At 46.2% G+C, this 140106-nt stretch overlaps 6 protein-coding genes and 1 non-coding gene across 9 annotated transcripts in view; 4 read left to right on the plus strand and 3 right to left on the minus strand.

Annotated features, from left to right (window-relative positions):
* The first annotated feature begins 341 nt into the window (after positions 1-341).
* CUNH14orf93 (chromosome unknown C14orf93 homolog) lies at positions 342-16115 on the plus strand. Its single transcript, XM_051195735.1, has 6 exons — positions 342-1071; positions 4910-5227; positions 11834-11895; positions 12082-12185; positions 14020-14132; positions 14407-16115. Exons 1-6 carry the CDS (start codon positions 469-471, stop codon positions 14833-14835), a joined length of 1629 nt encoding a protein of 542 aa, XP_051051692.1. The 5' UTR covers positions 342-468; the 3' UTR covers positions 14836-16115.
* A 5756-nt stretch (positions 16116-21871) lies between these two features.
* Ajuba (ajuba LIM protein) lies at positions 21872-31688 on the plus strand. Of its 2 annotated transcripts, XM_051195733.1 has the most exons (8): positions 21880-23221; positions 25880-25981; positions 27547-27614; positions 27722-27784; positions 28833-28963; positions 29047-29098; positions 29766-29834; positions 30263-31688. In XM_051195733.1, the coding sequence occupies exons 1-8, from the start codon at positions 22186-22188 to the stop codon at positions 30386-30388; spliced, it is 1647 nt and encodes a 548-aa protein (XP_051051690.1). In that variant the 5' UTR covers positions 21880-22185; the 3' UTR covers positions 30389-31688. The 2 variants fall into 2 exon arrangements, with proteins under 2 accessions (XP_051051691.1, XP_051051690.1); XM_051195734.1 differs by lacking the exons at positions 29047-29098; positions 29766-29834; positions 30263-31688 and having other exon boundaries at positions 21872-23221; positions 28737-28848.
* A 23441-nt stretch (positions 31689-55129) lies between these two features.
* Haus4 (HAUS augmin like complex subunit 4) lies at positions 55130-63589 on the plus strand. Its single transcript, XM_051195737.1, has 10 exons — positions 55130-55294; positions 56717-56790; positions 58633-58775; positions 58861-58992; positions 59645-59779; positions 61210-61306; positions 61533-61678; positions 61781-61911; positions 62938-63006; positions 63158-63589. Exons 2-10 carry the CDS (start codon positions 56736-56738, stop codon positions 63333-63335), a joined length of 1086 nt encoding a protein of 361 aa, XP_051051694.1. The 5' UTR covers positions 55130-55294; positions 56717-56735; the 3' UTR covers positions 63336-63589.
* Positions 63590-79674: 16085 nt separating this feature from the next.
* On the plus strand, positions 79675-90824 carry Prmt5 (protein arginine methyltransferase 5). Of its 2 annotated transcripts, none has more exons than XM_051195726.1 (17): positions 79675-79825; positions 81507-81625; positions 81894-81979; positions 82651-82785; positions 83340-83452; positions 83579-83628; positions 84901-85064; positions 86212-86373; positions 86802-86879; positions 86965-87023; positions 87107-87229; positions 87315-87490; positions 88229-88338; positions 88542-88635; positions 88807-88923; positions 89205-89269; positions 90084-90824. In XM_051195726.1, the coding sequence occupies exons 2-17, from the start codon at positions 81523-81525 to the stop codon at positions 90234-90236; spliced, it is 1788 nt and encodes a 595-aa protein (XP_051051683.1). In that variant the 5' UTR covers positions 79675-79825; positions 81507-81522; the 3' UTR covers positions 90237-90824. The 2 variants fall into 2 exon arrangements, with proteins under 2 accessions (XP_051051683.1, XP_051051682.1); XM_051195725.1 differs by lacking the exon at positions 79675-79825 and adding an exon at positions 80736-80898.
* Positions 80370-80442, minus strand: Trnar-acg (transfer RNA arginine (anticodon ACG)). Its single transcript has one exon. It is a non-coding gene; the product is annotated as a tRNA-Arg (tRNA).
* Positions 90825-116415: 25591 nt separating the features above from the next.
* Positions 116416-120731, minus strand: Rem2 (RRAD and GEM like GTPase 2). The gene is made up of 5 exons (XM_051195738.1): positions 120546-120731; positions 119080-119424; positions 118798-118871; positions 117738-117945; positions 116416-117389 (listed from the first exon to the last, which is right to left on the minus strand). The coding sequence occupies exons 1-5, from the start codon at positions 120646-120648 to the stop codon at positions 117094-117096; spliced, it is 1026 nt and encodes a 341-aa protein (XP_051051695.1). The 5' UTR covers positions 120649-120731; the 3' UTR covers positions 116416-117093.
* A 5928-nt stretch (positions 120732-126659) lies between these two features.
* Positions 126660-140106, minus strand: part of Lrp10 (LDL receptor related protein 10) — a 15588-nt gene continuing 2141 nt past the window's right edge. The window contains exons 2-10 of the mRNA XM_051195182.1: positions 132506-132689; positions 132291-132469; positions 131939-132206; positions 131765-131843; positions 131056-131191; positions 129321-129511; positions 128205-129222; positions 127828-127957; positions 126660-127700 (exon numbers count right to left, since the gene is read on the minus strand). Coding sequence (XP_051051139.1) covers positions 127113-127700; positions 127828-127957; positions 128205-129222; positions 129321-129511; positions 131056-131191; positions 131765-131843; positions 131939-132206; positions 132291-132469; positions 132506-132689 — 2773 coding nt within the window. The 3' untranslated portion in view covers positions 126660-127112. The remainder of the gene's footprint in view (positions 127701-127827; positions 127958-128204; positions 129223-129320; positions 129512-131055; positions 131192-131764; positions 131844-131938; positions 132207-132290; positions 132470-132505; positions 132690-140106) is intronic.

Genomic DNA, 140106 nt, shown 5'->3' on the forward strand with positions numbered 1-140106 from the left:
TGTAGTTGGGGAGCACAGGACCCGCCAATAGAAGGCTGAGGAGAAACGACCATGGACTGTGTGTGTGTGTCTTCACCCACTAGCTCACTCCTCCACAGATCTCATAGCCTGGGGCCCCAGCCCTTCTGACTACCTTCCATGAAAAAGGCAAGTGAATCTCGAGTCTAGTGCGTACCTGTTGAAGGCCAGTTCTCTGGAACACTTGTGAAGCCATCCTACAGTGTATACCCAGTCATCTGGAACACTTGTGAAGCTGTCCGGCAGTGTGCACCCGGTTATCTGGAACACTTGTGACGACGTTATCCTGCAGTGTGCACCCGGTTATCTGAACACTAGTGAAGTTATCCTGCAGTGTGCCCTCAGTTATCTGGAACACTTGTGAAGCCGTCCTGCAGTGTGTACCCGGTTATCTGGAACACTTGTGAAGCCGTCCGGCAGTGTGCACCCGGTTATCTGCATCCATCAGCTATGTCCTTCAGTGCCACCATTCTCTTCTCCCCGCCCAGTGGCAGTGAAGCCAGATGCTGCTGCTGTACCTGTAAGAGTGAGACTAGCCAGGGCAGCTCGGGCTCTCAAGGTGGGAATCCTCCTGCCAGCACCCCTATCACAGTGACAGGACATGGCCTGGCAGTTCAGAGCTCTGAACAGCTCCTGCATATTATCTACCAGCGGGTGGACAAGGCAGTGGGTCTGGCTGAGGCCGCCCTGGGTCTTGCTCGGGCCAACAATGAGTTGTTAAAACAGCTCCAGGAAGAAGTGGGTGAGCTACGGCAGGGGAAAGTGTGCACTACTGATGAAGATGGGGAGAACCGGGCCCGCAGCCCACCACCCGAAGAGCCTGGACTGCTCAAGGGGAGTCCGGGGGAAGCCTGCAAGACTCTGTCTGCCATGGAGGAGGAGTGTGACAGCGTGGGCAGCGGAGTGCAGGTGGTGATCGAGGAGCTGAGGCAGCTGGGGGCCGCCTCCACTGTGGGGCAGGGGCCCTTGGGCTTCTTCGCAGCCCCCCAGAGAGATTTGCGGCTCCCAGGATGTGCGCTGGCTGCAGTAGAGGGAGCCCCTCTGCTCAACCCCGTAAGTAACTCCCAGTGTGGTTGATCTGCCTGTGCCTCTGGAGATACTCATCATGCCTTCCTCTCTTTCAATCTTTAAACCATTCTTTCACTTTTATCTGTAATAAAATAGAAGAGCACCCACCAAGTTTCCTCCACCTTCAGGGACAATCAGCACTCCTGTTTCCACCCTGAGCCTTTTGGCAGGAAGTCATTTTTGGTGCAAGTGTGAGATGGTGCTTCCCACCTTCTCAACAGCTCCAACGTGGCATCTTTTCCACAGCTGTCTTGGCTGCTCCACCAGCTCTGCCTTTCCTGGCGAGAATGCCTGCCATGCACAGACGGCTCATTCATATTTTATCACGGCCTTCAGCTTGCCAAGATGGGCTTCAGTACAGAGATGGAAGTGTGGAGGGGAAGAGGGGAAGAATGAAAGGATAAGCATATTAAAAGGCAGGTGAAGTTGGGCAGTGGTGACACAAGCCTTTAATTCCAGCACTGGGGAAGCAGAGGCAGGCAGATCTCTGTGAGTTCAAGACCAGCCTGGGCTACAGAGCGAGTCCTAGGACAGCCAGAGTTGTTACACAAAGGATCCCTGCCTCCAAAAGAGAAGGAGGGAGGAAAGGAGGGAGGGAGGGAGATCTATGTGGGAAGAGGAGGTACTGTTTATTTGATGGTGACAATAATTGATGGGATCTTACTCTCTAGCCCGAGCTGGCCTAGAACTCACTCTGTAGGCTCTGATATTCCCAATCCTGCTATTTTCAAATTTGTAGCAATTCTACCACCTCAGCCTCCAGAGTCAAGGGTTGGCATTACAGGAGTGAGCCATCATACTTGGGCAAAGATAAAGTGAAAGTTTGGCATAATACTGGGTATGGTGGCATATACCATTAATTGCTTTTCAAGAGTTTATTTATTTATTTATTTATTTTGTTTTTGTTTTTTTGAGACAGAGTTTCTCTGTATTGTTTTGGAGCCTATTCTGGAACTCTTTGTAGACCAGGCTGGCCTGGAACTCACAGAGATCTATCTGCCTGCCTCTGCCTCCTGAGTTCTGGAACTAAATAAAGGTGTGCACCACCAATGTCCGGCAAGATTTATTTTTTAATTTTTGATTTTGTATATATTTCAGGGTCCAGAATGTGCACATGAATGCAGGTGCAGGGGGAGGCCAGAAGAGGGAGTCAGATCTCCTGGAGCTAGAGTTACAGACTAGCCACTCTGTATGGGTATTGAGATGCAAACTTAAGTACTTAGGAAGAACAGTGAACATGCTCTTAACCACTAACACATCTCTCTAGCCCCCTTTGATCTCTTGCTTTTCTGTTTTTATTTTTGGTTTCTTGAAACAGGGTTTCTCTGTGTACTTCTGACTATCTTAGAACTAGCTTTGTAGATCAGGTTGGCTTTGAACTCAGATATCCCCGCCTCTGCCTCCTAAGTGCTGGCACTAAAGGTGTGGGCCGCCTCCTCCACCAACCCCACCACTACCACCACCAGCTTAATTGCTTGCTTTTAATACCAGCTCCCAGGGGCCAGAGGCAGCTCTGTGAGCTGAAAACTATGTATATGCATATGATGTATATGGTAAGTTCCAGGGCAACCAGAATCATGAGAAGTTGTCTCAAGAAAAAAAAAAAAAAAAAGAAAGAAAGAAAAGAAGAAAAAGTGAATAGGAACATAGAGGGTGTGACTGTGACAGGAAGACCAGCCTGGGCTTCGTGGTGAGTTCTAGGCCTACCTGAACTAAATATAGAGATCCTGTCCCTCAAAAAGAAGACCAAAACAAAACAAAAATTAACTGAGTGGAGACTTGAGTGAGAACTCAGTAGTTAAGAGTGCTTACTGCTAGAATGTAAAAAGTAAATTAATAATAATAATAATAATAATAATATAATAAATAATAGGACAAAACTGTTTACTGCTTTTCCAAAGGATCTGAGTTCAGTTCCCAGCATCCTTGTCTGTTGGCTCATAACTGCCAGTTCCAAGGGGATCTGATGCCTGCCTGTGGCCTCCTGGGACCTGCACTTACATGTTCATATTCACACAGAGACACACACATAATTAAAAATAATAAAAGCATGTGCTTTAAGAAGGTCAGGGCAGAGAGCAGAGGAGGAGGGAAATAGAGCATATTCTGGGCTGGAAAAGACATGGAAATACACAATGTTACTAAGTTTTCAGCTCTCAAGGGCATATGAAGAAGAAAAGCCTGGCTAAGAAGAACGGCAGAAAGGCACTCAAGGAAGAGAAGGAAACAGAAAGGTGGCAGAGACCAGGGATAACAGGTGCATACACTCCGCAGCGGGAGTCTGTCTGCCCACTCTTGCCTTTTGCCCCAACATGGTAACAATACCAAGTAAAGAGTAAAGATCAGAACACACAGGGCGAATGAGAGGGCGGGAACTCCCAGCCCTTCTGTTCACTATGAGGAATGAGCATCTAGACCTCTCCCCCAGCCACTACCCTATCATAGCAATTGACTGTGGCTCTGCTAAAGGCTTAGCTTCGGAGCCGTGGTCACTGTACCTCACCTTCTCTGCCTGGCTTGGGCCTGAGAGACAGGAAACAGGATGATATCCTGGCCAGGTGGTGCTTTGCACCAGGAGGTGGAGTGGGGTAGGGTGGGGTGGGGGAGGTGGGGGGATCTTTCAGGCAGGGAAGGCTTCCAAGCTGGCGGGATGGAATTAGCTTTTAGATTTCACAGCACGGAAGGCAGCTCACGGGTCTGCAAATCTCAGCCGCCTCCTCCGCTTGTAATATATGCGTGTGGTTCCCCCACTTTCAGTTTGTTTTCTGGGCTGCAAAAATCCCTACTCCTTTCCTTGTCCCTGTCTGCTTTGCTCCCTCCCCTTCCGTGCCCTGTGTGTCCTTGACTGCACAGGCATCAACTGGATTGGATGTGAAGGCTGAGACTATGGGGTGTGGCCTGGCCGGGACTGGCCCCTCCAAGGGACTAGAGAGTAGGTTGGGTGTCTGTTATGTGTGTGACATCCTCTCTAGGGGCTCTTGGCTTGGCATTTCCCTGCTTTGCTCTTGTCTTTTCTCTCATTTTCTCTTTTTATTGTAACTGTTGAGTATCTTGTTTCTATCTGCCTCGGTTTCCCCTTCCCCTTAATGCTTTCTCCCTGGCCTTTCAGACAGAGCACTTAGCGAGATACATTCCTTTTGTTGTTGTTTGTTTTGTTTTTCAAGACAGGGTTTCTCTGAGTAGCTCTGGCTGTCCTGGAATTGTTCTGTAGACCAGGTTGGCCCTGTACTCAGAGATCTGCCTGTCTCTTATGCCCCAGTGCTGGGATTAAATGTGTGCGTCCCCCATTACCCCTGAAATACATTTCTTACACTCAAGAATATATGCCATAAGTAAACTGTTCATATAGAAGGTCAAAGTGTCTTGTTCACTACGCCGTTTTGTGGTAACAGCCCAGCATTATAGGTCCTGTTCATATAAGAACAATCAGCCTGGGGCTGGAGAAATGGTTCAGTGGCTAAGAGCACTGGCTGCTCTTCCAGAGAATCCAGGTTCAATTCTTTAGCGTCCACATGGTGACTCACAGCTGTCTGAAACTCCAGATCCAAGAAATCCAACACCCCTTTCTGGCCTCCACAGGCACTGGACACATGTGGTGCACAGACATACATACAGGCAAAACACCCATACACATACGGGGGAAAAAAGAATAATTTGCTGACTTCCTTATGTTCTCAAAGAGTCCCATAAATAAGCCATTGACACGGGAGACTGCTGACCTGACCTCCTCCTCTACTTTGTTCACTGTTCTTGGTCAAGAATGGTGGTTAAGCAGGTCCTGCTCTACCTGGCTGGTAATAGACTGATCTTCTTGTGTTCTCAGATGGCGGATGATTATGTGGCCTCTGAGGGTGCAATACAACGAGTATTGGTCCCTGCTTATGCCAAACAGCTTTCACCAGCCACACAGCTGGCTATCCAGAGAGGATCCTCAGAGACAGGACCAGAAAATGGAACCAAGCTCCCAGCAACCCGCCCTGAGGACATGCTTGGTTCATCAGCGCTGGACAATGCCATGGAAGAGTCTGGCCCTGGCAGCACTGGGGAACTGAGCCGCTCAATGGGATTTATTGGCTCCCCATGCAGGATCCGAGGGAGTGGGCAGAAAAACTCCAGGCGCAAGCGAGATCTGGTGCTCTCTGTAAGTGAGCTCAGTTTCAATAATTTTTTCTTTAGTTTGAAAGAGTGAGTTGACTTGAAGCCTCCAAATAGAATGAATAGTGTCTTAAATCCTACTGGAATAGGAAAAATAGAGAGACATTATTCTGTAACCTTGAGCATGGGCAGAGCCGTTTCCATTGCCTCTCTTTTCGGCTTGTCTAGACAGAATGGTGTCTTCCCTTTAAAGAGAAGAGAATCATTTCTCTTGGTGTTCTCCTAATGCTGATGGGAAGGTATTTAAGGATTGAGCAGACTGAGCCCCGAAGGTTCAGGTTTTAGCCAGTGTGCAGGGGAAGTAACATGGGACATCTTGTGCGGGAAAGCTAGATTGTCCCGAAGCACTGTCACCCCCCACAGAGGTTGTTGTTTGCTGCAGCTTCTGCATGGGCGATGAGACACAAGCTTCACAGACTTCAACAGACACACATGGAGTTTATTGGGAAAGGGAGCAAAGGGAGGGTAGGTGTTGGCCAACCAGGAACAGAGATGGGAGGGGGAAGGGAAAAGACATAAAGAGACACAGAGGACAGAAGAGAATACGAAGAGTCTGGTCTGCCCCAGGGGAACAGCAGGAAGAGAGTGGAAAGACAGGAGCAGGGAAAGAGAAGAGAGAGGACAGAGATAGCAGGCACAAAGGCCTTTAAGTGTGTGTGTGGGGTCTTTCTCCTAAAGGGGTCCTTTGCATCTCCATGGAACCCTGAGTTGACCAGGGTACTGCCCGAGTGCATTCTGCTAGGTGACAGGGGCAGGCCAGCGTAATGCCTGAATCCTTACAGAGGTGGGAAGCCACCAAGCAGCTTAGTGCTGTCTGCCTAATCACAGAGCTCTCGAGAATGGAGTCGTTCTGAGAGCTCTTGGCAGGCAGAAAGGGACTGGCTAGGAAGACTGCCTAACATTTTCTTAGAGAGGATTGGGAGCCTCAGAGACATACTGCTGAGCTGCTGCTGAGCTGAGAGCCCCCAGCTTGGCAGCCAGTGGAACCTGAAGACCTTGTAGAGCAGTGATTCTCAGCCTGGAGTAATTGCCCTCCAGGGGTATGTATACCGACTAGCCACTTTTCAGACTGTTATGGCTGCTGGGTAGGCAGAGGGAGAATGCTTATATCCAATGAGTAGAAGCCAGGCAGGTAGTACTATGTGTCCCGAAATGTGCATTCCAGCTCAACCTGTCAATAGTGCAGAGGTCGAGAGATTGTCTTCTGTATGAGTGTAGTCTCTTGGATCAACTGAGCTCAAGAGCTTTGTGGGGCTTGGGGGACTTTGTTTGAAACAGGGTCTCGTGAAACTGAGTAGTCTCAAAGTCACTACATAGCTGAGGCTGACCTTGAACTTCTGCTTTTACTTCACAAGTGCTGGCTGGAATTATAAGCACATGCACCACTATACTCATATTCTGAATGTGTTTATGTATTTATTTAGAAGCAGTTGAAGTTTATTAAATATTAATCAATTAGTGAGAGGTGGGGGCTCGTTGCATTAGCCCTAGTTGACCTATAACTTGCTATGTAGACCAGGCTGGCCTTGAAACTGAATCTTAATATAGATTTTTAATGTTTTTTAAGTGTGTGTGTGTGGTGTATACTACATGTGTACAGGAGTGAGTATCCCAGTGGTGAGTGTTGGGAATCAAACTTGGGTCCTCTGGAAAAGTGGTGGGGATCTTAACCACTGAGCCTTATCTCCAGCCCTTTTTTGTTTGGTTGATTGGTTTTGGTTTTTCAATACAGGGTTTCTCTGTATTGCTTTGGAGGTTGTCCTGGAACTTGCTCTGTAGATCAAGCTGGCCACAAACTCACAGAAATCTGTCTACCTCTGCCTCCGGAATGCTGGGATTAAAGATGTGTGACCAACGCCCAGCATCTCCAGCCCTTCTTAATGCATTAAAAAAAAAGAAGAAAGAAAAAGATTTATTTGTGTGTGTGTGTGTGTGTGTGTGTGTGTGTGTGTGTGTGTCCTCAGAGGCCAAAAGAAGATGTCAGATACCTTGGAGCCACAGTTTGAAGTGATTGTGAGTTTACTGACATGGATGATGGAAACTGAACTTGGGTCCTCTGGAAGAGCAGCAAGCTCTTTAGTTTAGATTTTAAGTGCCAGTGTTAAAAGAAAGGAAGGTACTCAACGAAAAAAAGACACATTTGGAGAATACCTGTAGGTCCCAGGGCATGGGAAGCCAAGGCAGGAGAATACTGAGTCTGAAACCAGCCTAGTCTACAAGCTAAGTTTGAGGCCAGCCCCAGCACTACAGCAAGTAAGACTATTTCAGAAACATAAAGGAAAACAAGACTGTGGCTTGCAGGGGAAGAATGGTTACAGGGCTTTAGAGTGCTAATCTTGAGCTCTGGAAGGAGCCCAAGAGTTCTCTCTCTGATCTGCTGGGATGCCTGTAGGTGCTGCTAGGGACCCTGTGAAGCCTGTGGACCAGACCAGTATGCTTAACTCTTTGGAATGGTGCAGATGCCCACCCTTGGGGAAGTATGCTTATTTTTAGCTCACTCAGGAGGTAGATGAGCCAGCAGCCTTTATAGTCTCAACACCTACCATCTAGAGTACTTTCCCTTTGCACTTCAAGTCTGGTTTGATTTTTTTTTTTATCATCTGATCTCTTCCAAGCTACTAGTCTTGGAAGACAGGCAACTCCATTCCCTTTTTTGAGATGTCACACTTTTATGAAATTGTTCATCTATTCCTTTGTGATTGCTTACATTTGGGGTTTAGTTTCTAGTTTTTAAAATACTTATTTCTTATCTTTGTGGGTATGAGTATTTTGCCTTCATATATGCACGGTGTGTGCCTGGTGCCCACTGAAACCAAAAGAGGACACTGGATCCCCAGGACTTGAGTTAAGTAAACTTCCATGTGGTGCTGGGAGCTGAATCCTGGTCCTCTGCAGCATCAGCCAGTGTTTTCAACTCTCTCTCCAGCCCCCTTTTAAAAGGCACTGTTTCATGCAGCCAGGCTGGCTCCAGACCCCCTTGTAATGAGTAAGGTTTTTTCCACCCGCTGCCACCGCGCCAGCCCCAAATAACACACTGAGATTCTGTATTAGATATAATTTTGTTGGCCCGGTTACTTGTTTCTTATCGGCTAGCTCTGCCTTAATTATTAACCCATTTCTGCTGATCTATGTATTTCTCTTACCGGGGAGCTGGCCAGCATTCTGCTTTCTCCCGACTCTCCATCTTGGCTCCTCCTTCCTACTTCCTCTTTCCTCCTTGTCTCCTAGTCCCTCCTATCTTGCTTTCCTATTGGCCAACAGTGCTTTATTCATTAACTAGTATGAGAAGCATATATACATAATGGCATCTCCCATCATCTCCTCTTTTCTGTCTAAATAAAAAGAAGGGTTTTAACCTTAACATAGCAAAATATAACCATATCAGTTATCAAATAAGAATCACAGTTAACACTATTTAGTCCATTAACATTTAGCAAGATATGAAGAAAATATTCCATCATCCATTTTATCTTTGTGAGTCTAAAGTTCTGTATGTAACTTATCTTTAAGCTTAACTAAGGAAAACTATATCCATAACTATCTGTCTTCAACTCCTTCAAAGACCACAGAAGGATAGTATATAAATTCTAGAAATGACAGAGACATCTTGCCTTTTCAGTCACCTGAAGTTCTTCTGTAATCTTCCATCTTCAGCCCATAGGCCATAGTGTGTCTGGCAGACTCTTCAGCAAAGCAGGAAACTTTAAACTGTCTTCTTGTATTGGCAGTTTGTCAGTCACTTTTCTCTGTGTCCTGCAGACTGTCTGGCAGACTCTTCCATGAAGCAGGAACTCTGTTGCAATGTCCATCTTCAATCAGCAGTCACTTTTCTGTGGGTCCTGCATGTCCAGTTTATATAGCACAAAGTCATCCAGACAAGAGCAGTATCTTGTCCAAATGGCTAGTCTTGCCATATTGGAAGTAAACTCCATAACGAGTTTCTTCAATGTCCATCTTCCTTTTTGATGCAGGTGGTGTTGCCAGGAACAATTATGTCTCACTGTCAAGAAAAACCCTAAACCATTTTTAATGCCATATTCTGTAGGTCTTTGAAAGGTTTGAAGAATGCCTATTTATCTCAAATACATGTTTGTATATTTAGAAATCTTAACTAACTTAACTATAAGATTTGACTATCATAGGTACTATCTAAAATCTATACTAAATTATACATTACATTTTTAAATGAGCTATATAAACACAATACATAAACAAGAAGAGAAATATACATATCATAACATTGACCTTAAATTGTATCAATAAATGAAAATCCATTCCAAAACAAAGTATTCATATCTATACCATAATCCCCTTTTTACCTTTAAAAAGAGATTGGTTGTGGTCATTAACCATTTATAACCAAGCCCACTTAAATGAAAACAAACATTTATAAACAACATTTGGGAATTTGGGCGTAGTTCTTTCCAAACTTCTTTTTGTTGATAGGGGGCTCTGTCATGGGGGATTCAAAGAAGATGAAGAAATCTTGGCTGTGGTCTGTAAGGCTGTCTTGTTTAAGTTGTTTTGGATGATGGATCATCAGCGACTCTGTTTTAGGGGGTCTGGCTTGATCAAACCACATTAGTCTGGAAGGAATCTACAGCTTTTTATTTTCTGTGGAAACAAAATTAGAAATCCTTTTCCCTAGTAACTTGTCCTTGAACTTAAATTTTTGAGTCAAAGCATTTTTAAAATATATAAATTGAATTAATTTAGCAGCATTTTCTTTAACAGTTGTTGTTTTCTCAGCAGTCAAATGATATAAAGACAATATAATGCCATACAGTAACCAGATTTTCCTCCTAGAGGTCCTGAGTTCAATTCTCAGCAACTGCATGGTGGCTCTCAACAATCTATAATGAGATCTGGTGCCCTTTTTTGGCAGAACACTGAATACATAATAAATAAATAAATCTTAAAAAAACAAACAAACTCAAAGTGTCACCAGGTGGTGGTGGCACACATCTTTAAACCCAGCACTTGGGAGCCAGAGACATTTGGGTCTCTGAGTTCAATCAAAGCCAGTCTGCTTTACAGAGTGATTCCAGGACAGCCAGGGGATTTAGAGAGATCCTATCCCAAAAACACAAAACATGTTCAGTTGGACTCATTGTGGTAGTGCTAGGGAGGCAGAGGCAAGTGGATATCTATGAGTTTGGGCCTAGCTTACTCTACACAGAGCACTTCAGGCCAGCTAGAGCTACAGAGTCAGATCCTGCTTGCCTCCTGTCAAAAGAAAGTTCAGTAGAATAAACTGACTCAAAGGAGGTAGGTGGCTGGGAGACGGCTCAGGCTTAAGAATGGTTACTGCTCTTGCAGAGGGTAAGGTTAGATTTTTAATACCCACATGGCTCACAACAATCTATAACACTAGTTTCGAGATCTGTTGTCTCTTCTGACCTCTGTGGGCTCCTGCATACATGTGATGTACACACAGGCAAACATATATATAAATGCATGTGTTCATACACAGATCCTCATGCCTCTGCCTCCTGAATACTGGGGCTAAAGGCGCCGGCCAATACACCCAACTAGTGGATCATCAACTTTAATAGACAATTTCAGAATACACTTATATTCAAAGAAACATAGGTAGCTGGATATGGTGGGACACCCATCTTCTCAGCATTCAGCTAACGAAGGTACAAAGAGCTGGAGTCCAGGACCAGCTTCACCACACAAGAAACCTGAAGTCAGCTTGAGGTACATAAGTTTTTGGTTAATAAGAAAAGCAAATAATATAAATCCTTGGATAACTCTTTAGTTAAGAAATGACATATTTAAAAAAGAAAAATGGTGCTAGCCAGGCGGTGGTGGCGCATGCCTTTAATCCCAGTGCTTGGGAGGCAGAGGCAGGCGGATCTCTGTGAGTTTGAGGCCAGCCTGGTCTACAGAGTGTGAGTTCCAGGACAAACAGGGCTGTGACACAGAGAAACCCTATCTCAAAAAACCACAAGTAAATAAAATAAATACATGTGCTATGGTAGTTTGGCCCCCATAATCTCACAGGGAGTGCATTATTAGAAGGTGTGAATTTGTTGGAGGAAGTGTGTCACTGTGGTGGACTTTGAGGTTTCCTATTCTCAGAATACTGTCCAGTGAGTCGGTCGTCTTCCTATTGCTTTCTGAACACGATATAGCCAAAATCATGTCTGCCATGCTCCCAGCCATGCTCTGCATCATGATGATGGACTGAGCCTCTGAAACTGTAAGCCCTCAATTAAATGTTTTCTTTGTAAGAATTGCCGTGGTCATGGTGTCTCTTTTAAGCAATAAAAACTTAACCAAGACAGGTGCCTAGAAGCTGGGTGGCACATGTCTTTAATCCTAGCACTTGGGAGTCAGTGGCAGGCAGATCTCTGTAAATTTGAGGCCAACGTGGTCTACAGAGGGAATTCCAGAACTGTCATGTCTACACAGAGAGACCCTGTCTCAAAAAACAAACAAACAAAACCCCCAAAGACAAAAGCCTAGGAAGTAGAAATGATGATTGGGACAGAGAAGAAGCCACACAGTGGGATGGTGCTTTTTCATCCTAGGGAGCAGAAAGTTTTCCTGTGTTCTCTGACCTGAGTCTTTCTCCCTTCCCTAGAAACTGGTCCACAATGTGCATAACCACATCACCAACGACAAGAGATTCAATGGATCTGAAAGGTATGGTCTCTTCAAGACAGACAGCTTACAGGGTGCTTTGCTGAGAGGGAAGCAGGGCTGGGGGGTGGGGTGGAGGATGCTGGCTTGTACCAAGCCAAGGAGTTTACTATTAAGCTAATTCATTCTAGGTGTGTCTGGCTTCTCAGAAGTTGTCTGCCTAATTTTGTCTTTTCTCCTCTGTGACAGCATTAAGTCCTCTTGGAATATTTCCGTAGTGAAATTCCTTTTGGAAAAGCTCAAGCAGGAGCTGATGACCAGTCCCCACAATTACACTGATAAGGAGCTGAAAGGTAAGGGCCCTGACTTCCCTTGCTCCTGCTCTCTGCCTGCCTCTTCTATCCCCAGCTCTTGTCTGGGAGGCAGGAGGCATGCCGGTGATTGAGATGGTATTAAAATAGCACACAATGGGGCTGGAGAGATGGCTCAGCCATTAAAGGCTAGGCATACAACAAAAAATGTAAAATAGTGCGAAGCAGATAAGTCTGGTATCTCATACCTGTGATCCCAGGGCTGGAGACTGAGTCAAGAAGATTGCTTCAAGTTCAAAGCCAATCTAGGCCAAAGTTCTAGGCCAGCTTGAGCTGTGAAGGGAGAAAGGAAGGAAGAAGGGAAAGAGAGGGAGGGAGGGAGGGAGAGAGGGAGGGAGAGAAAAATATAGTGCTTGGGCATTTTAAAACCTTTGTTCTTACCTAGAATTTATTAACAATTACTTCAGATTTCCCTCTTCTCAGTTTGGAATGAAAATGCCCTTACATATTATGTTTATATAGAGACTGAACCTATCAGGTCAGGAGTTAGCTTATTATTACTACTACTATTATTAGTCAAGTGTCTCAGTCACCTGGCTGTCCTGGAACTATGTAGACCAGGCTGGCTTTGAACTCACTGAGACACACCTCCTAAGTCCTGGGATTAAAGGCCTGTGCCACCATGCTGGCTTTGTTGTTGTTTTTAAATATGTATTTGTTTTATTTTACAAGTGTGTATACATCTAAATGTATGCATGTGTACCACTTGTGTGCATGAGCCTGCTGAGGTCAGGAGAAGGCACTGGATGCCCAGGCACTGAAAGCACAGGTGTTGTGACCTGTCATGTGGACGCTATGAAATCGAGTCCAGTCCTCTGGAAGATTCGCCAGTTCTAACTGCTGAGCCATCTCTCCAGCCCCATTCCTTTAAAAAACATATTACAAGACAGGTGGCGGTGGTGCACACCTTTAATCCCAGCACTCAGGAGGCAGAGGCAGGCAGATCTCTGAGTTCTAGGATAGCCTGGTCTACAGAGGGAGTTCCAGGACAGCCAGAGCAGTTACAGAGAAACCATGACTTGAAAAACTGAAAAAGCAAATAAACAAAAACAAAACAAAAGGTACTACATTTATTTATTTACTGTGTGTGCATGCAAATGCTCATATATAATTGTTTGCCACAGTACGAATGTAGAGCTCAGAGGACAACTTGTGGTAGTTGATTCCCTGCTTCCAGGGATGGTACTTGTGTCATTAGGCTTGGTACCAGTCACCTTTACCCTATCAGCCATCTTGTCAACCCAAAAGCCTGCCCCCTGTCCCTAAATACTATGTCCTAGGGCCAGAGAGATGGCTCAGTGGTTGAGTACTGGCTGCTCTTCCAGAGGATCTGGGTTCAATTCCCAGCACCCACATGGCAGCTTCTGTCACTCCAGTTCCGGGTGATCTGATGTACTCTTCTGGCTTCTGAGAGCACTGTGTATATGTGCTGCACAGACACATGCAGGCAAAACACACATACACATAAAATAACATTACATCTAAACACAAGAAGCCACAATGTTGTAAGTTCTCTACTTTCCTTTGTCTCTGTCACCTATACCTATTGCTGATGTCCTGTGGCAGCTGTAAAAAGAACTGTTGGTAGGGTAGCAATAGTAGATTGATGTTAGAGTTTAATGCACAGAAGCATTTGGCGTTCTCTTTGCAGTGAGGGATGTTTGGGAGGAGCTAGTTTTAGAGATGAAGGTGAATCCAAGAGGACTGAAAGCCCAGCCTGCTGAACGGTGACTCTAGCCTTCTACTCAGTAAGCAGTGTGGGGGCTGGGGACCCCTGTTCTAGAAGGTCCTGCTTCTTGCTACCTCCTTCCCCTAGGAGCCTGTGTGGCCTACTTCCTTACCAAGAGGCGAGAGTACCGCAACTCTCTTAACCCTTTCAAAGGCCTGAAGGAAAAAGAGGAGAAGAAACTTCGAAGTCGCCGATACCGGGTAGGTCTCTAGGCCTTCCTTTCTGAAATCTGAATCCCTAACTGAGATCCCAATAGTGGGAAGGGTATGCCAAAGGGTACAGTAGCTGAGGATATGGTCAACAGACTGGAGGGTAGACAGACAGACAGATAGATGAAGGGTGAGCTAACTCTTAAGTCTCACTTGAGAACTGGGTGCATTTAGGCACAGCTTTTAGATGTCCTTTCTCCCAACATAAACCCTGCCTACAAATCCATAGTCTTTCTTCTGATCTCTGTCCTGGGTCTTGCCATAGCTTTTTGCCAACCGATCCAGTATCATGAGGCATTTTGGACCTGAGGACCAACAGCTGTGGAAGAACGTGACTGAAGAACTGATGTCCGATGAGGAGGACAGTCTTAATGAGCCAGGTGTGTGGGTGGCGCGCTCTCCCAGGTTCCGAGCTCAGCGCCTCACCGAGCTCTGCTACCACCTGGATGCTAACTCAAAGCATGGCACCAAAGCCAACCGTGTATACGGGCCTCCCTCAGACAGACTGCCTTCCGTGGAAGCTCAACTCCTTCCACCCGATCTTTACAACCCTAATTTCCAAGAAGAGGAAGGAGGAGGAGGCAACGAGAAAGGACCTGTCTCACCATCCTTTGACCAGTCTCACAAGACATCCTGTCCTGATTTGAACTCATTCATTGAAATCAAGGTGGAAAAGGATGAATACAGTCTATAACAAGGGTCGCCCTGCCCGTCACTCTCCACATCCCAGAAACCGGTAGCGCACAATAATGAGGGCCCTGCAGTTGGGAAAAGCAAACCTGCTTCTCTTAACATAGTGTCTACTTGAAGTGGGAGCTGGAGACTCTCGTGGGATAGCAGAAGATAGTAGAAGGCAGGGGAGTGCCTCTCCCACGCACCAATGGCAAGCCAGAAAATGCTTATTCCTAAGCAGAAACAGTGCCTCGGAGGAGCCTGGGATGAAAAAGAGGGTTGGGTCAAAGAAACATGAGGCCTTGGTACATGTCCCTATTTCTGTTTTTGCCCCCCATTCATCCTCCCATTCCTCCCTCCATTGTACCCACAGCCCAGGAGAAACACTGCAGGTCTTGTGCTGCCCTGGAAGCAGAACAGGCGGGTCCAGGGTAATACTGCCCCCTGGTGGGAAGTTTTAGTCATGGACTTTCTCTCCTGAGCAGGGGAACATGGGCTTAGTGCTATTTGGAATAGCTAGATATGCTAGTTATTTGGATTTTTTAATGATAGCTATTATTTGTTGGATTATATGAGAAAAATTTATTATTACCATATCACATGGGATAAAATTAAAGCTTAAACATTTCTTCTCATGTTGCTGGGCATAGTGACTCATACTTAGAATCCCAGCATTTAGAAATCTGTGAAGGGCTGCTTGGGTTATATAGTGAGTTCCTGATTAGCCTGGGTTACAGAGTGAAACCCTGTCCCCCAAAAAACCAAAACAAGGCTGGGCAGTGGTGATGACGCCTTTGATCCAGCACACGGGAGGCAGACACAGGTAGATCTCTGTGAGTTCGAGGCCAGTCTGGTCTACAGAGCTAATTCTAGGACAGTCAACACTACCCGAAGAAACCCTGTCTGGGAAAGCAAAACAAACAAAACAAACCAGGCATGGTGGTAGAGGCAGGTTGATTTCTATGGGTCCCAGGCCAGCCTGTTATACATAGTGACACCCTGTCATCAGAAAAACAACAGTTTGAGGCCAGCCTGATCTTCAGAGTGAGTTCCAGGACAATACAGTCACATAGAGAAACCCTGTCTTAAAAAAAAAAAGAAAACAAAAGAAAGGAAGGAAAAGAAAAACAACAGCAGAAGGAGACAAGCAAAAACCTCCTGTCTCACTGACAGTTCCTCTTGTATTCCTGTGATCAAGAATACGCATCTTCCTAGCTATGTCAGTCCTGTCAGCCAAGCTGTATTTTGAGGAAGGTTTATGTATACACATACATTACAGATGGATTAAAAAGTAATCTACAGAGGGAGCTCCAAAGCAAACTCTGTCTCAAAAAAACCATAAAAAAAAAAAAAACCAAAGGAACTAAAATGGCTTTTTACTCATTTTGCCATGCAACAAATATTAAAACTGAGTTCGATGGTCTATGCTTGTAATTCCAGCAATAGGGAGGCCGAGGCGGGGGGGTCACAAGTTTGAGGACACCCTGTCTCAGGGAAAACAAAACAAAACAAAACAAAAACCCGAGCAGGAATGAACACTGGGGAGGTAAAGGCAATTGTATCAGTAGACCAATGTCTTCCTCAGTTACATAGCAAGTTCGAGGCCATCTCCAAACAATAGCAATAAATTGATTCTTTACTAGGTGTCATACACTGCGTTGGGACTGTGGACACCAAGTTGATAAGTTCAGATTGTTAGGTTTCATTGTATAGTCGGGAAGTGTGGCAACTGGTAAACTGATAAGGGAAATTAATCACGGAGGAATGCAGGGTACAGTCCAGCATGCAGATGGCAGAGCTAACATATTTCTTCAGTTGGGAATGGCCTCTCACAGACAGTGTTGTTTAAAGTAATACCTAAAGAGGGGAGGTATTAACCAGGAGAGGGGCAAAGGCCAAGAGAATGAGCTAAACAGAAGAACAGTACAAAAGTCCAGAGGCAACAGTGAGTACAGGCAACAGTTACTTCTACTGTGGAACGTTTGAGGAGGGCACAATGCTGAGGGAAGAGTCTGGAGAGCGTATGCCACACACAGACATTAGCTGAAGGGCAGCCAGAAATCACCAACAGGAGTTTGTTGGGAGTTGGGGTTTCAAGTAGCCTAGACTGATATTGCCACATAACCAAGGATAACCTTGAATTATTGATCCTCTTGCTTCTACCTCTCAGGTCACCAGACTGGTTCTGGGAGGCAAACCCAGGGCCTCCTGCATACTATGCAAATACTTTACCAAGTGAGCTATATCCCTAGCCTCACAAAAAAGTTTTAAAGTCAGGAAATTAGATGATCATTTCTAGGTATTATAAGAATCATTTTGGAAGCCAGGCGTTGGTGGAGCATGCCATTAGTCCCAGCACTCGGGAGGCAGAGGCAGAGGCAGGATCTCTGTGAGTTTGAGGCCAGCCTGGTCTACAGAGCAAGTTCCAGGACAGGCTCTAAAGCAATACAGAGAAACCCTGTCTCGAAAAACCAAAAAAAAAAAAAAAAAAAAAAAAAAAAAAAAAAAAGTTATCTTGGGGCTGGAGAGATGGCTCAGCAATTAAGGGCACTGACTGCTCTTCCAAAGGACAAGGGTTCAATTCCCAGCATCCACATGGCAGCTCACAACTGTAACTCCAAGATCTGACACCCTCACACAGACTACACATAGGAAAAATACCAGTGTACATAAAATAAAAACAAGTAAATTAATTTTACAAAATCACTTTTTGTACATGGCTGGGAGGAAGCAAACCTTGACCTTAGCCTGACACTGTAATGGCGCTGGTGGTGGTGGCGGCAGCATCGGTGGCGGTGACAACTGAGATCTTTAGGAAACAGAATTGATACAACTGACTTGCAGGATTTGGTCAGGTTTGAGGTTGAGATGGAAGAGGGGTTGGAGAGATGGCTCAGTAGTTAGCGCAGGCCGTTCTTCCAGAGGACCCAGGTTCGTCTCCTAGCACCCTTTATGGCAGCTCACAACTGCCTATCACTCCTGTTTCCAAGGACTAGATGCCCTTTCCTCACCTCCTTGAGCACCAGGCATGCACGAGGTGTGCAGTTATACTCACAGGCAAAACACCTATACACATTAAGTAAAATAATATTAGGGGGAGGCGTGGGATGGGGAAAGAAAGAAGAAATAGGGCCAAGCTTAGGTTTCTGAGTTAGGTGGTCAAGCAGTTAGCAAGAGCTGCAAGAGTGTTTGTAGGTGGCCAGGAGTGGGTCCTGGGTTAACACAAATATTGGGTGCTTCTGAGGCAGAGTAGAGGTATTAGCATTATTAACATGGGGTGATTGTCATTGGTTTGTTTTCAGACCAAGTACAAAGTAAGCACTAACTTTAGCGCTGAGCTATACCCTCAGCCCTCTCTTTACTTTTTTTTTTTTTTTTCCCTGAGACAAGATCTCATTACATGGCTTGGGCAAGTATTGAACTTACAATCCTCCTGACTCAGGCTCCACCTGGCTAGTCATTTGAGTTTTAAGTCCAAAAGAAAAAGTCTGGGTTAAGAAGTCAGCTGTGTATGTAGATTACGACAGAAGTTTTAGAGATGGAGAAGGCTTACACAAGTCAGGCCTGGTGGCACATACCTGTAATCCTAGCATCCAGGCCACAGAGGCAGGAAACTTTTGAGTTTGAAGACAGCTCTCCAAATAACCAAATCCTGTATCAGAAACAGAGGACCATCTGGATGATTTATTGGCTTGGCTGCCAAGTCAGACAACCAGAAGACCTTCATGGTAGCAAAAGAAATGACCTCCACATAACACTAAGGCACACACACAACAAACGTGTAATAAAAAATAAGAGAGGCCTTATGGAGCTCCAGAACCAGTCTGGACCGCAGGGTGCCTGCCTGAGTTCGTGAGCACTACTGGGACATGCCCCATGGGCCCCTCCCTGGCTTTTCACCCTTCCTGCTGTCCCTTGTAACAGCTGTTAGTCTCAAGGCTCCCCACTGTTGCCAAGCAAGCCTTTGGGTGCGTCTTTTTAGGAACTTCAAACTCTTCTTAAGATTCCCTTTTTTAGCCGGGCATTGGCACTAGGACCTTTAATCCTATTACTTGGGAGGCAGAGGCAGGCAGGTCTCTGTGAGTTCGAGGCCAGCCTGGTCTACAGAGCTAGTTCCAGGCAGTTAAGAGCATTGGTGGTTCTTCCAATGGTCCTTTGTTCAATTCCCAGCAACCACACGGTGGCTCACAAACATCTATGAGATCTGATGCCCTCTTTTAGCATAAAGTTATATGTGCAGATAGAACATTCATATACCTAAAATAAATAGGTTTTATATAAATAAACAAATTTAAATAAATTTCCTCTTTCACCAGGGGTGACTTTAATCAGCACTTAGGAGCCAGAGACAGGAGAATCTCTGTGGGTTTGAGGCTAGCCTGATCTATATCATCCCAGTCTAGCATCAAGAGACCCTGTCTCAAAAAAAAAAGTAAACAACAATGGCTGCAGAGATGGCTCAGTGGTTAAGGGCACTGGCTACTCTTCCTGAGGACTGGGGTTCAATTCCCAGCACCTACAATTCCCAGCAGCTCAAACCTGTCTGTAACTCCAGTTCCAGGGATCTAACACCCTCATATAGATATAACATGAAGACAAGACACCAAAGCTCATAAAATAAAAGTAAATAATTGAAAGGGGGAAAAAAAAAGAACTAAACAGCAACAAACTACTCTCATCTTCATCCTCCAAAGTCAAAACTTCTATATAGTTCAGATATACCTGGAAGAACACAAACCTTCATTCCATCTGGAGGTGGGGGTTGGGGTGGGACCATCAGACCCTCATCTGAGTTTTAAGAGGTTGTTCACAGCAGGTTGCAACCTGATAGCTTACCTGAATACTAATGTTTCCAACCTGGGAGGAAATTTTCAAGATCAGAGAAAAGCTGTAGACTTGACCAGGAACAAGGCTGATTCCCTGGGGAAATGAATTGTGAGAGAAAATGCAACTTATGCAAAGAAGCCACTTTCCCATTTCCTATGCTGTTTGGTGTGGTTTTGAGATACAGTGGAGCCCTGGCTGGTCCGAAACTCACAGAGATCCCAGAGATCCTTCTGCCTCTACCTCTCTGAGTACTGGGAACTCCTGGCCTTATTTTTGTGTTTTGAGAGAGAGAGAGAGAGAGAGAGAGAGAGAGAGAGAGAGAGAGAGAGAGAGAGAGAGAGAGAGGGTTATGTAGCTCATGCTGTCCTGGAACTCACTATATACTCCAGACTGACCTCAACCTATCCATTCTCCGGCTTCAGACTTCTAAGTGCTGTGACTATAGATGTGCAACAATATACTTTCTTCCCCATTCCTATGGTTACTAAAAATTATAGAAGGTGCCCAAAATATTTAGACGAAAATAATTTGCATGAATTTGTGTTCGAGCAATCTTCATAGTACCTAAATACAAAAGGAAGCCAGGTGTAGTGGCACATGCCTTCAATTCCAGCACTCAGGAGGCAGTGGCAGGGGGATCTCTGAGTTTGAGAACAACTTCCAGGACAGCCAGGGCTACATAGAGAAATCCTGTCTCAAAAGAACAACAACATCAAGACCCCTTTCAATGAAATGTTTTCCTAATAGAGAGAGAGGGAGAGAGAGAGAGAAATTCCCCACCATTTCCTATTGTTTGTCATCTGCCATGCTATTTTGGAAAATAATCAACTCTCTGATTTGTTTTAATCAAATGTATCTTCTCCCCTTATTCCCCCCCCACACACCCAACAGTGTTTCTCTGGCTGCCCTAGAACTCTCTTTGAAGACCAGGATGCTTGCCTGCCTCTACCTCCCAAGTGCTGGGATTAAAGGTGTGTGCCATCACACCTGGCAGTAATTTTTTTTTTTTTTACTTTATGTGCATTGGTGTTTCATGTATGTATGTGTGAGGGTGTCATGTCCCTGAAACTGAAGTGACAGACAGTAGTGAGCTGTCATGTGGGTGCTGGGAATTAAATCCAAGTCCTCTGGAAGAGCAGCCAGTGCTCTCAACCACTGAGCCATCCATCTCTCCAGCTTTTTTCCTTATTATCGATCATTAATCATTATCACCTCTTTCCCTTTTCCACCCTGATCACTTATATCTTCTATTCCCCCTAAGTTAATGCATTTCCCCACCAACCTCTGTGACTAAGCAGTGGGGAGGGTCAGAGTTAGGGAAGGTGTGTCTGCCTGAAAATCAGACTTTTGATCTCTAGCTACCTAGAATGTTTGCTAAAAGTTTCTCTTCTCAACACCAGAGGGTCTCTCTCTCTCTCTCTCTCTCTCTCTCTCTCTCTCTCTCTCCCTCCTCTCTTCCCTCTTTCTCTTCCTTAAGCGTGCATTAGTCCCAAACCTTTCCCTTCCTGTTTTTATGTACACACTAAATCTTCCTGTCTCTCTTGAGGCAGGGATCAGCCCCAATCATTTTCCTCTCATTTTTCACATAAACACATAAATCTTGTATCCTCCCACTACACCATCAAAGAACAGTGGGTCCAGAAAGTTCTTTGTATTGTAGTTATCTGTTTGTATCTCAAGCTCTCAGAGCCAGCTTGTCCTTTCCCTGTTGTAGGAATCCCTAGGTCCTAGAGTTCCCACACGTCTTGCCTGCGATTTGTTGCCTCTCAGAGCTATCTTTACATACAGGTCTCTGAACCTCCTATGTATCCATCTTTCATCTTCCTCTTATGGTTATCTCCCTGTCCTATCACTTCTGTGCCACCTCTCTCCATCTCCCCCTCAGTCCTCACTGTAAGAACAGTGTCACGATGTCGGTGTAGAACATGCCCAGTCTTCCCATCGTTGATGGATAAATTCCACAGTGCCCCTCCGCACATTCCAACTGTAAACAAAGAGTTCCCTTTCATCATCCCCCCCCAAACTCTTTCCTGTTCCAACTCTTGAATTTTATGGCCGTAGCTGCCCAGTCTGCCCCTTGACCTTTCACGTCCTGCAGGCAGCCCTCCACCTCGGAGGCAGTTACCACAGTGTCCTTCCTGCGATGCAGAAAATCCTTGCGCGGATACTCCAACCCGGGGCTCACACCGCGCTCCGCCCTTCCCGGAAAGTAGATCCGGCTAGGCAGACAAAAGTTTGGAGAAGTTGGGTCGGTGCGAGTGAGAGCCAGGGGGGCGGGCCGGGCCGGCGGGCGGTGGCGCGAGCCGACGCGTGGACAGACCTGCGGAGGACGGCTGCTGCCGCGGGCCCTGCCAGCCGCGCGCAGACCCTCTCTCCGGGGCATGCTTCGGGATCGCGGGAGGCTGGCACCTGGGCCGCCCGCTGAGCCCTCGTGCGTCGCTTGCACCCCGGGAATCCGAGCCCCGGGAAACCCAAGCCCGGCCTTGGGCCGAAACGCTGCAGCGTGCCGGGCAGGGAGGGGGCTGCAGGCCCCAGATCCGAGGGCATGGAGCGGTTAGGGGAGAAAGCCAGTCGTCTGCTAGAAAAGCTGAGACTCTCGGACTCCGGCAGCGCCAAGTTCGGCCGCAGAAAAGGCGAAGCGAGCCGGTCTGGGTCTGATGGGACCCCCGGAGCAGGAAAGGGACGCCTGAGCGGGTTGGGGGGACCTAGGAAATCAGGACACCGAGGAGCTAATGGGGGGCCTGGGGATGAGCCTTTGGAGCCGGCCAGGGAGCCAGGGTCCCTGGACGCCGAGCGGAACGCACGCGGCTCCTTTGAGGCGCAGCGCTTCGAAGGGTCCTTTCCCGGGGGGCCGCCGCCCACTCGAGCCTTGCCTCTACCTCCGTCGTTGCCTCCTGATTTTCGGCTGGAGACCACGGCCCCGGCTCTCAGCCCTCGCTCCAGCTTCGCCAGTAGCTCGGCCAGCGACGCAAGCAAGCCGTCGAGCCCCCGGGGCAGCCTGCTGCTGGACGGGGCGGCAGGCGGCGGAGCCGGAGGTAGCCGGCCGTGCAGCAATCGGACCAGCGGCATCAGCATGGGCTATGACCAGCGCCACGGGAGTCCGCTGCCCGCGGGGCCGTGCCTATTCGGCCTCCCCCTGAATACTGCTCCGGCGGGCTACTCCTCTGGAGGGGTTCCGTCCACCTATCCGGAGCTCCATGCCGCCCTCGACCGACTGTGCGCTCATCGGCCCGTGGGGTTTGGCTGCCAGGAGAGCCGCCACTCGTACCCCCCAGCCCTGGGCAGTCCCGGAGCTCTAGCCGGAGCTGTGGTGGGAACAGCGGGGCCTTTGGAGAGACGAGGGGCGCAACCCGGACGACACTCGGTTACAGGCTACGGGGACTGCGCCGCGGGGGCCCGTTACCAGGACGAGCTAACAGCATTGCTGCGCTTGACGGTGGCTCCCGGTGGGCGAGAAACCGGTGCCCGCGGGGAACCCTCGGGGATTGAGCCGTCGGGTCTGGAGGAGTCTCCTGGTCCTTTCGTTCCGGAGGCCTCCCGAGCCCGGGTGCGGGAGCCAGAGGCCAGAGAAGATTACTTTGGTGAGTAGGAGACATGAATGAAGCTAGGGACCCGAGAAACCCGACAACGCATGCGGTTTCCCAGCTCATCGACGGCCCAAATTGCCAGTGGCCTAGGGTTGCAGGCGGAGACCCCGGACTGGAAAAGAGGCCAGAGGGATGAAAGAGAGCGGACCCTAGAGCATTTGCTTGTTCCTGCCAGTTTTCTAATGGGACAGGGCTACTGATCCTGGCAAATTCAACTCCTGGTTTTCTCGGGACTCTCATTTTTCCCAAGCAACGGAGCACCTCTGCTTGTCACAGTAGGAGGCCTTGTTAGGAGGAGGCGCTGCGGGGCCGGGAGAGCATCCTCCCGCGCCCCCCTCACGGCTGGGCTCCTGCAAGCTCCGGCGTGCCGCGCCCCCACCCGCTCCTTGCTCCGCCCGAAGGAATTCGGGGAATGCGCGGGGGGCGGGGCGGGCGGCCTCGTGCGTGCCGACTCCTGCCCTGGCGCTCCAGGTGCCGTGGGCGACGCCCGCCAGGCGGAGGGGTGGAGAGCGTGTGCTCGCGTTGGGGGATGTTTGCTAGCTCCCGCGCAGTCGTGACTGCTGTCGGGTAATGGATCCTGGGAGGGAGGCCTGAACTCCCTAGAATGGGAAAGCGGGGACTCAAGTTTTGTCCCGTCAACCCTAGTTCTGGTGGTGAGCTGTGTGCAGGTGGCCTTTTAATATAAGCCAGTACCTATCAGCCTGTTTTCTCCGGCCTTCGAAAGTCAGGGCAGAACCATTGACCACCTGGATAACATCACCCTTGGGTAGATACCTGGTTTGTGTGACTACCAGGTATTAACTGACTTTCAGTTCCCGGTAACTTGACCAGCATTCAGGAAGAAGTAGCCCTACTTTTCTGTTACTGAAGTATTGCTAGGTTATACCTAGGAGGTGGGGGTGTTAACCCCCACAGACATTAGTTATATAAAGCAGTTATGATTTGAATGTGGAGGACACTCCCACTCCTGGACTCTGGGGGCACTTTGGTTTTCCAAGGACCCTCGTTTGCCCACCATCCATGTTCCTTTCTTGTCCCCGTCCTCCCGCATGGCTAGAAATATGAATAGAAAGAAAGATAATTGGAAGTTCAGAGGTAATACCGTAGTAGGCTGGGAGGGACTGAGAGTTCAATACACGCACACTTTTTTTCCACCTATGGGTGGGGTAGGGGGCTCACTCGGAGCAGATGACCTAAATCACGTTGATTAAGGGAAATGGCAGTGCCCATTTAACATTTCCTTTTTCGAACCACGGGGGTTTTAAAAAAAAGTCTCACTGGCTAAACCATTAGAATCCAAAGAAAGACTCAAAGTGCAGCGAAATGGCAGGAAGGTGCTAGGTGTGGATGGTCTGTGAGGGGAGGGGAGGCCTCTTTCCAGTGCCCCTGGCTCTGACAGGACCCCCTTGCATGGCAATCTTGGGCAAATGTCTCTGGTTGTGAGGAAGGAGAACACCGTTTGAACTCAGAAATGAGACTAAGTTGCCCCTACAGCAGACTGCTAGCCTTGATGGTACCTTTTACTGCTGTCTCTAGTTAGGGGCCCTCTTCCTTGGCTTCAGCCCTGCCCAGCTGCCAGAGGGTGGGAACAGGACAGGCCTGGGCCCATCAGTTGCCGCAGCTGCTGCACCAGCTCCCAAAGCCCCTGGGCAAAGACTGGGATGGGCCCCAACAGGCAGGGAGTGTGGCAGTGTGCCAAGGGGGAAAGGTGGGGCAGGCCCGTTGGGATCTGCTCCCCAAAGACAGGTCTTAGCCCTCAGTCATGGGCCTGGAATTGGGGAGTGGAGGGAAGGAAGAACACACCCAGGAAAGGCTGGTTCCAGGACCAGGTGTATGTGTGTTAGTGGACAGTGCCAGGAAAGACCAGCTAAGCCTTGTTTCACATGGCAGGAAGGCCATGCTACTGCCTGCTATCCCCCAGCCCCAATCCCATACACTCCTGGCCCCTGAAGCCCAACTGTGTTCTTAGCAGTGTCTTCTAGTGCAGTGTTCACACGAATGAAGCTTTATGGATGGTAAAAACCTGAAGTCCCAGAGAGACTCATGGGCCTGGATTGCTTTCTTTAGGAAGTTTCTCCAGTTGCTGCAGCCTCTGTGTACCAGCCTCTCTCCATCTCCCATCACTTCTTGCCCTGTCTCAAAAGGAACAAAGCATCTTGAGCTTAACATAAAAATTAGGTTCTGTGCTAAGCACAAAACAGGTGTTCAGAGACTATGTGTTAATTAGGAAGGAAGGCTCTGCTGCCCCTATTATTCTTTATTTTTTATTTTATTTTATTTTTTTTTTTTTTTGAGACAGTCTCATGGCTCCAACTTTGGTTTCAACTGCGATGTAGTCAGAGTAACCCTGAGCTCCAGGTCCTCTTGCCTCTCCCTCCTGACCCTTGACTGCCAGATTACAGCATGCACTATCATACCCATTTTCTTGTTGCCAGGGATGGAACCTGGGGCTTTACACGTGGCAGGCAAGCAGTCTGCAGATTGAGCTTGCGTCTCCAAACCACTGCCTCCCACTTCTAGTTACCCTGTCTTTTGGATATTAAAGGAACTGTCCTTTGGCATGACAGTCAGACACATTTGAGGAAGCTTGGGGATGCTCAGGTTTGTGCTGGGGATGTGGAATGTGACACTGACCAGTTCTTCCCCCCTCAGGCACCTGTATCAAGTGCAACAAAGGCATCTATGGGCAGAGCAATGCCTGCCAGGCCCTGGACAGCCTCTACCACGCCCAGTGCTTTGTCTGTTGTTCCTGTGGTGAGTGCACCTGCTACACAAGCCCCCCTCTCCCAGGGTCCCCACCCCCTCAGCTGAGCACTCTCATGGAAAGGAACACCTGTCAGGACCCGCAGCTACCCTCTCTCTCCTGCATGCTCTGAGTGCTGCCTGGCTCTCCCTCCCCATGCTGGATCTACTTTCTGGACTCCTTTCAACCTCCTTGCTCTTCTCGGAACCTTCCTTTTCCTTGTGCCTCCCTGCTGGCCCAGCCTTGGGCTCCCGCCCCACCTCTTCTTGGTGAGGTTTGGTCTTGGGCAGCGGAGTTGCCTGGGGCGACAGTGAAAGACTGGAATGTGGGAAGGGCGGGTGTGGGCTGGGGGAACGGGGAGCTGTGGGGGGGTCGGGGAGGGGGGTTTCTCTTGGCTGGTCAGAGTTCAGCCACCTCACTAGAGTGGAGGCCACCAGGCCATGCCAAGCTGATGACATCACACTCCAGGAATGTCTGCGGCTGCTGTTAGCTCAGGAGGCCCTCTGTGGGGTGCTCCCCCACCACACCCTCCCTCACCTCTCATTATCCCTTAGCCGCTGCTTACCCATTCTGATTCTCTGGCTAACCCTGTAATCTCCTATCTCTGCCTGTCTGGCTCCTGCACTCAGCTTTTCTCTTCCTCCCCCAGCTTCTGCCTGCATCTCTATGGGCTGATCTGGCTGTCCTTTTCATTGGGCCTCTTCCGGTGTGTCCTCTCCTTTCCTCTCTCCCAAGTCATGTAAGTGAGCTTTCCTAGATCCCCCCTCCCAGCAGAGCTGGAAGTGGATTCAGTGGGGAACTTGCCCATCCTTCCCCGTTCTCATGCCTTGCTTCTCCATGACCACTTAGACTTCATGGAGACTTTGCGGATGTTGGTCTAAAGGGAAACTGTCTGCTGTGTAGACCTGGAAAGAATGGGAGGCAGTCTCTGACCCTGAAGACTCTTGCATTCCTTTAAGCTCCCATACAAAGCAGTTCCTCCAAGATGTCCTGACCACTGGAGAGGCACCATGTGGCAGATAGGAGCTAGACAGATGTGAGAGCAGGGTACCTACTGAAGCAAAGAAACCTAGGTTAGAAGGTCCCAGAGGGCAAAGCATAGGACCAGTGCTCCGTGCAAATTAAGTGACATCTAGTCAGAGCTGCTTACCAGACGCTAGCCTGCCTGACCTTGGCTCGGCTCACTTCCCCTCTCAAGTGGCTCCCCATGTGCTAGCCCTGAAGAGGTGTGCATGGCAGACAACCAGTGAAGACGGAAGCTGGAGGAGCTGCAATGAGGCTAGTGACATTTGGAGTTGTATCATATGGGATTTTTATCTCTTTTTTTTTTTTCCCCCTCTTGGACGCAGGCTTTACTATGTAGGTCAAGCTGACCTTAAACCCTTGATCCTGCTTCAGTCTCCACATGCATATAGTGTTTTTGTTTGGAAAGAAAGACTAGACAGCAGTTAGGAGGGAAAGCTGTAAGGTCTAGGTCCAACTGTCCCATGTAACACTGGGGAGCAGGGACCAGAGGAGGAAAAGCCCTGCTTGTGGGCTCCAGAGATAGGCTCCAGCTCCTTCTCTCTACTCCTAGGACGAACTTTGCGCTGCAAGGCTTTCTACAGTGTCAATGGCTCTGTCTACTGTGAGGAAGATTATCTGGTGAGTGAGGGGCCTAGAACTGGCTCTGACACTGAAACACTCTTTGGCCTGCCGGGTTGGGTTTCATCTTCAGCTTTGGTGACTACCTCCTTTCCTCCCTTCTTTAGTTTTCAGGGTTTCAGGAGGCAGCTGAGAAGTGCTGTGTCTGTGGCCACTTGATTTTAGAGAAGGTAAGAAATTTGCCTCAGCTGAGACCTGGAAGTGAGGGGGGAGAACTGGCTTCATAACCATAATGCGGCCAAGGGATCCTACCACTAGATGATCCATTTTCTCGACATTCCTCCCCAGAGCTGCTCCACATCACTACCCCTCTGCCTGTGAGAGCAAATCTGTAACCCTAGTCTCTCCCTGCGGGGTTTCTGTGGTCTGTCCCCTTCCTGACTGTACAGACACAACCTGCCCTCCAGCCTGAGCTAGGTGAACATGCTCCCTTTTCTGCTGCTGGTTGGAAACAGTTGAAACTCAGTTTTCTTTTCTGCACAAAAAGAAGGAATTGGAGCGGGGCTTGGTGGCACACGCCTTTAATCCCAGCTGTGCCAGGCAGATCTCTGTGAGTTTGAGGCCAGCCTGGTCTACAGAGTAAGTTCCAGGACAACCAGGGCTACACAGAGAGAGCCTACCTTGAAAAACCAAAATTTAAAAAAAAGGAATCTGATTAGATTGGTGATTCTTACCTATAGATGTCTAGTAGATACCTGGAAAGGATGGATAGAAGTAAATAAAAGTTCTGGCATGTACCTTGAGCTGTAATAAAAAGTTAGGTGTGGCCTGAGGCTGCAGTTCTGTTAGTTGAGCGAGTGCCTTACATGAACAGCTCTGGGTTCCATCCTCAGCACTATATACACCAGGCGTGGTGGAGCGTGTATACCTGTTATTTCATGTCTCTGGAAGTGAGGCAAGGAGCTACGGAGTTCAAGGTCATCCTCTGCCACATAGTTTTTAAGGCCAGCCAAAGATAAAATTGACCCTGTCTCCAAGAAATAAACAGTAACACAAATCCACAGGCCTGGAAGTTTCTGAGATCTTTTCCAGGGTTTTTTTGTTTTTTGTTTTTGTTTTTTTGTTTTTTTGTTTTTTTTTTTTTTTGCCTTTAAGACTCCTTGGTCCCCTCAAATTATGTAGCATTCTTCTAGGAGGACAGGAGGGGGTTGGAACATAATGGGTAGCTGGAGCCCAAGACTGAATGGAGATTGATCCTCCTCCCACCCTGCGAGCCAGATCCTACAGGCCATGGGGAAATCTTATCACCCGGGCTGCTTCCGATGCATCGTTTGTAACAAGTGCCTGGATGGCGTCCCCTTCACAGTGGACTTCTCCAACCAGGTGTACTGTGTCACTGACTACCACAAGTGAGTCTCACTGGGGAGGTAAGATGTGGGACCGGGCCCAGGGATCCCTCAACCTCAACTTATCACTGTTTCCTCTCTTTCAGAAATTACGCCCCAAAATGTGCAGCCTGTGGACAACCCATCCTCCCCTCAGAGGTCAGTGTGTCTGAGTTCCTCGGGGCAACCAGTACTGCTGCCTCTTGGGAGGAGATGGGGACATGCAGCCTGGCCTCCCTTGGGAAGTGGTACTTCTGAGGAATGTACATTCCATGAAGATTCCCGTGTGACTCTGCTCTTGGGGTCACCACCCTGACCTAAGCTTCCGGACCCAGACATGTCCGATAATCTTGCTAGACCCAGGCTATCTTCTGTTTCTGTCCAGAGAACAAGGCTCTCAAAGTCATAAGATACAAGGACTGAACAGGGGTGTGAAAATATTGTTAAAGCTGGTAAAAATGGGGTCAGAGATTATTTAAGCTGTACAGATAGAGGGTGTGCCCAGGGGAAAAGTCAAAAGGCTCTTTCTAAGAAAGAAAGGCTCAGCTATGCCTTTCCCTGCCCCTCGCCCCTGCTTCTCACAGGTAAAGCTGAGCCCCTGTGAGAGCTGCACACATGACGGCTTACTGTCCTGGAGCAGTGCCGTGGTTAGGAGTAGCATTCTGGTAGCAGTTGCTCAGACATCTCAAAGATGCATGGGGTTATATCTAACTGCAGAGAGGCCTTCGTATGATCTGCCTATTGGAGTGGAAGGGTTTCTGTGGGTGGGATGATGACTTGGGGGACACTTTGCTTCGCTCACCCCCACGGGGCTCTATTGTTTCAGGGCTGTGAGGACATTGTGAGGGTGATATCCATGGACCGAGATTATCACTTTGAGTGCTACCACTGTGAGGTAAGTATCAAGGCTGATGGAGGAAAACTGGAATTTGGGAGGGGGAGTCAGTCTTGGAACAGCTGGGCATCTGTGGGAGTGGTACAGGACACAGAGAACTAGGGCAGTGTTGTGACCTATGTCCAGTCTTGTCCTCTAGCTGCTCTTCCTGATCCTAACTGTTAGATCTTTTTGGAAGCAGCAACCCCAGAGTGAACTAACCATTGGACGCGGGGTTTGCGTCATTATTTCTGCAGCAGCAGCGACACCTGGTGTCCAGATGAAGTGTTTCTCTGGTCTTTGAGTCTGTCCTGACCACCTTCACCCTCCCTGCCTTGCCACCATCCTTCCTGTCATTGGCTAGTCTGATGCTGAGCTGGACAGACTCCCAAGATGGCCTCAGTATGTAGGGAACCTGGGCTGACATGAACTTGTTCCGTCTTCCTTAGGACTGCCGCATGCAGCTGAGTGATGAGGAAGGTTGCTGCTGTTTTCCTCTCGATGGACATTTGCTCTGCCATGGCTGTCACATGCAACGACTTAATGCCCGACAGCCCCCTACCAATTATATCTGAGCTGTACTTCCTGCTGCTACCATCACCCCTGTGGAGAAATTCTCTGGCCAGCTCAGGCGAGGAATGCACTCTGCAATCCTTGTGAAGAGTTCTCTGGGGAGGCCCCAAAGGTCAGAGACCCAAAGATCCTAACATTCCAAATAGGCTGTGGAGGAGGGACCTTCTGATTGCCAGGAGGGTTGACTGGCCTTCCTTGTGTGCAGCCTGTGCTGTGCAAATGCCTCATAGCACACATGGGCAGGTTTCAGTACTTCTGAACATCAGATTTTGATATATATTTCCAGTGTATGTTTCTATAAATTCAAGCATGGACCTCCCAGCACTGGCTCCCAGTGCTGGATCACATGAGAGGGCATCACAGAAACCACCCCCAGTCTGTTGCACCCTACACAAGGGGTCAGCCAGGCCTTTCCCACAGTGTCCTAACTTTGTCTGCATGAAGGGCTGGAAGCCCTGGACTTCATGATGAGTCATTTCTTGGCTGTTTTCACTAAGGACTAGAGAGCTTCCCATCTGTCTGCTGGGATGGGGACCAGCTCTGGGGTGGGGGTTGGGGGCTGCTGCCTGTGTTGCCTGTTTCTCAGGGACCTGGGGAGGCTGAGTGGAGCCTGTCCTTGGTTGCTGTTTTGCTCAGCTGGGGGAAGTAGTAAGCAGGTGGTCTCTGGGTGTGAAACTTCCTAGGTAGAATGTCCAGGAAGCTTCAGGCTAACTCCATCGGGCTGAAATGCACTGAGCCCTCTAGCCCAGCATGTGTGGATACATTTGTATCTGTGTGTGCCTCTACACCTCTGTGACTCCTTTTTTCTCAGGTGACTTTTACACTTAGTCTCTAGCAGTAGCTTATCATTTGAGGCCCACCTCTTCTAGGGATTGTGCATTGGATCTTCTACAGCCCCACAACTCAAGGCTTTGGGGAAGCTGGAGAGAACAAAATGGTTGGTCCTAGTCCGCTGGGCTGAAGCTTGAATTCACCTAAGTCCAGATGTGAAGTCAGTGCACTTGCTGGCTGGAAGTCCAGTTCACTTGATGAGCAGGTTGTCAAGAGCTCGATCCCCTTTTGAGTATCTTTATAGCCGCCTAAATCTAGTCTCTTCATCACACCAAGCAGCATTCACTGGTTTCTGCTTGTTCATCAGGAGTACTTCAGAGTTATTAGCAACCTACATTTATCAACTTTGTGGCACTTTGTAAGTGATAAGATTGCTCCCTGCCTTTATGCGCATCTTTTCCTACATGATCTACTCTGCTGACACTTAAAAAAAAAGTTTAAATTCTAGTAATAAATAATAATTGGTACAGATACTGTGAGTGTATTGTGTTTCTTACTTGGGTATTTATTATAAGTTCACTATTATAAATATGCCTTGGAAATGTAACAACTCCAGATGGCTTTGGTTATTGACCCTAACTTTAAAATGCATTTGTATCATAGACCAGTGAGTCTGGAAAGGACTGACTTTCTGAGGACGGAAGAGCCACCTTTGGGGGTGGTTCTAGGGTCACTATGCCAGCCATTCTGAGAAATACTGGGACAGGGTCTTCAAGTGAGGAAGAGAACAGATACATACAGCTGGGTACCACCTGGGGGAATGTATTTTTGGACACAGGTCCTGAGATTTGGATTGCTTGTTCTTCAGCTGAGACTTCCAAACTATTGAATGAGTAACTACAAGGATCCTGTGAGTGGGACATTTTCCCACTAGGCTGGGGAAAAGGCAAACTTGTGTAGCTGAATTTAGGAAACTCATCCACTGTATTTTTGGCTTCTCTCCGTTCCCACACATGGGCTCCTTCCCATCTAGATCTGCACTAATAAAACTATTCTTGCCAGAGGGACAGGCTGCAGCTGGGGAGCAAATTTCCTTTTTAATAGAATATTGCCCCTTCTAATACTTGTCTTTACTGTTTGCAATTGCTCATAATTAGTGAGATGATGTCAAGGGTACAGCAATAGGTAGCCCTTGTTTGGCAAAGACCATGTTTACTAACATACTAGTACTGAGATGGAGAAAGGGGAATAATTGAGATGAAAGTTGTAAGATAAGGGTCAGGTTTTGACAGCTGACCTGAGCTCTTTGCTCTGGACAGCTCTGGTCACCAAGAACCCAACAAGGCTAAGACTGGGGAACCAGCAAAGTAGTTCAGTAGGTAAAGGCACTTGGCTGCCAAGCCTGATGACCTGACTTAAATTCCCAGAACCCACATAGTGGAGAGAGAGAACCGACTCCCACAAGCTGATGTCTGGTCCACTAGACCTGTGCCATAGGTACATGGAGTAAAAACGTGTGCACGAAGAGTGAGAGTAAGATGGGATTGGGCCCATGGGCTAGAATCGGCATAGATACATGTAGGGAAACACAGACATAATAAGAAAAATTCTGGCTTGTAGCATAATGGCATTTGCCTGCGGTTCTAGCATGGGATGGGAGTGGAGCTGAGATAGGAGGATCAAATTTTTGAGGCCAACCTGGGCTAAAGGCTGATGGTTAGGATGTAGGATAAAACAGTATTTGCCTAGCATACACCCCATCTCTTATGGCTAGAGGGGGGAATGGAGTTTGAATAGTTTTCTTTGCCTTTTTCTTTTATAGACATTTCTGCCCCCTGGAGCTCTTAAAGCCAGGAGAATGGAAAAATTACACTTATAACCAGGCCACTTCATGGGATAGTAAGCTGCTTCCCAGGACATAAGCCTGTTGCACATAGTCTTTCAGACTGTGACTTTGTTTTGTTTGTTTTTCAAGACAGGGTTTCTCTGTGAGATAATCCCTGACTGTCCTGGAACTCATTCTGTAGACCAGGCTGGCCTCAAACTCATAGAGATCCGCCTGCCTCTGCCTCCTGAGTGCTGGGATCAAAGGCGTGTGCCACCACTGCCCATCTCCATTTTGAAAGTCTTTTAAAGTTTTTCACTTTATGAATGTTTTTCCTGGGGTCTATGTAAGTGCACCTCATGTGCCTGATGCTCTCAGACAACAGAAGAAATGAGCAGATCCCAAGACTCCAGCCTAGTTCCCCTGAAAAAAGCAGTTAGCATCCCTAACTCCTGAGCCACTTCTCTAGCCCTTGTCTTGTGTGTGTGTGTGTGTGTGTGTGTGCGCGCGCGCGCAAGCACATGTACAAAAAGGCCAAAAGAGGATGTCAGATCCCCAGGAGCTGGAGTTACTTGCTACTTGATGTAGCTGCTGGGAATTGAACTCAGTCCTCTGTATGGGCAATGCACATTCCTTTTTTTTCTTTTGTATAAATTTTGTTTAAATTAGAAACAATATTATTTTATTTATCAATCCCAGTTTGGTCTCCCTCCCATCCTCCCATGCTCCCCACTGACCCCCCCATCTTATCCCCCGTCCACTCCTTAGGGAGGGGTGAGGTCTTCCATGAGGGATCATCAAAATCTGTCAAGTCATTGGGGGAGAGCCTAGGCCCTCCCCCATGTATCTAGGCTAAGAGTTTCCCTCCATGGGAAATGGGTTCCTGAAGTCCTTTCCTGCACTAGGGATACATCCTGGTTCCACTACCAGAGGCCCCATAGACTGCCCAGTCCTCCCAGCTGGCACCCTCCTTCAGGGGGCCTGGTTTGGTCCTGTGTTGGTTCTCCAGCTGTCAGACTGGGGTCTATGTGAGTTCCCACTTGTTCTGGCACGTTTTTCCAGCGTAGTCTTGACCCTTTTGTTCATTACTGCTCCCTCTCTGAACTGGATTCCAGGAGTTTGACTCAGTGCTTAGCTGTGGATCTCTGCTTCTGCTTCCATCAGCTAGCTACTGGATGAAGACTCTAGGGAGGTATTTTAAGTAGTCAGCATTCTCATTATAGGGGAAGGGCATTCAAGGTAGCCTCTCCACTATTGCTTAAACTCCTAGTTGGGGGCCATCCTTGTGGATCTCTGTACATTTCCCTAGTGCCAGATTTCTCTTTTTTCTCTTTAAACTGATAATGGCTCCCTCTATTGATGTGTGTGTGTGTGTGTGTGTGTGTGTGTGTGTGTGTGTGTGTGTGTGTGTTTTTCTTGCTCTCCTCTATTCATCTCCCCACTCAATCTTCCTGATCCCTCATGTTCTCCACCCTCCTCATTTCCCCGCCTCTTTCTTCTACCTCCCCCCATGCTCTCAATTTGTTCAGGGGCTCTTGTCCCTTTCCCCTTCACTGAAGGACCATGTATGTCTCTCTTAGGGTTCTCCTTGTTTCCTAGCTTCTCTGGAGGTGTGGACTGTAGTCTGGTAATCCTTTGCTCTATATCCCATTATGAGTGAGTACATACCATATTTGTGTTTCTGTGACTAGGTTTTACCTCACTTAGGATCATTTCTTCTAGTTCCATCCATTTGCCTACGAATTTCAAGATTTCATTTTTTTTTTTTTTCTGGTGAATAGTACGCCATTGTGTAAATGTACCACATTTTTTGTATCCATTCTTTGATTGAGGGGCATCTAGGTTGCTTCCAAGTTGTGGCTATTACAAATAATGCTGCTATGAAAATAGTTGAACAGATGTCGAGTATATGCCTAAGAGTGGAATTGCTGGATCTTGAGGTAGACTGGTTCCCATTTTCCTGGGAAACCACCATACTGATTCCCAAAGTGGAAGTTGCACTTCCACCAGCAATGGAGGAACATTCCCCTTTCTCCACATCCTCTCCAGCATAAACCATCATTGGTGTTTTTGATTTTAGTCATTCTGAAGGGTGTAAGATGGTATCTCAGAGTTGTTTTGATTTGCATTTCCCTGATGGCTAAGGATGCTGAGCAATTTCTTAAGTGTCTTTCAGCCACTTTAGATTCCTCTATTGAGAATTCTCTGTTGAGTTCTGTACCCCACTTTTTAATTGAATTATTTGGTGCTTTGGTAACCAGCTTCTTCAATTCTTTGTATATTTTGGAAATCAGCCCCGTCAGATGTCGGGTTGGTGAAGATCTTTTCCCATTCTGTGGGCTGCCGTTTAGTCTTGTCAACTGTCTTTTGCCTTATAGAATCTTCTCAGTTTCAGGAGGTCTCAGTGTCTGTGCTTCTGGAGTTATGTCCAGGAATCAGTCTCCTGTACTTATTCATTCAAGGGTACCTTGCACTTTCTCTTCTAAGGGGTTCATTGTGGCTGGATTTATGTTAAGGTCTTTGATCCATTTAGACTTAAGTTTTGTGCATGGCAATAAATACGGATCTATCTGCAGTCTTCTACATGTCCGCATCCAGTTATGCCAACATCATTTTTTGAAGATACTTTCTTTTTTCCATTGTATAGTTTTAGCTTCTTTCTCAAAAATCAGGTGTGTGTAGGTAAGTGGGTTATTATCAGGGTCTTCAATTTGATTCCATTTGTCTACCTGTCTGTTTTTGTGCCAATAGCAAGCTGTTTTCAGGACTATAGTTCTATAGCAGAGCTTCAAGTTAGGGATGGTGATTTCTCTAGAAGTTCCTTTATTGTACAGGGTTGTTTTGGCTAGCCTGGGGTTTTGTTTTTCCAAATAAAGTTGAGTGCTGTCCTTTCAAGGTCTGTGAAGAATTGTGCTGGGATTTTGATGGGGTTGCATTGAATCTGTAGATTGCTTTTGGCAAAATTGTCATTTTTACTATGTTTATCCTACCTATCCAAGAGCATGGAAGATCTTTCCATTTTCTGGTATCTTCTTTAATTTCTTTCTTTAATGACTCAAAGTTTTTATCATTCAGGTCTTTCATCTGTTTGGTTAGAGTTACCCCAAGGTATTTGATATTGTTTGTGGCTATTGTAAAGGGTGATATTTCTCTAATTTCTTTCTCAGCCCCTTTATCGCCTGTATAATAGTAGGGCTACATTTTTTTTTTTTTTTTTAGTTAATTTTGTATCCTGACACTTTGCTGAAGGTGTTGATTAGCTGTAAGAGTTCCTTGGTAGAGTTTTTGGGGTCACTATGTAAACTATCATATCATCTGTAAATAGTGACAATTAGACTTCTTCCTTTCCAAGTTGTATCCCCTTGATCTCCTTTTGTTGTCTTAGTGCTCCAACAAGAAGAGATATGGAGAGAGTGGACAACCTTGTCTTGTTCCTAATTTTAGAGGAATTGCATTGAGTTTCTCTCCATTTGGTTTGATGTAGGCTGTTGGTGCTTTATTATGTTTAGGTATGTTCCTGTTATCCCTGATCTCTCCAAGACCTTTATCATGAAGGGGTGTTGAATTTTGCTGAAGGCTTTTTCAGCATCTAATGAGATGATCATATGGTTTTTCTTTTTCAATCTGTTTATGTAGTGGATTACATTGATGGATTTTCATATGTTGAACCATCTCTGCATCTCTGGGATGAAGCCTACATGATCATGGTGAATAATTTTTCTGATGTGCTCTTGGATTTGATTTGCCAGTATTTTATTGAGTATTTTTGCATCAATGTTCATGAGTTCTCTATCTTAATAGTTCTCTATCTTAGTTGTGTCTTTGTGTGGTTTGGGTGCCAAGGTAATTGTAGGCTCATAAAAAAGAGTTTGGCGATGATCCTTCTGTTTCTATTGTGTGGAACAATTTGAGGAGTATTGGTATTAGCTCTTCTTTGAATTTCTGGTAGAATTCTGCACTAAAACCATCTGGCCCTGTTTTTTTTTTTTTTTTTTTTTTTTTTTGGTTGGGACGCTTCTATTTCATTATGGTTTATAGGTTTATTTAAATTGCTTATTTGTTCTTGATTTAATTTTGGTGAGTGATATCTATCCAGACAATTGTCCATTTCCTTTAAATTTACAAATTTTGTGGAGAACAGGTTTTTAAAGTATGACCTAAAGACCCTCTGGATTTTCTCAGTGTCTGTTGTTATGTCCCCCTTTTCATTTCTGGTTTTGTTAATTTGCATGTTCTCTCTCTGCTTTTTGGTTAGTTTGGATAATTGCTGATTTTCTTAAAGAACTGACTCTTTGTTTCATTTGTTCTTTGTATTGTTTTCTTTGTTTCTACTTCATTGGTTTCAGCTCTCGCTTTGATTGTTTCCTGACTTCTCCTCCTGGTGAGTTTGCTTTTTTCTGTTCTTGAGGTGTTATGTTAATTATCTAGTGTGGCTATTCTCCAGTTTCTTCATGTGGGCTGCAATAGCTTTCTTTTCTTTTCTTTTTCTTTTTTTTTTTTTTTTTTTTTTTGGTTTTTCCAGACACGGTGTGACTTTGTGCTGGAACTAGCTTTGTAGCCCAGGCTGGCCTGGAAATCACAGAGATCTGCCTGCCTCTGCCTCCTGAGTGCTGGGATTAAAGGCATGCTCTACCAACACTGGGCTTTTTTTTTTTTTAAAGATTTATTTTTATTTTATGTGGATTAGTGTCTTCCTGCATGTATATCTGTACATCACATATATACATGGAACCCACAGACACCAGGACAGGACAATATATCCCCTGAAACTGGAGTTACAGATGAGTGTGAGCTGCCATGTATGTGCTGGGAATTGAACCCAGTTCCTTTGCAAGAGCATCGAGTGCTCTTAACCACTGAGCCATCTCTCTAGCCCCTGCAATAAGCATTCTACTTAGCCATCATGTCTCCAATACTCCAATATTCACTCTGTTTTTGAAGAACACATACTTGAAAGCAGACCTCGATCAGCTCCATGGGCTTATGATGAGGCTTCCATAAGAGTCTAATCAGTGGAGCATAGTGGTGCACACCTTTAATCCCAGCACTTAGGATGCAGAAGTGGATGGATCTCGTGAGTTCAAGGCCAGCCTGATCTAGAAATTGAGTTCCAGGACAGTCAGGGCTGTTATACAGAGAAACCCTGTCTCAATTAAAAAAAAAAAAAAGACTCTAATTAACTTCACTCCTCTTTGTCTGTCCCCTCTGACTTTCTGACTGCTGATTTGGGCCTCAGCTGTGCCAGTCATAAAAGGATCCTAGTAAATCCACTGCCAGTTTTGGTTATAATGGAGTAAGTCTTGGCCTCAAAAATAAGTACAGATGGCTAGACTAGTCATGCTTGAAATCCAGCACTCAGAACAGAGGCAGGAAGGTATTGAAATTGAGGCCAGCCTATACTACATAGAGAGAACTTGTTTCTTTCTGTATTTTAATATTTATTGATTTTATCATTTTACGTGCATGTGTGTGTGTCTCACACTTGCTTGGTGCTGGCAAAGGTAGAAAAGGGCTTCAGATCCCCAGAAACTGGAGTTATAGATGGTTGGGAGGCAGCATGTGGGAGATGGGAATTGAACCTGGGTCCTCTGTAAAAGCAACAAACACTCTTGACTGCTGAGCCAGATCTCCAGGTTCCAGACCTTGTTTCTAAACTGAAACAACAATTAGTTGAGAGCAGATTATGGAAGTCCATGAACACTTGCCCAAATGAAAGAATAACAAGTATTTATTTGGAGAACACTCACACAATGAAGGTAAAGAGCCACTGAAGTCTCCTGTCCTGGAGGCACAGAATGCTGCTATCAGGTCTCTACCACCACATGAGAGAGACCTGTCCTCTTTCTTATAAGGGATCATGTCTGCATACCAAAGCCACTCCCTAAGGCTGGTACCCCAAAACTATTGGCTGAACAGATTCCCACTACAATTAGCTGTAAATGGATGTTTCCTGTCCTGAATGCTGGTCCCAAATGAACACACTTATGAGACTTATGAGAATTATGAATGCTCGGCCAATAGTTCAGGCTTATTACTAACTAGCTCTTGCATTTTAATTTAACTCCTATCCCTTATTCATGCTCTGCCCCCTGGTGGTACCTTCATTAGTATGGCATATTCATCTCCTGCTCCCTCTGCATCTGGTTGGTAACCCTGACTCCACCCTTTGCCTTCCCATCATCCTTAGTTTGATGGCCCTGCTTAAACTTCCTGCCTGGCTACTGGCCAATCAACATTTATTAAACCAGTTCAAGTGACAAATCTTTACAGGTTACAAGAGGATTCCATAGCATTTCCCCCTTTTTTTCTAATTAAAAAGGTTTTAACTTTAACATAGTAAGATTATATACAACAAAACAGTTATCAAGTAAGGATTAGAGTTACAATATCCAGTCTATTTGACAACATTAGAGACAATACTATTTATCCTCTCTTTGTAAGTCCAAAATTCTGTACCTAATTTATCTTTTATAACAATTAAGACAACTATAACTATCTAGTCTTTAACTCCATCAAAGACCTAAGAAGGAAATAATATTACCTGAGTAAGCAGGAAGTGCAGGCAAGCAACTTTTTTTTTTTTTTTTTTTTTTTTTTTTTTTGGTTTTTTCGAGACAGGTTTCTCTGTAGGTTTGGAGACTGTCCTGAAACTTTCTTTGAACACCAGGCTAGCCTCGAACTCACAGAGATCTGCTTGTCTCTGCCTGCCTCTGCCTCCCAAGTTCTGGGACTAAAGGCATGTGCCACCACCACCTGGCAAGCAACTTTCTTAATTAAAAAAACTATAACTATTTAGTCTTTAACTCCATCAAAGACCTGAGAAGGAAATAATATTACCTGAGTAAGCAGGAAGCGCAGGCAAGCAACTTTCAAAAAATGTGAGAAATGACAGAAACAGCTGGCTGCCTGGACAGTCATCCAAGGTTCCTCTGTAATGTTGGGGCATCCCTGTTTGGCCTATAGGCCTAGCATATCCCACAGACTTTCCTGTGAAGCAGGTAATTTTGAAGAACTGTCCTACCTTGTCTTGGCAAAGTTCTGCAGTCACCTTTCTTGTGTCCTACTGGTCTAGTTTCAATAGTAACTATCAGCAATTGAGGCAAGGGCAGTTTCTTCACCCACATAACTAGCTTTTGCCATAGAGAAAACAAATTCCACACAGAGTTTCTTTGATACCCATCATTTTCTCTGGAGTACATTGGTGCTGCCAGAAACAGACTTGTCTTACTGCCAAGAAAAGTCTTGATTATTAAAACATTTTAAATGCTATATTTTGTAGGTCTTTGAAGTATTTGAAGATTACCTATCTATCTGAAATATAAAGATATATCTATATACCAAATATATTGTTGTATACCTACAAAACCTAAGTAACGTGATTACAAGTTTGACTATCATAGATGAGTATTAATTTTTATTTATTGATTTTATTAATTAATTATACATTACATTTTTAATTGAGCTGAATAAACACAAAATCTTAGACAAGAGTAGAAATAGCTGGGCAGTGGTGGCACAGGTCTTTTTTTTTTTTTTTCCTTATTTTACATATCAATCCCAGTTCTCTCTCCCTCCCTCCCTTTCTCCCATGCCCATTCCTCCCACTCCACAGGGAGGGTGGTGCCTTCCATGAGGAATCAACAAAATCTGTCAAGTCTTTTGGAGTAGGGACCAGGCCCTCCCTCCTACTTCTAGGATAAGGGAGTGTCCCTCCATGGGGAATGTGCTTCCAAAGTCCTTTTGTGCACCAGGGATACATCCTGGTTCCACTGTCTGAGGTCCCTTAGACTGACCAGGCCTTCTAACTGAGACCCATGTTCAGGGGGTCTGGGTCAGTCTAATGCTGGTTTCAAAGCTATCAGTCTGGGGGCCTATTAGCTCCGCCTTGTTCAGGTCAGCTGTCTCTGGGTTTCTGTAGCCTGGTCTTGACCCCACTTTCTTATCACTCCTCCCTCTCTGCATCTGGATTCCATTTTGACTCAGTGTTTAGTTGTGTGTGTCTGCTTCTGTTTCCATCAGCTACTAGATGAGGGCTCTATGATGGTAGATAAGTTAGTCATCAATGTCATTATTAGGGAAGGGTATTTATGGTAGCCTTTCCACTGTTTCTCAAATTGTTAGTTGGGGTTATCTTTGTAGGTCTTGAACATTTCTCTAGAGTCAATTTTCTCTTCAAACCTATAATGGCTCCCTCTTTTATGGGGTATCTCTCTCTCTCTCTCTCTCTTTTTTTTTTTTTTCTCTCCTCTATTCCTTCCCTGACTCAATCTTCCTAGTCGGTGGCACAGGTCTTTAATCCCAGCAATTGGGATGCAGAAGCAGGCAGATCTCTGTGAGTTGGAGACCAGCCTGGTCTACAAGAGCTAGTCTCAGGACAGGCTCCCAAGCCACAGAGAAACCATGTCTCAAACAACCAAAAAGAAAAAACCAAACAAACAAAAAAGTAGAAATATACATCCCATGTAACAAAATTAACTTTAAATTTGTATCAATAAACTAAAATCCATACCAATGTAAAGTCTTTTGAGATTAAAAGTTGTTTTTTGGATTAAAGTAGATCCAATAATCTACTCTTTTCCCCATCATAATAACCTATCCCTTTCCCCCATACTTTCTATATCCTATCCCCCTTTGCTTTTTTAGAAAAAGATTGACTATGACCAATAACAATTTGCAACCAACCACCCTTAAGTGAAAACAAACATTTATAACCAGTATTTTGGGAATGTGGGCATAGATTTCATCCTGTTGATTGGTGGGTGCTGGCATCTTTGAAGTCCCTGAGAAAATCAGGGTAATTGTCAAGTCTTGTCTGGAGTAGTCTGTGAGGCTGGACCATCTCAGTCAGCAGCCTTGAAGCTGTTTTGGATGCTGAATCACCTGGCTCATTTTTATTGGTGTCTGGTGCCCTTGTTCTAAAAATAAACTTACAAAGGTAACCCTGTATTAATACAAATATAAACTGTGCATTGTACACAAGCCAGCCAAAGATTATTTTTTTATGTTTGAGTAGGTAAAATACATATCTCATGTCTTGTAGTTACCTTAGATTTTTTTTTTAATATCTGTAGTCAAGATTTCAGGGGGTCTTCCTCTACCAAACCTGATTTTCCTTTTTTTTTAATTTAATTTATTATTTTACAAGTTGATCCCAGTTCCTTCTCCCTCCCTCTCTCCCTCCCTTTTACCCTCTCTGCCCCCTCACATGCACCCTGACCATCCTCCCCTCCCATCCCCCCACCTCACATGTAGGGCAATGCCATCCAGGTGGGGTCATGTAGATCTGTCAGGTCATTTGAAGTAGGGACTAGGACTTTTCTCCTGTCTCTAGGTTAAGACAGTATCCCTCCATGGGGGATGTGTTTGCAAGGTCCATTTGTGCACGAGGGATACATCCTGGTTCCACTGTCTGAGGTCCCATAGACTGCTCAGTCCTTCTGGCTGAAACCCATATTCAGGGGGTATGAATCAGTCCCATGCTGGATTCCCAGCTATCAGTCTGGGGGCCCATCAGCTCCTCCTTGTTCAGGTCAGCTGTCTCTATGTGCTTCTGCAACCCAACCCAGTCTTGTCCTCTCCATCTGCATCTGGATTCTAGTTCGACTCAGTCAAACCTGGTTTTTCTTAAACCAGAATGAATCCATAGCCTCTCTTTTCCTGTGGAAATAAAAATATGACTTTTCCCCAAAGTAACAAATCTTTTTACTTAAAATTTGAAGTCAAGATAATTTTAAAATATATAGGTCACTTTAATATAGCAGCTTTCATAATCCAAAGTCTCTTAGCAGCCAAAAGTGTAAAGACAGCACAATAATATACATAACCCAGACTCTGTGTATTTTCCATTTCATGTGGGTTATTATATTTCTTTTATTATTCCATTTATTTTTGAGGACTTTCTTTACTCTTCTGCTTTCCTCTCCCAGGCCTGCATATCTTTTTAAACACACTGTAACCCCTTTAGAGGTCCTTTGCATCTGAATCTATCTGTACTGTGCACCTGTAACCTTTTCTGTCTGCATGAGTGAAACCCCAAACCTGTCATGCAGTGAACTTGATCTTGCAGCTCAAGTTTCAAGGCAGCAGCTGAGAAATGCCTCTCTGTAGTGCAACCTCTGTGATAGATTACTGAAACATGCCACGCTGCTTAGCTCATGGCTTTTGAAGACTGACTCTATCTCTAGGACAGTTGTCCACAGATGTGTCTCTGTACCACGGCCTGCATTTACAACCTTTTTCAAGCTTTCTCAGATCTTATGTGGATCCATTCCAGATGATGGGTGCCATATGTAAACAGAAGTTTCCTGCCCTGCAGCACCTCTCAAATAATCACTCAGAGGCTTAATATAAATTATAAATGCTTAGCTAATAGCTCAGGCTTATTACTAACTAGCTCTTACATTTTAAGTTAACTCATATTCCTCTCTACCACGCGGTGGTACCTTTATTAGAACGGCACGTTCATCTCCTGCACCCTCTGTATCTGGCTGGTGGCTTCTGTCTCCGCTTTTCTCCTTCCCATCACCATAGTTTGGTCTCCCCGACTATACTTCCTGCCTGGTTACTGGCCCATCAGCGTTGTATTAAACCAATTTAAGTGACAAATCTTTACAGTGTATGAGAGAATGATTCCACAGTATTAGCCTCTGGTGACTGTCTACCATCACAAGTAGACTGGTCTCTCTCAACACTAACCCAGGCTGACCTAGAAGTTGTAGTAATCTCTGATTTAGTTTCTCAAGTGCTGGGATTACAAGTATGTGTACATTCATTTTGTAAAATTCTTTTATTTGTAAAAGATATTATGTTTTTAAATAAAAAAATCTATATACTGATGTTTTGCATGTATGTACATCTGTGCATCATGTATGTGTAGTATTCATGGAAGCCAGAAGATGGCATCCGATCTCCTGGAGCTGGAGTTAGAGAGGGTTGCTAGCTGCCATGTAGGTGCTTGTTGTATAACAAAACTTTTCCTGGGGAGACACAACACACACATCTATTAGCCCAGATAGGAAACCCTCAACAGGTCAATGTACCAATAACACCAAAGTCCAACTTGATCAACTAGGAGTTTTATTATGGTTACTTACTGGAGTATGGGTGAGGGTTACTTACAGAAATGACTCAAAGACAGCTGCATCACCAAGTGTGAGTGACAGCTCACAAAAGCTGGAAAACCTGGAACACACTGCACAGCCTGCAGGCAGCTCAGTAGGTTAGATGGTGTGCTTTCTAAGTGACTGGTCTAAACCAGGCCGCTGGGCTGGTTTCTGTTTCCTCCAGGCTGTGGACTAGTCTCAGACAGAGTCTTCTTTGCAGCTCAAATTGTCTGAAATCTTTTTTTTTTTTTTTTTTAGTTCAGCCTGCTTTCATCTGAGAGAGACTCTCAGCTTTTATTGTTTACTCTGGCAGGGAGGAGTCTAGTGAATATGGTTAGTTTCAGGAACTTCCTGAAGTTCTTTGAGTTGTTTACCTTCTCTCTTTAGAAGCTTCCTACAGGATACAATGTTTTAATCTTGGAGGACCATTACACAACCATGCTTGGAATTAAATCCAGAACCAGGTCCTGGGCATTAACTGCCACTCTCCAGTCCCTTCTGACTTTTTTTTTTTTTTTTTTTTTTTTTTTTTTTTTTCTGAGACAAGACATACCAGCTAGTTTTGTGTGTCAACTTGACACAAGTCAGAGTCATCAGAGAAGAAGGAGCCTCAGTTGAGGAAATGCCTTCATGAAATCCAGCTGTAAGGCATATTCTCAATTAGTGATCAGTGAGGGAAGGCCAGCCCATTGTGGGTGGTGCCATCCCCAGGTGGGTGGTACCGGGTTTTATAAGAAAGTAATTTGATTTTAAGCCACAGCCACAGAGAAAACCTATTTGAAAAAAAAAAAAAAAAGTATGTTGATCAAGTTATGAGGGGCAGGCCAGTAAATAACACACCTCCATGGCCTCTGCATCAGGACCCTGTTCTGTAGACATGTAAGCCAAATAAACCCTTTCCTCCCCAACTTGTTCTTTGGTCATGGTGTTTTATTGCAGCAATAGAAACCCTAAGACACATGATGGGATGCCTTCTGTATATATGTTTCTCTTATTGGTTAATGAATAAAACACTGTTTGGCCAAGAAGGCAGGAAGATAGGCAGAACTAGGAAACAAGGAGAATTCTGGGAAAGGTAGGCAGAGGGAGCCAGAACACAGAGTCACAATGCTGCCAGAGGAGTGACACCATGCTGGGCCATTACCAGGTAAGCCACAGCCTCGTGGCAATACATAGATTAATAGAAACGCGTTAAAAATTAAGGCAGAGCTAGCCAATAGGAAGCCACTGGCCAACAGTTCCATAATTAACTTAAGTCTTATGTGTTTATTGGGGGCTACAGAGTGGCAGGACTTCCGCTGGGTCAGAAAACTTTTTAACAAAATGGTACCCAAGGTCTCACTGTGTAGTCTTGGCTGTCCTGGAACTCACACTGTCCTCACATTCCTAGAGAGCTGTCTGTTCCGTTTATCAGGATTAAAGGTGTGATCCACCAAGCCTGGTTCTTTTTTGTTTTTGTTTTTGTTTTTTTGAGACAGGGTTTCTCTGTGTAGCAGCTCTGGCTGTCCTGGCACTAGCTCTGTAGACCAGGCTGGCTAGCCTCAAACTCACAGAGATGATGCCTTATGACTCCTGAAGTTGAGTGAAGACTCTTTACCTCTTTCCCATACCCCCTACCATAGTGTCACCACCATAAAGTGACACAGGCTTACTTATTGAAAAAACACTTTGTTACAACAGTTTTGGGAATCCAAGGTACACAAGCAACAGAAATGAAAACTCTGTTTTGGTATGTGTTTGTCATGTTGTAATTAGAACTAACTGTAGCCAAATACCCTTAGAAGCACTTTAAAACAAAGCAAAAGAAATGTACTGCAAGAGGGTTCTTGCCCTTGAAGGGGCACAGTCTAGCGGGGGAGACAAATACACACATAAAATGACTCGAGATTATAAGCAACTTGTCAAGGAGAGTGTAAAGTAATTGATTGGTATGAATAAAAGACCTAATAACCCAGGGCACAGAGTGCTGATGAGTGAGGCTATATGGCTTGACTGCAGATCAGGAGGTGCCAGCTCACAGTATAAATCCTGTTGCCAAGTGCAGAGTCTGTGTACAGAGTATTACTGTTATTATTGATGCTGGGAATTGAACCTAAGGCCTGTGCATCCCAGTACTAACCTACCACTGAGTCACTCAGCAAGATTATCTGGGAGTGTATTAGAGGACAGTGGTTCTGGAATCTAACCTAAAACCAAAGCATCCTAAACACAGACTCTACCAATGAAGCTAATCTCTTGTCTCTCTCTCTCTCTCTCTCTCTCTCTCTCTCTCTCTCTCTCTCTCTCTCTCTGTCTGTCTGTCTGTGTGTTGTGTGTCAGTAGGAATCCAACCTAGGATATTGCATATGCTAGGCAGACATTCTACCACTGATCTGTATAGCCAGAACTTTCCTTTCTTCTCTCCCTCCCTCCCTCCCTCCCTCCCTCCCTCCCTCCCTCCCTCCCTCTCTCTCTCTCTCTCTCTCTCTCTCTCTCTCTGAGACAGTTTCTCTGTGTAGCTCTGGCTGTCCTGGAACTCATTCTATAGACCAGGCTGGCCATTAACTCAGAGATCCATCTACCTCTACCTCCTGAGTTCTGGTATTGGTATTAATGGTGTGTGCACAATAACCCAGAACCAGGGTGATTTCTTTTTAACTTTTTATTTTGAAACAGGATCTCAGTAAATTGCCAAGCAGACCTTCAACTTACGATCCTCCTATCTCAGGTTTTCATTTCTTTTCTTGTTTTGAGACAGGGTTTCTCTGTGTGGCCTTAGCTGTTCTGGAACTAGCGCTATAGACCAGGCTGGCCTTGAACTCACAGAGATCCACCAGCCTCTGCCTCCCTAGTGCTGGGATTAAGGGTGCATGCCACCACTGCCTGCCTCTCCACCTCAGTTTTTTAAGTAACTTCCATTTCAGGATGGCACCATCAGGCCAGTATGTTCTCATTCTGTCTCAATTTTTTTCTTAAATTTTATTATTGTTATTTTATTTTTGTCTTTTTGAGATAGGGTTTCTCTGTGTAATAAACAGCTCTTGCTGTCCAGGCTTCGAACTCACAGAGATCACATCTGTCTCTGCCTCCCAAGTGTTGGGATCAAAGGTGTGCGACACCGCCACCTGTCAGTTTATTATTTAAATTGTATGTGTACACACATGAGTGCAGGTGCCCATGGCAGCTGGAGGCCTTTGAAGCCCTGGCGCTAAGCTAAGTTACAGGCAACTGTGAGCAGCCCAATGTGAGTGCTCGGGCCCTCTGTAAGAGCAGAATTCACTCTCATTAACTGGGTCATCTCTTTAGCCCTCTGTTGTGTTGTTTTGTTGTTTTTGTTACTGTTTGTTTTGAGACAGTGTCTCACTATGAAGCCCTGGCTGGCCTGGAACTCTATGTAGATCAGGCTATCCTCAAACTCAGGGAGACCTGCCTGCTTCTGCCCCACCCCCAAAGGCTGGGGTCAAAGGTTGTATGCTACTATGCCTACTCATTTACTTTATTTATAATTTATGTGTATGGGTCTTATGGGTCTGTAACATGTGTGTGGGTACCCATGGAGTTCAGAAACTGGCATCTGCTCACCTGCCTGGAGCTAGAGTTAATCCAGTTGACAAGGCCTTCTAAACAGGGCTCCTGAGGAAGACAGTGTGTGTGTGTTTAAAAAGTGGCTGGGTGTGGCGGTGCCACCTGTCATTCTGGCACTTGAGTAGTCAAGGCAAAAGGATCAGAAATTCAAGGTTCTTCTTGGGTACATAGTGAGTTCATGGACAGCCTGAGCTACATGAGACCCAATTGAAAAAAAAAAAAACCTAAAAGCAAACAAAAAAGTAAAAATTATTAATAATAAATATGTACCAAAATCTTATGCACAGAATAATAATATTTGTTCTTTAAAATATCTGTATATGGGGCTGGAGAGATGGCTTGGGGGTTAAGAGCACTTCCAGAGGACCTGGGTTCAATTCCCAGCACTCACATGGCAGCTCACAACTGTAATTTCAGTTCCAGAGGACCCAACACCGATGGTAAAACACCAATGTTCATAAGATAAAACTAAATAATATTTTTAAATGTCTATATATTTATGAAATAAAAATTCAGGAAAGGATATGCACTAGGGAACATGCTGGCCCATACCTGTACTCACAGCACTTGAGAGTATATGGCCTGAGGCTCATAAACTGAGGCCAGGCCCAGCTACATACTGAGATTCTGAGGAATCCCTACAGGGTCATGGCTGCTGTCACCACCTAGTAGGGCAGCTTATCCTCACTTTCTGTATCTGTTTATGAACCCTGAGTGCAGGGTTTGTCATAGTCCCCTCCCGTATAAGGCTGACCTTCACATAGTACACACCTGTCTGGTCCTTGTAGACTTTTATGTCAGTAATTCTTTTTCTGTTTGTTTGTTTTTCAAGACAGGGTTTCTCTGTAGCTTTGGAGCCTGCCCTGGCATTCGCTCTGTAAAGTAGGTTGGCCTCAAACTTACAAAGATCTGCCTGCCTCTGCCTCCCAAGTCCTGAGACTAACATCATGAACCACCACCACCTGGCTAGGTCAGTAATTCTTGATTTTGATAATTTTAATTGACTTCCCAGGTATAGCACATTCTGTTATTCACTGCTTTTTTTTTTTTTTTCCTTGTTTTTCTGAGTCAGTGTCCTACTGACACAGGCCTTGGCTGTCGTGGAACTGGCTGTGTAGATCAGGTTAGCTCATAGAGACCTGACTGCCTCTGCCTCCTGAGTGCTGGGATTAAAGGCATGGGCGTTCATCTCATAATTAACCACTTAAAGGAACCATAAAATTCATTTTGCAATGCCTAATTACAACCAAAAGTTTACTCCAAAAGCATTCATGATTGAATGTTTTTAATAAGAGGGGAGTCAGTCATGGTGAACTTAAATGTAGTAACTGCCTTAGCTATCATGGGTACATACTGTAAATTAGCTGAACTAAATTCCTCACTGGTAAATAGAATATGGAAAGTACACTCACTTGCTAGTTTCCTCTTGCTTTTTCTATCATACGGCTTTAATCTCAGGAGGCATTTCACGATCACAATGTAAATTCTTCCCAAGCATAATCCAGATGCCCTTGGGCTGGCTGTCTCACTTCTCCCAGAAGTCAGTGTTTGAACTTTAAGAGAGAAGCCTCTTCCATCAGCAACTTATCTGTCTGTCTGTCTATCTGTCTATCATCTATCAATCTATCTAATGAGCATGAGTGTTTTGCCTGCATGTGGTCCAAATATCTATGTATCGTTTAGCTATGTATCACCTATTTCCATCTCTCTATCATCTGTTTATCTATGTAATATGTATGGGTGTTTAGTCTGCATGTATTTCTGCACATCCCATACACACATTGCTCAGAGCTCAGAAGGGCGTTGGCTCCCTTGGCACTGGAGTTTCAGAGTCTGAGCCACCATGTGGTGTTGGGAATTGATCAGGGTCCTCCGGAGGAACCACAAGTGCTCTTCACTGTTGAGTGTCTCTCCAGCCCCCTTGGCACATGCTTTCAATCAAGTCGCAACAGCACACACCGCACAGCAGGAACTGTGTGTGTTCTGCTTCAGGACTGACTCTTCAAAAGCCTTCCTCGCCTGAAAAATTTCCCTTCACAATCTCATAGTCCTTTGGCAAAAATCATTTCAATCTGTCCTATTTCTGAGCCAAATGTCTTTTGCTTTTCTTTGAGAGCTAAATAAAATTCCTATTAGGGCTGGTTTATATTCCAGCTCTCAATAGTGTCTCGGCAAAACCCGAGCTCACTGTGTTCGATCTGTGTAACAAATTTCAGGGAATAGCCAGCAAGCCCTTGAGGCTGTAAGGGTACGGGCTTAAAAATTCCCTCAGAACTGCTAAGCTGTTGCCAAAATGGTACATTATAAACATCTGTCTTGAAATTTTCATTCGATGTCATAGGTTGATTACATATTTTCTTTTATCTTCTTGTTTTCTTTTCAAATCGTGCACTTACAATGGCCATGACATTTTCTAGCTTAATCATGAATCTTTGTCACTCTGAATACTCTCATTTCCAGTGAATGCCCTGAAAACAATTCCCTGAAACTTGTTCCTCAGCCCGTAATGCATTCAGGTACACTCTGAGTGGTACAGCTGATGTTTAGAACTTTTTCTGAATGAGTGATTTATAAGCCAACTGATCTTGTTGATTTAGTTTATTGGGAGATACTAAGTCTGGTCAGTCTTTGTAAGCGCTGTAAACACCCCCTCCCACTGACCTTGATCTCACACTGTAGTCGAGGCTGGCCTCAAAATCACAGAGATCTCCTTGCCTCTGCCTCCCTAGTGCTGGGATTAAAGGTGTGTGCCACCACCTCGAAGTTCATTTTTGTCTTTGAGACAGGGTTTCACGACAGTCCAGGTTGGGCTTGACTGGAGGCAATCTTTGACTTCATCCTCCTGAGTTCTAGGATGGCAGGTGAGAGGCACCATGCTAGTCCAGTGGTTGTTTTCTTGTTCCAGCTTTACAGCTAGTCATTGAAAGCCCATACTTTTAGTGTAGAGCATACTGGACTTAAGGGCTCCCTTTAGTATCATGAATACAATACTAAAAACTGGCTTTAGTGAACTATTCTTTCCTTAGTTAGCCATTTTGTTTCCTGACTAGTATGGCAGGCAGAGTGCCTAAAAGAATCCTGTAATTTCTACTCTTTCCCACAATGTTAAATAATGCAGCAAAAGACTCTCCAAGTCTGAAAGGTTAAGTAGACTTTTCTTAGATTCCCATTTACATGTTAAAATGCACAAGGTTTTCAGAAGCCTGGCTTAAGTGCAATGTCTTGAAAACCTTAACTGAGACTAGATGCATTGCCTAGGTTTTTGCCTTGCATTCCCCCCCCCCCCCACACACACACTGCCTGGCAGGAATCTAGCTCAGGAGTATTGGGGCATATTCTTGGCTTCATAGTGAAAGAGAAGATAAGAACTGAGTGGTTGTGTTTACACATGGAGTTTGGCAGAGCAGAAGATGAGAGAAGACAAACAGCCTATAAAGGCCCAGCGTTACATGGACCAACAAAGCAAGAAGGGAATCAATGCTGAGGGAGTGTTCAAAATTCATTCTGTCAGCCAGGAAGTGCTAGATGCCTCCTGCATATGGACCTAGGTGTTTGGGGGAAAGGAGGAAGCACTTCCCAAACAAACTAAGGCTTTTAGAGATTTCATGTTACCCTCATCGAGAAAAAGGCCTGAACAGGTTGGTCTTGTAGGTGCACATCTTTGATCTCAGTAGCCAGGGTTGCACAGTGAGACTGTCAAAATAATTACGATGACAAAAGACCCCCCCACACACACATACAAAGAACACATATCAATTTTATTCTACTTGCATAAGATTCTAGCAAAAGTCACTCTGTAGACCACTCTGGCCTCAGGTCACAGAGATCTGCTTACCTCTGCCTCCCAAGTGCTGGGATTTAAGGTGTTTACCACCACATCTGTCTATAGGGGATTTTTTTGTTATCCCTCTCTCTCTCTATTGTCTTTTGAGACAGGGGTTCTCTATGTAGCTCTAGCTGTCCTGGAACTCACTTTGTAGCCCAGGCTGCCCTCAAGCTCATAGAAATCTGCCTGCCTCTGCCTCCAAAGTGCCAGGACTAGTGTGCCACCACCACCTTAGGATCAGCCTATGGTATTTTTAAATTTATGCACATTTATGTGTGCAGATGCTCTCAGAGGGCAGAAGAGGTGGTTGGATCTCCTGGAACTGGAGTTACAGGTGGTTCTGAGTGCCCAAAGTGGGCACTCAGAACCAAACTTAGGTGTTCTGAAAAGACAGCAAGTATTCTTAACTGCCCAGTCATCTCTTCAGCCCTATTTACTTATTTATTGGCAGGAGCTCTCTATGGTCTCTCTATGTAGCTCTGATGTTTTGGAACTCATTATGTACATCAGGCTGGCCTTGAACTCAGAGATTCACTGGTCTCTACCTCCCCAGTGCTGGGATTAAAGATATTTACCACTATGCCCACTATTTTTATTGTGCTTTTATTTTTAAATTTGATTAATTACTTGGATGAATAATCAATGTGAGTGCAGGAGAATCAGGAGTTCAAGGCTACTTTTGGTTGTGAGCCTAGCCTTTAATGGGGTGGAGGTAGAGTTCTTGCTCAAGGACACTGGGTGATCTGATTCAAACATTCTTTTTGCAAGCCTTTGCTGAATTTTCCCTTTTGTTTGTTTTGTTTTCTTGAGATGGGTTTTCTCTATGTAGCTTTCACTGTCCTGGAACTCACTATGTAGACCATGCTGGCCTTGAACTCACAGAAGTTCACTTGTCTCTACTTCCTACGTACTGAGATTAAAGTCCCGGTGGCCATGTGGCCTTTCCTTTGCTGCATTTCTGACTGCCTGGATGCTGCTTGCAGAGTCTAGAGGGTTAACTCTCTAGTCTCAAGGAGAGCTCACCTATGAACCCCTCCCCACACACTTTCAGATGGCCCAGGGTCCTGGCTTCTCCCATCTCTGCCTCAATTTGCTGGACTCTTTCATTCACTCTAAATGTTTTCAATTTTTCCTCTCTTTTCAGACCCAGTGAAAATAAGATTTATTTCACAGTCTTTCCTACGTATTTCTGCAGAGAAATGTCCATCCCCTCTTGAAGTTTCTCTGGTATTTATAATCTAAACTGCCCTTTCCACACCTATTTACTGCCTTGGATTATTTCCTTCTCAGTGTGTCTTCTCAATAGACTGTGAATTTCCTCAGGGTAGGAATTAGGTCACATTTATCTTTGTGTCTCCTAAGGCACTTAATAAAACACCTCACTTTCATAGTCTTTCAGTGGACGAACTTTCTTAGCCATTATCTCATTTGATCATGACATCAATGCTAAGAGATTGGAGTAACTAGAAATATTCTGTTCCCTCCTTTTGACAGGAAGGAGAGCTGTAGCCCAAGGTCTCATGGCTTGAAAGGGACAAAGAGGGAAGACATAATTGCCTATGGAGGTCTGTTCGGTGCAAAGCTCCCACCACCATCTTCTCTATCCTTCTGGAAGGCAGGCTTCTGTACCTCATCTCTCAGGCCTCGTGTGCTTTAGAGCCACTTAGCCAGAGCCTTGTAGTTCAGTATTTGAGAACTTGAAGACTTGGGAGATAAAATTCCAGTAGATCTCTGATCAGCCGAAACCCTGCAAAGCACGCTTGCTATTTTGTTCTGAGCACTGTTTGTGTGTAGGCCTGGAATTTAATGAGGCAGCATCGCAGAACTGAGGAAGCATAAACAATTTTTAAAAGCCTTGGAAAATGACAGCACTTTAGCATTAAACATGAAACATGGCAGCTGATGCTCTGACCAAGGACACAAAATCTTTCCCCATGGGATCATTCCTCTGTGTATCCTATTGGAAGTCTCTTGCTGGGTGTTGGTGGCACATGCCTTTAGCCCCAGCATGCAGGAGGCAGAGCCAGGAAGGATCCCTGTTGAGTTGGAGGCCAGCCTGGCCTACAGAGCAAGTTCTAGGACAGGTTCCAAAGCTATACAGAGAAACTCTGTCTCCAAAAACAAAAACAACAAAAACAAAAAGGTAAGTCTCTACTTGTTCCTTTTTTTCTTCTTTTTGGCAGGATCACTCTATGTAACTCCAGCTGGAACTCTCTATGTAGACCAGGCTGTCCTCAGACTAAGAGATCTGCCCACCTCTGCCTCCCAAGTGCTGGGGTTAAAGGTGTGCACCACTATGATCAGTCCTAGCTTGTTCTAAAGGAAAAGTGAACAGCTCCATCTCCTAGCACACTTTGCCCCACTCTCTGTTCTCTGATGCAAGACATCTAATAAGTGGCCTAGAAAGAGAGCTCAACTATTGCTCTTTTAGAAAACCTGGCTTTGATTCTCAGCACCTACAGGGTAGCAACTGTAACCAGTTCCAGGGGATCCGAGAGAGCACCAAGCCTGTAAGTGTTACACAGACATACATACAGGCAAAACACCCACATTCATAAATAACGGTAAAGTAAGTAAAACTTTAAAGAGTCCTAATAACCTTGAAGCAGTTTGTTTAATATAAAACTTTTATTTACATTGTGGGGGGGCACCTTCAATATGGTGCTCAGTCACGGCCTTTAACTCTGGATCTTCCTGACACAGCCTTGGGAGTAGAAGGGATGAAGTAGCAGCACCACATCCAGCTAAACTTCCTATTTTCTACCTAATTCACTTCCTGATTGGGTTCCCTTAGTTTTGCAAAGCCCATGTAGGCAGGAGTAGGGGTTGAATGAAGAATGAGAAAAAGGTAGGGCTGAATGGGTAAAGAAGCTTGCTGCCAAGCCTATGACTTCAATTCCAGCCCCAGAACCTACATCTTGGAAGAGAAGACTCCCACAGCATCTTCTGACCTCCACAGCGTACGGAGCACACACAATCAATAAAATGTGGTTTTAAAAAAAAGAAAAGGAGAGCAGAGGAGGCTGCATTAAGAAATTCAATAGTTCAGTGGTTAAGAGCACTGACCGCTCTTGCAGAGGATCTGAGTTCAAGTCTCGAACCCGCAACTCAACTGGCAGCTCATTAATTGTCTGTAACATCAGCTCAAAGAGCTCTGACTCCCTCTTCTGGCTCCTGTGGACACTGCACACATGGCCCATGTGCGTGATATATATATACACATACACACATACATACATACACACACACACACACCCGTGTTGCAATAGCGTGAGATTTTAATCTCAACACTCAGGAGGCAGAGGCAGGCGGATCTCTTGAGTTTCAGGTCAACCTGGTCTACAGAGCAAGTCCCAGGACAGGGACAGCCAGGGCTACACAGAGAAACTCTGCCTTTAAACAAACAAATCCAAAACAACAACAAAACACATTCAAGAGGAAGCCCGTAGAGGTGCCATTTGTTCGAGGACCACAGAGGCAGGGCTAAGCTTCCGGGCTGGGCCGCAGCATCTACCTAACCATACCCTTCCTCCCTTCCTTCCGTGCCTTAGCCCTCCCCTCCCTTAAACGGGTGAAGTCCCGACTTCCAGGCGGTTGAGCCCTGCGCGCGCTCCCGGGGCGGGGCCTCCGTTCCCGCCCAGCACAGCCTCGCCCCGCCCCGCGGGCCCGGCCGATTTGGGACCGGTGCTGCCTACGCTGGCGGGAGCGTCCACCCCCGGCAGTCCCGGCTTCCGCGCTCCGGCGGCGAGGTTTGCTCTCGGCGTCCGCGAGCTCGCGGCAAGGCCGCGCTCGCCCTTAGGACTCCTTGGCGGCCCAGACGGTAGGTCGGCGCCGGAGAGCGCGTTCTGCATCTTGATTATCCCGGGCCTTGTAAGGGTCACCTCTTGTGAAAACACCTGGAAATTCAGTCTGCGTCCAGTGCAGCGTGCGGGGAATGCCTGGCGGCTGGGCACCCCCGCGCGTGGGACCCCGGCTGCCTGCGCAGGGTAGGGTGCAGCCTGAGGTCATGTCCTGTGGCCACTGAAGGCAGATGGCTCGGCTGAGGACCCCTGGCCGGTAGAAACCCTCATGGCTGTGTGCCTAACTGGCCCGCAAAACTTCCTTTGTAGGCGTAACCCAACAATAAACTGAGTTGGTAAAACTGAACTTAACTAAATAGCTTTTGTTGACAAGTCGATTGTTATTAATTCTTAATGTTTCATGCAAGGTAAGAATCGTTATCGCGGTTTTGCAGGTGGAAGAGGTTGGCACCAGAAAAGCTTTCCCCTTAGACTCACACAGAAACTTCTGCATGGCAGACCCACAAATTAAGGCCTAGCATCGCACCTCCTCAGCTTCGTTACAAAACAAACGGCTAGTTGCTTTCATGTGACTCATGAAAGGAGCGAATAAACCAATATTTTGTGGACCTGAAGCGTTCAGTCCTAATAAGCTTCAGGGTCAGCACTGCTTCGGGCTCAGCCACCTTTTGAAGGAGAGGCTGGAACAAAAACCGGGAAAGAATGGGCGGGCAATGTTTGTGTTTCTGTTCAGTTTCTCACTGCCCTCTGTTGATGACATTCCTTGAAAAGCACCCAGAGCTGCAGTGTCCTCTTATCGACCACTCCTCAGTCTACAGTACACTGTGGTGTCCTCTCCTCTAGGTGCCCTTTACTAGCCTTGTTATGGGAAAAGCTGTTGTGGTTCAACTGTCTGTTGTTACTCCTGCCCGGAGACAAACAGCTCTTCCGTGAGAGGACAAGGTCAGAGAGCGCTAAAAAAAACCAGTGAGGCGCTCCATAGCTGAGCTGTCACTGGGGAAAAGGCATACTTGGACTCCCCATCTCCCAGTTTACCGGGAACGTGAGTTGCTACAGTTTGTAGCCTCCCGGACAATGGTGGTAGTAGGGGACAGCCTTCCATTTGACCTTAGTGGACCAGGTTGGGGTTGGGGTGGGGGCGGGGCGGTTCTCTTTAGAAAGAGCCATCTTTTGGACAGCTTGGGAGACATTTTGGAATGTAAGGTATTCGGGACCCCTGATGTCTGACACAACATTTCCCTGTAAGAAATGTCTCTGAACAGCAAGATGTGGTGATGTCCTCCAGAGGCAGAGGCCCTTGAAGAGAGTCAGAAGGTCCAGGCTTGCCTCAGTGGCGCAGAGTTTGAGACCAGCGTGGGCTTGTGAGGTGCCTGAGGTGGCGCCACCTGGAGCAGCCAGGGGTTGGTTCATCTTGCAGTTTCCTTTCTTTTGGTTCCATACAGATACTACCAAGAAAATCAAATGGCATCTGGAGATTTCTGCTCGCCTGGAGAAGGGGTAGAAATACTGCAGCAAGGTAAGGGTAGATGTCTGCAGAAGGCCTGATGGCTTTTCCAGGGATCTTGTCTAGATCCTCACCTCCTGCGATGAAAAGCGCTCACCCGGTTAGTGAGGAAAGTAGAATTCAGGAGACCCTGGAGGACTTGGCTTGAGAAGCAGGTTTACCAACTGTTGGTGCGGACTCAGTGTCCGCTTGTGCAATAGATGCTGCCTGCCACACTGCATTGGCAATCTACTGCCAAGGTAAGGATGGCTTCTTTCCTGCCTGTGTTTTCATGTTTCTCTTGTAGCCCAGGCTGGCCTTGAACTTCTGATTCTCCTGCCTCCACCTCACAGTTCATGCCCAAAAGTGAAAATAAAAGACTCCTTATCTCTGAGTTGGTTTTGGATATAATAATTCAAAGAGCAAACAATCTTCGTGTTTGGTAGGTAACGGTAAAAGACCTTGAGGAAGCCCCGGGGAGAGATGGAGAAGAAGGGGCCTTGAGCAGATGGGTAACTGGGGGACACTGACCCCTGTGGGTTCTCTTGAGCCTGTGCTGACCTGTGCCCACATGGGTTGCTCAGCTCCACTACAAGGACAGAGTTCTAAGTGGTCAGTTAATTGCTTCAACCTTTTCTCAGCTTTGTGTATGTGAATGAGTCAGTGCTCATCCACAGTTGGAATTTGCCATGCCTGTTTCCCCCTCTTCCTCAAGAACTCTAATGATTCTGGCCAGGCTTGGTGTTGTGTGTCTTTAATTCCAACATTTAGGTGAGTGAGGCAGGAGGATCACAAATTCAAAGCTAGCCTGGGGCTACATAGAAAACCTTAAAAGAAAAAGAAAAAGATTCTAGTAACTTTGTATGAATGAGGTATTTTAGTTACTGGGGGTTGTCTCTCCCTCCCTCTCCCTCTCTCCCCCTCTCTCTCCCCCTTCCCCTTTCCCTCTCTCTTCCTCCCTCCCTCCTTCCCTCTCCTTCCCTCCCTCTTCCTACCTCCCTCCCTGTCTTTTCCTCTCCCTCCCTATCTCTCCCTTCCTACCTCTCTCTCTCCCTCCCTCCCTCTCTCCCTCCTGCTCTCTCTCTCTCTCTCTCTCTCTCTCTCTCTCTCTCTCTCTCTCAGCTCTACCCTCTACTTCTTGCATTCCATTTACCAAGGCCTTATCTTTGCCACTGCAGCTCTAGCTGATATTAGAACACTTGCTTACCATGTGCAAGTCCCTGGCAACACAACCCTACCTTGTTAGACATTAGTTTTCCTTTGATTAATGTCTTTCTATATAAAGTAGATACTTGAATTGAGTATAATTTCCTGTTTATTTGTGATGTGTTTTGAGGCAGGTTCTCACAGTGTAACACAGGTGCCTCTGGAAGTCACACTGTCCAGGCTGGCCTGGAACTCCCGATTCTCCTGCCTCGATCTCCCTGCTGCTGAGATTCCAAGTGTGTGCCACCACATCCAAATATTTACTGTTTTGTATTTATTTGTGTGAGCACTGAAGTGTGGCCATCAGAAGACACGCTTCAGAAGTCCATGCTCTCTGTCCACCATGTGGTTTCTGGGGAGTGGACTCAGGTCAGCAGGCTTGGTGACAAGTACCCTTCCAGTTGAGCCATCTAAACAGCAACTATTTATTCTCTGTCTCACTGTGTCCTCAGGCTGATTTCAGACTCTTGGGTTTCAGTCTCCTGAGTAGCAGGGGTTATAGGTGTATGTCGTTGTGCCTGGCTTTATTTTTCCATTTAAATTGCATTTTATTTAGAGAATTTTTCTACTCTAAACTAGGATTGTCTCTTTTTGCTTGTTTCAGAAGTAAGTGGTGTTATGCCCAATTATGTAAAGCAATGAGTCCTTGTGTTTGTTGTCATTTTTAAGTGTGTGACAAGAGGTTCCCTCCTTGTGCCCTGACTGAAGAGGACCTAATCCAGAACCCATATTTCAGCAAGCTGTTGCTTAGCCTCTCACAGCACCTGGATGAAAGTGGCTTAAGCCTTACCCTGGCGAAAGAGCAGGCTCAGGTAAGACCCTGGAAGAAGGGATGGCAGGAGGGAGGTAAAGTCCCTGAGAGAGGAGTCTCAGGCAGGGATTTGGTTTTGTTTTGAGACGTGGAATGAAGTTCGGCTGCATAAGACAGCATGGCTGAGGTACGAGATCTTACAGAGAGTCATCCAAGAGCTGCTTGTGGACTACTATGTGAAGGCACAAGACACAAATCTAACATTGGAAGACAAAAAAGTAAGGCCAAAGAAATGGTGTAGTGTTGGTTACAGCGATAAGAACTGCCAGGGTAGCCAGCTGTGACAGCACTCGAGTGACTGTTATCCAGGGCTTGGAAGGCTATGGAAAGAGCTCAGTGTGGGGATGTGAGATCTGCCTGGGCAACACAGTGAACCCTGTAGGAAGAAGCAAGAGGAGAGAGGGAGGGAGGAGAGAGGGAGGGGGAGGGAAATGTAAGTGGTACCTTGCTTGAGGACTTTGACAATGTGTGAGAAGAGGTGCATGGGGTCTTCTATTGAGACAGGGTGTAAGCCTCACTGTGCAGCCCTGGCTGGCCTAGTATTAGCCATGTAGACCAGGCTATCCTCAACCTCAGAGAGATCTGCCTGCCTCTGTCTCCTGAGCACTGAGAATAAAGGCCAAGTCAAAAGTTTTTTTGTTTTTTTTGTTTTTTTTTTTTTTTTGAGGCAGGGTTTCTCTGTGTGGCCCTGACTGTCCTAGAACTCACTTTGTAGATCAGGCTAGCCTCAAACCCATATAGATAGACCTGCCTCCTGAGTGTTAGGATTAGAGGTATGAGTCACCACTGCCCAGCTAAGTGAAAAATTTTATAGTCTTTTTTTATGTGTGTGTGTGTGTGTGTGTGTGTGTATGTGCTTTTTATTCTCAGTTTCATGAGACCCTTGAACAGCGGCTACTTGTAACTGAACTGACACAACTTTCAAGTCCTGGCCAGGAGACAGAGATGCCCCCACTGCTAGGGCTTAAGAAGGCTGACCTTTTGGAGCTCATGCCACCCTCACAGGTTGGAAACATACTGGATCAAGTCTTTGAAGTTCTTGTATCACAATTGTCTGTCTGTCCCTCCATCTCTTTCTCCAGGGTCTCATGTATTTACCTCAGGTTGGCCTTGACCTGGGAGCCCCATGGCTATGCCTCTCAAGTGCTGGAGACATTTGTGGGAGACAAGGCTTAACTTTGCAGTTGTGGGCAAACTCTCTGTGTAGATGATGCTGGTCTTGGACTCACAGAGCTCCACCTGCCACTGCCTCCTGAGTGAATACTCTACCCCTCCTGGCCTGTAGGGTGTCACCCTGTAGGCCAAACTGGCTTCAGACTGGCCTCAAACTCATGACCTTGGCTACTTAGTTAAGGCCTGCTTGGGCTACATGAGACTGCCTTTAAAATAAAAAGACTCAAATCAACAGACATAATTCAAGTGCAGAGGAAGCTAGGGAGATGGCTCAGTTCATGAGTTCGTATTGCTCTTGCAGAAGACCCAAGTTCAGTTCCCAAGACCAAACTGGGGCAGATTATAACTGCTTGCAATTCCAACTCCAGGGGTTCTGACAGCCACTTCTGGATTCCACAGGCACCTACACTCACATGTGTATATTCACACACAGTCGTAAACATATAAATAAATCTTTAAGAAGAAATCCTAACACTTGGGAGGCAGATGCAGGTAGATCTCTATGAGTTCAAGTCCAACTGATCTATATAGCTAGTTCCTGGTAAGTCAGAGACATGCAACATGGTACAACCCTGTCTCACAAACAAAACAAAATGAGTAAAGGTTTATAATCCCAGTGCTCAGGAGCTGGAGCAGAGGGTTGTAAGTTCAAAGCCATCCTGGGTCTATGTAACAAGTCTATCCTAAAAAACAAGCAACAAAGCCAGGTGTGGTGGTGCAAGCTTGGAAAGCAGAGGCAGGCAAATCTCTGTGAGTTTGAGGCCAGCCTTGTCTACAGAGTGAGTTTCAGGACAGCCAAGACTATGTAGAGAGACCCCGTTGTCAGAGAACCAAAAACAAACTCAACAACAAAGAAAAGACAAGGATAATAAACAATTGAATAAAAGGATAACCCTAGTAGCACTTGGAACATTGTTTAGGCACTGGGAGCTTGATAGCTTTGTTGTATCAGCTTGAACCACTCCCAGGGATGGGGAGATAGCTCAGTGAGATAGCTCAGTGGTGGGGCCCATGGCTAGCATGTCCAGGGTCCTGAGTTCCATCCCCAATGTGAAAGGACAGAGAGTACCACTGATAGGAGACCATTGTGTGCATATAGCACAATTTGCTTGCTTAGTGTTAGGATTTATGTTTTGAGTCAGAGTCTCATGCAGTCTCTGGCCTCAGTCCCCCAAACGCCACCATTCCAGGTTCTTGATGCCATTCCTTTGGTTATTTGTGAGGCTGTCTGTCCTTGAGTCATTGGTCTGTGTGCTCACTAGGACTTTGTGTGGATGAGAGCACGGCTCCAGCTGGAGGTGGAGGAGCAGCTCAAGAGGAAGTGCTTCACTCTGCTTTGCTACCATGACCCCAGCTCAGGTGAGAGCCTCCTGTCCAGTCATATGGCCCTTGTGGATGTGGGTTTGAGGCAGACAAGACAGGGTTTCTCCCGGGAACTCACTGTGACCAGGCTGGCCTTGGACTCAGAGATCCGCCTGCCTCTGCTTCCCAAGTCTGGGATTAAAGGCGATGCCACCATCGTCTGGCTGACAAAAGCTGTTATAGGGCTTGGTATCTAATGGGGTTTCCTGTCCTGTCTGCGCAGATGCTGCTGGGGAAACCCTGAAAGCAGCGAAGGTGTGGACACTGTCTGAAGTCCTGGTGGGGGAGAGGCAGCAGTGCCTGGAGGCCAAGGGCCAGCAGAAGGAGCAGCTGGTGCTGCTGGAGAAGAAGAAAGCTACCTACTCCCAGGTCCGGCAGGCGGTGTCTCCCCCCCCCCCTTTGTTTGACCCCAGGACCCCTTCAGGTAAAGCCAAGTCTCATGGCTTGCTCATCCTTCTTCCACGGGTTCAGGTGCTCCTTCGCTGCCTCACCTCGCTACAGAGGCTTCTTCAGGAGCACCGGCTGAAGACTCAGTCGGAGCTGGACCGCATCAATGCCCAGTACCTGGAAATCAAGTGCAGCGCTATGATCCTTAAGATGAGGTAAGCTGTGAGCCCGCTGCATGGAGGAGAGGGGCTCTGTCTCACCGCTCCTCCACCTCGCCTAGCACAGTGGGCCCCAGGTGTCACACGGCAGTGTAATTACCCCCAAAGCTTTCAACACTAAGCATTTATTTCAGAGCCTTCTGAAATAGTTGCTGTGCTGTGAGGCCAGTTACTTGGGGCTCACGGTGACATTATCTGTCTCATCTCTATATCTTGACTGTGGCTTGCTACTGTGGGTTGTTTTTGTGTTGTTGTTTTTGTTTGTTTTGAGATAGGATCTCACTATGTGATCCTGGCTAACTGGCTGTCTGGAACTCACTAAGTAGGCCAAGCTGACTTTGAACTCAGAGATCTACCTGTCTGCCTATTGAGTGCCAGAGTTAAAGGTGTGCGCTACCACAACAGAGTTAGCTGTTCTACCTTAAAAATTCTGTTTCAACTTGTTTTCATTTTTTAAAAATGTGTATGAGTGTTAAGATTGCATGAATGACCTCTGGTGGCCACTGAGGTTAGAAGAGAGTGCCGGATCCCCTAGAACTGGAGAACTAGAGTTACAGGTGGTTGTGAGCTGCTGTGTGCGTGCGTGTGTGCGTGTGTGTGTGTGTGTGTGTGTGTGTGTGTGCGTGTGTGCGTGCGTGCATGCGTGCTGGGAATTAAACCTAGGTCTTCTGGAAGAGAACAAATGCTTTTAACCTCTGAGCCATCTTTCCAGTCCCAACTTCTTGGCCATGCTTAACTGTACTTTAAAAGGAGAGAAAGAGAGAGAATGTATCTTAACTGTACTTTAAAAGAAGTGTGTGTGTGTGTGTGTGTGTGTGAGATGGGTGAATGTGTGTGTGACTGCACAAGTCAGAGGACAACTATGTGGATCCAGTTTTCATCTTCCATGGGTTCCAGGGATTGATCTCAGATTGTTAGGCTAGCGCAGCAACCCCTTTAACCCACTGAGCCATCTTGTTGGCCCCTAAACTTTCCTTTGGTTTGGGATCTTCCATATAATAATTTCTTTCTTCCTTCTGTCAGGATGGAGGAGCTAAAGATTTTGTCTGACACTTACAGTGCTGAGAAATTGGAAGTGCATCATCTGATTAGGTGAGAGCCCTTAGGAGCTGGGTGCAGCTGTTTATGGCCCATTCCCAGGTGCTTCAGATTTGTTCCTGTTGACATGTTTCTTCTATACTTGTCGATTTTCTGAGGACTTACATCATGTCTTCTATTGAACTTTCCATGCCGGGGCTCTTAGGGACCGTTTGGAGGGAGCCATTCGCCTACAGGAGCAGGACCTGGAGAAGTCGAGACTGGTCCTGAAAACCTATGAGGCCCTTGGAGAAGACTTTGAGAACCTGGTGAAGGAGTACAGCCAACTCAAACTGGCAACTGAGAACAAGCGTTGGGCTCTCCAGGAGTTTAGCAAGGCCTAGCTGCTGAGTTGGTTGTGGGCAGAGCCAGGAAGCTTACCTTCTCTCCTGCTCAACGGACTACCTCCATGATAAGGGATATGGGGACACTTGCTTTAAAACACCACAGTGATTATGGCAGCCTCCTGGTTTCCTTGGTTACAATGGCTGGGTCTCCTCTGGAAAATGTGTCTATCAGATTTATATAATTTCATGCATATCTGCTTGCATCAGCCCTGTGTAATATTTCCTGAATAAAGTAGTAATATTATGTCTTAGGATTTTAGTCATTTTCCTTGGGCAAAGATGAAAAAAGAACATTGAAGTGTGTGTGGGTATGGTGGTCTGAGTAAGACTGGCCCCCCTAGGCCAATATATTTGAATGCTTAGTCACCAGGGAGTGAACTCTTAGGATTAGAAGGCTTAGGAGGTATGGCCTTGGAGGAAGTGTGTCACAGGGGGTAGGCTATGAAGCTTTAAAGCCCATGCCAGGTCCAGGTTCTTTCTCTGCTTGTGGATCAGGATAGACTCTCAGCTGCTGCTCTAGCGTCTGTCTGTCTGTCATGCATGCTGCATGCTACCAGCCAGTGAATCCAAAGATAGACCTGATAATGGAAGGTAAATGTGCCAGGCTGCCCTTGAGTCCTAGAGGCTTCATCCAGGAGAGAGGAAGTGGATTAAATCTGGATCTGTCTACATGCTCCAGAGGAGTGCTAGGAGTGCTCAGGAAGAGTGGAAACCTTTGTCCCTGTGACTGGCAATGGGGCAATTATAATACAGCACCAGGCGCTGTTTAACATTGTCACTGTGTCCCCCAGACGACAACTCTGTTGCTGCTGCTAAAGGTGGTTCTAAATCTCTATCATTATAATAAAACTCTAGATTCAAAAGCTAAAATGAAAACCTGAGAGCTCAGAGAGTTCCAGTAGCAACTGGCTAGCTTTCTCTCTTAGCTGGCATCTTCTTCACCGCTCCAACTGAAAAACATTACTTCCTGTCAACAAATTGCTAACCCTGCCTCTCTGAGCCCAGGTTAATTTTATTTAATTAACACAAATACAACACATCTTTACATAGTTAATCAAATGCAGTACAAACAAATGTAACACATCTTTGCCTAGTTAAACAAATAGTCCACAGCAGCCAGGCATCCTTAGGACACAGCCACTTGTACTCCTGTAGCATAAGGACTGAATGCCTCTCCAAAAGCAAGAGTAAGGTAGAGCCCTGATGACAAAATTCCACAGTCCGCCTAGCTGAGGCCAGGCAGGGGTCTGGCTGGTGTGAGCTTGGAAGCAGGGCAGGAGCAGAAGGCTTCACTCAGGAGCTACTCAACCATGGTCCAGAGCAAGCACCTGGAGCCTCCTGATGAGGTCAAATGAAGGTCAGGACTGGCCTGAAGAACTAAGGTCTTGAACTTTATATTAAACCTTTCTATAAATGGAGCCAACTGCTATCAGAGCAAATGCTGCTCCACATGAAGCCATTTCTCTTCCAAACAATTTGGAGAAAGTTTTATCTATAGAAAAAAATGAAGCTAGATGGTCGGTGGTGGTGCATGCCTTTAATCCCACACTTGTAAGGCAGATACAGAAGGATCTCTGTGAGTTTGAGGCCAGTCTGGTCTACAGAGCAGGTTCCAGGACAGGCTCCAAAGCTACAGAGAAACTGTCTTGAAACACACACACACACACACACACACACACACACACATTGAAGCTTGGCAGTGGTGCCATACTCCTTTGACCCCAGCACTTGGGAGGCAGAGACAGGCAGATCTTTGTGAGTTTGAGACCAGCCTGGTCTACAGAGCTAGTTCCAGGACAGCCAAGGCTACACAAAGAAACCCTGTCTCAAAACAAAATGTGACAAAAAATTATGTATATGGGTGTTTTGCCTGCATATGTGTGTATCGTGTGTATACCTGGTGCAGGCAGAGGCCAGAAGAGTCTGTCTGGTCACCTGAAACTGGACTTACAGACTGCTGTGAGCTGCCATGTGGGTGCTGGGAACTGGACCCAGGTCCTCTGGAAGAGCAGTCAGTGCTCTTGACCACTGAGCATCTCTCTAGCCCCTCTTTTTCCCCTTAAAAATTAAGATATAAATATATACATTTTCCTTGAAACATTTTACAGAAGTTACAGATTCCAGAAGGCAACTATTCAAAATTAGGACATCCCTCTGTATAATTAATAAAATTGTTATTCATAAAAGTTAATTCCAGCCGGGTGGTGGAGGCAGAGGCAGGTGGATCTCTGTGAGTTTGAGACTAGCCTGGTCTACAAGAGTGAGTTCCAGGACAGTCTCCAAAGCCACAGAGAAATGTCTTGAAAAACCAAAGGAAAAAAATTAATAATTCCATAATGACTATTATCCATCAAATTTTTTAAACTTCATTTCCTGATCTTAGGTCCAATAAAATCTAATGTCTTACACTTGGATGTTAGGTTTCATTAATTTCTTCTTAAAAATAGTGTTATATGGCTAAGGTTTGCCTCAAATTCATGATCCTCCTGCCTCAGGCTCCTAGAGCTGGGTTTGTGTGCATGTGCTTGCCTCCTTCCATTTGGTCCTGTATTTAATGTCATAAGGGCTTGCTATGTAGGCCAGGCCAACTTTAGGTTCATAGCCTGTGCTATGTGCTGGAATTAGAGGTGTGTACTTCCTGGTAACGTTTGTCCTTGCCTTCTTTTTACCTTCCTCCTCCCCACGGGGGAATGAACTCAAGAGTCCTATGCACGCTAAGCAAGCACCCTACCGCCAAGCTGCCACCAGCTTTTCTGGGGGGCAGATGTTCTTTGGGGGAGGGCAGAGGCTTGTTTTCATTTTGTTGGTATGCACATATGGCTGTGTACCACATCTGTGGCTGGTGCTGTGGAGGTCAGAAGTGTCAGATGCCCTGGAACTGGAATTACAGATGGGTGTGAGCAGCCTGGTGGGTGCTGGGAACAAAACCCTCCAGGGCCCCTGGAAGACTAGAAGAACAGCAAGTGCTCTTAGCTTCTGAGCCATCTCTCCAGTCCGTCCTCCCACCCCCACTTCTTTTGAGATAAGTCTCATTATGTGGTCAGGCTGGCCTTGAATTTACAGCAATCCTAACTCTGCCTCTTTTTGTTTTTGAGTGTCTCACTTTGCAGCTTTGGCTGACCTGGAACTCACTTCATAGACCAGGCTGGCCTTGAACTCACAGAGATCCTCCTACTTTTTCCTCCCTCTTGTAGGATCAAAGGTGTGCACCACCATGGCCAGCTGGGTTTCTCTAATGTATGAAAGCATTTTCTTAAGCTTACCATGGTGGTAAACACTTTTAATTCCAGCTTTTGGAGGCAGAGGTTAGTGGATCATTATAAGTTCCATGCCAGTTAGAGCTACACAGTGAGACCCAAAATACTGTCTCAAAAAAAAAAAAAAAAAAAAAAAAAAAAAAAAAAAAAGAAAAGAAAAGAAAGAAGCATAACACACTTTGTTGGGCTAGGAAGTTGGGCGTCTTCTTCCAGAGGACTGGAATTTCTTACTCTAGCTCCAGGGGATCCAATAATCTTTTCTGACCTCTTAGGGCATGCACACACTCACACAAGAACACAAACATACAAAAAAAAAAGTAAATCTTCAAAACAAAAAACCCCAAACACACTTTCTCTTAGTAGTTAGCAGCACTTAGAAGCTTCCTTATTTAATTAGATCAAACTAGATTTTGGTATTTGCAACAATAAGAATGGTAACTTAAAAAAGAAATGGGCGTGCTAGAGAGCTGCTTCAGCGGGTGAGAGTGCCCTCTGCCCTTTCAGATTCCTAGCATTCATATTGGGAAACTCACAGCTACCTGTAACTCCAGCTGCAGGGGATCTGACCTCTTCTTGCCTCCATGAACACACAAATACACGTGGCAGACACTTAAACACACACACACACACACACATAAATAAAAACAAAATAATCTTAGGAAAAAACCCTGGGATGTAGGGGTGCATACTTAACAATGCCAGCACTAGGGAGGTACAGGCTGGGGGACATTGAGTTGAGGCCAACCTGGAGTGTTCAAGATGAGCCTGAGCTATGTACCGAGATCACTTGAGAAAATATATAACATTCAGCAGACCAACATTGGCAGACACACAGCAGCTTTCAAGTGTGAAGCAATACAGAGAATGGATAAATGTGACTAGGAGCCAAGAGTTGTGAGTCGGAACATGTAAGGCAGAGACTCAGGAGGAAGGCAGATTTGGTTTGGATTCTGGAAAAAGCAACTAAGAAAAAGGAAGGGGAGGTTAAAAAAGAGGAGAGGGGAAGCTTTCACTTAGTATGGCCATAGTTTGAGAAACATATTCCATAACCTCAGCTTTGGAGAACTTTGAGAAAAGTATCCAAGGCAGTGCGGTTCCCTTCCTGTTGCCAAGGGCATGAATATGAATAGCAAACTGTTTCTTCTGTTTCAGAAATCTCAGAAAATCAAGCATTTGCCTGAGATGCTTTTGTTGAACTAGTTTAAATTCTTTTCACTGAATGTGTGTGTGTGTGTGTGTGTGTGTGTGTGACAAACACAGACAAATGTGGATGTTGGTCCCTTTCTTCCACCATATGGACCCTAAGCTTTCACAGGCCGTCAATCTTCATAGTGAAGGTCTTTATTTATATTGTTGGTTGTGAGCCTAGCCTTTAACGGCTGAGTCATCTCTCCAACCCGTAAAGGTCTTTACTTGCTGAACCATCTTGCCTGCCCTGGCAAACTTTTTTTTTTTTTTTTTTTTTTTAACCTCTACTGGGGAGGTCAGTTGGTAGAATGTTCTTGCCTAGCATGAGCAAGGCCCTGCGCTCAACCCCAGCACTGTATAAACTGGGTTGGTGGCACTATGAAGAGCCCAGTGGAGAAGTGCTTGCCTCATAACTGTGAGCACCAGCTTTTGGTTTCTGTGAACCCACACAAGGACTATGTGGTAGTACATGTCTGTTATCCTGTTGCATAGACATTCACCTGTCAGGGTCAGGAAATCTAGGGCATAGCCAGCTGTGGTGCACACCTTTAATCCAGCACTCCTCAGGAAGCAGAGGCAGGCAGAGCTTTATGAGTTCCAAGACAGCCTGGTCTACATAGTTCCAGGACATAAGGACCAGGTGACACGGTGACAACCTGTCTCTAGAAACAAAGCAAAGAAAGAAGGGAAGAAGAAGGAAGAAAATTCAAGATTATCCTTGGCTACATAGCAAATTCTGCTTAAAAAGAAAAGGCGTGTGGTGAAAAAACCTCACAAGTATAAATGGTAGGAAGTTGGAGCCATACCTACCTGACAAAGCATTCCCTACACCTATCACACTCTTCTCCCAGAGTAACCCGAGTGATCGGGTACGTTTAGTGCCATACTTTTCTGCAAACACTCATAACTACTTCTAATATTAACCAAGTGTGATTGCTTTATCATTCAACCATTCCCATCATGATAGATGTTTAGATTGCTTCCAGTTCACCCTATTAAGGAATGTTTCAGTGAACATCATTTCATATGCATCTTGCTCAATTGCCTTGCTTTATTCTTTTTAAAATACTTCTTTTAGCTGGGTGGTGGTGGCACATGTCTTTAATCCCAGCACTTGGGAGGCAGAGGCAGGTAGATTCCTGCTAGTTTGAGGCCAGCCTGGTCTACAGAGAGAGTTCCAGGACACATCTCTATACAGAGAAACCCTGTCTCGAAAAAAACAAACTTTTAAAAAATGTATTTATTTTATTTTATGTGTATGAGTGTTTTGTTTGCATGTATGCCTGCATAATACATGTATGCCTGGTACCCACGAAGGTCAAAAGAGGATGTCCATCCTATGATATTGGAGTTACAGGTGACATTGAGCTGCCTGACATGGTGCTGGGAACTGAACTGGGGAACTGAACTGGGGTTCCAAATCCAGCTTTTTCATTTGGGGGCTGCAAATCTGAATTTACATGCTAGTACAGCAAGTGGTCTTACTGGCTGGGTCATTTCCCACGCTCCTGCCCTTTGTTTTGGGGTATTATAAATTAATTTGTTCCTTTATTTTATGGAAAAATAGTTACCACGTGTATGAATATGATTTGGTGGGGGAGTTGTGTGTGTGTTTGAGACACGATCTCATAATGTAGCTCTAGCTGGGCTGGAATTTGCTATGAAGACACCCTGAGATCTTCCTGCCTGCCAGGTGCTGGGATTAAAGGTGTGTGCTACCATGTCAGACATGAATTCAGTTTTGTAAGAAAAACAAAACAAAAACCTTTCAGAAAATCAGAGGATCAAAAGGTGTGCCTGCTCCCAAAGGAAATTTTGCCTTGTTTTCTCTGTGCTCCCATGCTTTGCCCTGTGGCGCTGCGGTAGAATAATAGAAAGGGACTTGGGGGCTACGGTTTGGTGTCTGGGCGCCTAGCTACCCTCTCCCCACATGTTGAGAAAGCATGTGCTGTTTCTCCTCTGTTCTTCCGTGGTCCTAGCTCCCTTTACTCGCCTCCTGCCTGTCAAGTGAAGGAAATCACCTCTAGAAAGTGGAGTAAGATCACACTGGTAAGAAACAGGGCCTCTTAGACACATAAAATACATACGTGTTCTTAAGGAAGGTTGAATTTGAAGCCTAGCCCTGAAGGATTCCCAGCCAGCAAAGGCAGGAAAACATTGCCCCCTAGAGGCCAGCCAGGTCATCTTCAACGATAAGCGGGATCTCTGGGGTCCAGTAACCTGGACTGCCTCTCACCCAGGAAGACATTATATGTATCATCAGTGGGGGCTTAGGAAGCAAGTAGGTTTCCTTTACATTGTGGGGGAGATATAGCATTGCACAAATTGCAGTTTATTTGGGGCCCAGCACCAGGAAGATCAACTAGATCTCCAGTTTTGAGTCTGAAGGAGAGGCGTTGTTAGTGGGTTAGATCAAAAGGGTTTCATCCTAGATCGTACCTGGCTATCTTAAGCTACTATCAAAGAGTCAGCAGCATTTCTGGGCCCGGAGTGGCTGCACAGTTCCACACACCATTCTAAGGGGTCTGCGGTTCTCTGGGGTGAGTATGGTAGCTAGGGTTCAAAGGGTTGCAATCGCCAGGAGAGACAGCAAAGCACACACGGCCAGCAGCTTCCAGTTCTTGGTCCACAGTATCCACCATGTCAAAGTGCTGCTGAAGACCTACTTAAAATATTATATTATTATTTTAAAATATTTATTTATCATGTGTACAGTGTTCTGCCTGCATGCCAGAAGAGGTGAGATCACCAGATCTCATTACAGGTGGTTATGAGCCACTATGTGGTTGCTGGGAATTGAAGCAGGAACTCAGGACCTCTGGAAAAGCAGTCAGTGCTCAACCTCTGAGCCATCTCTCCAGCCCCTTTATTATTATTATTATTATTATTATTATTATTATTATTATTATTATTATTATTATTTCCTGAGACAGGGTTTCTCTGTGTAGCCCTAGTTGTCCTGGAAGTCACTCTGTAGACCAGGCTGGCCTTGAACTCACAGAGATCCTCTTGCCTCTGCTTCCTGAGTGCTGGGATTAAAGGTGTGCTCCACCACCACCTCCTGGCTTGGACCACATTTTGACCAATGCTGTCAAAAAGAAAGAAAGAAAGAAAGAAAGGAAAAGGTACAACCTTGGAATTGGAAACTAGACTCTTTCCCATCTGGCTTTTCCACAGTTAAGCATCGCTTAACAAACAAACAAAAAAACCTTATTTTCTCTGTTTCCTTACCTGTAGAATGGACATAATAATTCTTCTTACCTAACACAATTATAGGTAGAAGACTGATGATTTTTTTTTTCAAGGCAGGGTTTCTCTGTGTAGCTTTGTAGACCAGGCTGGCCTCGAACTCACAGAGATCTGCCTCCTGAGTGCTGGCTGGGAGTAAAGGCGTGCACCACTACTTCCCAGCTCCTGACAACACTGTGTAAGACGCCTGCCGTGTGGTAAAGCTTAATAAGTATCTGGCTGGGGGGTGACTCATTATTGCTGAGAGGCAGGAGTAACGACTGAGGTCAGACAGCTACAGAAGCCTGCAGAGGATTGGGTGAATGAGATAGAACAAAGTCTGTGTTTATACAGACTTTTGGAAATGTCAATGGAATATAAACATGCTCATCATTGAAAAAACGGAAAACATTATTTTCTCTACATGACTGAGGTCATTCTGCATGTACAGTTTGTAATCTGTGTCACTTAATGGTAATATTATGAGCACTTCCCTACATTATTCAATTTTCTTTGGCAACATTGACTTTAATGGCTGCTTAAGACTTCACTGCATGGATGATTTATTCTCTGTTCTCTAACTTGCTTTGTGGCTTTAAAAAGGCCTTTAATGAGGGCCTGGAGAGATGGCTCAGTGGGTAAGAGCACTGCTGCTCTTCCAGCGGTCCTGAGTTCAATTTCCAGCACCCACATGGTGGCTCACAACCATCTGTAACTGTAGTCCCATGAGATCCACACCTCTTCTGGTGTGCAGGTGTACATGCAGACAAAACCTTCACATATGTAAGTAACGCCCTCACTAAACGTTTCTCTTGGTTAGTCTTTTGTCATAGTGTGTGAAGACCACTAAGGCCATCTTTCTAGAAGTACATTATAGAAGATATGTGTAGGTGGAGTTTCTCTGTCTCAGCAGCTGCTCCCAAATAAGCTCAGAAACTTATTATGATTCAAGTGCTAGGCTGATAGCTTGTCTCCAGTCAGCGCGTATATCTTAAATTAACCCATTTCTATTAATCTATGTGCTGCCTGAGGCTCATTTACCTTGTCTTGTAGAGCTGGCTGGCCTCAAACTCACAGAGCTCCGCCTGCCTCTGCCTCCCGAGTGCTGGGACTAAAGGTGAGCGCCATCACTGCCTGGCCCATGCTGCTTCTTTCATGTCTGACTCACAACCTCCTGACTCTGCCCTTCTTCTCCCCAGCATTCTCTCTGCCCCAAGAATCTTGCTGAGCTATCAGCCACTCAGCTTTTTATTAACAATGACAGCAACATACTTTCAAGTGTACAGAAGGATTATTCCACAGCAGATATGTGTGGTGGTTTAGGTAAGGTTTCGATAGGCTTAGATAGGCTCATATACTTGAATAATCACCCAGAGTGGATTTTTTTAGAAGGATTAGAAGGACTAGGAGGTGCAGCCTTGTTGGAGGCAGTGTGTCACTGGGGGTGGGGAGGGATTGGAGGTTTCCAAAAGCTCGCTTCAGGCCCAGTGTCTCTCAGTTGCTGCTTTAGCTCATGTTGAGTCTGCTACTGTGTCCCACCATGCCCACCACCATGATGATAGTGGATTAAGTACCTACAGCTTTAAGCCAGCCCCTTGATCACAGTGTCACAGCAATAGACAGTAACTAAGACAATATATCTTTTTAATTATGTATATGTATATGTGTCCTGGAGGAATGTACACATGGTTGCAGGTGTTTAAGGAGGCCACTGGCATCAGATTCCTTGAAGCTGGAGTTATAGACGGTTGTGAGCCGCCTGACAAGAGTGCTGGGAACTGAACTCAGGTCCTCTGTAAGAGCAGTACGTGCTCCTAACCATCTCTCCAGCCCCTGACAATACTTCTTTTATTGGTCATATTCAAAATATTTCATTATAAAACATGGTACAGGCTGATAGATGATTTTTCAACATTGTTGGGCAACAAATGGTTGAGCAATGCACTGTCACAAGGATGTGGCTTTGGTGAGGATTTCAGTCACCTTGGACTTACAGGAAAGCTGCAGCATGGAGTGGAAAGGAAGGACGGCAAGTGGCCAAGCTTGTCTTTCAAAGATGGAAACCCACATCCAAGGTTGCTGGCCCAGTCATGGCTGTGGGCCCCAGTTCAAGCAGAAATGAGGCAGAGTGGAGAGAAAATACCATCAGTCCTGGGGACAGGACACTACCTTTGATTTCTTGACTTCAGCTCTCCAGCTGTTTTACCCAGGGCAGTGTTCTTTTGGTGTTTATAAAACTTACATCATTGGGCCAGTCATAGCTGGGAGTGCTGGAAGTGTTTGCAAATATGCTTCCCTTATGTTTGAAGCAACGAGAAACTATGCATTGAGCTCACTACTAGAAAGTCTTTAATTTTGTTTTGGAATCTTTGTCCCAAAAGCTGAACCTACTGTTAGACTCCACAGTGAGTCCATAGCTGCACAGTTGCAAGGTGCTGTGGACTAGATGGAAAGCAATTAATTCCTTCATTCACCTGTGGTGAATGTGTGTCCATGTGAGGATGTTGAGTCCCCTACAACTGGAGTTACAGACAGTTGTGATTTGCCATGTAAGTGCTGGGAATTGAACCTAGGTCCTCTGGAAAAGCAGCCATTGCTCTTAACCACCAAGCCATTTCTCCAGCCACCCTCCCACCACACACACACACACACACACACACACACACACACACACACACACACACACACACATCTTGATGAGCTGAAGTATTACTTCCATTGGATCAATGACATTTGAAAGTGAAATTAACTTTGGTTGGATATGGGCAGTTGATGTCATGAGTAACAGTTCTCCAAAACCAATGGCTTGTTCTGTTTGTCCTTTAAAAGCCACACATGGATGCTGGCATTTCAGTGGAGACTCTGCCTTCCTGAATGTCAAAAGCTACTTCTCTGATAGACAGTCAAGTGCCTCTCTGCAATAGCCACAAGAGCCATCAAGTACATCATGACGCCTTCAAAACCGTCATAGTAATTGATAATCAGTTATCCCAAGCTTAAAAGTCTTGGTCATCTCTATAGTCGGGGGCTTTGGTCCAGTGCTGTGATCTGGATGGCCCTGGCCTGGGTGCTGTTCAGATCCTACATCTTGGCTCTCTTATTGAATGATGCCATAAACACATTGTTCCTATCCTCACTCCAGCAGGTGTCCAGCAAATACCCCATGTGTATCTGCTGGGCTTTTGGGATGGTCTGCCTGTTGTCTTGAACTTTCAGGAGCAAACATTATTTCCCACAGTCTTGCAACAGGAAGTTCCTGTGTAAGGCTGGCAGACTGGAGGACAACTGGTACTTCATCAGCAGAAGTTATTAATTACTTTAGTATCCTTTGTTGCATTGAAGCTATCTGTGGTTATTGTCCTGCTCATTACAAATCCAGAGGCTGAGCCAAACAGACTGTTGTTGGCTGGTCTGGCTATGGGCAGAGGAGAATGAGGGTGAAGTCAAGAGACCATACAGCCCAGAGAAAAACTGCCTTGGAACTCGTGTGTGTGTGTGTGTGTGTGTGTGTGTGTGTGTGTGTGTGTGTGGGCGCGCGCTCGCACATGTGCACACATGCATTTGTTATTAGACCCTGGATGTCCTGGAAATTGATATGCAGGCTAGCATTTCTTGAAACTTACAGAGATCCACATGACTGTGCCTCATGGGTACTGGGCGTGAAGGCTTGGGCCACCACACTTGACTAGATGATGTGTCCTTTTTTTGTTGTGTTTTTTGTTTTTTCTAGACAGTTTCTCTGTATAGCTCTGGCTGTCCTGGAATTCACTATGTAGACCAGAGCTGGCCTCAAATTCACACAGATCCACCTACCTCTGCCTCCTATGTGCTGGGACTAAAGGTATACACCACCATAGCCTTGCCTAGGATACTATGTCTTAAGGCTAAGATAAAAGGCTCTGGAGTCAGCTGACCTTGATCTGCAGCAGCTTAGCCTTCTAGACATAATTTCCTTCACTCTGTGGGAAGAACAAATACTTCCAATGTCACAGGTTCTTGTGAATGTGCAAATGTTTTCATAGAACTTGACACACAAAATCATAGCTTAGAGCTAGTATGGTACCTCAAACCTGAAACTCCAGCATGCTGGAGAATGAGGCATGAATATTTCTAAGAGTTGGAGTGCCTCAGTCTCAAAACCCAAAGCAAACCAAAAGTCAACACTTAATACAATGTATTTATTTATTTTTGTTTTTTAAGACAGGGTTTCCCTGTGAAATACCTCTGGCTGTCCTGGAACTCTCTTTGTAGACTGGTCTGGAACTCATAAAGATCCTCCTGCCTCATCCTTTTGAGTGCTAGAATTAAAGGAAGTTAATATCACTGGACTGATTATTCTTATCATATTTCTTTTTTAATAATTTAATAAATAAAAATTTAATAATTTGCTTTGGTATTTTGCTTGCATGTATGTCTATGTGTGGGTGTCAGATATTGAAGTTATAGACAGGTATGAGCCACCATGTGGTTGCTGGGACTTGAACTCAGGATCTCTGAAAGGGCAGCCAGTGCTCTTAACCTCTGAACCATCTCTCCAGCCACACCCTCCCCCCCACCCCACCTTTACCATATTTCGAAGCATTTGTGTGTGTGTTTGTGTCTGAGTGCTCAGTCACATTGTAGAGGTCAGAGGACAACTTGTAGATTCTCCCCTCCTTGGGATCAAATTCGAGTGGCATTTAAAAATAAATCAGTGAACAAAAGGCTCCTTTAGAATTGTGGCTGAGAGCTGAGGAGCTGGCAGTCCTGGGTATAAGGGGCAGACTTCAGATCCTCACCCACACAGAAGCTGGCGGTACAGCAGCCTGCCTGGGACCCTAAAACCCTGCAGGCAGAGATAGGAAATCCTCCAACAACCTCACTCAAGCAAAACCCTGTGCCTCAATACATAAAGTGAAGAGTTACTAAGGAAGATGCCCCACAGCAGCCTCTGGTCTCCACACACATGCACATATGTGACACACACGTGTGCCGATACACAGGTGAAAACACAACACCATGGTTTTTTTTTTTTTTTTTTTTTTGTTGTTTTTTTTTGAGATAATATTTCATGTATCCCAGGCTGCTCTCAAATTTGCTTTGCTATGGAGAATGACCTGAACTCCTGATCCTCTTGCCTCTACCTCCTGAGTGTTGAGATTGCTGTGCCTGCCACCATATCCTGTTTATGCTGTGCTAGGAGCAGAGGCTGAGTCTTTGTCCATGCTAGGGCTCTCTACCAAAGGAGCTACAGCCCTGGCCTCTTGCCATCATGTGGAAACGTGTGTGTGTGTGTGTGTGTGTGTGTGTGTGTGTGTGTGTGTGATACAGGGTAGCAGGGGTAGCCCAGGATGGCCTTAAACTCAAAGCAACTCCCTTGCCTTAGCCTCCTGAATCCCTTCCCAGTGCCCAGTCTCAAAAGCAAGATACATACATACATGTATATTATATATCTATATATTTTAATACCAATTCTTGTATTAATTTTGAGATAAGCGCTATTTGGCTGTGTTATTTAATCACTACAGCAATATATTGATTTTAAGAATTCTAATTATCTCTGGAGTTTTATATCCATAAGATAGAATTGGTCCAGAGCCTTTTTGTGTGCAGCTTTTGACAGTTTTTGATACTGGCTGTGTTTTTGCTTCATACATAAAGTGAGTAGCTTTCTATCATTTTCTATGTTTAGAACAGTCCCTGCTTCCTATTTGTCTTGGCAGATTAATACTGTATAATAGAGATGACACAGAAGAAAATGCAAATTGGCACAGATTATTTTGCCTCAGTAACCCTGCCACTTTCATAGCCAGAGGAAGGCTCTGATTGTAAAGAAGCAATTTGGAGCAGTGGGAGGGTCAAGCGGGCCATTGTGTAGGTGTTGAAGAGGGCTTCTGGCCAAGCTGGTGCAGGGGTGAGTGAAGGAGGGTCTCAGGAAGGCCGGCATAACAAAAGAACAGTGCACGTAAGACTGAGAGGAGGTGTTTAAACAAAGGCACAAACTCAGCCAAATAAAACTGAGCCTGAAGACAGGGGATAACAGCAGGGGGAGAGCTCTATCTGGGGGTGGTGTCTCTCCCTCCCTCCCCTCCTTTCCCTTCCCCTCTCCTTCCCAAAACTCTCCAATGCTCTGATCTGTTATTCGTGTCTACTGGAAAAGTGAGTTTATTTATTATTTTTTACACTTATTTGTTTATTTATTTATTGTTTTTTCAAGACAGCATTTCTCTGTGTATCCCTGGCTGCCCTGAAACTGTAGATCAGGCTGGCCTCACCCACTGCAGCCTGATTTCTTACCTAGACTATTTGGCCTTCTTCCATGCCTGCCTGCATCCCAGCAAAGGCCCCTGTCCTGTTGTACACCTGTGATCGATCTGGAGTTTTTGAGGTCAGAGGATGACTTTTGGGAATCCGTTCTTCCTCTTTGGTAGGGCTCTGGGCCGCCAGGCGTGTGTGGTGAGTGCTTTACCCACTGAGCGCCTCACTAACCTGATCTCTCTGTTCTTGTTGTGTCAGTCCTTTCCTTCTTGCTATACACAAACCTGTAGTTACATCTTTTCCCCCTCCCCAGCGACACAGGAAAAGGTCGTGGGAAACAGCAGGAGTAATGTGGGATGGAATTCCCAGGAATGCTGAGCATCGTACTCAATAGGTGATTAAAGCCGGTTTTAACAAGAACAAAGACAACATAGATGGAAGAAATTCAGCCCCATAAATGTCTACACTCTTGAAAATTATTGTAACTAGTGAAAACACAGCATTTCACAGGTTTTTCTTCTTTCCTTCTCACGTATGGCTTTTTAACAGTCAATGTAACAACCGCTACCTTGAAATCCCAGAAACACAGATGGTCCACAACTAGACATTTATCTTCTAAAAGAACAAACATCTAACAAGACTTTGGTGGCTGCAGTTGGCTGGGCACAGCTGAGGCAGAGAGAAAGGAAGCCTCCTTAGCAGTGTTTTATCTCTTGAATTGTGAGCTGAACACTCAGTTCCCACAGACATCCACCTACTGGAAAGATCTGCAGGGAGGAATTGTAAATAAATTCTAGGGATCTGCCCCCTACAGGAGACAGTCTGTAGTTATCCATTCCCGAGATGTGGACAGGGGCCAGCAGAGTGGCATCCTTTCAAAAAGTATAGTGTGGAAAATTGTCTTGTCATTGGTGGAGAAGGAAAGAGAGGTGTGTGTGTGTGTGTGTGTGTGTGTGTGTGTGTGTGGAGAATGAGAGAGAGAGAGAGAGAGAGAGAGAGAGAGAGAGAGAGAGAGAGAGAGGAGAGAGTTTGTGCATCTGGGCTGGTTTTAAGAGATCTTCCAGCCTCAGCTTCCCAAGAAGCAGGGACCATAGGTCTACAACTGCACCTCTGTACCTGGAGGGCCAATTACTGTATTGTGGAAAAATCTGAGAAACTCCTTCCACCAGGTGATAAAAGCCAACATTAACAGTTATGAGCCATGCTGATAGAACACACCCTTAATAGTATGTGATGAAAATGGCACAAGTCAGGGTGATTGTTGAAAATTTGAGCTCAACCTGGGTTATATGGTGACTTCCAAGCCAGCCTCAGCTACAGAGGAAAACCTTGTTTCAAAACGCCAAGAATGGGGATGACCACTTAGCTCGGATTTTCTTTCCCAGTCTAATCACAAGAAAAACATGGGACAAGTTCCAACAGAAGGGCATCTTACATCATAAAAATTAACAATCATTAGGAATAAAGAACATTTGAGAGATAGTTATAGTCAACAGGAGCCTAAGGACACATGCAACTAAACATGATATGGTCTCCTGCATAAGATCCTGGAGCAGCAAAAGGGGTGGTGGAGTGGAGGTGGGAGGTTGTTGTTGTTGTGGAGGTGGTGGTGGTGGTGGGGCAATGGGGTGGTGGAGGTGGTGGTGGTGGTGGTGGGAGGTTGTTGTTGTTGTGGTGGTGGTGGTGGTGGTGGGGTAATGGGGTGGTGGGGTGGTGGTGGTTGGAGGTTGTTGTTGTTGTGGTGGTGGTGGTGGTGGTGGGGTAATGGGGTGGTGGGGTGGTGGTGGTTGGAGGTTGTTGTTGTTGTGGTGGTGGTGGTGGTGGTGGGGTAATGGGGTGGTGGGGTGGAGGTGGTGGTGGTTGGAGGTTGTTGTTGTTGTGGTGGTGGTGGTGGTGGTGGGGTAATGGGGTGGTGGAGGTGGTGGTGGTGGGAGGTTGTTGTTGGTGTTGTGATGGGGTGGTGGTGGGGTGCTACAAAAACATCCTCAACCCCTCATGGTGAATTTTCTTGGTTTTCTGGTTTCCTGACTGTTCTTATGGGATACCAGTGTGTGTGTGTGTGTGTGTGTGTGTGTGTGTGTTTGTGTGTGTTTTTGTGTGTGTGTGTGTGTGTGTGTGTGTGTGTGTGTGTGTGTGTGTGTGACTTAATTCACCCAGGGTTCCTTAGGGCACATTTTATCCACGACCTTCCTGTGTTGTGAAGATTCCTCCAGAATCCATGGAGATCTCACTAGTCAAGACTCCTTGTCTGGAAACATCCAAACATCGTCTGGTTCAGATCACTGTTCCTGCCACTCTCTATCACACAGTACTCTCTAGATGACCATTCTGTACACCCGAACCCCAAATCTGATTTTCCCTGAGCGCTCCCACTTCAAGGGCAAACCGCTGCATTTCGCCCCATTCCCCCCCCCCCCCCCGAGTCCCTGGATTCTGTCAATGCCTCCTTGTCCTGGTTAATTTCTTTGTTTGTTTGTTTTGTCAAGCTGACACAAGGCAGAGGGAATTTCAGCTGAGAAAAGGCCCCCACAGATTGGCCTGGACGGTCCTCAACATCTATGCGCTTCTTGCCTTCAGGTATGTGTTTCCCGTTTCCCTCCTAGGTCCTTCCTTGCCTCTGCCATTTCCTCCTTTTCCAGCGGTTGACATGGGGAAACGTAGATTCTCTTGGTCCTCTGCGAGGCCGTTTCGTGACTCCTGGGCACTGTAATCTCTCATGAATTCCATTTCTCTGAGGGGTGTGCGTGCGCGATGTTTATTGACATCTGTTTGAGACAGAATCACTAGGGATTAGTGGCTAAGTTACTGCAGTCTGTTTTTAAGTGTAACTTAGTAATGAGACAAAGCTCATCTTAATAGTCCATTCACTAGTCCATTCACTAGTAATTTTCATGCTCAGATTCACTTAATTATACGAGAAACAACTTTGAAATGGGTAATGAGACACGCCAGCATGGGATGGCTGAAATACGGAACCAGGTTAAGGCCTGAAAATGACAGCGTAAGGAAGATAGTGAAGGAAATAAAGCGGCTGCGAGACAAGGCATGAAAAACATTTCAGGACTAGTAGTTTAGGAAACTAGATTAGCAAGGGATGCAAATAAAGGAGTACCAGTCCCAACGAGCCAGCCAGGAGTCGAACCTGGAATCTTCTGATCCGTAGTCAGACGCGTTATCCATTGCGCCACTGGCCCGCAGACATTTTGCTGTAGCTCGATGATGATACTTCAGGCTAACTGCAGGGTTGCATGGGTCCTGTAGTCTTCCTTTAGAGTGCTTCAGATGGACAGGGCATTCTGGGAGATTGCAGAGCGTCACCAGTGACAGTCTGTCATTGGTCGAGCCTGGGAGCCACGCCTACGTTACCGTGCGGCCTGTGGATTGGCGGGAGCGGCCGCTCGGTCCCTCCGCCTCCGCTCTGGAGCTGTGAAGACGCTCTGGTTGTTAAGGCGACTTGTCCCGCCTCCCGGGGACTGTTCTCAGCGTTGTGATTGGTCCCTAGTAGCAAGGAATCCCGGCGTGGGCCGCGCGAGGGAAAAGATGGCGGCGATGGCAGTCGGAGGTGCCGGTGGCAGCCGCGTGTCCAGCGGGAGGGACCTGAATTGCGTCCCCGAAATAGCGGACACACTGGGTGCTGTGGCCAAGCAGGGGTGAGGGCTGGACCTCCGCCAGAGGAATGCGGGATTTAAATTTGGGGACCAAGGAGGGCAGATAGTTCCCCGCAAGGGATGAGGGCTGGAGACACCATTACTCCTTGAGTGGGGAAGACTTGGGTTCTAGGAACGAGAGGATGAAATTCTGGGAGGCGTGTGGTCACCGAGTTCAAAGTCAGGGGAGTTGTTGGGTAAATTGAAAACGGGACGCAAGTCATTCCGTCTAGGGCCTTGGAGGCTGAAATTATTTGATATGGAAGGAAGTATGAGGAGGCACGCGAGAGAAGAGAATCTGGCAGGGGGAGGCATGGGCAGTATTGGGACAAATCTGGATTTGACAGTCCTGGAAAGCCAGTGTTGCCAGGAAAGAAAGAATGCCATTTGCCATGGATTTCCAGCTTTTCTCATTCATCTTTTTCGTGTTTTAGGAAGAATTGATGCACAGTGTAGGGAAAGTGAAATGTCCCAAGATGGGTTGAACTCGTAGCCCAGGGGGTGACTGATGCCTTTATAGAACTGTGCAAAATCAAGATAGTTTAAACCTAGTTGGTTGGAGCTCTGCGTCCTCACTTTACATGATAATTCTGAGTCTGTCGCGGTTGTAGGTTTGATTTCCTCTGCATGCCTGTCTTCCACCCGCGTTTCAAGAGGGAGTTCACTCAGGAACCTGCTAAGAATCGGCCTGGCCCCCAGACACGATCAGACCTACTGCTGTCAGGAAGGGGTAGGGACCATCCCATGTGCCCCTTGTTTGTTAGAGGCAGTAATAACTTCTTCATGGGTCTTCAATTCCCTCTTTTCTGACTTGGTTATACTGGTTAACCCCTGTGATATAGGTAACACCCCCATTCTTCATCAGGCTATCTCTGTATTTGAGAGAGAAACGCTTGTTTTCATCTCTACTATTTCCTACTGAGAACTAGAAATTGAGCAAGAAAATGCCAGACCTCACCTCACTGAGTCTTTGTCTTTTCTTGGGTGGGGGAGTGCAGACTGGAATACGCTAATTGTGGGGAAACTTTCTCCGTGGATTCGTCCAGACTCAAAAGTGGAGAGGATCAGAAGGAACTCTGAGGCGGTAAGGCCGTTTGGTTTTTCTGTGGGGTCCTTTTAAAGATTGGATCTGACTAATTGTGGCCCCTACCTATACCCTCGGTGTAAGGGAGGCTGTTCCACACCGGAAGATAATGAAGGAGGATTGAGAGTCCCAAGCCAGGAAAATAAAAGGAGAGGGGGAAAAAAAAGGAAAGAAATTAGTTCTGTCATCAAATTGGGTTAGGAGAGTAACTCCTACTCCCCAGAACCTGGTAAATCAGTAAAGTTAAAAGAGTCTGATGCTGTGTGTGGTAGTTCACATCTGTAACTCATCAGAGGCAGGCATATCTCTGAGTTGGATGCCAGCTTGCTCTAAAGTTTGAGTTCAATGCTAGCCTGGTCTACATAGTTCTAGGATAGCCAGGACTACATAGACAGGCCCTATCTCAAAAAGACAAAAATAGCCAAGCATAGGTGGCACACACCTTTAACCCAGCACTGGGGAGGCAGAGGCAGGTGATCTCTATGAGTTCGAGGCCAGCCTGGTCTACAGAGCTACTTGAAGGACTGAAGGCTGAGGATTACCTCCAACTCAAGGCCAAATTAAGCTAACATAGTGAATTCCAGACAGCCTGGGCCACAATGCCAGATCCACTTACCCCGAAAGTATGTGGTTCCTAGTTCTTAATGGCTTTCTCTTTCCATGTGTTTCAGGCTATGTTACAGGAGCTGAATTTTGGGGCATATCTAGGTCTTCCAGCTTTCCTGTTGCCCCTGAATCAGGAAGATAACACAAACCTGGCCAGAGTTTTGACCAACCACATCCACACCGGCCACCACTCTTCCATGGTATGGCTTCTTTCCTGCTGCCTATCATGATAGTCAGCTGTGTTATGCTATGCCCCAGTGCATTTGGTCAAATGGAAATGTCAGTACTGTCCCTCCCCCAACCCCCAATCTCTCTCTCTCTCTCTTTTTTTCCTTTGAGACAGGGTTTCTCTGTATTGTTTTGGAACCTGTCCTGGAACTCACTCTGTAGTCCAGGCTGGCCTCATACTCACAGAGATCTGCCTGCCTCTGACTCTGAGGGCTGGGACTAAAAGCCTGTACCATCAATACCCTGACCAACCCCCAATCTCTAAGTGGTGTGTCGAGAGTTTCAGAGCAGACTCTATGGGGCTAAAGGTGCAGCTCAGTGGTAGATCACTTGCCTAACATACATGAGCCTCTGGGTGTGGGTCTTAGCACTGTAAAACAAAGCCAAATCATAGAAAATACTTCATTGCTTCTAGTTAAAAGACAAGGGAGGTATTTGCATAAGGGTAAAGATCTTTTGAGGGAATCTTTCTGGGCCCAATTAATTGAAAACAGTGTTCTAACTAATGGTACCTGTTCATATGCAGTTCTGGATGAGGGTGCCCTTGGTGGCACCGGAGGACCTGAGAGATGATGTCATTGAGAATGTCCCAACTACACACACAGAGGAGTACAGTGGGGAGGAGAAGACATGGATGTGGTATATCTCCTCTTGCCGCTTTACCTGTGTGGGGTGGGGTAAGGGATATGGGGGAACTGGTAGAAGAGCTCCTTGATTTGTAAGCAGTATGCATTTGACAGTGGCTTTGTTTCTGATTCTGGACAGGTGGCATAACTTCCGGACTCTGTGTGACTATAGCAAGAGAATTGCAGTAGGTAAGTCCATAAGGGTCCTGGGACAGGAGTAACCTCCCACCTAAGAGTAAGAATCAGCATCCTGGGTGTGGTGGCCCACCAGTTTTCATCCCAGGGCTTGGGAGTCAAAGGCAGGTAGATCTCTTTGAGTTTAAGGCTGGCCTGGTCTATCTACTCTGTGAATTCTAGGAGAGCTAGAATTATGTAAACCCTAGCTCAACAAAACGAAACAAAAAACAAAAATAGCCGATCAGTGGTGGTGTACGCCTTGGGAGGCAGAGGCCAGGATTGTTAACAGAGTTCCAGGACAGCCAAGGCTAGACAGAGTGACCCTGTCTTGGAAAACAAAAACCAAAAATAAGAATTATCAGTTTAGAAAGTTCCAGAACAGTCAGGGCTACATAGAGAGGCTGTGATTGTTTTGTTTGTTTGTTTTAAAACAAAACACACAGATGGTGGTTGTGCAAGCTTTTAATAATACAGGCACTTGGGAAGCAGAGGTAGACAGATCTCTGTGGGTTTGAGGCCAACATGATCTACAGAGCTGGTTCCAGGATAGCTTGGGCTGTTACACAGAGAAACCCTGTCTCAAAAACAAAACAAAAACAAAACCCCAGCAGTCTCAGTGGTTGAGAGTGCTTACTGCTCTTACTGAGGACCAGCGTTCAGAGACCAGCACCCACATTGATCAGCTCACAACTGCACATTAACGCTAGCTCCAAAGGATTTGATGCCATCTTCTGGCCTCCATGGGTAACTGCACATGCATGGTGTATGTAATATACACACATATGTGCATATAAATAAAAATAAAATAAATCTAAAAAAAAAAAAAAGATCGACAGTTTCATAAGGGGGGTATGAGGCAATTGGTAGAACATTGCTTGCCTATATACATGAAGTCTTAAGTGAGATCCATAGCACACATAAAGCCAGATGTAATGGCACATGCCTGCAATCCCAGCACTTAGGAGGTGGAGGCAGGAGGATCAGACGTTCACAGGAAGTTCAGTGCTTACTGGGCTACTTGAGACCCACTCTATTCTATTTTTATGCACATTTAATCCCAAACAAGGGAGGTGGATCTCTGTGAGTTCAAAGCCACCCAAGACTATACAGGGAGAACTTGTCTAAAAAGGGGGAGAAAGAAATGAGTTTTCTGTGTGTACTGGGTATTTTGGCTGTTTTCCCTAAGCTCAACTACCAGTTTTCAACAGAAGGAAAAAACTTGCACCCAGTAAGGCAGGGCTCCCTGCCTAACAGCAGATGATAGGCCTTTTCTTCTTTGTGTAGCTCTTGAAATTGGAGCTGACCTCCCATCTAATCACGTCATTGATCGTTGGCTTGGAGAGCCCATCAAAGCAGCCATTCTCCCCACCAGCATTTTCCTAACCAACAAGAAGGGATTTCCTGTTCTTTCTAAGATGCAGCAGAGGCTGATCTTCCGACTTCTCAAGGTGGGTGACTCAATTGTATCTCCTGACTTATTCATTTGTACATGATTTTTTTCCTTCTGGAGGAGGGTCATGTGATTTATTTATTTATTTATTTATTTATTTATTTATTTATTTATTTTGGTGATTTCTAGAAAAGGAGGTTGGGTGTGCTGATATACCTGCCAGCACTGGGAGGCAGAGGCAAGCAGATCTCTGAATCTCTGAGTTCCAGCTCAACCTGGCCTTTTGGGCCAGCCAGGGCCTGTTTGTCTCAAAGCAAACAGGTGAACGAGTAAGAAGTTAAAGGCCCTTGTGTGTGGAAGTGTGAAGGCCCTTGTGTGTGTATAGGGAGTGTGAAGGTCCTTGTGTGGGGGGAATGTGAAGGATATTGCACTCACAGATCACCAGAGAAGCCAGGAATGTTAAGTATGCAGGATTGTCCTTTCAAAGGGAAGGATGGAAAACCTGTTTTTCCATCTAGAAAGCTAGGAATGGGAGTGATTAATCTGTTATCTGGTGATCTGTGTTATCTATTGGGCCAGGCCATATCAAAGTCTCCACAACCAGGATCATAGGTGGCTAGTAGTCTAAATGACTCTTACATTATCTATATAGCAAGGGGCTTCCCCAAAACTCCCAGATATGACTAATAGCCCAGATGACCTCTATGCTATCTGTATAACGGAGACCATGCCAGATCTTTCCTTAGGCCCTTAAGCTAGTATATATAGGTAGCCTATGTCTAGAACTAGTCTTCTTGAAAGAAATGACAGATACTTTGAGTTGAGTTTTGTGTACTGGGGATTGTATTACACCAGGAAACTTTTTCTCAAATTCTGCTGTGTTTAAATATGCTTGGACAATAAACCGCCTGGCATCAGACTCTCAAAGTTTGATCCAGCCTAAGTCAGGCTGAACTGGGTTTTCATTCTCACCTCTTTGCAGATCGTTTCCCTGCCTGCCATGACACCTGCAGGGACCCCCTCACTTGTGGCCCTTTGAATCAAGATGATGACTTTATAGATTTATCAAAGCCCCACCTTTTTGGGGGTTGATGCTGGAGAACTGTTGGTGTGGGTTTTATTTTATGTTAAGGCTTTTGGTCATAAACCATAATGTCTACGAATCTAGTTGTGGGCTGGGTCTCATGGTCTGACTTCTCTCACAGTTGGAAGTGCAGTTTATCATCACTGGAACCAACCATCACTCAGAGAAGGAGTTCTGCTCCTACCTCCAGTACTTGGAATACTTAAGCCAAAATCGTCCGCCACCCAATGCTTATGAACTCTTTGCCAAAGGCTATGAAGACTACCTGCAATCCCCACTTCAGGTAGGTTTGGAGTACATTTACAAAGGTGAGAGGAGGGATTGGAGAGGTTAATCAGCAGTTAAGAGTGTGCTGGCTTTGCTTCCAGAGGACCTGGATTTGATTCCCGGCACTCCCATGGTGGCTCACAACTGCAACTCCATCCCAAAAGATCTGATGCTTTTGGTGCCCTTTCCCCAAGCACTGCCTGAATGTGATGTGCAGACATACAAACAGGCAAAAGGCCCATACAAAAGTATTTTTTAATTGGAAAAAAACCTCAAAAAGCCACAATAAAATAATAATATTAATAATAGCAATAGATATGGGCAAGGGATACCTCTTAGAGTAAATGGTCCAGGTCTATTAAAATTCAGGGAGCAATGGGAGACTTTTGGTATCTTGGCCATTTCCCCTAACCGTCCAGCTTCTTCTTTCCTGTCACTTCTCAGCCACTGATGGACAATCTGGAATCTCAGACATATGAAGTATTTGAAAAGGACCCCATCAAATACTCTCAGTATCAGCAGGTTAGTGTTGGCTTCAAGGTGGCAAAGCACAGGGTAAGATCATGAAGAAGGGATTGCAACTGTGAGGGTTTCTCTCCTCCCTCAGGCTATCTACAAATGTTTGCTCGACCGAGTACCAGAAGAGGAAAAGGAGACCAATGTCCAGTGAGTGCTTTCCTTGTGTTCCTGGGGAGCTCTGCACCTGATTCTCCACCTGCTCAGTTTGCTTGATGCTTCCCTTCTCTCAGGGTACTGATGGTGCTGGGCGCAGGCCGGGGCCCTCTGGTGAATGCATCCCTCAGGGCAGCCAAGCAGGCTGACAGACGGATAAGGCTGTATGCTGTGGAGAAGAACCCCAATGCTGTGGTGACGTGAGTAGCAGCCTGCTTCCTAGGCAGCTTGTCCTGGGTCCCAGTTTCCAGCCCTGCTGTTCTCATTCTGTCACCTCTGTTTCAGGCTAGAGAACTGGCAGTTTGAAGAATGGGGGAGTCAGGTGACAGTCGTCTCATCAGACATGCGGGAATGGGTGGCTCCAGAGAAAGCAGACATCATTGTCAGTGAGCTTCTGGGCTCCTTTGCTGACAACGAGCTGTCACCTGAGTGTCTGGATGGAGCACAGCACTTCCTGAAAGGTTTGTCCAGGTTGGGTGTATGAGGTAGTTGATTGTTGGTTCGGGAAACAGCCTAGGGAATTGACTTGGATCAGATCATACAGCTTTGAACTGCTGTTTGCTAGATTAGAAAAGATGTAATATAGCAAAACTTCTGAGCGAGCTGTAAGTGGGTGGACTAGAGATCCTTTACCTAAGGTCTGTAGACTCCCTGAGTTGATATAATATGTATGTACTTTGTGGGCCAGGGGCAGGACCTAGCCATAGAGCATATACCTAAAATGAGGCTCTGGATACAATCTCTACCATAAGGGGGTACTTGAATTTAATGTTCACTGGGAATTTTCATGGGCTCTTATGATCTCCATAAAATTCAAAACCATCAGATTAGAGTGCAGTTATTATGCCTTGCCTAATGATAGTCACCAGCAGTGGGCTTTTACACGATGTGGCCCCATAGGATATGTCATCAGGGACATCGTAGTCATCTTAGTTTGGGTAAGGACTATTGTCTTCACATAGTAGTTTAACATTCATCCCAGAATTTGTTGTGTTACTAAGTAGTGCATGACTCTGTTACATTTCTCTACTTTTAATCCGTGGCTCTAAATTATCCTAAAAGTGGAAACCCTATGGGACATCAGCCTGTCTTCCTGCCACATCAATAGAAGCCTTGGCTTATATTGTTTGAGCCTGCAGCTAGTGTGAACATGCCAGTTCCCTCCCTCTGAAAACTGACTTCACCCTGTTGCTCTGTAGACGATGGCGTGAGCATCCCTGGAGAATATACCTCCTTCCTGGCTCCCATTTCTTCCTCTAAGTTGTACAATGAGGTCCGAGCCTGTCGGGAAAAGGACCGTGACCCTGAGGTAAAAAGCTGCTTTTCTGGAAGGTGGGGATGTACTTCAGTTTCTGTCTTCTTCCTGTGGAGCAGATGATGAAGTGAAGGAGAAGAATGGATGGAGTGAATCAGTGTTTTGTCTGTCCTTTGGTCCTGGGTTGGGCTTTCCCTGGGGAGGTTGGTACCTCCTGTCTGTCTGTGTTCTCCAGTTCTTGTTTTCTCACTGTGCAGGCACAGTTTGAGATGCCTTATGTGGTTCGGCTGCACAACTTCCACCAGTTGTCTGCACCCCAGCCCTGTTTTACCTTCAGCCATCCCAACCGAGGTGGGTTCATGCATGGCCATCCTGACTGAGAAGGGTGTGAGCTGCCCCGCTTCCTCCCCTTACTATCCCAGTTCTGCGCATCTAGTCATCTTGTGCTAGATCTTATTCAAGTTTTACCAGCTTGTCTAGGGTTACTGATCCTTTGTCATCCACCCACATCTTTCCTAACAGATCCTGTGATCGACAACAACCGCTACTGTACCTTGGAGTTCCCTGTGGAGGTGAACACAGTGCTGCACGGGTTTGCAGGCTACTTTGAGACTGTGCTCTATCGGGACATCACCCTGAGTGAGTGTCTGGGACAGTGTGTGAGGGCATCACAGCATGGGTGGCATTTGTTCAGTCTATATGTTCTTGGGCCACTCCAGAAAGCTTGGCTCCTTTGTGGAGCTTTTGAGGCTGAGGCTGAATACTAGTTGATGTTACTTTGGTCCAGCACACTCATTTAGTGGGAGCTCAGAGTCGGGATGGAGAGCTTTGTTTCTTCCTTGTTATGGTCACAGAAGAAACTTTGTCAACAAGGTGAGCAGGAGAGTGGAGACCTCAGGTTCCACTGTTTGTCTCCACAGGTATCCGTCCAGAGACCCATTCTCCTGGGATGTTCTCGTGGTTCCCCATCCTCTTCCCCATTAAGGTAGGAATCACCTTTAAGGCAGTAGGCTCAGGGAGCACCTGTTAGTGGTGTTTTGCTCTGTCCCTCAGCTAGTTGGCTGTGACCCCTGTTCTGCTCTGTCACTTGCTCTGAGAAGTTGGTACATCCTGGTTGGGGTTACCTAAGTGACTTAGCTGGACTCCCCACATCTCTGACCACTCTTGTCCAGTCTTTACCTGGGACAGGAATCACTTTTTACAACTCTAATTTGAATTTGCCTCACTACTTAAACCCTTCAGTGCCTTCCACTGTCCTTAGGTGAAAATCTGAAACAGTGTTACCAGAGTTTGGTTTGGTGGATTTTTTCCTGCCTCCCAGCCCTGTCTCCAGCTTTTATTCCTCTCTGCTTTGCCTGTGAGGTTCTTTGCTTATCTCGCCATCCTGCTAATTTACCCTAGGTTTCCTGGAACATTCCTACTGTCAGGTCATTCTCCAGGCTTCCTAGAGTAGGTTGGCTTCCTCATGGGCGTTTTCATGGCACCTTTACATGCTCATAGCATTCACTACCCTTTGTTCTCTGTCTGAGTGTTCCATATTTTGACACAATAGGTAGGTTTTATGAAGGTCAGAATATTTTGTTGTGTTTATCTTTTGTTGTTTGGTTTTGAGATAGTTTGGAATTATGGCCCAAGTTGGCTTTCAATTCCTGATCCTCCTGCCTCAGCCTCCTGAGTGCTACAGTTTTAGGTTTGTACCCCACACCTGGCTGTTTGTCCTCTAATCTCTGCCTACCCTAACACATTACCAAGTATAGTTCATCAACTCTACCTGATCCTCCCTGTCTTTCCTATTACAGCAGCCCATTACGGTGCGTGAAGGCCAGAGCATCTGCGTGCGTTTCTGGCGATGCAGCAATTCTAAGAAGGTGTGGTATGAGTGGGCAGTGACAGCGCCAGTTTGTTCTTCTATTCACAACCCTACTGGCCGCTCCTATACCATTGGCCTCTAGTGCTGTATGCAGTGCTGAGCCTTGGAAGGAAGCGCTTTGAGTTCTGTTCCTACAGCACAGAAGGTGCAGAATAGCTACTGGTACCGTTCATCTGTGAGACCTTCACCCGTCAGAGAGGAACGGTTCAGTCTGCTTTCCTACCTTATGCCATGGTGGGCAAGGGGTAGGCATTCTAGGACTGCCAAGCATGGTGGTGCACACCTTTAATCCCAGCACTCTGGAGGCACAGACAGGTGGATCTCTGTGAATTCAAGGCTAGGCTGGTCTACCTAACAAGTTTCAAGCCATCTAGGACTTGCATAGTGAGACCCTGTTTCCAAAAAAGAAGATGGGACACAAGCCACCAATCTTCAAAAGCCTCTGGCTAGGACGTGAAGAATTAGTAGTGCTGGATATGAAGCAACATGAACAGGTACTCAGCCTTCAGAGCAGGAGTCAGGAGAAGGAAGAAAAGTCTTGTGGAACAGCCCTGAGAACATGTGCATTGAACAAATTTCCAGCCTTTTCCTTGCCTTATTCTTTTGTTTTTTGGATGGTTTTGTGTAAGAAGGAAACAAATAAAGTGAAGTTATGGCCTCTGCTGCTTTACTCTGCTGTTCTGTGCCTGTTTCCCTACATCTCACTTAATCTGGGCATGTTCAGGTCTGTGCTGTTGCCTTACCTAAGACCCAAAAGACCTAAGAAGCCGAGTGAGAGCTGTGGGTGTTCGGTAGTCAAGCATGAAGTGCTCAGTGGTAACCTGTGAGGTCCTGTGTCGAGTCTGTCCACCACATGCCACACTCCCTCTTGGGAACTTCTGGAAGTAGGCTTTTTCTGATGGTCCATTAAGTCCATTAGTCTATTCTCTAGGAAAGAGGCACAGCCTTTGCCACTTTGGGGAAGCATAAGTGAAGCTAGCTAGCTAGCTTCTACCTACCTTAGGTGAATTGCCAGGCACCTCCAGTCGCAGAGTAGTTAGTCCAATTTGTCCATTTTACAGAGTGAAATGATGTTGCTACATACCCAAATTGGTACTGACTTCAGCTCTCTTAACAGCCAGGAACTTTGGGATGGTGCAGGGTTAGGCAGCAGAAGTCTCCAGGAGTTTTGGAGTAAGGGTTGGCATCATAGTTCTTTTAGTATCTATCACTGATGAATGGTCTCGGACCTTTGCAGTGGGTGGTCATGTAGGGTGCTGATAAGAATAGCAATGTAGTCTAGGAAACCTAAGTAGTGAGATCAGGAGGGACAGTCTGGAGGATTGGATAGCTGCCCACCCAGAATGGAGGTGTGGGGCTCTCGAACCATCTCCAAGAAAACATCCTACCCTCTTCAAGTCAGTAGGTGTAGTCAAGGACATCCTCTGTTGGCTCTGCCCAAGGTGTTGAATTAGGTACCATCAGCATCTATATCGAGGGAGTAAGTCTTTCTTCCTATTTTCCCTTCCTTCTGTAAGTCACTTAACCAAGGAGTAAGTGGTGAACACCTACCAAAACGCCTGCCAAAACACCCACCAAAGCACCTGTCAGAGCATCTGGCCATGCTTGGCCCAGGTCAGTGGCTTCACCAGACACTGCCATCCCTCAACCGCCAACATTTGGTCTTGTTTGAGAAAGTCCAGACACTATGACTGTGGGTGGTTAGTGTGGTTTTGGAGCAGGATGGAATAGCCTGCTGTGCCTAGTGGGTGGGATTTAATGCCCCTTGAAGGGCTGGAGAGATGGCTCATCAGTTAAGAAACACTAGCTGTCTGGACTCCCCACATCTCTGACCACTCTTGTCCAGTCTTTACCTGGGACAGGAATCACTTTTTACAACTCTTCCATAACTCTTGTTCCAGGCGATCTATTGCCCTCTCCTCAGCTGCATAGGTTGGTGCACAGACATGCAGCCAAAACACCCATACACATAATTTGTTTTTGTTTTTTCCAGACAGGGTTTCTCTGTATTGCTTTGGAGCCTGTTCTGGAACTCACTCTGTAGACCAGGCTGGCCTCGAACTCACAGAGATCTGCTTGCCTCTGTCTCCTGAGTGCTGGGATAAAGGTGTGTGCCACCAATGCCTGGCTATAATTAAGGAATCTTGACCCATAAGTTAGGGCATTGAGAGGCCTTGACAATGAATGCTTTAAAATGTATAATATTTGGAACAATCCTGCTTTTAGAACTTCTAGAAAAACCCAACTAACCCCAATGAGATTGTCAGGCCTGGCAGAGTGAGACTGAGGGAGGACTGACTGAATCCTGGAGTTCAGGGCTATCATGCACTCTGACACTGATCACAAATTCCAGCACCAATTTGGTGGTAACTTCCTAGGACTAGAGGACCACTTGAATTGCCTAAGGAGGAACAAACAACAGAATGGGTCAGTGGTGGTTTGAATGAGAATGGCCTCCGTAGGCTCATATATTTGAATATTTAGTCCCCAGTTGGTTGATAGGACTGTTTGAAAAGGATTAGTAGGTGTGGCTTCATTGGAGGAGGGTATCATTGGGGGTGGGCTTTGAGGTTTCAAAAGCCCATGCTATTCCCAGCTAGCTCTCTCTCTCTGCTATTTGTGGATCAGAAAAGAAGCTCTTAGCTACTACTTTAGTCCCATGCCTGCCTGTCTACTGCCATGCTCCCCACCATGATGGTCCTGGGCTAACCCCTTGAAACTGTAAGCCCCAAAAAACTCTTCTATAAGTTGTTTTGGTCATAGTGTTTTTATTATGGCAATAGGAAAGTAACTAAGACAGGTTCAAAATTTCCTTTCTGATTATTGGGGCTGTGCCTGTAAATAGCCAATATACTCCAGCCTTGGCAACATAGTAAGACACTATCTTTTCAAACCAAAACAATCCAAACAAATCTAGTGAGTTTGCTAATTTTTTCCCCCCAACATGGGGTTTCCCTGTGTAGTTTTGGTTGTCCTGAAATTTGTCGCGCCCAACCTTGACCAGCAAGGAAGACGCAACTCAGGGGAGATCTTCTTCTAGCAGTTTATTTAGGATCCTTGAACAAGCTTCTTCTCCTGACCCCGGGGAAACGCCGCACAGGCTTAAATCCCCTTGCGCTGACCAACCCCAGTGAGCCACGTGGACCCTGCAGATAGGCTGCTCTTATACGGAAGCAAACAAGCTGAACAGGCTTAGCCAAATAAGGACTTGTTTTGACAGAGAGCGCTCACCATCAGGAAGGTGGAAGGCAGAAGCCAACGCCATCTTTAAGGCTTGGCACTTAGCAGCTCTCTACAGAAATTCACTGTGCTGACCAGGCTGGCCTCGAACTCAGACATCCACCTGAGAAATGCATGTCCCACCAGGTCTGGCATATCAGTTTATACAAATTAGCAGCAAAGGAGTTCCTCCTCATTGGACATCATAGTGTATTTATCTGTGATAGCTTTTTCACTAAACAGCATAATCTAGGATCACTCAGGTGTGTATTATCCACAGTTAACAGAAATGTCATGTGGTACATGACTATATATGTCTGTGCTTTTAAATTGCTATGAATGAAAACTTCATATATGCATGATTGTCACCTTCAGTGAAAGATTTTTTGGGGGTATTGCTCATAGAGTCTCAAGCATGCTATAAACACAGGGAATTATATCCCAATCTCTTGTAGCCAGCCCAAGCTAGCTTTGAACTTGCTTTGTTGCTGCCCATGACTTGAACATAGGATTCTCTTGCCTCTGTCTGTTTAGTGCCTGCTTTCATGGGACATGGTGTCCAATTGTCCTCAGTGTTGGGTAGGGCTTCCTGCCTGTCAACCTGCCATACAAACACTGTGCCAACTGAGCTAGTCTCTAGTCCCAGGGAGTCTTTAGCGCCTTTAATTGCATGTATTAAGATATTCTCATGCTGTAACCCAAACTGGTTTCAAACTCTTGGCAGTCCTGCCTCAGCCTCCAGAGTGCTGGGATTATAGGCAGGAGTCACCAGGGCTGGCTAAAGATGAACAATTCTTTTTTTTTTTAATTAATTTATTTAATTTAGAAACAATCTTATTTTACATATCCCTCCCATCCTCCCATGCCCCTCCACTGACCCCCCACCTCACCCCCCCATTCACTCCCCAGGGAGGGTGAGGTCTTCCATGAGGGGGATCATCAAAGTCTGTCACATCATTTTGGAGGAGGGCCTAGGCCCTCCTCTGTGTATCTGGGCTGAGAAGGTATCCCTCCATGGGGCAAGGGCTCCCAAAATAATTTGTATACTAGGGATAAATATTGGTTCCACTGTCAGAGGTCCCATAGACTGCCCAGGCCTCCTGACTGGCACCCACATTCAGAGGGCTTGGTTCGGTCCAATGCTGGTTCCCCAGCTTTACGACTGGGGTCTGTGTGTTCTCACACTTGATCAGGTCAGCTGTTTCTGTGGGTTTCTCCAGCACATCTTGACCCCTTTGCTAAGATGAGCAATTCTTGAAGTTGCAAACATTTTATTTAGAGAGAAAGATAAACTTATTTTATTTTGTATGTGTTATGTGTGTTGTTTGCACCAAGCAAGATGATCTAGCTGGTTTTTACTGCTTCCTACCTTATTGCTTTAAGACAGGGTCTCTTGGGGCTGCAGAGATGACTCAGTAGTTAATGGTACTGGCTGTTCTGTGTCTTCCAGAGGATGCGACATGGGGCTCAATTCTCACACGGTAGCTCACAATTGCCTGTAAATCTAGTTCAAGGGAGCTGGCATCTGTACACAAAGATATATGCAGGCAAAACATCAGTGCACATAAAATATAAATAAATTGTAAAAATGTTTTTTTTTTTAAAAAAAAAAAAAAAAGACTGGTCTCTTGATAAACTGGCAGTTCACTGCTTCAGCTAGGCTGATGGGCTGGCCATCCGGTTCTCAGGATCTGCCTGTCTCCATTCCTGATGATGGAGTTACAAGAGAGTGTATGTAGACATGTCAACCATCTTGTGTGGGTGCTGGAGATTTGAAATCATGTGCTCATGCCTGCAAAGAAAGCACTTTTACTCATCATCACTCCATTTTTGTTTTGTTGTTGCTGCTAACAGGATGTTGAATCTCCTCCCTACTTCTTCCTCTCTCCTCCTAGTCTCCTAGTCCTGCCTATCTTGCTTTCCTATTGGCCAACAGGACTTTATTCATTAACCAATATGAGAAACATATTTACAGAATGACATCTCCCATCATCTCCTCTTTTCTGTCTAAAATAAAAAGGGTTTTAACCTCAATATAGCAAAATATATAACAAAACAATTATCAAATAAGAACCACAGTTAACAATATTTAGTCCATTAACATTTAGCAAGATTTAAAGAAAATATTCCATCATCTATCCTATTTTTGTGAGTCTAAAATCCTATATATAACTTATCTTTAATCCTAACTAAGGAAAACTATAACCATAACTATCTGTCTTCAACTCCATCAAACACCACATAAGGATAATATATAAACTCTAGAAATGACAGAGACAAATCACTACCTGGTCAGTCACCCGAAGTTCTTCTGTAAAGCTCCATCTTTAGCCTATAGGCCATAGTGTGTCTGGAAGACTCCTCAGCAAAGCAGGAAACTAAACTTTCCACCTGTATTGGCTGTTTGTCAGTCATTTTTCTGTGTCCTGCAGATTCTCTAGCAGACTCTTCCATGAAGCAGAACTCTGTAGCAATGTCCATCTTGTGTCAGCAGTCACTTTTCTGTGGGGCCTGCATGTCCAGTTTATACAGCATAAAGTCAAACAGACCAGACAAGAGCAGTATCTTGCCCAAATGGCTAGTCTTGCCATATTGAAAGCAAACTTCATAACATGTTTCTTTGATGTTCATCTTCCTTTCTGATGCAGGTGGTATTGCCAGGAGCAGTTGTGCCTCACTGTTAAGACAAACCCTAAACCATTTTAAATGCCATATGCTGTAGGTCTTTGAAAGGTTTGAAGAATACCTATCCATCTCAAATACATCTTGAAAACCTAACTAACTTAACTTTAAGTTTTGACTATCATAGGTAACTATAATCCATACTAAATTATACATTACATTTCTAAATGAGCTATATAAACACAATACCTAAACAAGAGGAGAAATATACATACCACAAAATTGACCTTAAATTTGTATCAATAAATGAAAATCCATTCCAAGGCAAAGTATTCATATCTATACCATAATCCCAAGCTTGGTTGTGGTCATTAACCATTTATAGGCAAGCCTATTTAGATGGGAGAGAAAAGATTGGGTGCATTCAGGGTAGTAAAATCTACTTAAATGAAAACAAACATTTATAGACAGTATCTGGAAATTTGGGCACTGTTCTTTCTAAACTACTTCCTGCTGGTAGGGGGCGCTGTCATGGGGGAATCCTAAGAAGATGCAGAAATCCTGGCTGTAGTGGTCTGCAAGGTTGCCTTGTCCCAGCTGTTTTGAATGTTAGATCACCTGGGACACTGCTTCAGGGGGTCTTGCTTGATCAAACCATGACAGTCTGGAAGGAATCCACAGCTTTTCATTTTCTGTAGAAACAAAAATAGAAACTCTTTTCTCTAGTAACCTGTCCTTAGACTTAAATTTTGAAGTTAAAGCATTTTTTTAAAAATATTTAAATTGGATTAATTTAGCAGCATCGATAATCAAGTGTATGGTAGCAATTAATTGTTCCTTAGCAATTGAGCAATTCAAAGACAACACCATAGCATACATTATCCAGACTCTTTGTGTGCTTTCCATCTTCACATGGCTTTTTTATTATTCTATTTCTTTTTTTTTTTTTTCATTTTGAGACAGGGTTTATCTCTGTAACTTTGGTTGCCTGGAATTCACTCTGTATACCAGGTTTACTTTGAAATCACAGAGATCTGCTTGCCTCTGTCTCCCGAGTGCTGAAATTAAAGGCGTGTGCCACCACACCCAGCTACTCTCTTTCTTTTTAGTATTCTTTTTTAAACAATTTTATCCTGTTTCTTTTTCTCTCCCAAGCCTACATATATTTTAAAACACACTGTAAACCTTGAGAGGTTTTTCTTAATCTGAATCTGTCTTTACTGTAAATGTTTATCTTTTTCTGGCGAAGAGTCTTTTATCTAGATGAACAGCCCTGTTTGGGTCATTTGTTCCAAGGTTGGGGCCTATTTCCTTATTGTGGGCCAAGACCTGTGAGAAACTTTTTTCATACTCTGGCTTTCTCTTGGCTGTAACTAGCCCTATTTAATAAGATCAGTCTAGCATGACCATTAGTCCCCTCACCATAGTAACTTTCTTGTTTTCATAATTTCTGTTCTCTCCTCCCATGTCAATGTTCATGCCTTATGATTTTCTATATTCTGCTTGCAAGAATTATTCTCTTGCCCTTTTCTTACATCTTTGCTCTGCAAACTAAAATCTTTCAGTTTATAAAATCCTTTCTTAAGTTTTAAGTGGAAGTTCTTATTAGCCACATTGGGCACCATTTTGTTAAGGGCTGTTTTCCGCCAGCCCCAAATAACACACAGAGATGCTGTATTAGATATAATGCTGTTGCCTGTTACTAGCATTTCTTATTGGCTAGCTCTGTCTTAAATATTAACCCATTTCTATTAAGCTAAGTATTTCCACATGGTCTTACCTTACTGGAGAGAGGGGCTGGCGTTCTGCTGTCTCTGTCCTCCATGTTGAATCTCCTCCCTACTTCTTTTTCCTCCTTGTTTCCTAGTCTTGCCTATCTTGCTTTCCTATTGGCTAACAGGACTTTATTCATTAACCAATAAGAGAAACATATTTACAGGAAAAGATCTCTCATCAATGTTTCATGTATTGATAATTCCAGAATAACATTTAAAATTTTTTATTTATTTACTTTTATGTATGAGTGCTCTACATGTACACTTGCTGGCCAGAAGAGAGCATCAGATCCTAGTATAGATAGTTATGAGCCACCATGTGATTGCTGGGAATTGAATCTTGGTCCTCTAGAAGAGCAGTCAGTGCTCTTAACTGCTGAGTCATCTCTCTAGCCCCAGACTAACAATTTTTAAATATTATATTATTGATTTTGTTTGACACCTTTCATTTTTCCTAATTTGACAGCTCTGTGGCAGACAGTTGGAGAAAGAAAAATTGCTGGATTGGAAAGTTTTGGTGACGTAAGTATCTTTCACTGGTCTGTCAGAAAGAAAGGCTTGTTGTAGAATTGGTTAAGCCTACCTTAATTGTAATATTTCTGGTTACCTAAACTCTGGTTTTCTTGGATAGAAATAGCAACAAGACTCTAACTGTTGATGGCATGTGAGGGGCCTAAGTGCAAATTTGCATCATTCTGGTTACTCTGTTTTCTAATTTTTTGGTGTTGTATCTTTTCCTTTTTATTGAAAATTTGTGCCTTGGCTAGAGAGATGCCATAGCTGTGAAAAGCACTGGCTGCTCTTACAGAGTATCCAGGTTCAGTGCCGGCACTCATGGCTGCTCACAGCCATCTGTAATGTCTTAGGGTTCTATTGCTGTGAAGAGATACCATGACCACGGCAACTCTAATAAGGAAAACATTTAATTGGGGTGTCATACAGCTCAGAGGTTCAGTCCATTAGCATCTTGGTAGTGCTGCCTTGATCAAACGGCAACAGGAAGTGGACTGTGACACTGGGTGGTAGCTTGAGCATAGGAAACCTCACGGCCTACTGCACAGTGATACACTTTGTTGTGGGATATTTGTATACTTAGTGAAGGTGTATTGCTGTGATTAGTATAATAAAAAGCTGAACAGCCAATAGGTAGGCAGGAGGTATAGGTGGGATTTCTGAGAGAAAAGAGGAGGAGGAATCCAGGCATGAAGGAGATGCCAGGAGACAGAACAGGAGGTGCAGGATGGAAGAGAGGTAATGCCATGTGATAGAACATAGATTAATATAAGTGAGTTAATTTAGGTTATAAGAGCTAGTTAGGAATAACCTTTCATAATTAATAAGAAGTCTCCATGTCATTATTTAGGAGCTGGCTGGTGGGAAAGAAAAAGACTTGTTATATCACTTCCTCCAACGAGGCCACATTTACTCCAACAAGGCCACACCTCCTAATAGTGCCACTCCCTTTAAGTTTATGGGGGCCAATTACATTCAAACTACCACAGGATCCAATACCCCTCTGACACAGACAAACATGCAAACAAAGCATATATACACATAAAATGAAAATCTTAAATTAAAAAAAAGGAGGAAAAAAGGAAGAGGTAACATTTCCCAGATCCCTCCTGGAATCAGAACAGTTATGGGTCATCAGTTGAATTTTTGCAAATTCTCTTTTTCCTGTTTATGTATGTATTCAGTGACATGGGGGGTGCTCGAGACAGGTTTTCACTGTGTTGTGTAGCTCTGGCTATCCTGGATCTCACTCTGTAGACCAAGCTGGCCTCAAACTCACAGAGCTCCAGCTGCCTCTGCCTCTCAAGTTCTTGGATTAAAGGTGTGCACCATCATCTCCCAACTGACTATTTGTACAAATAGTAAGAAAAGCATTATCTCAGTAAGTTCTGCCAGGTGCTTACACACTGAAGGACCATGCCTTTAGAATGGGAGGGGAATTGGAAATAGACACATACTGTGGTGGCAATGTGTGTTTTGTAGTAACTTGGTAATAATAGAAAATCCATTTACCTCAGATCTAATGCCAGTTTTTCCCTTTCCTGGGAAAGAGTGTTAGTGGAATAGATAGCTGATGGCTATCATTTTGTTTGTTTGTTTACTCTTTGCTCTTTTTGGGGCCTGCCATCCAGCTCCCAAATAAATACACAGAGACTCATTCTTACTTATGAATGCCTGGCCTTAGCTTGGCTTATTTCTTGCCAGCTTTTCTTAAACCATCCTATCTTTTGCCTCTGGACTTTTATCTTTCTCTATTCTATATTCCTTTCTTTCCTTTTTACTCCGAGTTTGGCTGTGTAGCTGCATGGATGGCTCCTAGAGTCCTCTTCTCCTTCCTTTTTGGCTCCTGCCTCTTCTTCTATCTATTCTCTCTACCTGATAGCCTGGCTTATTTTTCTTTCCTGCCTAGCCATTGACCTTTCAACTCTTTACTAGACAAATCAGATGTTTTAGACAGGCAAAGTAACAGTTTCACAGTGTTTAACAAATGCAACATAAATGCAACAAAGAATGTAATACATCTTTGCATCATTAAACAAATATTCCACAGAATAAACAAATGTAACACATCTTCAACTAATATTCCATAACAGATGGTTAACATCAAAGTCTACTGTTCTGATCTCTTCCTTTATGGTTGTTTTCTCACACTTCTGTGAGCCAGTTGGGGGATCTAGCTGCTTAAAAACTTGTTAGGTAGTTGAGAGTATTTTTTTTCCTTGCCCACCTTTGTTCTCTGCTCAGTATTACCTGGGTTAGTCACCTTGTACCTTGTGAAACATCCTTGGCCCTCTTCTTAGGATGAGTAGCAAAGGCCAGAGCTTACAAGGAGCTTTCTAGTGACACTACCAGCAGCACTAGTAGTAGGAAGGCAGTACTGTAAACATCATAGCTCAGATGGAAAGATATCCTGGCAGCCAGGAGCCAAGGAATACCACAAAGTCATGCCACACAATGAACCTCACTGGCCACTTGTGTGACTTGAGAGACTTACAAGTATGGCTAGGGGAGTTCCACTACTGAGAAAACAAATGAGAGTGTGGCTAAAAAACAATGAGGAAGAGAGATAACTGGCTCCAGAGAAACAACTAGAACAGGGAGGTGGGTGCTCTTAATTTCTGAGTCATCTCTCTAGCCCTTCCCCCATTTTGAAACAAGATCTCACTTAACAGCCTTGGCTGACCTGAATTGTCTACATTAGGAGGTGTGGTTTTGTTGGAGTGGGTGTGACTTTGTTAGAGGAAGTGTGTTGTTGTGGCAGGCTCTGAGGTGTCATGTATGCTCAAGCCATATTCAGTGAGACAGACCACTTCCTGTTGCCATTGAGTCAAGATGTAGGACTCTCAACTCCTTCTCCAGCACCATGTCTGCCTGCACACCACCATGTCCCTCAATGATGATAATGGACTAAACTTCTGAAACTGTAAGCCAACCCAATTAAATGTTCTTCTTTTATAAGAGATGCTGTGGCCATGGTGTCTCTTCACAGCAATAGAAACCCTAACTAAGACAACCAGGCTGGTCTTGTAGGGATCTTCCTGTCTCTGCTTCTCAAGTGCTGGGCTTAAAGATGGACACCACTACATCCTGCTCTAGGAGTGAGTTTTAAAGACATGTTTTTATAGAACTGGTGTATTGTGAGGCTGGAGAAATGGCTCAGTGGTTAAGAGAGCTTGATGCTTTTCCAGAGGACCCGAGTTCAGTTCCCAGTACCCATGTCTCTAACTTTGGCTATAGGAACTCAATACCCTCTCCTGATCTCTGTGAGTACCACACCCAGCTGGTATACACTCAGACAAACACATCTGAAGCAGTCCCTTCATCCTGAAGGGCCTTTGTATTAGAAAAGCAGGGTAGGCAAGACTAGAGAAAGAACAGAGCTGTTTTCATTTCTGTTAACTGATTCTTCTAGCCCTGTATGAATCTAGGCTTATCACTGGCTGCCAGCCACCAAATCTATCTTCTGGGTTTAATTCAGGGAGCATATATCTCTACTACAGTTGTTTACAAGGTTAAGGGTTGGGAGACAAGGTAGGCTATGTGGTATTGTAAGACTTAGTCACTTCAGAAGTATCTGGTAGGTAAGCCACATATCCTACTTATCCAGGAATTGTCAGTACCACACGCTAGCCTTAGAACAGGTAATACCAGAGTAAACAAGACCATCTGTTGGGTTAATTATTCCATAGTGGCAAGTAGCCATGGCTAACTCTCTGTGTGATCCAGATGTGGAAAGGCTTCTGTTGTTGCCTTGTAGGTCACCAACCTTGACACACAAGCAGGAGTCCCAGTACATACTAGGTTGCTGCTGCTGCAAGAGACTAAAGAGCAAATGCTCTCTGTAGTCTCTTAATTGGAATGTACTAGTATGTGTGTGGGGAGGGTTCTGTCTGCACTCAAGAGCACTGCTAAGCCTTGGCTCTGGCATCCTAGAATGTGGGAGCTTGAGTTGGAAGATTCCTAACACTTGATTGAGAACTAAAATGTAATCATCCTTAGGAATGAATTAAAGCCTCGGAATCTTTTTGGCTCTTAGCTTGTTTCCCATTTATGTATGTCAGTGCTGGGATTGAACCCAGGGCTTAGAGTATTTAAGGCAGGCACTCTACCCATATGCCTTCTTCCTTTTAATTAATTAATTAATCTATTTATTTATTTATTTTGATTTTTCAAGACAGGGTTTCTTTGTGTAGCTTTGGAGCCTGTCTTTTACTCGCTCTGTAAACCAGGCTAGCCTCAAACTCACAGAGCTCCCCCTGCCTCTGTTTTCTGAGTGTGGGATTAAAGGTGTATGCCACCACTGCCTGGCTGCTTCTCTCCTTTTAAAAAGATTCTATTGTTGTTCTTTTAATTTTTGAGATAAGGTCTCACTATGTAGCCTTGGCTGGCCTGAAATTTACTATGTAGACTAGACTGGCCTTTTACTCACAGAGATCAATCTGCCTGCCTCTGTCTCCCAAAAAGATTTTCTTTATTTCTTTCTTTTAAGATTTATTTTATGCGTGTGAGTGTTTTGCCTATATGTATGTAGGTCTGTGTACCAGGTGCTCTGGGAGGTCAGAAGAGGGCATCAGATCCCTGGAACTAGAATTACAGATAGTTGTGTATCTGTTTGGATGCTGGGAACTGAGCTCTGGTGTTCTGCAAGGACCATAGCTTTTGAGCCATCTCTCCAGCCTCCAAAGATTTGACTTTTAATCATGTGTATATGTGTAAGTATATGACATGTGTAGTGAGATATTCACTCCACCCGCACCTGTTACATGGACCACACCCATTGGAGGTGGGGACAGGTGCGGACATGACCTGGGAGAACTAGGTCTGGGGTCGGTGACCCCAGGGGTGCTCTCTTGCTTCCTGGCAGGAGACAGATGGCATCCGGAGGCATCCTTGGTTGGGACAGGAACCTGCTGGTGGTCATTTGTTTCTGTTGTGATTTCTCCCTGAATAAACATCTATCAGCCTATCTGTTTTCCCCAATCGTTATTTACTCCACGATAGGCATGTAGGTGTGTGGGTGCCTTAGGAGGCCATAGGCATCAGATCCTCTGACTGTGGGTGGAGTTACAGATAGTGATGGAAATTGAACATTGATCTCATGGAAGAGTAATATATGATCTTAATTTCTGAGCCATCAGACTAGATTTCTGGCAGTCTTTGCTCATTTTTTAGGGTCTCAGTGGAGCTGGAGGATTGGAAAGGAATTGTCACTATATTCATTAGACAGGTCCTGTTCAGAGAACCATTTTGGAGCAATGGGAACTTTAGGCTACATTTCCTTGGGACAAAAGGGCTTGTTCCAGAGCAAGCATTTGCTTGGGTAAGCAGTTCTGCTGGGGTTAGTGGGACTGAGGAGTATAAGGTGAGATTTCCTGTCCTGGCAGGTCCCGCTGCCCTTGAGCCCCAAATAAATACACAGATGCTTATATTATGAAACGGTTTCTTATGACTAGCTCTGTCTTAATTATTAACCCATTTCTATTAATCCATGTTTTCCCATGTGGTCTTGGCTTACCTGGGAATGCTGGACCTGTAATTCCTGTACCTGCTACGTGAAGACTGCCCAGCATCTGAAGAGAGCGGTTTCCTGTTTGTCCCTGCTTATATCCTGATTCTTCCCAGTTACGTCATTTCCTGTCTGGACAATCAGCTAGTCAGTATTTTATTCATTAACATGGGGTGCACCTTGAAGCTTTCTGCTGCCGGAGGGACACCATGGGCCTGTGTATGAGAAGCCTGCTGTAGGCTCAGCTTCTTCCAGGGAGTGTGGAATTGTCTTTTCTGTCAGCAGTTGGGTGCCTATGGGGGCTTTGAGGAGTTTGGTGAAAGGTGGGGTGCTACCTTCCTGTGCATACTTGCCCTTCTTCAACTGCCCTTCATTTGACCCAAAGTCAGATGACAGAGTGGGGCTGCCACTCTCTGCTGCTCGCTGTGTATCTCCTGTGGCCTCGGTTCTAGCAGTTAAAACGATTCCTCTTGCTGGGCGTTGTTGGCACACACCTTTAGTTCCAGCGCTCAGGAGGCAGAGGCAGAGGCAGAGGCAGAGAGGCAGAGGCAGAGAGGCAGAGGCAGAGAGGCAGAGGCAGAGAGAGAGGCAGAGGCAGGCAGATCTTGGTGAATTCAAGGCTAGCCTGGTCTACAGAGCAAGTTCCAGGACAGGCTCCAAAGCAATACAGAGAAACCCTGTCTCAAAAAACAAAACAAAACAAACAAACAAACAAACAAAAAACAACAAACAATTCTCTGTGAGCTCTTCTCGCTGGATTTTATACTGGCTGGCTCTCTTTGGGGTGCCTGTTGTCCACCTGTGTGTGGTCTTAGTTGGAACACCTACCTATCTGATGTTAACTTCTGAGCTAAAACCTTGATGGTTAGGGCTCTAAAACTTTGGTAATGCCACTTCATTCTCCTTGTTGTGCTTTGCCTTTAGGAAGAAAAGTGGCAGAAGTTTTACACCCCATGGAGTTTTTCATGGTCTCTGGGTGACATTCTCAACCACCTGGCTCCCTCCATCATCTTAACTGTCTTTGTTCCTCTCTGCACACTTTGACACTCCCTTGGTGCCCAAGGACAAACCTTGTCTTTCCACCAGGTGGCAGTGTGAGAGCATTGCCACCTGGTGTCTTGTGGTCCAGAGACACCTCTCAGCTCAGGGTCCTTACCCAGCCTGCCATTAGGCCTGGCTTTTGACCTATGGTGGGAATCCCAGTTCAACATCCCAAAAGGCTCAGGTGTTGTACATCAGGGCTCCCCACACTTGATTGATATCTACAACTGTTTCCTCTTTTTAAAATGTTTGTGGTTTGTGAATATGTGTGTGTGAATATGTGCATGTCGTCTGGAAAAGCAGTAAGTGCCCTTTATCTTTTAGCCATCTCTCCAGCCCGCTACAGCTGCTTATTAACAAGCTACTTAGTTGTAGTTGGGGATTTGGAACTTAACTCCAACTCTTGCTTTTCATGTAGCTCTACCTGGGATGACAGATTTGGGACCAGTAAACTCCAGAGAATTCAGTATTCCGGGAAAGGTCTGCCCAAGAGAGGGCACCCTCCTCTACCAGCTTTGCATAGCAGGGTTAGGAAAGAGCATAGCATGGCTCCAGGCCTAGGAGCCAGCCTCAAGGAGAGGACCTGAGTTCAGGGGCAGGGCTCTGGGGGAGCCTCCATTCTTTACTGATCTCTATGGCAACAGAATGCCAAGACTTTATCATGCTAAAAATATGCATAATTGCCCTTAGGTTTTAATTTGCCAGCTCTCAGGCTTCTAGGTGGGGTGATGGTTGTGTGGAGTTGCTTTCTACACTAAATCACGAAGTGCTGAGGCTGGCTGGTGACACAGGTACACACTGGACTTGGCCAGCTCCTGACTCTCGATATTCTTCTCTGCTAACCACTCCCCATTTCAGTCCTATCCTACTTTACTGTTTGGGCCCATGGGAAGGGAGCAAAAGAATGCAAACTCTATTTTTAGGTAGGAGCTGCTGGCTGGGGCCCAGTCCCCTATAGTTATTGATTTGGCTGCTAATGTATCTTGAGTGGTGCAGGGGACTTTTTCTTTGTTGTTATTAGTCATCCTGAGGCCATGAACCTGAGCCAAACTATTATAGTCACAGGGCATATTTTCTGTCCCTGTTTGATTTTCCTAATACCCCATCCTGAGCTAGTTATCCTTTCTGAACACTGGGACTTCTACCTCAGCCTTCTATCACTCCACACTTAATTCACCATACAGCTTCTTTCGGAAAGACAGCGATGGGTGTAAGGAACATTCAAGACAACTTTTGCTGTACTTTTACCCCATATAAGGTGGCAATACCTAGTAGGTAGCAGCTGGTGTGGTTGTGTGTGACTCAGTGCTGTGTTACTCATCCCTCCGTAGGGGGTGGTTAGAGTAGAGGGAAGCAGGCAAGGAACAGTTTCCGTCCAGGCAGAGAGGGAAGAAACCTCCCTCCAGTCCCACCTGAGCAAGGGTGGGTGGAAGGGTTGGGTGAGACTGTGAGCCAGTCCTTTCCCAGCAGTTAGAATTTTCCCACAAACCTCTGTTCTAAGTAGGCTTCTCACTTGACTTGGGGCTCTGTTGTAGGTTGGCTTACTACTCTTTTGATTAAACACTACCCACAAACAACTTGGGGAGGAAAAGTCTTATTTTTCTCCTCTAATGGGGAGACAAGGCAGGCACTTGAAACAGAAACAATAGAGGAAAGGCTTAGCGGCTTGCTTCCCTGGCTTGCTCAACTACCTCTCTTGTGGAGCCCAGGCCCACTTGCCTAGGGATGATACCACCTACAGTGGGCTGGGCCCTTCTACATAAATTAGCAATTGAGGAAATGTTTCACAGAGGCCAGTCTGAGCCAGGCAATTCTTTGGTTGAAGTTTCTTGTTCCTGGGTGTGTAAAGTTGCTGACAAAACTAACCAGGACAGTCTCATAGTCTGTGTATGTGTCTACATTATAAACAAGGAAATTCTGTGGATTTAATACAAACTTCACCAGTGAGATACATACAGACAGACAGACAGATAAAGACAGAGAGACAGAAAGAGACAGACAGAAGGACGGACGGACAAGACTTGCCTCACAAATTTGACTTGTGCAAATTTGTTGGCAAATTTGATTTTAATATAATTGGTGTGGCTTCAAGATCATCTAATTAGCCAGCAGTGGTGCACACCTTTAATCCAAGCACTCAGGAAGCAGAAGCAGGTGGATCTCTTGAGTTCCAGGCCAGCCTGGTCTACAGAGTGAGATCTAGGACAGCCAGGGCTACACTGAGAAAACCTGTCTAGAAAAAACAAGCAAGCAAGCAAGCAAGCAAGCAAGCAAAGATCCTCTAACTATACACTCTCCTTGTCTGTCGGCACCACTGTGGAAGTGTCATTTTTATGTACACCTACTGCTCTTGGTTGGCTCTGTGTGTGTGCACGCATGTGTGTAGGTCAGAGGGAAACTTGGGGAGTCAGCTCCCTCTCCTTCTGCTCTCTGCTGGTCAAAACCAAGTCCTGTAAGAGCGTGTCTCCTGGCTGGAGTTAGTGGCCTTCCTGGTGCTGCGCTAGTGTTACTCTGCTTTGTCGCTGGCGAGTTTTGTTGTTCTGTTTGTGAACTAATGAGTTTAATGAGGGTTACTTAAAAGTGGATGGGTGGCTGGGCATTGGTGGTGCACGCCTTTAATCCCAGCACACCGGAGGCAGAGGCAGAGGCAGAGGCAGGAGGAACTCTGTGAGTTCGAGACCAGCACATGGTCTGAGCTGAGTTCCAGGACAGGTTCCAAAGCTACAGAGAAACCCTGGCTCAAATAACAAAAACAACAAAGTGGATGGGTGAGGGGTCATTTACTGAATCATGGCACCGGGCCGTTAGCTACACCTCTGAGGAAAATGACTCTCCTTTCCCCAACAACTATTCACTACCCGTAACTTCCCTCAGGAGTTGTTTTTTGTGTGTGTTCAAGTGGCTGGGCAAGCCTGTGCATGTGTGTGGACACTAGATGATGACTTTGTCCTGTTCTGTCACCCTTTACCTTATTCCAGAGATAAGGTGTCTTACTAAAAATGGAGCCAAGCTGGCAGCCAGTGTGTGTGTGTGTGTGTGTGTGTGTGTGTGTGTGTGTGTGTGTAGGGGATGGGGAACACACATGGGGGTCAGAAGACAACTTGTGGGAGTTAGTTCTTTCTTTCCACTATAGTACTGGGCATCAAACTCTGGTTATCAGGTGTAGTGGCAATGATTTCATCCCCTGAGCTATCTGTCTCACTAGATGTTTTTGGATTTTTGAGGTACATTTTTATGGTAGCCCAGGCTTGCCCTGAACATTCAGAAGGAGTTCGGCCTCGGCACTGAGTGTTGGGATTACAGATGTGGGTACATGGCTCATTCTGCATTTATACTTCTTTGCAAATTATTCTTTAATAATTTTAGTGTGGTGACATCTTTTTCATTATGTCTTTTGGCATGCACATAGGATATGTTTATTGAACTAATTCCCACTCAAAGTCAGAGGCAGGCTTTCCAAAAACTCCCTCCTGCTTAGTTTCTCCCAGAAGCTTCATCCCATCCATTCCTTTCTCCTCCAGGAGAGATGATACATCTCTACTGTTTTTTGGTGTTACCATGGTACCTTGTGATACTTCTAAAGTGCTGCTTGCCATGCACCAGAGACTGATATTTCCATAGCAACCAGGTGAAGGCACTTGCTGGATGAGCTGGATACAAGAAGGAATTTTGGTCTGAGTTGTGTGTCTGAATCTTCTAGCTCTGGTCTTCCTTTCTCTGCTTGCAGCATTTGTACCCAGCATCTGGACCTGTTTTTGAGACTTTGCCTGACTGAGAACTCTGTGAATATGTGAGGTGAAGCTGATGGCAGACTTACACCACTCGGGAGAGCAGAAGAGAGGGGAGGGTCTGCTCCAAGAGCACTATGTTGTTGTTTGTTTGTTTTTCTAGACAGGGCTTCTCTGTGTAGCCCTGGCTGTCCTGGAACTCTCTGTAGACCAGGCTGCCCTCGAACTCAGAGATCCAAATGCCTCTGCCTGCTTAGTACTGGGTTTAAAGGCGTGCACCATCATAACCTGCTCCAAAACCACTTCTAAAGTTGGGTACTCAGCTGTCTGTTCCCGGTGATCTGTACTCAAGAGCCCTGGGCAGTTGGCTGAAGTTACTGCAGAGCTATTAGGCACTTTTGTTTTTAGAGCAATGGGTGGATGGATAAGGACTGGAAAGGAGCCAGTCAGCACTGGGCTTAGAAGGGGAAACCACGACCTTGGAAATCAGACACTTGTCAAACGTTTGCCAGTGTTCTAGAAAGGATCCGTCCCATCAGTGCTTAAGCATTCGGAAGCCTAGTTATTTAGAATAAGGGTGCTGAAGTTTAGCCTCCTCTTCAACCTTACCTTGAAGAAGTCAGATGTTGACTACAGGGTTGTTCTTCAGGCACACAGAACTATGTGTTTCAGGTTCCTCTTCTATCACCAGTCGCTGACTAAGCTCAAATCTTTCCTTTTCCTCAGATTCCCCATCTGTAAAAGGAAATAACAGAATTCAGGCAGTGGTGGCACATGCTTTTAATCCCAGCATTTGAGAGGCAGAGGCAGGCAGATCTCTGTGAGTTCAAGGCCAGCCTGGTCTACAGGAGCTAGTTCCAGGGCAGCCTCCAAAGCTACCCAAAGAAACCCTCAAAAATAAAAAACAAAAGACAAAAACAAACAAACAAAGGAAACAACGGTAGTGTCTATTTTGTGAATGTGTCCCGAGGATTAAGTGGGTTGCTAAGTATGAAAAGTTTAGCATTTGTTAGTCTGTTACTGTCATCATTCCCAAGCCTCTGGATGCTGACAGTTGACTGCCCACCAAACCTCATTCTCACTTTAGAAAATACTCAGAATTTACAAGGGAGAAAGGTGGGTTGGAAATCTGAAGTTAATGAGTCCCTGGTTAAAGTCTCAAGTCCTGTATGTGTCCAGCCTGCCTCATATACAGGAAAACAAATCACAGTAGCCTGACCATGGTATGCCTGAAGCTCTCTGCACAGGCATAGATCACAGTGAAGATGGGGTTGAAAACTCAAGGTGACCCCACCTAGGTCTATAGCTAGCGTCTGTGCTTTGCTTGGTTTTGAAGGTAGACACCTAGAGTACTGTTACAGTCCTTTTGTAGTAGCCTCTGCACCTTCCACAAACATACAGTGCCTGCCTGTGGGTTCCCAGAGCCTGGTTCTCACCTGCCAAATTTCTTTCTAATAAGTATTTGTTTGTTTGTTTTTTCGAGACAGGGTTTCTCTCTGTAATAGTCCTGGCTGTCCTGGAACTCTCTCTGTAGATCAGGCTGGCCTTGAGCTCACAGAGATTCACCTGCCCCTACTTCCCGAGTGCTGGGATTAATGGCGTACATCACCACTGCCCAGTCTAATAAGTCTTATAAATCAGCACAGGTCCCTGGGCAGTGGTGGCACATGCCTTTTATCCCAGTATGATCTTGTGAGTTTGAGACCAGTCTGGTCTACAGAGTGAGTTCTGGGACAGCCAGCCAAGGCTACACAGAGAAACCCTGTCTCGAAAAACAAAAAACAACAACAACAAAAAAAAAAAAAAAAAAAAAAAAAAAAAAAAAACCAAAACCAAAACCAAAAACCGAAAACCAAACCAAAACAAAATGATCAGTACAGGTCCTCTATCTAAAGACAAGCTCTGATTTAAAACACAAAATGGAAGGCCTCAAGTGTTAGCCTTTTCCCTCCACTCCCTCAAGCCAACCCCAGGCCTGCATTGCTTGTGTGTCTCATGGGACGGTGTGCTGGGAAGCTTGTTTGTATCTCCAGAGTAGTACTATACCTTCTGTTTAAAGATCTTTGCTCTTTTACTTGGCTTTTTTTTTTTTTTTTTCCTTTCTTTTTATCCTCCCAATGCTGGGGTGGAACACAGGGCCCATGCATGCTAGGCAAGGGTTCTCCCAGCTGAGCTCTGTCCCCAGCCGTGTGTGTGTGTGTGTGTGTGTGTGTGTGTGTGTGTGTGTGTGTGTGTGTGTGTGTGTGTGTGTTTATCCATATGTGCAGGCCGAAGGTCAACCTCAGTTGCTGCTTCTCAGGTGCCACCCATCTTGACCTTTGAGCAGGGTTGTTCACTGGTCTGGAGCTCACCAAATCCCTCAGATCTACCTGCCTCTGCCTCATTGCTCTCCACTCCACCCTCCCGACTGCCCCTGCTTTTATTCCTCATGACCACCCTTCCCATAGGTCCCTTACCATCTTCATTTTATACTTACAGTGGGATAGACAAAGTTCAGGAAAGTAAAGAGCGCAACTTCCTGAGGGCTAACTGAAAAGCCTGCAAGCCTAAACTGAATTCATTTATAAAGCTTGAGTTTTACAAAGCCAGTCAGCGATGGCTGCTGGACATCTGTATTCAAATGCATGAAGTCAGGCTGATGGTATAGGACCATAATCCTAGGGGTTGGAGGACCAGACAGAATGTTTGCAAAGTCAGAGTTTGCCTGGGCTACACGGTGAGTGAAAGGCCAGCCTAGGCAACTGAGGTGGACCCAGTCTAAATTTCTTTTTGAAGAATTAAAAATAAAAATTTAGAAATGAGAACAACACATATTGGGCATCCAGATGGTCCAGCATTTGGGAGGCAGAGGCAGGTGGATCTCAGTATGTTCAAGGCCAGCCTGGTCTACAAAGTGAGTTCCAGGTCAGCTAGGAAGCCTGGACTGTTACACAGAAAAACCCTGTATTGGCTACCAAGCCTGAGGACTTGAGTTTCATCCTAGAATGTAGATGGTAGAAAAAGAAAACAGACTCCCACAAGTTATCCTCTGGCCTCCACATGTATGCCAAAGCATATATGTATGCATATGTACACCCAACCACACACATACGTAAAGAAATGTAATAAATATAAGCTTTATTATTTACAGTTTTTCCCCCTTTGTAACAAAAAGGGATGTCCAGATTAGTGACAGAGTGCTTGCCTAGTATGTCTCAGACCCTATGTTAAAAGAAAATTAGTCATATAAATGGAAAGGACCTTGGGCATATCCATCAGTGAGCCAGGACCAAAGGATTGAGGAGGCTGCCCCTGCCTGCTTCTTGGACTTCTGTACAACCTGGCACCACCATCTACCCAGATTTTATTGCATTCTGCACAGGGATGAAGTGAGCTCCTCCATACACTTTTTAATGTTGCTTTTTTCGTTTTGTTTTTTCTAGACAAGGTTTCTCTGTGTAACTCCAGCTGTGCTGGAGCTCTGCAGACCAGGCTGCCCTTAGACTCACAGAGATCCACCTGCCTGTGCCTCCTGGGTGCTGGCATTAAACACTCATATGTTTTACAGTGAATGATTTTCCTTCTTTTGTAGATCTGCAGTGTATATGTGTGTGTGTGTGTTTAAGACAGGGTCTCACTATCTAGACCCAATCCTGCATATCCTTTTAGGTATAGTTCCTAATTCTAGAATACCTAGAGCCCAAAACATAGCTTGCAGTTAAGAGTATGGTCTAAACTGGGTAGTGGTGGTGCATGCCTTTAATTCCAGCACTTGGGAGGCAGAGGCAGGCAGATCTCTGTGAGTTCCAGGTTAGTCTGATCTATAGAGCGAGTTCCAGGACAGGCTCTGCAGAGAAACCCTGTCTCAAAACCCACCCCCTGCTGCTTTTTGTGACTTGTTTCTGTAGGTGTCACCATCTTGCCTCTGTCTCCAGCTGTAACCGAATGCTCCTTGAGGCTCTAAGCTTGTGTCATGCATGTGTTTGTCTTCCCAGCACAGTGCATGGCTTATTGCATATGCTTACTACTTGAGGGGAACAAAATATCTTTAAACATTTGTGGTTGAAATGTTAAATTCCCAGAAAAATATACGTAAGGTCGGTGTGGACTGAAACTGCTAGATTAACAAAGAAGAATGTGGGCTTGCTTCTTGGGATTCCCAGAAGACTTTCCCCACAATGCTGGCACCCTTTCAGAAAGGAGAGCCCCAATTCAAAGCTTCATGTCACAACTGTATGTAGCAAAAGGCTGAAATGGAAAGACTGCCTTCCTTGACAAAGAATCGCCCTTTCTTTGGCTGGTCAAGGGGAAGCATACACGTCTGGACATTGAGGAAGCCTTGTGGACAGAGCTACAGGAATGGTAGGAGATGGTAAGAGAGCATGGACTTCAAGATTTAACTACCATGGTTGAGAACTTTGTGGGCATCTGACTCGGCCACAGGCAACTTGGGCCCTAAGATTAGTTGTTGACAGCTCATCTCATCCTAGGCCAACAACTCTACCTTGAGCAGAGGGAAGATGGCTGGGCTCTGAGAGAAGACCTTACCTCTCCTAAGGCTGGTGGAAGCCTGGCTTTAGCTTCTGTCTGTTCTAAGCTCTTTCCCGTAGGCGTCTGGAGGGAACACACAGATGGGTCTGGCTGATGGGACTGGCTGAGTTGGAGGGAGGGAGGTTTGTGCTATGTGTCTGTCCTCCTGGGGAAGGTCCTGCCATTGCCTTCAATATGCAATATTAATGCTTGAAGCATCTACCTCATGAAACTACTTGACCCTGGACCTTTGTTGTTCCTTATTCCCCTTTTTTTTTTTTTTTTTTTTTTTTTTTTTTTTTTTGAGGCATGCTAAGTAGCCCTGGCTGTCCTGGAACTTGCTCTGTAGTTGTAGACCAGGCTGGCCTTGAACTCACAGAGATCCACCTATTTTTGCCTCCCTGGTGCTGGCATCAGAGGCGCGCACCACTGCTACCTGGTTCCTCATCCCTTCTTGACGTCTGACTGTGGTGCTCTTCTTGTGTGCCCAATCCTAGCTCCTCCACCACACTTACAGCAACGACTTCTCTGCCTTCTCCTCTACCTGTGCCCATAACTCTCCTTGGTCCGCCTTCCTCTGTAGCATTGATAATTTACTTTATTTTTATGCCATTTAATAAGTTATCTAATCTAATAAGTTTTTTTAGACAAGGTCTCTCTGTGCAGCCCTGGCTGTCCTGGAACCCACTCTGTAAACCAGGCTGGCCTTGAACTGAGATCCACCTGCCTCTGCCTCCTGAGTGCTGGGTGTGACTCTCCACGCCTGGCTTATTTATTTATTTATTTATTTATTTATTTATTTGGTTTTTTTGAGATAGGGTTTCTCTGTGTAACAGTCCTGGCTTCCTGGCTGTTTTGGAACTCACTTTGTAGACTAGGCTGGCCTCGAACTTACAGAGATACAACTGCCTCTGCTTCCTGAATGCTGGGATTAAATGCATGTACCACCACATCCAGCCAGTTTGTTAAATAATAATAATAATAATAATAATAATAATAATAATAATAATAATAATAATTAATTTGTTTGAGTCACAGATACCTTTCAAATCCAGGGACCACAGGCATGTACTTTGTGCCTAGTGTTACCCTTATTTGGTCTTTGAACAAGCAATAAATGTCATGGTTGAAAATCCAAAACCAGGGGGTTGGTGAGACAGCTCAGCAGTTAAGAGCATTGGCTGCTCTTGCAAAGGTCCTTGGTGCTGTCCTTAGCACCCACATGTTGGCTCATAACTGTCTGGAACTCCAGTTCCAGGGCACCCAGTGCCCTCTTGTGGACTCCGCAGGTATTGCATGCACACAATGCCCTGACGTACATTTGGACAAAGCACCCATTCACAGAAAAATAAGAATGAACTATTTGAAAAAAAAAATTTTGAAATTAGATGTGGTGGTTTATACTTGTTGTTCCATGAGGTTGAGACAAGAGGCTTTCTGGAAGTACAGGGCAGCCTGGGGTACAGTGGGAGACCCTGTCTTAAAGCAAAACTAGGGTCTGCTGAGAGAGTTTAATGGGTAAAGGCACTTGCCACAGCCTGACAGGCTGTGTTCAGTCCCCAGGACCCTTATGGTGGAAGGATAAGACCAGTTCCTACAAGCTGTCCTTCGCATGCATGCCGTGGTTTGCTTATATCCCAGCACACAAATAAATGAAATAATACATTTTATTAGTTTATTATTTTGTGTGTATAAGTGTTTTACCTGCATGTATGTCTGTGTACCATACCACTTACATACATGGTCCCCACAGAGATCAGACAAGGGTGTCAAATTCCCTGGAACTGGAGTTACAGGCAGCTTTGAGCTGCCATATGGGTGTTGAGAATTGAACCTGGGTCCTTTGGAAGAGCAGCTGGTGTTCTTAACTACTGAGCCATCTCTCCAGTTCCAATTAAAAAAAAAGTAAAAAAACAACCCAAGGCTGGGATGTAGCTGAAAGAATGTTTTCCTAGTATGCATGAAGCCTTAGGTTTAATCCACAGTACCCAATAAAGCCAGGCACGGACGTTGACATCTGTCATTGAAATCCTCGGAGGTAGAGGACTGGGGTATGTGTGGCCTGCAGCGCCTAGGGTGGCCCAGATGACCTCCACGGAGTCACTGTTTCTAGTTCCTGAAGTCAGTTCCACAGTTCTTTCCACTCACGACTGCCCCAGTCCATACACAACCCCACCAGCCTCCTTCTCCAAGGACCACTGCTAACATGTTACACATGCGGAGACCTTCAGTGACTCACTTCCTGCAGCTGGGCACAAACTCTTTGCTGACATTTAAGGTCCTTTGTGGTTGGGCTCCAAATCTTTCTCATGCTCATCTCTTACCCTCCTCTTCATGTCCCCGAGGTTTCAACCCAAATGCACAACCATCTGGTCCCTTATTGGCCCTGCAAGTTTTCCTGCAGTTTGAAATCTGAACTTCCTCTATTCAAGCCTTCTTACTGCACTTTGGCTGTAGTCAGGTGATACATGTGACTTTCACATGGCTCTGCCTGTTGTGTCCCTGCATCTTCTCTGCTGTACTTCTACCCCATCTGTGTAGAACCGAGGCAGCTAACGGGAAGAGCCCCTGCCTTGGTGTTTACTGGAAAAGCTGCTGAAACAGTTTCCTCCACTGTAAAATAGACAGCAAGGCCTTATAAGGTCTCTGAAGAATTAACAAATAATTTATTCCTAAGGATAATTCCATCATTTGAATTCTCACCTCACCCTCTGCTGGGCCCGGCTCCCTAGGAAGCACCTCACCTTGTTCCGCCAGGTTCTAGGATGCTGCGTATGGTGGGTTGGGGCCCTGGCTTGCCAGCATTCAGGTAGCTGAACTAAATGTCTAGAGGTGAGGAGAGCTGCTGCCTCTGCTCTCTTTGTTCAAACTCACGGCTCAGGCAGCAGCAGGCGTGGGTGTCCCCAGGGGAGGCAGTGACAGCTTCAGTTCTCACACGGGCTTTGCAGGTGACAGCTGGAGCTGTGGGGCCCTGCCAGGGAAGGCACACGCCCACCCTAACAAGCCAAAGCTAATGGGCATCTCTGGAGGACATAATCTCCATCTTGAGCCAACCCAAGTCAAAGCTGGGTGACTGGGGCTAAAGGGTGAAGTAGGACACAGAGTTGGGACCCAGAGCCGAAGCCTGGGACTCTGGTATCGCTGAGTGCTTCTCCCCAGTCCTACTGGCTCATTGTTGAGGGCCTGCCCCAGGGCCAAGTCAGCTGTAGACCTTCCCTAAGGATGACCAGGCCTTGCTTCTCAGGCCTCCCAGTTTTCCTGCCTGTAACAGAAGCTTCCTCTCACATCTCCTTCTCTAGGAACTACCAGAACAGAAAGACAAAGATGAACAGAATGCAATAGAAAAAATTTATTGGAAAGGGGAAAGGAGGGTCCCTTGCTGGTGCCTGCTAGGCCTTGGCCAAAGGGGTTGCCAGCATTCAGCTCTACTTTAGGACATCTAAAAGGCAGAGGGTCTGCCCACACCTAAACTTCAATAACCTTAAAGGGAGGGGACGTGCCATAGTAGAATGGTAAATCAGAGTCCAATCTCAAGAAGAACTTCCAGGCCCTTTCCTTTAAGAATTTCTTAAGGGCGAAGTGGACCTGGGCGGCAGATCAGAGAACATTTTCAGTTATCTCTGGAAGAGTCATCTCTGGGTTTTTACCTTTAAAACTTGCTTAAAGGTAAGGCATGTTCAGAGTACTAAGGAGGTCAACTCCATCCAGGAGGCTACAAAGCACTTTTCCAGTTCTAGTTTTTGGAGTCTCTTGCCAGGAGAGGTGGCCTCTTGCAAGTTAATAATAATAACAAATACCTTGCAGCACGGATTTCTTCCCTGACCCGCAGGTCTTGAGGCGCGGTGGGTGGTCGGCAGTTCAGATCCAGGCGTGGAGGCGGTGGACAGACCAGCACCTGGCCCCGCCTCTCGCTCTCACCAGGGCATCCTGGGAATTTTTGGTTTCCTAGACGGACAGGAGTAGGGTGAGGGGGCGAGTGGAGGGCACGGTGACCATGGCGACTGCAGTGGCCATGGCGACCGCGGCTCAGAGCACGGAAAGGTCGTGACACGACCTGGAGCGTTGCTTGAAGAACTTGGCGTTGCGCGGCACCAGGTTGGCGAGGAAGCGTTTAGCCTTCTTGGTGAGGCTCTCGCGGCGCGTGGGCGGCGCGGGGCCGTCGGGGCTGCCAGGCTGGGGTCGCTGGCCCCCAGCATGGCTCCGGCCCCGCCGCAGCCGGATCTGGCGCACAGCGCCCTCGAAGAGCTCACGAGTGTTGTGATGCAGTGCGGCCGACGTCTCGATGTGCTTGCAGCTCAGCGTCCCGGCCAGGTGGCGACCCTCTGCAGGAAGGAAGCCGCTTAGCCGCCCAATGGGCAGCTTTGCCCATGGCTAGGGTGGGCCTGCACTGGCGGGGCGGGAGATAGGGGTGGGGCCACCGAATCCCAACTCAGAACTGGGGTGGAATCCTATGCCAGAGGTGCAAAGGGGTGGGGGGAGCAAGGTGCCTAGGAGAAGCAGTGAGGGCTAGTGAAGGACTCCAGGGATCTGGGTAGTAGGGCTCCTCCCTGACCCAAGGACAAAATGCAAGAACTCCTACACCAGTGAGGAATAAAAGGCCTCCCCGGGAAGAATGGCCTGGAAAGCCACCTCTTGAGATTTCAACTACACAGTGGGTTCAGGATACACACCCTCCAGTGATACCTCCCGGGAGCGAGCCAGGTCACTCTTGTTTCCTACAAGGATGACAGGTAGGTCGTGGTGGGGCCTTCCAGCCCGGAGCCTAAGAAGGGTTTCAGGAACTTTGGAGAAGCTTCGTCGATCTGTGACTGAGAAGACGATGAGAAAGGCATCTCCGGTCTGCAGGCAGTGGTCCTGCAGCCATCCTCCTGCATCCCCCTGCAGATGAGCATAGAGCCATATGATGCTAGATTTGCAGGCATAGAGACTGGAACCTGCATCTCAGCAAAGGGGAATCCGAATGTGAGAGAGGCCACTTGCTTAGGAGTCAGAGCTAGTTAATGGCAGAATTTCGATACCCAGGGGCCTTATGGAGGATGGAGAAGTTAGTGATGGGAAATGGGATCTCATGGTAGGCTAAAGGTCTACATTCTTAGGCGTAAGCTCTTGATTAAGAAAAGAATGATACTGAGGAATGTGTGAAGTCTTGGGATGTAGCACAGCCGGTAGAGTGCTTGCCTGGTGTGCACAAAGGCCTGAGTTCGATTCCCAGCATGTTGTAAACCTGTAATCAACCTCCCATACAGCAGGCTTAGGCAAGAAGAGAGTTGTGCATTCCAGGCCAGTGTGGGCTACACTGTGAGACCCTGTTCCCCAAAACAAAGAGCTAAACAACTTAAAAGTTACCAGAACTTAGCCTTTTCTTTCTACATAGTAACATATGTTCAAGTACTCAGAGGCTCCCTCCCACATTCTCCTTCCTTTGTCCTGTCACATCAGACGCAGTCTCAAGTACTTACAAATGGGTCAGTTTGCGCGTCTCTACCCTGACTCGATGCTGAAGTGCTTGTCAGATTCACATTCTAACTTTTGTCTGAGCTCTGAAAAATTGTGGTATCTCAGCCGTGAGCGGTGATAGGCATACCAAGGTGGGCCTTTGCTCCTGGAGCTACAACGGTGCAGTCATATTCTAGCCCATGTAGGAGTCAGGATGGGCAATGTCAGCAGCTCCAGCCAGACTGCCCTTCCCCAGTCCCTGCAGCTTCACCCAGGGCCACATCCCAGTCTCACCTGTTCCCAGATGTCATAAACTATTAAAGTCACTTCTTCTTTGTCCACCACGATTCGTCTCTCATAAGTGTCCTCTGTTGGGAAAGAGGGAATAAAACCCATGAGGAGGTTCCCCAACACATGTGAGACCTAGTAACCAGAACACCTTAGCTCCCAACAGCAGGGACCCCCCCTCTGGGGAGACTGCCACAGAAAACATTAGGGGGATTTCTCTTAGGTTCTGACCTCTAGTATCTTTTCACACCAGAAACACTTTCAGCCCTATAGGGTGCCCCCAAATACCTGAGTTCTCCACCTCATGAGCACTGTCTCCCTGGAGGCCTCCAAAAGTGCCTGCTAGCGTGCTCTTGCCCACGCCACTCTCCCCCAGGAGCATGACCTTAAAGACGGCATCCTTTTGTGCAGGGGCTGTGTCCCCTGAGCCCAAGGACTCAGAGGAGCCAGAGGATGAGGCCTGAGGTGGCCAGTCAAGTTCATCGACAGCTTGGCCCCGCAGCAGCTGGTGTTTGTAAGGCACGGGCATGCTTCCTCTCCGTCTGGGGACCCCAGGGGCAGGAGGTAGCCCACTCTGGTCCAATTCTGCCAACAGTTTCTCTGGCTTTTGTTTCAGAAGTGTAGTATCTGCTTCTAGAGAGGGAGAGAAAAGGAAGCTATGAATGAGGTCTACCTAGGTATCTGCCGAGGGGTCGATTTAGGCTGTTTCTTCAGAGACGATAAAGACCATGATCCCAAAAGAGAGTCATTAGTCCAGCCTCTAGTGCTAAAATTACCCAGAAACCCAAAGTGATGAACTCTCAAGGGGCTACCATGATGGTTTCTCCCTTGTAGATCCTGGCCCACGACCTGTTCAAACATGTGCTATGTCTGGGAGTCACTTGTGCACCGGGTTACACACCACTCACACCGTACCCGGACATAGACACACCCCTAGACTAGGCCTCTGGACCAGGTGGGATTGGGAAGCAATCTATCTGTCCACTAAAGGGCCCTCCCTCTTACTGCTTCCCGCACCTTCGTCCTCAAACAGAGCTGCTGGCAGGTGTTAGCAGAATCAGAAACTTTCCAGAGGCCTTGTTCCCAGGTCTGGGGGCTGGAGAAGGGGAGTGTGCTGTTTCCGGTGTCCCCGTAGGTAGTGAGCGCACCTCCCTGCCCCCGCCCCGTGCATGTTTGTGATGTTTGTGTATGAGAGAGCCTACTCTTGGATTTTTGCCTGTTCCAGTGAGTGGGACAGAATATTGTGTTCGTGGGGAGGTAGAGACGGAGAGAGGAGAGAACGTATATGTGAGAAGCATGACAATTCCAGGGTTGGGGTAACTAGCGGAACAACAGACACAACAAAGGGGGATGGAGCGAGGCTATGAATAGCACAGGATCAATATTTGGCAGGCAGCCAGAAGAAACCCTTACAACAGGTCCCCAGGGAAGCCCCCTCAGCTGGTGATTCCTAGGTTTGCGGGCTACCCCTTTCCTTCCCCGTCCCTCCTGGCTGGCACTGCTTATCAGGGATGAGGTTAACCTAGGGGCCAAGTACCAGTTTCTCTAGCAAAGCCCTGGGCGTGTTGGGGGAGGGGCACCTGGGCAGCTTTCCCCCTCCCCCTCGGCTGTCCAGACCTCAAAAGTGCAGGCAGGGGTCTCCTTGGCTGCATTTGTCCTCCCCTTCTCAATGAACCCTGGCACTGACCCTTCCCACAAAGCTTGAGCTCCCCCACCCACGGCTTCAGCCACATCCCACTGCGATTAGCGCTCACCTGGTGTGGGTGTCCCCGCTGGGGAGGCCTGGCGGCTGCTGGAAGAACAAAGTGCTGTGGTTTCTGTGTCCGTGTCCATGGTGTTGTCAAGGTCCGTGTGCATCGGCGTGCATGTGCGAATGCAGCCCGGCGGCTCACAGCCCCGGTTCCTCACTCAGCAGCACTGTCAGCTTTTCCCTTTAAATACTACCCCCCCCCCGCTTTCTGCCCCCCCCCACACCTGGTGAAATTGTCCCGCCTCCTGATGAGGTCACATATGCTAATGAGCAGTGATGTAAGCGGGATTCCCTCCTTCTGTCCCCCTCCTTTTTCTTTGTGTCACTTCCCTCTGGGAGCATACTCACTGCACAGGCATAGCCTGATTAAGGCTGAACAGAGCTGTCATGAGGCAGCAGAGAAGGTTTCAGAGGGCAGCATGGCAGAAGGGGGCTGTGGATAAAGGATCTGAGGGTGGTAGGAGGCAGGGGCCCTGGGAGCCAGAGGACTTTTGTTTTCAGCCCCCATCCCACTGTCCAGTTCAGGGTGGGTGCTTAGAGTGGCTAAAAAGAGGGTGGCAGACTGACTAAAGGCGAACTTGACAAGCGATGGCGAGGCTGAGGGCTCATTATCCCAGTGCTGTCTGTCTACTCCTTCACTCTGCCTCTTCTGGAGTAAGAGCTACACAAGTCTTCAGGCAGGGGACAGCTCTGGGGAAGCTCTTTGTATAGCTTCCTTTGCCTTCACCTTCTCTCTGCTAGGTCCACACAACTATGCTTGCCAGAGGCAGCAAGCAGAGACAAAGCTGACAGATGGATAGCATCTATAGGAAGCTAGAACCACAACTCCTCCACTGCTCCTTGTTAGCCCAGCTCCCTTCTATTCGGGTACTGCATATCCTTAAGTACCCAGTCACCTCTCTGCTTTGCCTTATCTTGCCAAGTACTGTTCTGTGTTAACTATGTTCCTTTTCATGCAAAGTGGTTGGTGAGTGGCCTGTCCCCAAAGCACCATGCAAGTATCACTAGTATTCTTATTCTTATCTTCCCAATGCCAAGACAACCTCCCCCCATTTCTAAACAAAGCTGCTTGCCTTTCTCTGAAATATCTGCAACCCTTTAAAATACTTTATTTTTATTTCATTTATTCATATTTCATATTTCACTCATGTCTTGCCTGCATGTATGTCTGTGTGATGTGCATTGGTCTGGCGAGGGTGTCAGGTTCCCTTGAACTGGAGTTGCAGATAGCTATGAGTTGCCATGTGGTTGCTGGGAATTGAACCTGGGTCCTCTGGAAGGGCAGTCAGTACTCTTTAACACTGAGTCATCTCTCCAACACCCCCAGCAACCTTCTTTTAATGGTGATATATCTTGCCACTCAGTGAACTTTTCCATAGAAGAAATGATTAGTAATCCTGGGAAAACGTGTAGCACCACTGATTTGGAGATCAGTCCCAGGGCAGGATTTAAAGGGACTAACATAACCCATGCACTTAATTCTGTAGGGCTTTCCATCTTCAATCAACTATTTTTCTAGTTTGCTTCTCTGTTGCTGTGATAAAACACGAAACAACTTCAGGCGGAAAGGGTTTATTTGGCTAACAGATTACAGTGCATCATCAGGGGATGCCAAGGCAGGAACACAAGACAGGAGCTTGAACAGAAATCATGGAAGGAAGCTGCTTCCTGCATTGCTCAGTTACCTTTCTTATATTGTCCAGGGCCCATGCCCAGGATAGCACTGCCTACAGTACTAGCTGGGTGGTGATGACACACATCTTTAATTCCAGCACTTAGGAGGCGGAGACAGGTGGATCTCTGTAAGTTCGAGGCCAGCCTGGTCTATAGAGTGGCCCAGGACAGACAGACAGGCTCCAAAGTTACAGAGAAACCCTCTCTCTCGGGAAAAAAAAAAAAAAAAAAAAAAAAAAAAAAAGGAAAAAGAAGAAAGGAAGGAAGAAGAAAGAAATGCCCCACAGAGGTGGCCACAGACCAATCTGACAATCTGACAGAGACAATTCCTCGGTCCCTCAGTTTGGGGTTCCTCTTGCCAGGTGTGTCATTTTGACAACTGAAACTAATGTGAGTGACACTTTATCCACGTTTTCGATACACGAAGTATATTCTGAAATAGAAGCACGCTTGGAGCAGTGACTTTGATAGCTATGGGTTTCTATGAGAGGTGCTTAGCCTTCTGGAAAATATTACAATTCAGATGTGTATGAATGTGTATGTACATGTGTAGAGGTGCCTTCAGAGACCAGAAGAGGGTGTCAAGTCCCCTGGAGCTCAGATCAAAATCAGGTCCTCTGGAAGACCTCTTTTAATCTCTGAAGCAACTCTCCAGCATCCCATCCTCTTATCTACCCCTTTCCTGAGAGAGAGAGAGAGAGTGTGTGTGGTTTGTTTTTTCAAGACACGGTTTCTCTGTGGCTTTGGAGGCTGACCTGGCACTCACTCTGTAGACCAGGCTGGCTTCGAACTAAGGTGTGCATCACCAGTGATAGGAACTGTCTCCCAAGCTGTCCTTTTGCTTCAGCCTCCTGAGTGCTGGGGTTGTGCCACCATGTCTGGAATTTTTTCTTTTTTGCACTTATTTTTTGTGTGTGTGTCTAGGACACGTATATGCAGCTGCATTCACGTAGAGAGAGGTCAGAGGACAACTTGGGAGTTACGCTCTCCTCTCACTATGGGTTCTGGGTATTGAACTCAGTTTGTCAGGCTTGGTAGCAAGTGATTTTACTCACTGAGTCATCTCACCAGTCCTGTTTTATCTTTTATAGGTTTTTTTCTTCAGTTCTGGGGATCCAATGTGGGACGTCATAAATGTAAGATAAGCCTGGTACCACTGACATACTTTTCCAGCTTTGGTTTTAAGTTTTAAATAAGTAGTTGGGTGTAGTCTCACATCTCTCTCTCTTACAACAGTGGTTTTCAACCTTCCTAATGCCAACCTTTTCATACAGTTCCTCATGTTGTGATATCTCCAACCACAAAATCATTTTCTTCGTAACTAATTTTGGTATTGTTATGAATTTGATGTAAATATCTGTTATTTCCAATGGTTTTAGGTGACCCTTGTGAAAGGCTCATTCAACCCAAAAGGGTCACGACCCACAGGTTGAAACACACCTCTGTAGAGGCTAAGGCAGGATTATGGAGTTGGGAGACCAAACCCGGCTCTCTAGCAAGACTGTGTCTCAACACTAAACTCAGAAGATACCCTAAAGACGCAAGCTTTACTTACTTGCAGAATGCACTTGGTGACTGGATTCATTTCTTTGATACTACGTAAGCGTGAGTCAAAAACTATAAATTCTGGCAGGTTTCCTACTGGACTCTGTCTCTTCATACCAGTCTTGAATCATGTGTGTGTGGGGGGAGGAGGGGTCCAGCTGTAGGGCATTTTTCTTTCCTCTTTTGGGGGGTGGAGAAGAATTGAGATGGAGTTTCTCTATGTAGCCCTGACTGTCCTGGAGCTCACCCTATAGATCAGGGTAGCCTTGAACTCCTGCTTGCCTCTTGCCTGAGATTAAAGGTGCATGCCCTCAATGCCCAGCACAGGGCATTTTCTTAGTGATTGATGGGGAAGGGCCCAGGCCATTGTGAGTGGTGCCATCTCTTGACAGGTGGTCCTGGGTTCTATAAATGGTTGATCAAGCCATGAGGTGCAAGCCAGTAAGCAGTACCCTCCTGCCACAATGGCCTCGGCATCATCTTCCAGGTTCTGCCCTGTCCTTTTAAGAGTTCCTGTCCTAACTTCCTCTCTCTCTCTCTTTTTAAAAGTTTTTTTGAGTCAGGATTCCTCTGTGTAGCTCTGGCTGTCCTGGAACTCACTCTGTAGGCCAGGCTGGCCTTAAACTCACAAAGATCAGCCTGTCTCTGTCTCCTAAGTGCTGGGATTAAAGGTGTGCACCATCACCACCTGTCATCCTGACTTCTTTCAATGATGAACAGTGATGTGGGAATGAAAGCTGAATAAACCCTTTCCTCAACTTGCTTCTGGTCATGGTCTTTCATTATAGCCATAAGTAACCATAATTAGGACAGCCTCCAAGGAGGATGTGGCACCCTGGCCTCTTCCTTGCCCCCCACAGTTCATATTAGTGAGTGATTTTGCTATACCATGAGTCTCTGCGATGACAAGATGCTCCCCTCATCAAACAGCATCACAGAGCAAAATCTCCAAAGATTACTGCAAGCCAAAATAACTGTGTGATTAGTGTCTTGTTTTGTAGCTTAGGCTGGCATTGAACTCGACAATCCTGCCTCAGCCTCCTTTGCATGAGGTAAGATTGTGTGCATGCTCTTACCTTATTTTTGAAAATTGATTGTCTCTGTTGTCTGCTACAGTAACACAACTTTTTTCCCCCCTTGGGCCTTGGTCAAAGTAAATTTGAGCTGTTAGTAGAGTGCATGCCTAATGTATTAGTCAGGGTTCACAGGAGGAAGTAGTCCACAGCCCAGATTAACCATCAGTCAGACCTAGCAGGTATGAAGCCCTGGCTTCAAGCCCTAGTACTGCATAAACCTGTTATGGTTTCATGCCTGTACTTCCAGCACTTGGTGGGGCTCAGATAGTCTTTTTTTTTTTTTTTTTTTTTTTTAAAGACAAAAAAAAAAAAAAAAAGAAAGAAAGAAAGAAAAGAAGGCAGATAGGGAATGGCTCAGTGGTTAAGAAAAGAGCACTGACTACTCTTCCAGAGATCCTGAGTTCAATTCTTTGCACCCATATGGTAGGATCTGATGCCCTCTTCTGGTGTAAAGTTCACAGAGCACTCATATACATAATTATTAAAAAGTGACTGGATCTACTTCCCTATATCATCTGTACAAGGTTAGTTCCCATTCCCACCATTGCCCAGGCTCCTCTGTGGCTGAACAAAGGGAAAGTCCTTGTTTAAATCTGAACAGGATAAACTTCTTCCAGGCTCCCTACTGAACTCTGCTTTCAAGTGTTCAATGTGTTGATCATCCCCTCCAGGAGCCCCTTTACCTTAATCTCCCTCCATTTTTGCATGGCAAATACCCCAGGAAGGGAAATTTGGAGGGGCCCAGGGATTAAGATTTCAGTCAGCAGGTCTGAGGTGGTTACAGCAGACCAGGCGACCACAGGGAGATGCAGTGGAGGTGAAATACACCACCAGTTTGACTTTCTTTTCTGAGGCAGGGTTTCTCTGTGTAGCCCTGGCTGTCCTGGGCTTGGCTCCCAAAAGAAAGCTGGTCTAGTTTCACTTGACATGTGCAAGGATTATCTTTGCGGGAAGGAGTGCCCAAAGGGAGAAGTGTAAGATGCCTAGGCTGGCAGCCATCTCTGCTGAGGGTAAGGTCAGACCCTGATCAGATCCCTGATCCAGTTGTTGAGAGCCCTATGAAGGTCTCCCGGGGAAACCAGTTCCTGGGGACTTTGGGACTTCGACACTCTGGGGCAGGATGCTCACCACAGGCTGGGTTCAAACACTCCCCCATCTCATCCTCTCATCTCCCACCTGCAGGGCTCTGGTCCTGACCTCTGCCTGGGCTCTGCTGAGGCTGGGTCTGGTCTCCACGTTTTTTTTTTTTTTTTTTTTTTTTTTTTTTTTTTTTTTTTTGCTTGTCCTGCTAACAGCATGGCTGAGAACTCAGCTTGGACTCTCCTCCAGGAAGACCCCTTTGATCTGGTCAGTCATGCCAGCACTTTCACCTCAGACTTAACTTTCCTTCAGCTTCTCTACCTGCTGTGAAGACCCAGACTGAGAGCTCACCTCCCTTGCCTGGCTGGTCTGGAGAATGAGAGTGGCTCCTGGGTTTTATCAGGAACAGACTGCAGCTGTGATCTGTGCTCTGCTAAGAGTCCATAAATGGACCCTTTCTTGACTTCAGGGCTCAGCTGGCTTCGACTTCTGGCCTGCAGTGAGTTCAGGCTTGCTGCTGAGTCTCATACCAGTCATGAAGATGGAGATGGTTAGCCCTCAGGGTTCCTTGAATTGTTCTGCCTCCTAAGTAGCATAAAAAGGAAAGGTAGGCAGCTGAAAAATAAACAGGAAGAGGGCTAATAAAGTAGAAGGCTGGTCCACAGCCTCTGGAGGAGGAGCAAAGTGAGAGGAAGAGATGGGTGGAGAGGCAGGATGGAGCTCACGGCTCATTTACCAAGGACTGAAACTTATGATTTTTTATTTTTATTTTTCCTTGATTTCCTAGGCAATGATGCAACTAGGGAACAAAAGCACTTGTGTTCTCTATGTGGGCCAGGCATCACAGAGACAGGCTGGCAAAATCATCACCCTGGCCAAATCCTCCCCTTGGGGGGCTAGAAGATCTCTAGGCAACTACAGTCTGATATTTAAGGCCACTTTTGGGTGGGGAAGGATGGAGTGTCCAAGCCCATGATCCTTTGGGAACTTTTCTTAACACAGCCACCTGGACAGCAGGATGGGCAGAGGGTGGCGGTCGAGTCTCTAGTCATACACAGAAGCGGCTCTCAGGGAACTCTCTCCTTGCCTGAAGGACACCTAACTTTCTGTACCAGACAGAGAGAGCAGTGGAGAAGCCACACCACTTCCAAAGGATCATAGCATTGTGTCTAGAGCCCCAAGGTGGCTGGGTTCCCTCAGGAGAGCAGGGGCTCATCCTCTGCCTCAACTACCCAGACCTCTGGCTCAGCCAGTGGCATTAACAATACATCATCCTCATCCTCTGGGGCCAGGACTGTTGTGTGAGGTCCAGCTGGGGTCCAAGTGGGTCCTGGGGGCCACAGGCTAGGTAGGAGGCGGCCTCGGAGGACCTGTACAACTCCAGACAACAGTGAGGGCTCTAGGGACACCGAGGGGAGAGGCCCTGGGGGCTCAGAGACAGTAGCAAGGGCTGGAAGTGTGCTTGGGGTTGGGATTGGTGGCTTGACAGGTAGTGGAGGAGCCTGCTCCCCATCTTGTCCTCCTACTGCCCCGCCCTCACAGGTTTGGCCTGTGCTGTCATCCAGGGCCTCGGAGGGAGCAACAGATGCTGTGACCTGAGATCTGGTCTCAGGGGCCCGAGCTGGGGTATTGGTTCGAGGAAGCAGACCCCAACGACGGAGACGGCGAACAAGACGTCGCACTGAGCGGCCCCGTTGGCGACGGCGGCCCCCTGCAGGACCTCCTGGAGTGATATCTTGGCGCAAGATCTGGAGCAGAGATCGCAGGTTCCCCAGCACAGAGTTCTGCAGGGAGAAGAGGTACACATCAGAGTAAAGGGGCCAAATGGCTGGATGATGCATGGTACAAAGATGGAGATACAGTAGGGTACAAGGCTGGCACATGAGATCCAAGGCTGGAGGAATGACTTACGTCGTTAGGGTTCTCTGTAGGGAAGTCTTCTACAGGTGGGATGGCACCCTGGGCAATAAGCTGACCATAAGAAGGAGGTGCCTGCTGCTGCACAATCTCAGCCTCCATCCGGGAGAGAGGGGCAAAGATGCTAGAAGAAAGGAGGGCCACTCAGTCACTAGTCATTCCCAGTGAGGATGATGTACCTTAGCCTAGAAGGCCTCTCCACGCCATACCCAGGTCAGAGCAGATGGAGCTTTGCCACGGTTTGTCCAGAGTCATGCCCTTTCCCTCCTTACGACTACTCTCACGAGCTAATCCCAGGAAGTACTCCTCAAGGTGGGCCCCATCTCAGCCTCAGTCCCCATTCCGCCACAGCCAGCCCCACTTCAACTGACCTGTACTCCTGGGTGCGAATGGCATAGAGTTTGCAGGTGCAGCCCAGAGCAATGACCAGCAGCAGGCCACACACTAGGCTGCCAATGACTGCCGCTGTGATGACCTTTCGGGGCAGGGCGTAGGAGCAGCCCCACTCATCACTGCCATCAGTACAGTCCGGCTGTCCATCACACACCCACGTCTCATACACACACTTCTCATCCCGGCATCGGAAGTTGCCCGGCTGGCAATGCCGGCAGCGCCTTTCATCTGCTCCATCAGCACAGAATGTCTGGTAGTTGCAGCGGTCGGCAGGCAGGTAGCAGGCTGTGGCACCAGGGGTGCCAGCAGCTCCACAGGGGAAGTGGCCGGGTGGGCAGCCGGGGCAACCCTCCTCATCTGTGCCATCGGCACAGTCCCACGAGCCATCGCAGCGCTGCGCCTCGCTATAGCAGCGCTCACCTAGATTTTCACCAGCCCCCAGGCCTGAACCCAAGCCACAGGGTCTGTCCCATGGTAAACAGTATCCCCGGACATGGTAGGTAGCATTGAAGCCTCGGCCACTGCTCCAAGCAACTGTGTGGTAGGACACAACAGCCTGACCAGACAGGGTCTCCACGGTGACAGGCTTGCCGTTGCTGAAGTGGGTGAGACTACGCAGCAGTCGAGGGGTCTCAGGGGGCCCAGCACCATCATATACATGCACTGCATCTCCATAACCCAAGTCCAGGGCGGTGAAGCGCACTGCCAGCCTCCTGCCATCATGGGGGTCCAGCAGCCACAGGCAGGACTGGGGGTGGGACACTGAGGCCAGGTGTGAATATCCAGGGGAGGAGAAGACCCCATAAAAGTCCTCCAAGGTGAGATTGCAGGGTGGGGTTGGGGCAGGGGCTGGGTTCAGGTTAGGGAATGGATCTGAGCTGCAACCTGCCTCATCAGAGCCATCGCCACAGGCATCAATCCCATCGCAGCGCTGAGCGGCTGGTATACAACGGTGGTTCAAGCACTGGAACTCTTCCTGCAGGCACAGGAGCCAATCTGCAGAGACATCAGAGACCGGGAAGCACCAGAACTCCAGGACTCTTCTCTGGAATTCCCACTTCTAATGGCCCCAGGGCATTCCCCATTCAGCCTACCTTGACTGTAAGACAGCAAGAAGCCCTGGCCCATGGGTGCTCTGGCCCCAGCATAGCTATATGTGATGGTGACATTGCCCCCTGGAAGCTGCAAAGGGCTGGCAGGAGCCTCACACAGGGAGACTGGCGGCTGGAGAGGGGAGCGCAGGAGTAAGTGCTCTGAGCCACATGCCAAGTGCAGCTTCTGAAACCTAGGAGAGACAGGAGAGCAGGGCATGAGGGGTTCTGGATTTTTGCTAGCTCCCTGCCCTTTTGATGGCAGGTCCCTGGTAGCTCAAGAAGCACAAACTCTTGATTACCCATGGTTTAAAAATTTAAATGAAAACTCAGCCAATCCTTTGGCATTGAATATAATCCATGGGAAGAGTTCCAACAGAGGGCAGTGGCACCATCACACCACAGGACAATCGCCCTCCACCCTGCCCCGTCTCCCCTAGAGCCCTCTGAGAGAAATGACTTTGCTCAGGGGCTGACCAGGCTTGTTAAAAGTCCTAAGTAACAAGATCAGGGTTACTACTCTCCAGCTGTTGCAATATCACCATCCAAGTACAGTGCCCATAGTTTAGCTGACAAAACGTTCAGTAGTTCAGTTAGCCACAATGGCTCAGCTCTATAACCTGAGGAGAGGTAAAATCTGAGCTCTCCATGGCTGTACCGCGGGTCACAACAGCCTCTTTAGGTTGCTCTCTTCTTCATGCATCTTTCTTTTTGGAGTTTTTTTGTTTTGTTTTGAATACAGGGTTTTTCTTTGTGTAGCCCTGGCAGTCCTGGAACTTGCTCTATAGACAGGCTGACCTCGAACTCACAGAGATCCGCCTAACTCTGCCTCTTGAGTGCTGGGATCAAAAGCATGTGCCACCACTGAAAGGCTCTGGGTAAATTCTTATCAAGTGAAGTGTGTGAGGCAAACTGCCAGTTGACATGGGATCCAATGAGGAGACTTAGAACATTAGTAGATTTGGGGTAAAGGGATGGGATTGTTGCTTAGAGATAGAATACTCACCTAGGATGTGTGAAACCCTGAGTTGCATCCTAGTACTGAAAGCAAAATAAACAAAACAAAAACAACCAAAAAGGAAAAGAAAGAAATAAACAAAAATACTGGGCATAGAGACTCCACAGGAAACCCCAAAACTTGGAAAGATGAGATGAAGCAAAAGCTTAAGGCTAGCCTGGGCTACGTAGTGAAATTCAGTCTAGAAAACAACCAACAGAAAGAAAGGAGAGCCAAGGGGAGGAGAGAAGAGACGGGAAAGCAGAAGGGATGAGGGAAGAAGATAGGAGGGAAGCAGAGGAGAGAGGGGAAGGGAGAGTCCGATGGAGCAGGAGCGAAGCAGAAAGGCAGACCTGGGGACGGTTTGTTTTGGTAGGGGCTGAATCCAGGAGTTCTGAACACCCTCCACAAGTGTCCCACCAATGAAGTGTTAATGTGGCCCAGCCCCTGAGGAAGGTTCTAAGCCAATGAATGAGTAGGCTATGCTACGGGTTAAAGAATGCATCACAAGATTAGTTGAGCCCAGAATAACTTCTAGAGTCCTTTGGAGATGGCCAGTGCCTAGGCTAAACATCTCCGCCACAGCCCAGCTTCAATTTGCCATCACTGACCTAAGAGCTAAGCTTTAGGAGCAGACCCAGCCAAACCAAGTTCTATTCTTCTGTGGACAAGGATGGAGATGGACTTTGCAGGAGACAGAAGGGACAGCAGAGAGAATCGGGGACTTGCCTTGTTTCTCACCTGACAGTCACTGTCTGTTCCTTGCTGCCCAGGATAACCCAGGTGCAGTTCGCAGGCGAGCTTCGGCTGTCCCTGCCCAAAGGCCGCTGTACAATGCCCTGTACTTCCAAGAGCACTGCTGGGGGGCTCTCACAAGCTGGAGGGAGAAGGTTGGGATACTGGTAGAGTCTTTTAACACTCTGCCCCTCCCCAGGCTTCCTACCTCTGGATGCCTCAAGAAGGTACAGAGACCCCTGCCCACCAGTTACAGCACCGCTGACCCCTCCCTTCCTCTCCTCTTTATTTAAAGACAAAATCATATGTAGCCTAGGCTATCCTCAAAGTATCCATGTGGCTGAGGCTGGCCTTGTACTAATCCTCCTGCTTCTGTTTCCGAGTGTCTCCTTTTCATATTTTTCATACTTCATCTTAAATATCTACATCATAGGTAACACCAGAAGTAATGTTAAGGTAGGCTTTGGGTCAGCCGCAGGGCCCGTAGACACAAGAAACACTGCTTCTACTCTCAGGAAAATGTTACCCTAACTAGGGAGACAAAGCACAGAAATTACATGTAAAAATTGAGTTCATAACAACTACCAGGCACATGCCAACATTGAGCCTCTGTTTCCTCTCTTGTAAAATAATGGATGCCCCCTCCCACTCTAAAACTACAGTATATTTCAGAAGAAGAGTTTCTCTTGGGTGCACATCTTCATTCTGTACTCACCAGGATTTGGGAAAGTGACCCGATCTGGACGGGCCAGAGCACCTCCTAGAGGGGGGATCGAGAAAGGGCAGCGAGTGAGTCACAAGTTTTCTTCACCTGGGCAACTCCAAAGGGAGGCCCATCTGAGACTTCCGGGTAGTTTATAGGAAGAGGAGCCGGAAGGAGGTGCGTGACCTCGCTGAAAGGTCGCCTTCCTTGGCTGTGGGTGGGACAGACGAAGTGGGAAGAGCCGAGAGGGGCCAAGGCTCGACGGGGCGGCGTTCGCAGCAGCGGGGCTCGCCCTGGAGGGCGCGGGACGGCGGGCACTGAGACCGGGGCTGGGACTCTTACCGAGGAGGAGGAGGAGAAGGGGGAGGGCCGGCAGCATCCTGAGCCGAGCAGGGGTGCCCGCAGGGTCCTGCGGCGCCGCTCGTCTACCTGGCAGGGAGCTCCGCGGGGCGGCCTGGCGGGAGTTGCATAGCCCCGGCGCGACCCGGGCTCGAGATGCCAGGGCTGGACGCGCGGCGGAGCGGAACAGGGGCGTCACCTCTTGCCAACTTCAGAGTTGGTCGCTCCTCGCCGGTGCCCGGCCGTGCTCGCCCGCAAGGCCGCGAGCGCCACGGCCAGGCCCGGCCGCACCTGCCGGGCTCGACGTTGCGTTCTCCGCGGACCAAACTTTGTGGACTGTCCGTCCCCGAGCCGGAGCGCTGCTCGGTTCCCGCGGCCCTCAGGGAGGCGGGAAGGCGGCTTTGCTCAGCTCACAGAGCCTAGCCGACCCCGGCCGAAGCCCAGCAGCCGGCGACGAGGGGCGCGGCCAGCCTGGCCCCACCCCTGCCAGTCACCGCGCGGCCCCGCCCACCCGCGCTCAGCCCCTTTCCGGGTTCCTTTTGCAGTCCGGCTCTGGTTAGCCTTTTGCCTGCGGCCCGCGTTATTTTTCAGGTCGCGTCTTGTGACACCATGTCAAAGGACACCTGCTTTACCCGGAACTATTAAGTGTCTTTGGACGCAAGTAGTACTTTTTCTCGACCCAGTGCCTGAGATCGGTGGCCCTTCGGTAGTAAGCCTTTACTATAGCAATTACCAGGCGCTATTATAATTATCTCTTACAGTGTTTATTCATCACTCCCGCCCCCGCCCCCGCCCCAGTTTTGGAAACTGACACTTCTTGTAGGCTGGAGCCTAGATTGTGTACCTTTTTCCCAACAGGGCAGCTTACTACCCTGCTGAGACTCATTAAGAGCGCAACAAAAGGTAAATAAATAGGTAATATGGCTTCATCACTTGCTGGTTCCGTGAACTTGAGAAAATTACTCCTTCGTTCAGTAGTCCTGTAAAATTGAGGTTCATTATCATGAACTCCCTCCTATGGTACTTGTGAACGTTTAGGGAAATACTGTAATTGAACTGTCCCTATCCGATAGCAGCTATCCTTCTCAGTCACAGGAGGTATTAAATTTTGTGGACTTAACCAACCAACCAACTAACCAAACAATCAAACAAAATCCAAGCCGGGCAGTGGTAGCTCACACCTTTAATCCCAGAACTTGGGAGACAGAGGCAAGCAGATCTGAGTTCAGGGTCAACCGGTTCTACAGAGTGAGTTCCAGGACAGTCAGGGCAGCTGCACAACAAACCCTGTCTTGAAAAACAAACAAACAAAATAATTGTGGGCTTAAGATGGTTCCCGGTTTCCTGTGGCACAAGTGGGCAATATTTACAAAGGATAACAAGTTGAGGTTTTCCCACATTTCAGTATTCCTAAGTAAACATTTAGTACACACATAGTGAATATTTAACAGGGAAATGTCTGCTTCTCCAGTCAGTAGTCCTGTGAAGTAGATCTGGCGGTGACTAAGGAAGGGTAGGCATCGAGAAGTTAAGTATTTTACCCAAGATAAAGATCCTAATAAGACAATTCAAATCTGAAACACTCCCACAATTTAAAATTATTTGAGCACCAACACATTGCTGCAGGTGAGAAATTCCATTCAGTGACACCTATTTCACCTGCAGCAGAATTGCTAAAAATACTGTTTTAATTTATCTCCAGGCTACTTGCAAGGTGTATATGAAGCACGAAGGAATTCCATCTACCTGTGTACTGTGGCACGCACGCAGTCACTTACATAATAATAAATGTCAACAAATATTTTCAGTGCTTCTAGGGATTACTCACATATGCCTGCATTGTTCATAGCACTTTACATATATTACCTCATTGAGAGGTGGCCACACCTCTGGGAAGTCAGTGTTGTTTTTTATCTTCATTTAATGATTGAGGAAACTGAGTCACAAATAGTTGAGATAACTTGTTCTAAATCAGTCTTAGCATGTAAAAGAGCTAGACTCAGACAACATGACTCAGTCAAGTAGTCTGGACCAGGCTCCCATCTAGAATCTTCAGATCAAAGATTTTGTCTTAGCGAGGGTATCTTGTGTCCTCTGCTGGCATTGAATTCCTGATTCTCTTGCCTTTACCTCCAAATAATGGGACTATAAATGTGTCACCATGTCTAGCTAGAACAAGGATTTTTTTTTTTTTTTTTTTTTTAGTTTTTAGGTTTTTTTCTTTTTGTTTGTTTTTCAAAACAGAGTTTCTCTGTGTAGCCCTGGCCGCCCTGAAACTCACTTTGTAGATCAGGCTAGCCTTGAACTCACTGAGATCCTCCTGCCTCTGCCTCTCAAGTGCTAGGATTAAAGGTGTGCGCCACCATGGCCTGGGTAGAACAAGGATTTTTTTTTTTAACACCTAACTACTTTCTAGAATAGATTTAATTTAAAAACAGCTGGTCATATTGATGTATGTGTTTAGTTCCAGCACTCAGGAGGTCAAGGCAGGTGGATCTCTATGAGTTTGAGGCCAGTCACCAAAACTAGACCCCTCATTCTCTTTTGGGGAGTATTACTTGGGTAGTATCATAAACTTAGACTATCTGATTAGAGGTAATAGGAAGGAAGGATGGGCTGAATGATAGTACATGTATCAGTTTCAGGTTAAAGAATATATGCAGAGTAAACACATTAGAATTGGTGCCAAATAGGAGAGGCCATCAATGTATAAACTTAAGGGCTGGAGAGATGGTTCAGAGGTTAAGAGCACTGGCTGATCCTCCCGAGGATCTGGGTTCAATTCCCAGCACCCATATGACAAGTGACACTCGTCTGTAACTCCAGTTCTAGGGCTTCTGACACCTTCACACAGATATAAATGCAGCCAAAACACCAATGAACATAAAACCAAGTCACATATTAAAACAAACATATAAACATTAATTCTCTGAAGATGTAGAAAGTGAGTTAATCAGATTAAGATGACATGATTTGGGATTAAATGGCAGAAGACAAACTAAGGACTCTAACAATTTTTTTCTTTTAATCATTTTTATGTGTGATCATGAACTATATATAGCACACATATGGATGCCAAAAGACCACTTGTCAGGTTTTTCCTTGTATTCCATGGGACCTGAGGATAGAACTCATATCAGCAGGCTCAGTACCTTTGTCTACTGAGCCATCCTCTGGTCTCCTCTAAGATTCTTTTTAGGCCAGGTGGTGGTGGCAGCACACACCCTTGTTCCCAGCATTTAGGAGGCAGAGGCAGGAGGATCTCTGTGAGTTTAAGGCCAGCCTGGTCCTTAGAGTGAGTTCTAGGACAGGCTCCAAAGCTACACAGAGAAACCCTGTCTCAAAAAAAAAAAAAAAAAAAAAAAAAAAAAAAAAAAAAAAAGATTAGTTATGTATATGGTATGAGTGTGGAGGTCAGATGACACAGATGTATGACAGCCTCCCCCTGGGTTGGTCTCTATGTTCACCTTGTTACAATAGGCTTGCTGGCTGCAAGTTTTCAGGGATTCTGCTTCTCGGGGTTTGGAGATCCAATCTCAGAATCGAGTTCTTGACCCTGTGCTATGGTTAGCACTGTTGATGGACTTTACAGGGTCTGGAGTCACCTAGGAGATAGGCCACCAGGATTTGCCTGCCATCATGTCCTGTACCCTTGCTCTGTGAACAAAAAGAAACCCTTTTCCCCGTAAGTGGCCTTTGTCATTATACTTTATCACAGCAACAGAAGATTCAGGAATACTCCCACTGGGCCATCTCCAACAACCCCAGGAGGGTACAGAACCCGACAACCCCAAATGACAGGCCAAAATGTTTACAATGGCAGAGAGATAAAAAAGGCAAAATCCTGCACTTTGGTTAAAAATGCCAGTTCACAGGCTGGGGAGGTGGCTGAGGGGTTAAGAGCACTGGCGGTTGGCCACGGGGTGGCATAGAGCTCTTCGGGGACCCGCTGTGCCCTCGCGCACGCTCTCCCAGGTAAGACTATAAGCTCTCAGTTACTGCTCCAGTATCATGCCTGCATAGCTTCTGTCATCCTTTCCTCTGTGATGACCATGGATTTACCTTCTGAAGCTGTTTCTGTACCCAATCAGGGTTAATGAGGACAGTACTTAATAAAAAGAACTACTGAGGCATGCACCCACATGGAAACATCTAAAAGGTATCTCTCCGCTGGCTTGGAATGCATTCCCTGCAGAAAAGAACTCATTGCATTAGGCCAGTCTGAGTATGGACATAAATAACGCTAGATGAATAAAGATATACAGATAACACAATGTTTATCCTTTCTATCAAATTCTGTTCTTGTTTAAAAAAAAAAAAAAGAACACTGGCTGCTCTTCTAGAGGATCCAGGTTCAATTCCCAGCACCCACATGGCAGCTCAGAACAGTCTGTAATTCCAGTTCCTGGAGACTGGACACCTGCACACAGACATTCATGCAGGCCAAAACACCAATGAACATAAAAGTAAAAACAAATAAAAATTATTTTTAAAATACTGGTTTGCTGAAAGGTCAGCTAAGGGGCCAGAGAGAAGGAGTAGTGGGTAAGAGCTCCAACTCTTCTTCCAGAGGACCTGAATTTGGTTTGCAGCACCACATTAGGCGCTTTACTTGTCAATCCAGCTGCATAGGAGCTGACACCATATTCTGGGCTTGTTTGGGATCTGCACTTATATGTCCATTTATACTCACACATTCTCTCTCTCCCTAAACAAAAAATAGATAGAAACTTTAAGAAATTTAAGGTCAGATGACTTTTTGTTTTTGTTTTTTCTTTTGTTTTTTGAGGCAGGGTTTCTCTGTGTAGCCCTAGCTGTCCTGGAATTCACTCTGTAGACCAGGCTGGCCTTGCACTCATAGAGATCCACCTGCCTCTGTCTCCCAAGTGCTGGAACTAAAGGTGTGCGGCCCTGCCAAGGTCAGATGACTTAAATGTTATTTGTAGAAAGACAAATTAGAAGCGGAGCAGTGATGGTGCACAAGCTAGTGATTTGTTTAACTGATGGCATAAGAGCTTACATGCTAGCAGAGTGTGACAGTGTACACCTGTACTCCCGTAGCTCAGAAGGCTGAAATGGACTCCCAGGAGTTGGAGACTAGTCTGAACAACATGTCGAGAACCTGTCTCAAAACAAAAACAAAAGCATGAATGAAGTTCTGGTTCCTTACCTCAGCCCATAAACCAGACATGATGTGTGTTTGCAATACCAGTACTCAGGTGAAGAGAAGATCAGAAGTTTGAGTCCAGTCTGGCATACATGAGACTCTGGCTCAGTGGGTCAGAACAGTTGGTCTGCAAACATAGAAGACCTGAGTTCAACTTCCCAGCACCCACATAAAAGCTGGACACAGCAGCTCAGGCTTGTGACTCCAAGACAGGAGTCCTTGGAGACAGGTGGATCCTCAGAGCTCACTGGCTAGCCAGCCTGGCCAAAGAGGTGGGTTCTAGTTAATAAGAAACCTTGTCTCAAAGAAATACAGCAGAGAGCAGTAGAGGAGGACACACAAACTTTGGATCTGGCCACATGCACCACACACCAGGCACAGAAACACAATGGCTCCCATACGCTCCTATGTTTGAATATTTGGTTCCAAGTTGGTGGAATTGTTTGGGAAGGGTTAGCAGGTGTGGCCTTGTTGGAGGGATGTGTGTAAACAGGCATAGGCTTTGAGGCTTCAAGAGACCCGTTTGATATCCAGTGTCTCCTCTGCCCTGCGGTTGTGGATCAAGATGTGAACTCCCAGCGGTTCCTTCACTCCACCATCATGGGCTCTGACCCTGACAAAGGCCAAGTGAAACACGTTCTTTTATAAGTTGCCTTGGTCATGGTGTTTTAGTACAGCAGAAACTAAGACACACACACACACACTGGAAATAGTACTGGATTCTGGAGCCAGCCAACCTGTCTTTGGTTTACATACACACACACACACACACACACACACACACACACACACACACACTGGAAATAGTACTGGACTCTGGAGCCGCCAGCCTGTTTTGATTTCAGTGAAGCCATCTCAAGGTTAGACTTGGGCTGCATTGTTCATTTCTGTGCTTGACAAATGGGCAAGCTGTTGGAGGAAGTCCCAGTCCCTTTCCATGTGAGCATTTTCACTGGCTGTCTGAGAGTCCTCATGCTGTGGCAGCTGGCTGCTCGAAATGGAGAAGCCACAATGGAACAAAGTGGAAGGACAACATCTCTAACACCAATCTCAGTTTCACATACCAAAGCTGGCAATGCAGCTCAATGATGTTAGCCTGCTGTGACGGTTAGCTTCTGTCAGCTTGACATATCCTAGACACATCTGGGAAGAGGGAATCTCTTTGAAGAATTGCTTCCCTCAGATTGGCCTGTAGGAAATCTGTGGGGGCATTTTCTTGATTAATGATTGGGGTGGAAGTGTCCAGTCCATTGTAGGAGGAGCCACTCTGGGCAGGTGGCTCTGGATTGTATAAGAGCAGGCTGAGCAAGCTGTGAGAAGCAAGCCAGTAAGCCGCTTACCTCTGTGGTTCCTGCCTCCAGGTACCTGCCCCTGTTTGACTTCCTGCCTTGGTTTTCCTCAATGCACTGTGACCTGGAATATGTAAGCAAGCAAACAAACAAAACCACAAAAAAAGCAAAACCCTTTCCTCTTCTAGCTGCTTTTGGTCAGTGTTTTATCATAGCAGGATGTGAAACAAGACAAGCAAAAGAAAACTTCCATAGGCATTCCTAGTCACAAAAGGGAGTGAGATATACATAGTACCCACTAGTCCACAGATATCCCAAGTCCAGAAGGGGATGGCTTGGCCATTGGCTTTAGAACTCAAGACCTGAGCATACTTTTTCAGAGTGCTGACTCATCATTTTCTGTCTTCTGGGAGGGTTTTCAACCTCCCTTTTTTGTTTTAGAACTTGGTGGTTCAAAGGTTGCGTCTCATTTTGCATCATTTTTGCATCTCTCAAACTAAGCCAGCAGGGATTCTGTCAATATAATTCTTTTAAGACTTTTGTGGATCTTTAATTGGTGAGATGGCTGAGTGGGTAAAGGCATCCGTTTCCAAGCCTGACAGCCTGAGTTCAATCCCTGAGACCCGTGTGGCGGATGGAGAGAACTGAGTCTCTCCCACAAGTAGTCCTTTGACCCTCTACCCACACACTGTGGCATGTGCACCCCCACATATGCAAAAATTAAAATGATTTATGTTTTTTCAAAGAAAACTTTGGTGGATTCCCTGTGAATCATCCCAGGGCTCTGTTAATGAAAGTTGTGGGGCTGGAGAGATGGCTCAGTGGTTAAGAGCATTGGATGCTCTTTCAGAGAACCCAGGTTCAATTTTCAGCACCCACATGGCAGCCCACAGCTGTCTGTAACTCCTGTTCCAGGAGATCTGATGCCTTACTACACATATACTTGCAGGCAAAACACCAGTGTACATAAAGTAAAATAAACAAATTATTTTTAAAAAATGAAAATTGTACCCACAAATGCTATTGGAATAATTCTCTTCTCTGAGACTGGTAAAGAATATCAGTGTTCATATTTTTTATTTTTGTTGCTAAGAGTGGTGCTTGGGAGGAAACTTAGGGCATCATGCATGCAATGCCCACATTCTGCTTCTGAGCTACATTCAAACCCTGTTTAGTTTCTTCTTTTTTTAAAGATTTATTTAAAGTGTGTGTGTGTGTGTGTGTGTGTGTGCGTGTGAGCATGTGCACGCACACATTCATAGGAGTTGGGTCTGAGGCTCCAATCTACCTATAGTTGGAGTTATAGGTGGTTATGAACCACCCAAAATGAGTGCTGGGAACAGAACTTGGGTTCAGCTGGAGGAGCAGAAAGTGTTCCTAACCACTGAGCTATCTCTCCAATACTTATAGTTTTGACTTTTTTTTGGTGGGGGGTGTTTCAAGGCAGGGTTTCTCTGTGTAGCTTTGGAGCCTATCCTGGGACTCGCTCTGTAGAGCAGGCTATCTCTGCCTCCCACCTGCGGGATTAAGGCGTGTGCCACCACCACCCAGCTTCATTG

Source organism: Phodopus roborovskii, unplaced genomic scaffold (genome assembly GCF_943737965.1).
Source record: "Phodopus roborovskii unplaced genomic scaffold, PHOROB, whole genome shotgun sequence".
Classification (NCBI taxonomy): domain Eukaryota; kingdom Metazoa; phylum Chordata; class Mammalia; order Rodentia; family Cricetidae; genus Phodopus; species Phodopus roborovskii.

Coding starts and splice junctions, on each gene's coding strand:
- CUNH14orf93 (XM_051195735.1), top strand. CDS start 469: ATGTCCTTCAGTGCCACCATTCTCTTCTCCCCGCCCAGTGGCAGTGAA. Junction 5,228..11,833: donor AGCGAGATCTGGTGCTCTCT/GTAAGTGAGCTC, acceptor TCCCTTCCCTAG/AAACTGGTCCACAATGTGCA. Junction 11,896..12,081: donor AGATTCAATGGATCTGAAAG/GTATGGTCTCTT, acceptor CCTCTGTGACAG/CATTAAGTCCTCTTGGAATA.
- Ajuba (XM_051195733.1), top strand. CDS start 22,186: ATGGAGCGGTTAGGGGAGAAAGCCAGTCGTCTGCTAGAAAAGCTGAGA. Junction 23,222..25,879: donor GGCCAGAGAAGATTACTTTG/GTGAGTAGGAGA, acceptor TTCCCCCCTCAG/GCACCTGTATCAAGTGCAAC. Junction 29,835..30,262: donor TTGAGTGCTACCACTGTGAG/GTAAGTATCAAG, acceptor CGTCTTCCTTAG/GACTGCCGCATGCAGCTGAG.
- Haus4 (XM_051195737.1), top strand. CDS start 56,736: ATGGCATCTGGAGATTTCTGCTCGCCTGGAGAAGGGGTAGAAATACTG. Junction 61,307..61,532: donor CTACCATGACCCCAGCTCAG/GTGAGAGCCTCC, acceptor CTGTCTGCGCAG/ATGCTGCTGGGGAAACCCTG. Junction 61,912..62,937: donor GCTATGATCCTTAAGATGAG/GTAAGCTGTGAG, acceptor TCCTTCTGTCAG/GATGGAGGAGCTAAAGATTT.
- Prmt5 (XM_051195725.1), top strand. CDS start 80,789: ATGGCGGCGATGGCAGTCGGAGGTGCCGGTGGCAGCCGCGTGTCCAGC. Junction 81,980..82,650: donor TCAGAAGGAACTCTGAGGCG/GTAAGGCCGTTT, acceptor CATGTGTTTCAG/GCTATGTTACAGGAGCTGAA. Junction 86,880..86,964: donor AATACTCTCAGTATCAGCAG/GTTAGTGTTGGC, acceptor CTCCTCCCTCAG/GCTATCTACAAATGTTTGCT.
- Rem2 (XM_051195738.1), bottom strand. CDS start 120,648: ATGCACACGGACCTTGACAACACCATGGACACGGACACAGAAACCACA. Junction 118,872..119,079: donor TCATGAGGTGGAGAACTCAG/GTATTTGGGGGC, acceptor CTTTCCCAACAG/AGGACACTTATGAGAGACGA. Junction 117,946..118,797: donor TTTATGACATCTGGGAACAG/GTGAGACTGGGA, acceptor GCTCATCTGCAG/GGGGATGCAGGAGGATGGCT.